We start from the raw sequence: 122,457 nt of genomic DNA on the forward strand, positions 1-122,457 counted from the left end.
TTGAAATTCACAGGTAGATTCTCATCTTGGTTCTGCTCTGTGCTGCAACTGAGCCATAGAAAACGTGCTTTAATTTTCCATAATGCTCTTGCAATTCAGTTGTGAATATAAATGTCATTATTGAAGTACAGTTGGCTTTGGTGACCGGATAATATCAATGTACAACCAACACCTTCTCCCTCGCCAAGAAGGCATCTCACTTTTTATGGTGGCTGAAGAGAGCAAACCTGCCCTCCCCCACCCTCACCACATTCTACAGGGGTACCATCGAGAGTGTCCTGACCAGCTGCATCTCTGCCTGGTACGGTAACTGTAACATCTCTGACTGTAAGACTTTGCAGAGAATTGTGAGTACAGCTGGAAAGATCATTGGAGTACCTCTTCATCCTGGATATCTACAACACAATGCACATGCAAGTTCTGCAGAATCATAGATGACCCTTCTCAACCCTCCCACAACCTATTTGTCCCACTGCTGTCTGGCAAGCATTACCGGAGCATCCTGGCCAGAACTACTAGACTGTATAACAGTTTCTTCCCCAGGCTGTCAGGCTCCTGAATACCCTGGAGACAGTTTCAGATAAATGTCGCGTCAAAAGCCCTGGTTTGCACAACGGCGTTTAAAAACTTTGGCTGCTGCTGAACATGTTTATACACTTAGTGCAACACACTGAGTTCTGTATTTTCTTTGTCCAACTTGGTTTTGCACTAACCCTGCACTAATTTTGTATTCTGTATATACCGTTGTTGCACTATTTGTACTTGCAAAATTTTTTGTCTGCATTTATTGTATGTCCTCTGTTGTGAGTCTGGGGGAAACTACATTTCGTTCCTCCATGTGTTTTTATAGCGTGTGGGTGAATGGCAATAAAGTAACTTGAACTTGTACCCATCTGAGTTTATTGCACCAGGCTTCTGGCTTGATGCTGTTTGGTGCAGGCAGAATTTTACTAGAATGAGCAGGTAATCGCTGTTGGCAAGTTGAGGAACCAGGAAACGTGCAATACACAAAGTGTTGGAGGAACTCAGCAGGTCAGGCAGCATCCATGGAGGGAAATAAATAGTCGATGCTTTGGTAATCGCTGTTGGCAAGTTGAGGAACCAGGAAACGTGCAATACACAAAGTGTTGGAGGAACTCAGCAGGTCAGGCAGCATCCATGGAGGGAAATAAATAGTCGATGCTTTGGTAATCGCTGTTGGCAAGTTGAGGAACCAGAAAACGTGCAATACACAAAGTGTTGGAGGAACTCAGCAGGTCAGGCAGCATCCATGGAGGGAAATAAATAGTCGATGCTTTGGTAATCGCTGTTGGCAAGTTGAGGAACCAGGAAACGTGCAATACACAAAGTGTTGGAGGAACTCAGCAGGTCAGGCAGCATCCATGGAGGGAAATAAATAGTCGATGCTTTGGGCCAGGACTGGAAAGGAAGACAGCAGAAGCCAGAATAAGAAGGTGGGGGAAGGAGTACACACAGGCAGGGGATGGGTGAGTTCAGGTGATAGGGGAGGGGAAGAAGATGTAATAAGCTGAGAGGTGATGGGTAGAAGAGTTCAGGGGCTGAAGAAGGAATCTGGTAGGAGAGGGCAGTGGACCATGGAATAAAGAATGAAGGAGATGATGGGCAGGTCATCAAGGTGGGGGAAGGGAGCCATAGGAATAAGGGAAGATGAGGGGGGGGTAAGAAAAAGAAGGGGTGGAGTTACTGGAAGTTAGAGAAATCGATGTTGAGGCCATCAGGTTGGAGACTCCCAAGGTGGAATATGAGGTGTTGCTACCTATCACCTCTCAACTCTCCACCATCCCCCACCCTCCTACCTTCCCCCTCTCACCTGGATTTGCCTATCCCCTGCCTGCGTGTGCTCCTCCCCCTCCCCCCACCTTCTTATTCTGGCTTCTGCCCTCTTCCTTTCCAGTCCTGATGAAGGGTCTCAGCTCGAAGCATCAACTGTTTATTTCCCTCCATGGATGCTGCCTGACCTGCTGAGTTCCTCCAGCACTTTTTGTGTATTGCTCCAGATTCCAGCTTCTGCAGAATTTTTTGTGGAACTGGAAAATGTGAAACTGTTGTGATGCATAATGGGAGTAAAGGTGAATTTACTGACAAACTGGTTTTGCTTGATTCAGGGTGTTCTTAAGCCATTTTTAAGTCATCCAGTGACTACTTAAGAATGGCTCCTCAGCACTATTGTGGTTGTACAGGTTTAGGCAGGCACGGTAGTGTAGTGGTTAGACAATGCTATTACAGTGCCAGTGACCCGGGTTCAATTCTGGTTTGTACAGTAAGGGGTTTGTACGTTCTCCCTGTGTCTGTGTTGGTTTGTTCCGGTTTCCTCCCACGTTCCAAAGACATACAGGTTAGGAAGTTGTGGGCATGCTATGTTGATGCCGGAAGAGTGGCAACACTTGCGGGCTGCCCCCAGAACACACTACTCAAAAGATGTATTTCACTGTGTGTTTTGATGTACATGTGACTAATAAAGAAATCTTATCTTAACCCCATCTCCAGCTTCTCAGCACAATTGTGGCCACATATGTTTAACCCCATCTTTGGCTGAGAGTTTCTGGTTTAAGATTTTTTTTTCCTTTTTAAACATTAGTTTAAAAAAATAAAATTAGGGCACAACTGCCCATTATGTGAACTGAAAGCTAATCTATAACGAGTAAATTCTATTTGACATACAGTACTGCAGCTGCTGGTAACCTGAATGCACAAACAGAAGCAGCTGGTTAGACAAATTCATATTCATATTCATTTACTATAACGAGTAAATTGCAAAAAAAAGTCTTGGTTCCTCAATTGTATTTCCTGCATAGCTCTCACAAGTTGAACTTTGATCTACTTAGAATGAACATCACCAAGGTCTACAAAGTTATCATTGCCTTTCCACAAAAATCAATGTGTAGTTTCTGAACTGAACAAAAGAAAACAAACTGAAAAGTGCTTCTTCAATTCTTTCAACACTTTAATCTATATTATACATAGATTATGTTGCGGGGTACAAAGTATCAGCGATCTGCACTCAGATTAGAAACAAACCTGGTTCCTTTTTGAAGAATACACTTAATCAGATCAACTGCATGAACAAGTAATCCTTTCAGTGTCCATGATACTATATCTAAATAGTTATTTGAACTATCATTATATCTTTTGAGTATTATAGCTATAAATGGGAGTTAATAGAATTATTTCAAAATTACAAAGGGTTTGATAAAGCAAATGGGAGAAACTAACTCAGTAGGGCAAAATGTTAAATATTCCATAACCTTTAAAGATTTTTTTTAAAAGGGTCAGCTGAATAACTGAAGGACAGGCAGATAGAGGCCTACGAGAATGTATGTGGAGTCAAATTAGATCAAACAGTCTAAAAGCTGATACAGGCTTCACTATTTCCGTACCTTGGAATTTTCACAGTTCTATGTAGAGGTCTCCAAAAATTGTAAAATTAATACCTGATCTGAACACATCCAATCCAAACCCAGCCCAAGTCCAGGTACTTAAAATAATTTTTCCATATCTGACCCAACCATTGCTATATTTCCAACAATTTCAAACATGCTATTGACCTGAAAAAAATCAACAAACTGCATATGCTTGAAATCTAAAGTAAAAATGATAATACTGGAAACTCCAAGTCAGGCAGCATCTGTGGAAAGGGAAACAGTTAATATTTTAGGTCAAATATCCTTAGGCTGAACTGAAATTTAGTTTTAAGTTGCAGAGAAGATGAGGGAGGGATAAATTGGACAAAGGCAATATCTCTAATAGTGTGAGGGCAGGATTGTGATAAGTTGTACAAGTCATCTGGTCAGTGGGTTAATAGGGGCAGTTAGAGGGATGGAAAGAAAAAGATCAAAAAGTGTAGATGAGGGCAGTTAGTGAGAATACAGATAAAAGAAAATGGGGTTGGGGGGGGACAGGAAATGCAGGGCTTTAGGACAAGTCTAGCAGGTCAAGCTGTGCTAATCAAGAGAGAAAAACTGAGCCCATTATCACAGATAGATACATACAGCAGAAATGTGTTGTTCTGATACAGGCAGAGATAGTTATCTGAAGTTGTAGAATATTCAATCCAAAAGGTTGCAACTTGCCCAAACAGAGGAGGAGGTACAGTTTCTCAATCTTTCAATGTAGGAAAGCAGATTCCAGTATTAGTGTAGTAATTCTTTGAACTGCTTCTAGTACAAAGTTCATTCTTAAATGAGATATTCTTCAGAGTACACCAAATGTGGTCTCACCAATGCCCATTATAAATGAGGCATAACCTCCCTACTTTTGTATTCAATTCCCATAGCAATTAATAATAATTCTGTTAACTTTCCTAATAACTAGCAGTACCTGCATACAAGCCTTTTGCGGAATGTGATCTGAATGTCTTAGTACACTTGCAACCCAGACCTTTGCAATCTCTCACTATTTGGGTAATATGTTTCATTTTTAATTTTTTTTCCTGTCAAAATATGGGAGTTTCACACTTTCCCATATTATATTCCATTTGCCAAATCTTTATGTAACAATACCTGCAAACCTGCAGGAAGAGTGGCTGATTGTAACTATATTTACAGGACCACAAGGCTCTGCTAGCACTGTAATCCATGACATATTTTAGAAATTGGCTGAAAAATTATATTTCCCTTCTCATCATGCACTGGGAGAACCAAACTTTTAGAAGGATCTAAATGCAGGTTGTGGGTATGTAGGAATCAACAAGTTTGGACAGCTGGGTATTTGTTTATCCAAAGAGCTAGCCTTCACAATACTGGCATAAAACAGAGGTTCCTTATGTCTGAATTTTGACTGAAACTTGGCAATACTGATAGCAGGAGTTGTTTGTTTACAGATAGAATGGGTTTGGCTTGGTTCGACAGCAGAAACCTGGTGCTGGGAAGTTGAAAAGCTACCATTTTCTCACTTAAAATATAATTAAAATTGGATCAACCAGCTTACACAGGTACCAGACAAGGAATGGAAGAAAACTAAATTAGCATTTGTTCAGGCCATCAGGAATTATGAGTTTCTACCGCTTATGGGAATGGGATTTTACGTTAACAGTGGGATCTCTCAGCCACAGAGTTACTGCAGTCAAGATATAGCTACAGTCAGAAGAATTACTGCTGTTAGGAAGAGCAAAATGGTCATTCACCAACAGATTGTAGAAGGTGGATGAGTGAGACAGGCACTGTGGTGAGGGCGGTAAACTGGGTATTCCTCATTGGATCATTGGTCAATTGACTCCCAGAACATTTGTGAGAATACAGAGTTTATCTCGGAGCAAGGATCCAGTATAAGGTATTCCAATTGTATCTGTTACATTAAAATCACTATTGGTATTGGTTTATTATTGTCACTTGTACCAAGGCACAGTGAAAAACTTGCCTTGCATACCATTTGTACAGATCAAATCATTACATAGTCAATTGAGATAGTACAGGGTAAAAACATTAACAAAATACAGAGTGAAGTGTCACAGCTACAGGGAAGGGCATTGTGGCTAGGGTGCAAGGTCAAACAAGGTAGACTGTGAGGTCAAGAATCCATCTCATCATATAAGGAAACCGTTCAATAGTCTTAGCCTGGTGGTATGTGCCCTCAGACTCTGGTATCTTCTGCCTAATGGGAGAGAAGAGAGAATGACCCGGGTGCATGGGGTTGGATAGGGTCTTTGATTATGCTGGCTGCTTCACCAAGGCAGCGAGAGGTATAGATGGAGTCCATGGAGGGGAGGCTGGTTTCCGTGATGTGCTGGGCTGTGTCCACAACTCCCTGCAGTTTTTTGCAGTCCTGGGCAGAGCAGTTGCCATACCAAGCTGTGATGCATCCAGATAGGATGCTTTCTATGGTGTATCGATAAAAGTTGGTGAGTGTCAAAGGGGACATGCCAAATTTGTTTAGCCTCCTGAGAAAGTAGAGGCACTGGTGAGCTTTCTTAGCTGTGGTATCTACGTGGTTGGACCAGGACAGGCTATTGGTGATGAGTTTGCTTGGGATTGTAGTATTGAAGGTGGAGCTGTAGTCAATAAACAATAGTCTAACGTAGGTGTCTTTACTGTCCAGATGCTCCAGAGATGAGTGTAGGGCCAGGGAGATGGCGTCCACTGTAGATCTGTTTCGGCAGTAGGCAAATTGCAGTGGGTCGAGGTTGTCTGGGAGGCTGGAGCTAATGCATGCTATGACCAGCCTTTCGAAGCACTTCATGACGGTAGATGTCAGAGCCACTGGTCGGTAGTCATTAAGGCATGTTACCTTGTTTTTCTTAGGTACCAGGATGATAGTGGTCTTCTTAACACCTCAGTTTGAAGTAGGGAGAGGTTAAATATGTCTGTAAATACCCCCGCCAGCTGATCAGCATAAAATCTGAGCACATGGACACCATCCGGGCCAGATGCTTTCCTCTGGTTCACTCTCCAGAAGACTGATCTTACATTCTTGATGGTGACCATTGGAGGCTGTCAGGGTGGGTGGTGACAATCCACTAACCAATTGAGATTGACTAATCTGTCAATCTCAAGTAAAGGCATTTTATTACAGAATAAGGAATTCTAGTTTGTTGTCAATTACAAAAAAAATCCCTAGTCAGGACTTCTGCACAGCCAGCGATTATTACAAGACTACTCTATTGTAAATGTAGAGGGCACAAGGAAACCCCTGTGCCACATTTGCCCACTCAGTTAACCCATCACTATCCCTTTACAGCCTATTTATGCCCTCTTCACAACTTGCTTTTCTATCTCTCTTTATGTCATCAGCATCGGTATTTTCCAAGATCTCATTTAGCAATCATGGTGCATATGTTACATCTATTCAGGACTGAAAATTTTTTTTTATCTTTGTTGTAGTGAATCTTTGGAATTCTCTCACCAAGAGGGTCGTGAAGGCTCAGTCATTGAGTATACTTATGAGGAAAAAAAACAATACATTGAGATATTAAAGGAATCAAGGAATATAGGGCAAGTGCAGGAAAATGGCACAAAGGTAAAAGGTCAACCATGATCATATTGTCTTGCAGAGTCAGCACAGATGCTGTATGGCCTACTCTTATCCCGCTGTTATAAGAATAGTGAATGGTCCCCTAGCACGATAAGATGCTCACAATATACTTTGTCATGGCCTTGCACCAGGTTGTTTGCTTGCACTGCACTTTCTCTGTAACTCTACACTTTATTCTGCATTCTGTTATTGTTTTCCCTTGTTCTACCTCAATGCACTAATGTGATTAAATGACCTGTATGGAGGGCATGCAAAACAATGTTTTTCACAGTACCTTGGTACATGTGACAATAATAAACCAATTTCCTGTTTCTATTTCTTACAAACACGCCAATTCTCCACCTGTTCAAAAACTATTCCTTTGGCAATAGGATAACTATTTGTGTGATGTTCCAAAAAAAGCATTTTAGTCATGACCAATTATGATTCTTATTCTAGTTCCATATAATTCAATCTACAGTTTAGTTCGTTGATTAGTGCTCTTCGATAGACTTAAGCTATAAATGTGTATTCCAAGATTTAATTCAGCAATCACAGTGCATATATCCATTTTTCATAAGATTTCGAATTGGTATTATTGGTATTGACAAATCATGCACCAATGTTGGAGACACAAGAGACTGCAGGTACTGGAATCCGGTGCAACACACGAAAGGCTGGAGGTACTCAGCGGGTCAGGCTGTATCTATGGAGGGAAATGGACAAGTCCCGATGAAGGGTCTCGACCCGAAACGTCCACTGTCAATTTCCATCCATTGACGCTGCCTGACCCACTGAGTTCCTCCAGCGCTCTGTGTGTTGCTTCCTGTACCAACGTTGCTTAACTGATTATGCAGCTGTCTGACTCCTTACAAGCTGCACAAGTGTATTTTTAGCCCGACCCCAAATAGACGGAGCGTCCAGCGCCAACCCGCTGCTTCCACTTTCAACAAGTGCGTTCAAAGAGCTTCCCCCACGAGCTGATAAGATATTCAGAGGCCCCGAGACACTGAAGGCGGGAACCAACCCAGGGCCTCGACTTCAGCGGCCGCTGTTCTCCGGGTGGTGGCTCTCCACACCGAGCAACGTACGGCCGCCGCTCCGTTAGATAGTGACCGAGCCCCGGAACGGAAATAATCCGGATCGTTTAGAACGCGCCCGAATTTTCGAAACCTAAAAGGCCGCGGACAATCGTGCAACCTCATTGGACGGCACCACTTCCGGCGGGAATTTCAAAAGGAGAGGGCGCCCCTCAGGGTGCGGGGACTCGGTGCGGCCGGTATCAAAAGGAACAGCTGTAGCAGGTCACGCAGCATCTGCGGAGAAGCAGAGTTTCGGGTTAATGACCCTTCATCAGAACTGGAAAAGTGAGAAAACAATTGCCTTTTAACTTACAAAAAAGATAAGAACAGTGGGAATGTCTGTGATAGTTTGCAGACCATAGTGGTCAAGGTAACCGTGACTTTAAATGCCCACAATTTGAGACAGAAGTTTAAAAAAAGGGGACAAATTGAAACTGGAAATATCCAGCCACAAAAAGCTACTCAGTATTGAGTGTCGCAACGTGTCCAGACGGAAGATGAAGTTTGTTCTTTGAGCTTGTGTAGGACATCGTTGGAAATGTCATAGCCCAAAAGACAGTGATCAGAGTGGATGGGACTGAACATTAAAAGTGATTGCCTGTTTACCTCTTCACTTCCCACCATCCAGGGAATCAAACACTTCCAGGTGAAATAGCAAATCACTTGCACTTCCAATTTAGTGTTTTGTATTCAGTGTTTACAATGTGGTCTTCTCTGCATTGGAGAAATCAAATGAAGAGTGGGTGATTGTAGAACACCTCCATTCAGTACACCTGAGCTTCCAGTCACCTATTATTTTAATTTTCCACCCCACTCTCATTTCTGATCTTTGTCTTTGGCCTGCTGTGCTTTTCCAGCCTCTTCCTCTGTCTAGGCACAATGCAGTCCTTGGGACTCTAACAATTTGGGGTAAATGATTTTTTTTGACTTTGCTTGATACTTTAATTTCAAATTGTGCTTTGCCCTTTTATTTCTAACTGCTGGTGTTTAAAATAACTTAAAAGGCTGGTTTGGACTCCATCGCAGGCATTCCCTCTGTTTTCTCCACCCCTCCCCTTCTCTGCATCTTTAAAAGATGCTTGTTTTTTTCATATTTCTAGTTCTAATGAAGGACCATTCACCTGAGATGTTGATTCTATTTCTCTTTCCATGGATGCTGATGACGGGCTGAGTGCTCTGGCACTTTCTGTATTGTTGCAAATGACATGTTTGTTGAATTTCTGCAATCAGAATGTAGCAGCCTGGACCAGCATAAACATCTCAGAATTTTGGATGCAAGATACCAAAATAGCCTTCCCCTAGTTGAGGACTGAGTTCAGCTGAATCAAATCTAAAATGCATTTTGCCTTGAAATGACTTGACAATTTTTTGTGGTAATTTTAGTTCATAACTGTTGTGCTAATAGAGAAATTTCACAATGTTCAATGCATTTCAGTAGTGATGCAGACATCTAGATGTGGAATGGTTCATCTGAGACAGCAATTTTTGGATTTCCAGCTTAAACTTTCCATCTGCTCTTACCTGAAATTATTGTTTCATTCATGCATAAGTAAGTGGTTGCCAGTTGCTATTTCAAATATTGGCTTGGTTCAGTTCAAACTCTACTGCAAGTTTGAGTCTATGTTGTTGCTTCTGTGTGGTACTGTAGGACTGTTGTCTCATTGAAAATGCTGTCTTTCTGTTGAGACCTTCATCCAAAATGTCATTTACCTATAAAAAGTAAACATAACAGAATCCGTGGCACTTTAAGGAAGAGTGCTTCAATTCCACCAAAAACAATTAACAACGCATTGCTCTTTGTGGAACTTTGCAATGAACAAACTGGCTGGCATATTTACCTAAAAACACCTGTGACAACATTTATTTAGGATATGAAAGATTATTGTAAAAGAAGGGAGTTTTGCTTCTCTGTTTTTGTTATATATGCATTTTGTATGAATTGCTTTACAAAATAGTTTTCTGATTTTTTTTGGGAAGGCAGTTTCATTTCAAGTGGATATGATAGAAACAATTCATGGTGTTGTTCCTTCTCCAGTGCAGGAAAATAACATTGACCAACTGAGGTTTATAACTGAAATTCATAACCAGGTTGTCATCAGAACATCTTTGAGCTAATGTGCACAGCTATCAGTGTGTTGTGAAGAACCACTAGAAATGTTTTCCATTTCTTTTAAGCTCAAGTATTTTAACTAACTAGTATACAAATTATTAATTATGTTCTTTTGTTACATTGTTAAGGAACCACATGAATGGGAAAAGATCTTTTGTTGCTGCATCAGTATTGTGTCTTCATGATACTTGTTTTCTGTACCCAGCTTGTCAGAAATGTGGAACTCGGTTACTTTTTAATCATGGCAGGTATGTACCAAAGGTAGTTTTAAAACAAAAATCACAGTTTTATATAATACAGCAAAGTTAAAGAATTTCCTTTTTTTGCTATTTTGTCTATTCCTTTTCCCAAACCTCCTTCCATGTGTTTTTAAGAACATCTTCCTTCCTTAAAACTTGTAAGATGTCTGATACCATTTAGAAGCTTTGAGGGTTCACACAACTTTTAGGCCTTTAGTAATGCTTGGCTTTAGGAATATTCTGTATGTGGCAAAACTCTACTTTTATTTCCTGCCTTTTCCTATTGGCACTTTGCTATGTGACAGATCTTCAGATGAGATCATGACTTTTTCCATAAGGGGTCTTGGTGAATCGCATAACTAGGGCTGTGGATAGGGCTTTAAACTAAATAGTAGAGGGAAAAGGATGGATAAAAGAAAAGAGAGTGCAGGGGAGGTTACTGAAGTCTCCAGAATAAAGCATAAGCCAAAGTTTAGAAAGGGATAAGAATTTAACTTCAGGCAACATGGAGACAAATTTGAGAAGAAGGGTGGTGCATACAGGACTGAAGGTGTTATATTTGAATGCCTGCAGTATATGAAATAAGGTAGATGAGCTCGTAGTGCAGTTAGAAATTGGCAGGTCTGATGTTGCAGGCATCACAGAGTGGTGGTTGAAACAAGATCACAGCTGGGAGCTAAATATCCAAGGATACAAATCCTATCAAAAAGACAGGCAGGTGGGCAGAGGGGATGGGGTGGCTCTGTTGGTAGAAATTAAATATAATCTTTAGCAAGAAGTGACATAGGATCAGAAGATGTAGAAACCTTGTGGGTAGAGTTAAAAACTGCAAAGGTAAAAAGGCCCTGTTGGGAGTTATATACAGGCCTCTGAATAGTAGCCAAGATGTGGGGTACAAATTACAACAGGAGATAGAAAAGGCAATGTTACGGTGGTCATTGGGGGATTTCAATATGCAGGTAGACTGGGAAAATCAGGTTGGTACTGGATCCCAAGAGAAGGAATTTGTAGAATGCCTACAAGATGGCTTTTTTGAGCAGCTTATGGTCAAGTCCCTAGGGAAAAGGCAATTCTGGATTTGGTGTTGTGCAATGAACCAGATTTGATTAGGGAGCTTAAAGTAAAGGAAGCCTAAGGAGGCAGTGATCATAATATGATAGAATTCACCCTGCAGTTTGAGAGAGAGAAGCTAAAATTGGATGTATCGGTATTACAGTTGAGTGAAGGTAACTACAGAGGCATGAGAGAGGTGTTGGCCAAAGTTGATTGGAAGGGGACCCTAGCAGGCATGATGGTAGAGCAGCAATGGCTGGAGTTTCTGGGAGTAATTTGGAAGACGCAGGATCAGTTTATCCCAAAGAAGAAGCAGTATTCTAAAGGGAGGATGAGACAACCGTGGCTGACAAAGGAAGTCCAAGACAGCATAAAAGCAAAAGAGAGGGCATACAATATTGCAAAATTAGTGGGAAGCTAGAGGATTGGGAAGCTTTTAAAAACCAACAGAAGGAACTGAAAAAGCAATAAGGGGAGAAAAGATGGAATATGAAGGTAGGGTAGCCAATAATATAAAAGAGGATACCAAAAGTTTTTTCAGATATATAAAGAGTAAAAGAGAGGCAAGAGTGGACATTGAACCACTGGAAAATGACACTGGAAAGATAGTAATGGGGAACAAAGAAATGGTGGATGAACTAAATAAGTATTTTGCATCAATCTTCCCTGTGTAAGACACCAGCAACATACCAGAAATTCAAGAGAGTCAGGGGGCAGAAGTGAGTGTAGTCCCTATTACTAAGGAGAAGGTGCATGGGAACTTGAAAGGTCTGAAGGTGGATAAGTCACCTGGACCGGATGGACTTCACTCTGGGGTTCTGAAAGAGGTAGATGAAGAGATTGTGGAGGCATTAGTAGTGATCTTTCAGGAATCACTAGATTCAGGAATGGTTCCAGGGGACTGGAAAATTGCAAACGTCAATCCAATCTAAGAAGGGAGGGAGGCAAAAGAAGGGAAATTATAGGCCTGTTAGCCCAACTTCAGTGGTTGGTAAGATGTCAATTATTAAGTCCATTATTAAGGATGAGGTTTCGGGGTACTTGGAAGCACATGATAAAATAGGCTGAAGTCAGCATGGTTTCCCTGAAGGGGAGATCTTGCCTGACAAATCTGTTGGAATTCTTTGAGAAATTAACAGGCAGGATAGACAAAGAAGAGTCAGTGGATGTTGTTTACTTGGATTTTCAGAACACCTTTGACAAGGTGCCGCACATGAGACTGTTCAACAAGATAGGAGCCCATGGTATTACAGGAAAGGCACTAGCATGGATAGAAGATTGGCTGTCTGGCAGAAGGCAAAGGGTGGGAATAAAAGGGGCCTTTTCTGGTTGGCTGCCAGTGACTAGTAGTGTTCCACAGGGTTCAGTGTTGGGTCCACTACTTTTGAAGTTATGTGTTAATGATCTGGATGACGGAATTGATGGCTTTGTGGCCAAGTTCGCAGATGATACAAAGATAGGTGGAGGGGCAGGTAGTGTTGAGGAAGTAGGGAGTCTGCAGAAGGACTTGGACAGGTTGGGAGAATGAGCAAAGAAGTGGCAGATGGAATACAACATAGGGAAGTGTATGGTCATGCATGTGGTAGAAGGAATAAAGGTGTAGACTATTTTCTAAATGGGAAGCGAATTCAGAAATCAGAGGTGCAAAGGCACTCTGGAGTCCTAGTGCAATATTCCCTAAAGGTTAACTTGCAGGTGAGTTGGTAGTAAGGAAGGCACATGAAATGTTAGCATTCATTTCGAGAGGACTAGAATATAAAAGCAAGGATGTAATGCTGAGGCTTTATAACGCATTGGTCAGACCACATTTGGAGTATTGTGAGCAGTTTTGGGTTGGCATTGGAGAGGGTCCAGGGAGGTTCACAAGAATGATCCTGTGAATAAAAGGATTAACGTATGAGAAGCATTTGATGGCTCTGGGCCTGTACTCTCTCGGAGTTTAGAAGGATGAGAGGGGATCCCATTGAAACCTACCAAATATTGAAAGGCTTGGATAAAGTGAACATGGAGAGGATGTTTCCAGTAGTGGGAGTATGAAGGGCCAGAGGGCACAGCATCAGAATAGAAGGACATCCCCTTAGGACAGAGATGAGGAGGAATTTCTTCAGCCAGATTCTGGTGAACCTGTGGAATTCATTGCCACAGGTGGCTGTGGAGGCCAAGTCATTGGGTATATTTAAAGTGGAGGTTGATAGGTTCTTGATTAGTAAGGGTGTCAAAGGTTACGGGGAGAAGGCAGGAGAATGGGGTTGAGAGGGAAAAATAAATCAGCCAAGATCAAATGGCGGAGCAGACTCGATGGGCCGAAAGGCCTGATTCTGCTCTTATTCTTATGATCTTAATGCAGATTGACAAACTTGACAGACCATTGGATTGAATGATCAATCTTTGCATCTGTGCCATCTTGGACAATGTATTATGACCTACAGACATAATTAATGTTGCATGACTGACCCAGTATATCACAGAAAATGGAACATAAATAGTGGTCAGTAGGTTCGACAACCACCCCCCCCCCCCCAATCAATAAGCAGTACGTTTGCTCAGCTGACATATCAGGGTGTTGACTGAAAATAGTTTTGTTAATTTCATTGACTCCTAATTAGAATTACCCATATCAAAGAACTGGCTGAAATGTTATTTTACCTCTGCCTGCATAAGCTCTCAAATAAATTGTAAATAGCTCAGCAATGGCTTTTTCATTGTTAGATCGAGGAGGAGCACAAAGGTAGAATTAGGCACAATAAATAGGCTTAATACTGAGTTCAGAAATTGCTGGCAACATTGATTAACCACGTTCATTTCAAACTTCCAGTATCCACAATATTTTCCTTTTGTTGTTTCGGATAATGATTAGGCTTCTCTGAATTATACCTTCTACCGTGGTCGTTTGTTTTTTTTAATTACCTTATTAGCATTCCCTTTCATCTTGCACTATCATCCTTTTGTCAGTCTCTTTTCCCTTGCCCTTTTGTCTGCAACATTAAATCTGTTGTTTCCAACCCATCCTAGTTTGATGAAAGGTTATTGGCCTGAAATGTTAACCTGATTCCTATCCCACAGGATGATGCTACCTGGCCTGCTGAGTGTTTACAGCATTTACCTTTTTCCCTCCAGACTTTCAACATTTACGGCATTTTGCTCTTGTACTTGATCAAATTTATGGTATACCAGATTTGGCTTTGAGTTGAAGTCCCATCTTATTGTCTTTGGCATTTGTGAACGTGTGCTCAATTCTCCATGGTTCATGACATACGGAGTGGTTTTCTGGTTGAAGTACTAACTGTTTGTTTTGTGAAATAACATAATTCAATCTACTTTTTTTTTCCTGTAGATTCCAGTGCCCAAAACGTGACTGCTTGTCAATAGCACAGAATGTGAATTACAGGTACAGACTTTCTCTAAAAGTTGCAGGAAAGTGCGACATATTTAATATTACCGTCTTTGGGAGCTGTCTTGAACCTTATTTTGGAGCAGCAGCAGGATTTCTAAACAGGTAAAAATTGAAGTCTTGAAGTTCCTTGAATACCATTTATGCTCTTAAGACCATCAGACCTTCTCAAAACTAAGTTCATTTATTGCAAAAGAATAATAATATTGCAGTGTGATCATTAGGTTATTTGGTAATTGAATAAAAACAAAACCTAAAGTATTTTGAATGCCGAAGGAAGTAAGAAATGATTCTTCTATACTTTCCCTAGGGTTCAGGAAAAATTACAAAATATTTTTCCAGCATATGCTGCAGTTAGAACCATGATGATGCTTGACCCATAGTGCACAAATGTATTATTACCTGCATATCTCTTCAATCTGAAGAGAAAGAAAATTAAATAACAATAGAAGTAACAATATCCATGGTTAAAAACTAGAGTGGCAAAAGTAAAGCTTCATCTTTTAATAACAAAAGATATTACTTGCTCAGAAAATGCACCAAGTTAGGTATCTCATTAAATCCAGTGAATCTTTTGAAACATCTTTTGCCATATTAAAGAAGTGAAAATCCTAATTAACCACATGCCCGGAAGGGTGCTAATATTTGGCAAATAGAGCAGACTAATTTGCTGAAGTTTCTTTATTGAACTTGTCATACGCATGCATCATTTTATTCCCATAAAACTGAGCCTTTTTTATGTTATCTATCTCTGCCTGCATTTATGTTTCTTGGCTCACTAATGGCTATCTGTCATGTCGTTGCCATACCTTGCCATGGACGTGTGGAGTAAATAACAGCTTACTGTTGGTATGTAACCAGCTGGTACTACAGTCTCACATGCAAGTATGCAGAATGTGGCACTATAATAACTAGTTGCCTCTCTACATGATGGCATTCTCCATTCTAAGGCATTCAGCTTCCAATATGTTTTGTCCCAACCTACAATATATTGACCTAGCCATTAGGAACATTATTATCATGATTCTAGAATCATTTGAAAAGCACAAATTAACATTGGTCATGTACAATATAAGTAGTGCAATTAAAACCACCCACATCTCAGTAACCCAAACTATATTTCAGAAATTGTATTAGATAAAAGGAACATATTACTATTAGCAAAATAATAAACTATTTTCAAAGCAGGTGTACTTAAAGTAACACTTATTACTGTAACATAATAAATTGGGCACTGTGTCCAGTGCAAGTTTTGTATATCAAAGTGCCATAACCTCTTGTACATTTGAATCTACGTAAAACATCATGCAGATATTTCATGTTTTCACTGATAATATCTAGCTCTATATCTCGACCATCTCTGCTAATCCACTGTCCTATCAGACTTTGTTCAGTACCATTTTCCATCATCATAAGAAAAAGCAAAGCCATAATCATTGGCTGTTGCTACAAAATATACCTTTGTCATAATTCACTTTCCCTCTTCAACCACTGTTTCTTGCTCTGCTATCTTCTTTGCAATCTCAATGTCCAGTTCACTCTTGCATTGATTCCTCTCCACTACTTTCATCTTAACAACATTCCCCTCTTCAACTTCAATTTTCATGGCTTCCTACCATCTTATTGAAAATTTGACCTCCCTAATCTTATCCCACTTTGTCTTTGACCTTGAATGATTCCTGATTTTTCAAACACTTCAAACTCAATGTGCATGTCAGTATGTTTTTTTTAATGGCTTTGTGTTTTACGTGGTCCAGCATTAAAGTTCGATCTCTTAAACTCTCCTTCTCCAACCTCTAGCACATTCAAAAATTCACTTCATCCCATCTTGGGGTGAATGATCTCAAACCTAGCTCATCTGTTCTGGATTCCTTCCCAAAATCTTGCACCGTTCACTTATCATACCTCCTGGAATGAGGTACATAGAACACTACAGCACAGTACAGGCCCTTTGGCCTACAATGTTGTGCTGACATTTTATCCTGCTCTAAGATCTAACCCTTCCCTCCCACATAGCCCCCATTTTTCTATCATTCATGTGTCTATCTAAGAGTCTCTTAAATGTCCCTAATGTATCTGCCCCCACAACCTCTGTCGGCAGTGCGTTCCACGCATCCACGACTCTGTGTTTTAAAAAAAACTTACCTCTGATATCCCCCTTATATCTTCCTCCAATCGCCTTAAAATTATGCCCCCTCGCATTAACCATTTTCGCCCTGGGAAAAAATCTCTGACTGTCCACTGGATCTATATCTCTTATCATCTTGCACACCTCTATCAAGTCACCTCTCATCCTCCTCCTCTCCAAAGAGAAAAGCCCTAGCTCACTCAACCTATCCTCCTAAGACATGCTCTCCAATCCAGGCAACATCCTGGTAAATCTCCTCTGCACCCTCTCTAAAGCTTCCACATCCTTTCTAAAATGAGGCGACCAGAACTGAACACAATATTCCAAGTGTAGTCTGACCGGAGTTCTATAAAGTTGCAACGTCACCTTGTGGCTCTTGAACTCAATACCCCGACTAATGAAGGCCAACACTCCATACACCTTCTTAACAACCCTATTGACCTGTGTGGCAAACTTGAGGGATCTATAGACCTGGACCCCAAGATCCCTCTGTTCCTCCACACTGCTAAGAGTCCTGCCATTAACCTTCTATTCTGCCTTCAAATTCAATCTCCCGAAGTGTGTCACTTCACACTTATCTGGGTTGAACTCCATCTGCCACTTCTCAGCCCAGCTCTGCATTCTATCAATATCCCGTTGTAATCTACAGCAACCTTCTACACTACCCACAATACCACCAACCTTTGTATCATCAGCAAACTAATGCACCCTTCCACATCCTCATCCAAGTCATTTATAAAAATCACAAAGATCAGGGGTCCCAGAACAGATCCCTGCAGAACACCACTGGTCACCAACCTCCAGGCAGAAGACGCTCCATCTACCACCACCCTCTGTCTTCTATGGGCAAGCCAATTCTGAATCCACACAGCCAGGTAGTTATTAAATATACAGTCATGCCTGCATCATACAGTGAGTACTCTAGCTATTGACATTTATTCAGTTGTTGTATCATTAGAGAAAGAGACGGCCCATTGGACTGTTCCACTTTCAAAAAGATCATAGCTGATCTGTGATCTAACTCTGTAATCCCTTTGGTTAATATAAGGTAACAGTTGACCGGCATCAATAATCATTGGTGGAAAAGACTTTCAAATTTCTTTCACCCTTTGTGTGTACAAGTGTTTTCTCCATTTAAATTCGGAAAGATTTGTCTCTAGTTTTTAGACACTCCTACTTTCAGGTTACAAATAAAGATGTAAAATCTTTTTTCCTTTAATTATTATCAATCTCATTCTTCTGAATTATGTGACCTGCACTCCAGGTTTTGTCATTTCGCCATTGTCAATTTGCCCAGAATTTGTATTAACTGTTATAATGGAGATCAAACAACCAAACAACCACTTCAGGAGTATGTAGGTGGCATGTCTGCAGGGTTAGTGCTTTGTTCAGGGTGTCAGATGTGGGAATCCTGGGAAACTTCCAGCCTCCCTGATGGCCACATCTGCACCAGGTGCACCGAGATGCAGCTCCTTAGAGACCATGTTAGGGAACTGGAGCTGCAGCTTGATGACCTATGGCTTGTTAGGGAAAGTGAGGAGGTGATAGACAGGAGCTACAGGGAGGTAGTCATCCCTAGGCTACAGGAGTCGGATAACTGGGTGACTGTCAGGAGAGGGAAGGGAAATGCCCAGATAGTGGAGAGCACCCTGTGGCCGTCCTCCTCAGCAATCAGTATATCGTTTTGGATGCTGTTGAGGTGGATGGTCACGGTGACCAGGTCTCTGGCGCTGAGCCTGGCTCTGTTGCGCAGACGGGAAGGAGGGAGAAGAGGAATGTGGTAGTCATAGGGGATTCCATAGTGAGGCGAACGGTCAGGAGATTCTGTGGGCCTGATAGAGACACCTGCATGGTGTGTTGCCTCCCAGGTGCCAAGGTACGGGATGTCTCAGATTGGGTCCAGAGTATTCTGAAGGGAGAGGGCAAGCAGCCAGAAGTCTTGGTACCTGTTGGTGCCAATGACATAGGTAGAAATAGGGAGGAGGTCCTGAAGAGAGAATACAGGGAGTTAGGAAGGAAGCTGAGAAGCTGGACCTCCAGAATAGTAATCTCAGGATTGCTGCCTGTGCCACATGCTAGTGAGGGCAAGAATAGCAGGATCAGGAAGATGAATGCGTGGCTGAGAGACTGGTGCAGGGGGCAGGGCTTCAGATTCTTGGATCATTGGGATCTCTTCTGGGGGAAGTATGACCTGTACAAAAAGGACCGGTTACACCTGAACCTGAAGGGGACCAATATCCTAGCGGGCAGGTTTAACAGAGCTGTTAGGGAGGGTTTAAACTAATTTGGCAGGGGGATGGGAACTGGAGTGATAGGGCTGAGGAAGGGGAAAACAGTAATAAATCAAAGATAGTGTGCAGTAAAGAGGACAGGCATGTGATGGGGCAAATTTGCAACTAGTGGGATGAGTTGCAGTGTAATCAAGTTGCAGTGTAATCAAAGCAAAGCGTACCAAATACTGGACTTAAAGTATTATACTTAAATGCACACAGCATAAGAAATAAGATGGATGATCTTGAAATACAGCTACAGATTGGCGGGTATGATGTTGTGCCATCACTGAGATGTGGCTAAAGGATGGATGTCTTTGGGAGCTGAATGTCCAAGGATTCGATATGTATCAGAAGGATAGGCAGGTAGGCAGAGGGGATGTTGTGGCTTTGCTGGTAAGAAATAATAATAAATCATTAGCAAGAGGTGACATAGGATTGGAAGGTGTAGAATCTGTATGGGTTGAGTTAAGAAATTGCAAGGGTAAAAGGACCCTGATGGCAGTTATATACAGGCCTCCAAACAGCTGCTGTGATGTGGACTACAAATTACAACAGGAAATAGAAAAGGCTTGTCAGAAGGGCAATGTTATGATAATCGTGGGGGATTTTAACATGTGAGTGGATTGGGAAAATCAGTTGGTACTGGATCTCAAGAGAGAATTTGTAGAATGTCTACAAGATGGCTTTTTAAGAACAGCTTGTTGTTGAGCCCACTAGGGGATCAGCGGTACTGGATTGGGTATTGTGTAATGAACCAGAGGTGATTAGAGAGCTTAAGGTGAAGGAACCCTTAGGAGGCAGTGATCACAACATGATTGAGTTCACTTTGAAATTTGAGAAGGAGAAGCCGAAATCCGGTGTGTCGGTATTTCGGTGGAGTAAAGGAAATCACAGTGGCCTGAGAGAGGAACTGGCCAAAGTTGACTGGAAAGGGACACTAGCGGGAAGGACAGCAGAGCAGAAATGGCTGGAGTTTCTGCGAGAAGTGAGGAAAGTGCAAGACAGATATATTCCAAAAAAGATGTTTTCGAATGGGAAAAGGACACAACTGTGGCTGACAAGAGAAGTCAAAGTCAAAGTAAAAGCAAAGGAGAGGGCACACAAGGAAACAAAAATTAGTGGGAAAATAGAGGATTGAGAAGCTTTTAAAAACTTACAAAAGGCAACTAAGAAGGTCATTAGGAAGGAAAAGATGAACTATGAAAGGAAGCTAGCAAATAATATCAAAGAGGATACTAAAAGCTTTTTCAAGTATACAAAGAGTAAAAGACAGGCGAGAGTAGATATAGGACTGATAGAAAACGATGCTGGAGAAATTCTAATGGGAGACAAGGAGATGGCAGAGGAACTGAATGAGTATTTTGCATCAGTCTTCACTGAGGAAGACAGCAGTATACCAGACACTCGGGTGTCAGGGAAGAGAAGTGTGTGCAGTCACAATTACAACAGAGAAGGTACTTAGGAAGCTGAATGGTCTAAGGGTAGATAAATCTCCTGGACCAGATGTAATGCACCCTCGTGTTCTGAAGGAAGTAGCTGTAGAGATTGCAGAGGCTTTAGTAATGATCTTTCAAGAATCAATAGATTCTGGCATGGTTCCGGAGGACTGGAAAATTGCAAATGTCACTCTGCTATTTAAGAAGGGTGCGAGGCAGCAAAAAGGAAATTATAGACCTGTTAGTCTAAACATCGGTGGTTGGGAAGTTGTTGGAGTTGATTGTCAAGGATGAAGTTACGGAGTACCTGGAGGCACATAACAAGATAGGCCAGACTCAGCATGGTTTCCTTAAAGGAAAATCCTGCCTGACAAACCTATTGCAATTTCTGGAGGAAATTACAAGCAGACTAGACAAAGGAGATGCTGTGGATATTGTTTATTTGGATTTTCAGAAGGCCTTTGACAAGGTGCTACACATGAGGCTGTTAAACAAGATAAGAGCCCATGGAATTACAGGAAAGTTACGAGCATGGATAGAGCATTGGCTGATTGGCAGGAAACAGAGTGGGAATAAAGGGATCCCATTCTGGTTGGCTGCCGGTTACCAGTGGTGTTCCGCAGGGGTCCGTGTTGGGATTGCTTCTTTTTACGTTGTATATCAACCATTTGGATATTGGAATAAATGGCTTTGTGGCTAAGTTTGCCGATGATACAAAGATAGGTGGAGGGGCGGGTAGTGTTGAGGAAACAGAGTCTGCAGATAGACTCGGAGAATGGGCAAAGAAGTGGCAAATGAAATACAATGTTGGAAAGTGTATGGTCATGCACTTTGGTAGAAGAAATAAACAGGCAGACTATTATTTAAATGGGGAGAAAATTCAAAATTCAGAGATGCAAAGGGACTTGGGAGTCCTCGTGCAGGATACCCTGAAAGTTAATCTCCAGGTTGAGTCAGTGGTGAGGAAGGCGAATGCAATGTTGGCATTCATTTCTAGAGGAATAGAATATAAGAGCAGGGATGTGATGTTGAGGCTCCATGAGGCATTGGTAAGACCTCACTTGGAGTACTGTGTGCAGTTTTGGGTTCCTTATTTATGAAAGGATGTGCTGACGTTGGAGAGGGTTCAGAGAAGATTCACTAGAATGATTCCAAGAATGAGAGGTTTAACATATGAGGAACGTTTGACTGCTCTTGGGCTGTACTCCTTGGAGTTCAGAAGAATGAGGAGGGACCTCATAGAAACATTTCGAATGTTAAAAGGCCTGGACAGAGTAGATGTGGCAAAGTTGTTCCTCATGGTAGGGGAGTCTAGTACAAGAGGGCATGACTTCAGGATTGAAAGGCGCCCATTCAGAGCAGAGATGCGGAGAAATTCTTTAGCCAGAGAGTGGTGAATCTGTGGAATTTGTTGCTACGGGCGGTTGTGGAGACAAAGTCATTGGGTGTATTTAAGGCAGAGATTGATAGGTATCTGAGTAGCCAGGGCATCAAAGTTTATGGTGAGAAGGCGGGGGAGTGGGGCTAAATGGGAGAATGAATCAGCTCATGATAGAATGGTGGAGCAGACTCGATGGGCCGAATGGCCAACTTCTGCTCCTTTGTCTTATGTACCTGCACAGCTTAACAGAGAAACCTGGAATTTTCTTTCCATAGTTCCCTGCTCTACAACCTTGTGAACCACAAGTTTTAGAAATTAGTGAACTGTTGAGAATTTCAGATATTTCCAGACTATTCTCACTATTATAAAAACTCAATGTTAGGCTTTACTGTATAAGGTGTGGTTGACTTTATAATAGTGCACCAACCCAAACTTATTACTGATAAAAAAAAATCTCTGGCCCTAATAAAAAAAATTATTTTAAATATTTTAATTTTCAACAGAAATGCAATAAAAAAAACCTACATATTTGTGTTTCTACCTTTAATCTCATGCAGACTCCAGCCATTATTTTCCGCTTTAAAATGTTTAAAAGATGGGTTTAAAAAAAAGTTCCTTTCTTCCTGATTTGATGTTTGCATGAATCTTCAACACAATTAACTGCTCAGCCTGCTTGGTCACATCATTCTTGCCAGATGCCAGAGATTTTTGAGGACTGAGGCCTGACAGTTGAAAGGGGAAAAACCCCACCACAGACATCTCTGGATTTCTTATATCGGAGTGATGACACCATTACCTCATTACAAAATTCAAACCAACCTGTTTCGTGGAGTTTTAATCTAACTTAATTGGTATTGGTATTAGTTTATTATGTTGTGACAGCACATAAATGGTGGTATTCCATTCCGGTAAATCCTTCATCCTTGCTTTTGGCATTTAGCTCTGACGCTAACAGGCAAGTAATATTCATCCTTTACTACTTCCTTCCAACTTACACAGTGTATTCATTTCCAAATAGATACTGTGAAGATTTGAAGAAGGAACTGCAAGAACCAGAGGGAGAGCAAGTTCAGGATCTGTTGGTCCGAGCTGTGGAACACTGCTTTATTGGGAGAAGCTTTATATTTGGAGTGAAGGTAATTATTGGTTAAGTGTATACCAATATGACTGGACTTCTATTCCCCAAACAGGAAGAGCTATTCATTGCAATTTGGCTAAAAAGAAAAGCAAATTATTTCATTCAATGATCTGATAATAGTTCTGACTAACCCAAAAGATGTGTGTTTGACTCGATATTTACAGCTTATTTGATTGCCGAAGTTCATGAGCCAGTTTTGGACTGTGGTGGTTATTGTAAATGAATATATCACTCATATTTTGACACCATAAAATGATACAAATATTTAACAAACAGGATTGAATACTTTACAAAATAATACACAATGCAATTTCTTTTGAGGGAGTAGGTAAAATTTGTGTAATGAATAGATGATAAGCTTTCCTTTAATGAACTTTACCAAAAATAACTTGATATTGAAGAGCAACTTTTATGAATATTTGAATATTGTACAGAATTGCTTCTAGTTTATTAATATTTCTTTTGCCTACTCTCCAGTATCAAAACATTTAAACATGAAAATTGCTTGGTTTAAAGATGAATTGTCTATTTTTTTCCCACTCTGGGGATCTGATCACATGGTACAGCATTTTTTGCCAGTTCCAGAAGGCAGTCTTCAAAACAGTTTAAACATCCAGGATTTAGTGAGCTGAAAAACAAAGTTCTGATGAAAGGTCATTAATCTGAAGTGTTAACTCTTTTTCACTATCCAGCATTTTGTGCTTTGACTTTTGGAACTTGTGTCCCTTCCTACCTCCATGTTTGATACGATGATCTTTTTGCTATTTATTCAGACTACTTTGAACAAGATGCCTGCAAAACTACAGGGGATCACGTGTAAAACAGGGAAGAAATTGGTGCTTCAGGTCTTTGTTGTGTAATTGTAATACCTTGTGCATTATGTCATGAGACTCTTTATCTCATGGGATGCTGTGTATTCAAAAATAAATACAACGCTAACCCAGTTGGAGAGAGAAATAGAGATGGAATATTCTTCTCCATACCTCTCCAAGCTAAAATAACTATTAAACTAATCCAGGAGACCACAGTCACCACTACTTTCATTATTTGGTACCTCTCTAGTTTATGTTGTGAATTCTGTCCAACCGAGAATTAGTTCGCTTTAGTCTATCTACACTAAATTCTTGTTATCTAGAAATCTGCTATCCACTGATGCACATATAAGATCAGTCTTGTGTTACTGGGAATGTGGATTGGGTGTGTGGCTGTAGTAGATTTCAATTCAGTAAGGTGCCACCTTAAAGGCCACTGCACAAGATAAGAGTGCATGGGGTTGGGGGTAATATGGGCATAAACAGGGGATTGGCTAACCAGTAAACAGAATTGGGTTAAATGGGTCATTAATGGATTGGCAGTCAGTAACTAGTAGGATACCATTAGGATCAGTGCTGAGGTCTCTGATGTTTGCAATCTGTATTAATGATTTGGGTGAAAGGATTGTGTACAGTAGCCATATTTGCTAATGATACAAAGATTGATAGGGTACCAAATTCTGAGGAGACAAAGCCAGCAAAAAGATATCGATAGATAAAGTGAGTGGGCAAGAAGTTGGTGGATGGAATACAATGTGAGAAAATATGAAGTGATCCACTTTGGAAGGAAGAATGAAAAAGCAAATTATTATTCTTATTATTAAATAGAACAAAAGTACAAAATATTGTGGTGCAAAGGGATCAGAGGGCCCTAATGTATGAAATTCAGGTACAGTAGATGATTAGGAAAGCTAATGGAATGTTGGCTGTTACTGTATGGAGTATAAAGGTGGGGTAGTTTTGATGCAACTTTGAGCACTGATGAGACCAATTGTGGAGTAATAAATATAGATTTTGTCTCTGTATTTAAGGTGACAGTCCAGAAAAGTTCATTAGGTTCCTGAGACATTTGATGCTTAAAGAAAGATTCTTTATTGGAGTTTAGAAGAATGTGAAGTGATCTTATTCTGTGTGGGATTTACAGGGTTGATGTTGAGTGCTTCCCTCAATGTTCCCCTAGAATTAGGAGACAGTTTCAGAATAACGGACCACCCTCTAACAATGGAGTCGAGGAGGAATTTCTTTCATGGGGAGTGAATCTTTGTAAATGTCTATCTGTGGGAGCTGTGGAGATGGAGTTATCGATTATATTCAGTACAGAGATTGACAGATATTTGAACTGCAAAGGAGTCAAGGAGAATGGTGAGAGAGTGATGTTGAGGCCAAGACTGGATTAGCCATGGTCTTATTGAATGACAGAGCATACTCGAGTGGTTGATTGGCCTATTACTCCTGTGTGTTCTTTGTGTGGTGACAAGAATACTTTAAGAAAGGAATTTACTCCATGGCAGTTTCGTGTCCTGCAATCTTCAGCTGCAATTTAAAATCTTTGAATGCTGTGCTTTTGATACTTAAGAATGCATCTTTATGTAAGTGATTTATTTAATAACATTTTTTTGTTTTCACAGACATCAGAATCTCAAACTGGTCTACTGTCATTTTCTCCAAGTCTCTTGCAATCTACCACTGGGAAAAATAAATATAAAAAACACCTGATAGCCTGCCAAATTGCAGTGCCCAACTCTACAATCTATGGCTGTACTGTGATCAATTATTACAAGAAGCTCGTGGACTCAATCAGTCCAAAAGATGCGTCTTCCAGTTCACTGCTATCTGCTAGTCAATTTATTAGCATTGACCAAACTACTCCTAAAATCAACAGTTTATCTGGTTGCACACAATTAACTGGTGCTAATCAATTAACAAACCCTTGGCAGCAGGATTTTGCACTTACTTTCACCTCTGGTGATTGTATTACAGTTGAAGAGTTTTCAACTGCAGGAACTAGCAGGGTTAGTTCGAAGAGGAGCATCAGATCCCTTGAGCATATAGAGGGAGCAACCTGTAAAAGGAAATATAACAAAAGAAAATTCACAGGTTTTGCTACTTCACTCTCTCAAAATAGTAATGATATCAATGGGTGCAGTACAAATACAATGGGCAGCCTCCCATCTAGTATAGAATTACATAGACTACCTGCTAATGAATCTACACATCAATATTCTGATACTAGTTTTGAGTTAGCGGAGGACTACCTGGAGTCAGGTCTTTTTGATACCCGAAGACTTTGCATACAGAAGTTTGAGGAGTCCAATTGGAAAGACAATGTATTCTTGCTCTCTGACAAAAGCTGTAGTCCACTGGATTGCAAGGACTCTATATTATGGGATGAATTGCCTTTTTCAGAAAGTTTAGGTGAATTTATAGCAAAAGTGGAAGCAGATCTGGAGAGAGATGATGAAGAAAATGCATTGCCCATGAGGGTGAATGCTATTGATGTTGCCATTCATTCCTGCTCTCTAAATAAACTAAAAACTGATGATCATTCTGGAATACTAGAGCAGAAGAGAAGATCCAGAGAATGGGGTATAAATTCTACTAAGTGCAAATTGCTGGAAGTTAGAAAAACTAGAAATAAAAGAACCTCCTACAAGGGTGATTCTCACAATCTGAATGATACTATAGAGCACCTGGTCCTTGCAGATGGTTTCAGAAATGATGTCACTGAGAAACTGGTTTCTCCACCAAGATCACCACCCCTGTGGACAAGAGATGATACTTGTGGTGTATGTACTCCCAACCCAGAGGCAGTTGGAAAGATTGGCAGCGCCTTCTTAAGCCCTATAAATGTAATTAACTGCAGCACCTACCCTGGTCAGACAATTCAACCAAAGATGTACAACTGTCAAGATGACCAGGCAATTGAACGTTCAACTTTACCAACCAATCATGAACTTATTGCAGTTAACAAACAAAGTATGGATGGATCTTGTGCATTGAGTAATGCTGCTTTTCAAACACCATTGACTTCTGCCAAGTGGTTGCTAACAAAGGAGGAAAACTTTAACAGTCAGATTCAAGATTTAGAACACAACTCCAACTTATGCAACCAGGAACCTATAGATAGATCCCAGCTGCGATACATCTTTAAAAATGAAAACAGCTTGTTCCAAAATTTGTGCCCCAGCCCTGAAGAATATGATGTTTCTGGAGAACTCTTCAGTGATGCAGGAGGCTATGAAGAGGAAGCACCATTATGTTTCCATAGAAACCCAAGTATTTTATCTCAATGGGTACCTGCATCTAAACCATGCAGTAAAACTACCTGCAAGCCCAGTGAGCAGCAGTGTAATACTTTCCTGCATTGTTCAGAAGTTGCTCCTGATGCAAACCAAGATGATAATGGTTCTCTGGAGAATGAGTCACAGAAACTGTTGAAATGTGACTTTTTGGATTCACAGGACTACATTCCATTTTCTCAGTCTACACCTGTTTCAAGAGTTAAACATTTAAAATATTTTGGGGTGGGCAAAAAAAAAGCTTTCAAGATGTCACCTTATATTAGGACCCATTCAAAGGAAACTGCTTTTAAACAGAAGCAAGTCATTTTTTCAAAAAATGATATCCTTATGCGGCAGTCACTTCAAGTTCAAGAAGTGTCTTTGAGTAACAAAACCTCTGTTTCATCAAAGTCTTCTTTATTAGACAACAGCCCAGTTAGCAAATCATATATAAATGACTCTGATGAATGGATTCCACCCTCAACAATCAAAACTCAAATAATATCTCATTTTTCTTCATGTATCTCTGATGTATACAAGTCACAAGGTTTTGAATTACTTAAAGATGCCAGTGCTGCTGCTATGGAAACTACTGACTCAAAGATTACAACAGAGGGCAACAAAGAGAAGGACAGTAGCAACCAATTCAGAGGCCACCTATGTATGAAAAGGACACCTGCAGGAAATTACACCACACCATCGTTACAACAAAAAGTACTCAACTCAACAAAGGTTTCTCCAAAGAGAACAGAAAAACTGGGGCCACTTGTTTCAAGAGAATTTCAGGTTTGGAAAGGTTTAAAAATGAATGAAAGCCTGCCAACTACTTTTTGCACACTTTTGGCAGAGGGTGAGGCATTAGATTGTTATTCACCAGAACTATTTGCACCAAGTACAGAATTTTCTGAGGACGAGTCTTCATCATTTTAGAAGTTTCTGACCATCACTAAATAGAGTATAATTCTTCTTTAAGGGAAAATTTCAAGCACTTTTTTAAAAAAATAATACTGAAGTTGGAGGTGAATTTCTGCAGAGACCACCTGAGCCTGTAACATTCATGGCAGAACTGCAAAAAAAAAACCCTGAGATTTTTATGCAGCCAGGTGTGACCTTTACTGCAGAAATTCACCTAGTCTTTCCTGTTTTTATCTGTCCGTTAAATCTTTTATATTAAAAGATATCTACAAACTGGTGAGATTAGACTGAGAATTGTTTTTCAATAGCCCTAAAAATATACCTCTAAGTGATTTGAATACCTTGAACTAAATTTTAGTTCCAGTGGAAAGTTTTTTTTCTACATCTCGACATGCTGGGGCTTCAACCCATGATTAGCAAACAATATACATCATAGTGTACGTGAGGCAGGTTTAATGCTGAATGTGTTTGCATTCTTAAAGCAAGAAAAACCACATCCAGTGGTAAAAGAAAGCTACTGATCTGTAAAAGTCAATGAAGTGGGGTTGTAGCTAAAGCAATAGAAAAAGCAGCACGTGTTTTAAATGATGAGTAATTGGAAGGGACCTGGGTGTACTCTTACACGAATCAAGCAGGTAAGGCAAGCACTTATAGGGTAGGAAATCTGGAATTCTTTGTCCAGGAGGGCTGTGGAAGTTCAGTCATCAAGTATATTCAAGGTGCAGATGGTTAGATCCTTGGATAATATGGAAGTAAAGGGTATTGGGTAGGTGTGGGATGGGGGTGCTGAAGATCAGCCATGATAATGTTGAAGGGCAGAGTAGACAGGAAGGGTGTATGTAGCTGGATCTTTACAGAATAAGTGAGAAAACTTCAGCAATAATAAGGTGTTGGGGCTCTTGAAGAGCATTAAGATAGATATATCCCTAGGGCCTTTTGGGATCTATCCCAGGTTATTGAGGCAAGACAGGGGATTGCTGGAGCCTTGACAGAGATCTTTGTATCCTCTTTAGCCACAGGCAAGGTCCCAGAGTACTGAAGAATTACCAATGTGGTTCATCTGTTTAAGGGCAGTTCAGACAAACCGCGAAACTATAGACTGGTGAGCCTTGCATCGATGGTAGGAAAGTTATTGGGGTAGGATGTGCTCTCATCTGGAAAAGCATAGACTTACTAGTGATAGTCTGCATGGCTTTGTGCAGAAGAGGTCAGGTATTACAAACTTGATTGAGTTTCTTTTGAGGAGGTGACAAAGGTGATTGAGGGTAGGGCAGTGGATGTATCATAGACTTAGTAAATCTTTCAACAAAGTCCCTCATGGTAGGCTGATCTAGAAGATTAAGGCATGTGGAATCCATGGAGCCTTGAAGATTGGATTCAAAATTGGCTTGGCCATCGAAGATGGGAGGTAGTGGTGAAGGGGTGTTATTCTGACTGGAGGTCTGTGACCACTCCAAGGATCAGTGCTGGGACCTATTCATGATATACATGAATGATTTTGATGAAAATGTAGGTGGGCTGATTAGTAAGTCTGCAGACACAAACATTGGTGGAGTTGTGGATAGTGAGGAAAGTTGTCAAAGGATACACCAGAATATAGATCAACTGCAGATATGGGCAGAGAAATGGCAGGTGGAGTTTCATCTGGACAAATGTGAGGTGTTCCACTTTGGGAGGTCAAATGTAAGAGGAAAGTATATAGAAAATGGTCGGACCCTTTGGAGTATTGAAGTACAGAGGGGGGTGCTAGTCTATGGCTCCCTGAAAGTGGCAACACAAGTAGATAGGGTGGCATACTTGCCTTCATCAGTCAGGATGTTGAGTATTAACATAAGGGAGTCATGTTGCAGCTATACAAAACATTGGTCAGGCCACATTTGGTGTATTGTGTGCAGTTCTATAGAACAGTACAGCACAGGAACAAGCCCTTTGGCTCAGGAGACATGCTGAACTTATTAAACACCTAGCTAAACTAATCCCTTCTGCCTACACAATGTCCATATTCCTCCATTCTCTGCACATTCATGTGCCTGTCTTAGAGCCGCTTAAACACCTCTATGTATTTGCCTCCACTACAGCCCCTGGCAGCACATCCCAGGCATCTATCATTCTGTGTAATAATTAAAAAAATCTTGCCCTGCACATCTCCTTTGAACTTATCCCCTCACCTTAAATGCATGCCCTCCAGTATTAGACATTTCAACCCTGTGGAAAAGACACTGGCTGTCTATCTATGCCTCTCCATAATCTTATAAACTTCTATCAGGTCTCACCTCAGCTTCCACCGTTCCAGAGAAAACAACCCAAGTTTGTCCAACTTCTCTTCATAGCACATGCCCTCTAATCCAGACAGCATCTTGGTAAACCTTTTCTGCACCCTCTCTAAAGCCTCCACATCCTTCCTGTAATGGGTCGATCAAAATTGAATGCAACACTCCAGGTGCAGCCTAACCAGAGTTTTATAAAGCTGCAACATAACTTCCTGACTCGCAAGCGTGCCTATTTGTCTTTTTTTTACCACCATATCAACCTGTGCAGCTACTTTCAGGAAGCTATGGACGTAGACCCCTAGATCCCTATGTACATCAACACTGTTAAGGGTCCTGCCACCAACTGTGAACTGTCCCTTTACATTTGATCTCCCAAAGTAGAACACCTCACATTTGGCTGCATCAAATTCCATCTGCCATTTCTCCACCCATACCTGCAACTGATTTATATCCTGCTGTATCCTTTGGCAGTCTTCTGCACTATCCACAACACCACGAATCTTTATCGTCCTAACTTACTAACCCACCCATCCACGTTTTCATTCCAAGTCATTTATATATATATATTCACAAACAGCAGAGGTCCCAGTACGGATCTCTGTGGACCACCAGTGGTTCTGGTTGCTGCATTACAGGAATAATATGGAGGTTTTGGAGAGGGTGCAGATGAAGTTCACCAGGATGTTGCCTGGATTGGAGTTATAAGGTTTGTTCAACCTCTCTGATTGTTTTCTCTGGCATGTCGGATGCTGAGGGGCCACCTGATAGAAGTTTATAAAATTATCAGAGGCATAGATAGTTTTTTTTCCCCAGGATGGAAATGTCAAATACTAGAGGGCATAGCTTTAAGGTGCAAGGGGAAAGTTCGAAGGAGATTTGTGGCAAAATTTATTTTTATTTATAGAGAAAGTGGTCGGTGCCTGGAACACACTGCCAGGGGAGGTGATGGAAGCAGATACAATAGCAACATTTAAGAGGCATTTTGACAGGCAAGTGAACAGGCAGGAAATGGAGGGATATAGACCATGCCTAGGAAGAGGTGCAGTTTAAATTGGTATCATGGTGGGTGCAAACATCGTGTGCTGAAGGGCCTGTTCTTGTCCTGTACTGCTCTGTGTTCTAATAATCTCTAATAAGAAAGTCCAACAACCTCCCCTGGACAGGCAGAGGCATTATCAACCTCCCAGCCATCATTGACCCAAAACTGAGTACATTTTTAGAGCAAGGAGAATGTCTAATATTGACTATTCTGCAGCATATTGTACACCCAAGGCATCAGACAAATCTCTCCACTTACCTGGATGAGTTGAATCCCAAAAACACTCAAACTTGGCACCATCCAGGACAAATCTGTCCTAGTATGGTGGGTTTTACTGTATAACTAAGCTAGAGGCCTGAACAAATGATATGAAGACAAATTCAAAAAGCACCACAGCAGGTGGGGAAATTAAAATTAAGTTAATTAAATAAATCTAGGGGGGGAAAGGTTAGGACAAGTAATGCTAACCATGAAGATACTGAATTATTGTAATAAAAAATCTATCTGGTTTACTAATTCTTACCTCTAGATAAAGAAATCTGCCATTTTCAATAAAAGCTAAGTAAAGCTTTTCCCACAAGGTGGCAGCAAAAACATTTGCACAGTCATTCTCATTAAGTATTAAAACAAGCTGTAAAGGCAGTAAAATATACAGTAAAGAGTATTTCTGTAGCTTAATCAAATCCACCAGACTTTCAACTTTTCATTGAATATTAGTGAGTTACTGCTGGCTGATTGCAAGTAAAAGCACATATGGTAGGTTTTTCCATTGCAACAGGCTTAAATATAAAAGTTTTGTCTTTTTTTGAGTTCTGAATCTTTTATCCCAACAGACTATTCCCCTTCCTGCAAGTTATATACTTGTAGTTCATCTTCCTGGTTGTAGATACTGATTATTTTAAAATGCATAACATTTTGAGATACAAAACTCTAAGCAGCAAAAATGCTACCTGTCAAAGCCAGCTCCCGATTAGAGCTAAATTATCCCCTTCCATCTACTCACCTGGCATGATGTGGACCATGATCTCCAAATGAATAGTGGAGATCTACTCCATGTACATCCCCACTCCACCTCATAACAGACACTGACCACCTGCTCAAAACAGGGGACTAGTGGAAGTTGACACAGCACAAAAGCTATCCTAAATATAATCCCAAGAACAGTATTTAAATTGGCTACTGTCTCAAGTGGGATATTGTCCCCAAAATTTGGCCAAATTTGTTAACTGCCATACTCATGCCCTGTGGCACAACTGAAGTACCATGAAAATATTTTTTTTTGCTGTCAATACGGTAAAACTTGTAACTATTAGAAAATATCAAATTGGAAGTTACTAACAATAGTAAAAGATAAATATAAACTTGTTTGTAATCTGATTCATTTTACCCCACCTGAACTTCCTTCACCATCTCCTCCACCCCAAAGTGCTTTCTTCTTCCCCCCCCCCCCCGTAACATTGCTTCCAGCTCTGCTTCAGCTCATCTGCTGCAGAGACACTCATTTATGCTTTTACTCCTCACAAATTTGACCATTCCTGTTTCCTCATGGCTAGTCTCATTATTGCACCCTCCACAAACTTCAGTTCATCGAAAATATTTCTGCATGTCTGACTGATCAAGTACTGCTGTGCTAATAAAAAATGAAAATGCTAGAGACACTCCACAGGTCGAGCAGCATCTGCGGAAAGGGAACAAGTGTTAACATTTTGGATCAAAGAACATTTGTCGATGAAGGGCCTTCAATCTGAAATGCTAACTCTTTCTCTCTCTTTCCACAGATGCTGCCTGACCTACTGAATGTTTCCAGAATTTTCTGTTCTTATTTCAGATTCCTAGTATCTGCAGCATTATTTATATTTAATTACTCCTGTGCTATCTGACATGCATTGACTCCCAGTCCAGCAATGCTTCAGGTTTTCAAATTCTCATTTTCAAATGCCTCCAAAGCCTTATCTTTCACTTTCTCTTTAGGCCCACAAACCTCCAAGAGCTCTGCCTTGCCCTGTTCTTGGCCACTTGCACTTCCCTTATTTTCAGTGCTTACCAGTGGTGGTTGCCCCTTCCATTGAGTAGTCTCAAAGCTCTAGAGTTTCCACCCTAAACCTCTCTAACTTTAAGATACTTTTCAAAAACTCTTTGACCGAACTTTTGATTGCCTACTTTAATATCTCCTTACATCGATCAATGTTGAAATCAGTGTGATAAAATTTGTGTGAAGCACCTTGGGATGTATAAAATACATCAGAACAACAATACTTTCAAATGTTGCTCTTATGGCTAAACATACAAAAGTTAGATTTAAAAGTATTATTTCTGCTTCTATGCAGGAAAGGTTTAGAGGGATATGGGCCAAATGAGACTAGCTTTGATGGGCATCTTGATTGGCATGGACAAGTTGGGATGAAGGGCCTGTTTCAATGCTAAATTACTCTCTGATTCCATTTAAGTAATTATGCAGATTAGACCACATTCTTGGGATTAAAGAGATTAATAAAACAAGTTTTGTAAATTCAATTGCTTTACTGCATCAGATATCATTTAATTTTATACATGGAGAGCAACAATTTTTTTATCAGTGGGAATCTCAGCAGGATGAATTGAGGATGTGAGAACTGGTCCCTAATGGGAACTTGTACAGTGTGAATTTCTAATTGTCCTTTAATGCCAGTGTTTAAATACTCAGGAGATTGCAGTTTGCAGTTTTCAATTTTCTGCCTTCCTTCAGAAGACACTGATATGATTTCACCAGCAGTCTCTGCATTCTTCCTAAGTATCCAATTTCATTTGGGGCCCCAAGTTGAGAATAGCAATATTGGGGAAGAAATCACAATTTTTACTGTCACCCACGTAAATATAGAACAGCAAGGGTCACCAGACAGCATTCCAAAGCAGAAACCTCAGCTGATTGGGTTACTTGCAGAGCAGGAGATTAGAGTCCATGGTAAAACATCACTTGTTCATCTAGTCCCCAACAGATAACTTGTATAACACAACTGGGAAAAGTTTTTTTTTAAAAAGGTTGTATTATTTTTGAAAGACTCAATCACATTCATTTGAATTCATTTTATTCATTTATATTTAAGACACAGATTTTTGCATAGTAGGAAATTAAGGGTTATGGGGAAAAGGCAGGTAGGTGGATCTGAGTTCCCAGCCCCATGACCTTACTGAACGACGGAGCAGGCTCGACGGACCAGATGGCCTACTCCTGCTCCTATTTCTTATGTTCTTGTATTCTTATGAAGCAATGTTCTAGACATGTAGACATTAGTCATAGTTTTGCTAGGAAGTCTGCCATTGCCAACTATGTTTTGCAGCTGATCTTCACTTTGTTAGGAACCTTTATCGAGAAGTAATCAAAGCTCTTCATTGACTTAACTCACACATAGCACAAAAGGTCTGTGGTTGTTGGCAGGTAATCATCTCAATCCTAGGATGCCACGTGGGAGTTACTTAGGACAATGCCTTGGACCAAACTATTTTTAACTGCTTAATCAATGGCCTTCCATCCATCATTAGGCCAGAGAAGGAGTGTTCATGGGTAAAAGCATAATATTCATTTCCAATCAAGTTTTCATACAAGTAGTCTGTGTCTGCATGCAGCAAGACCTGTACAACAATCATATGTGAGCTGACATAACAAGTAATATTCAGGCCACTCAAGTGCCAGACAGATACCATCTCAAATTAGAGATTGCTGCCCCGTGATGCTTAACAGCATTACCATCACTGAATACCTGTTATCATCCTGCTGAGTCACCATAGATCTTTAAGTAACAGGCCATAAGAGGAGGTCAGTTGCTGGTAACGTTAGTGACTCACTTCCTAACTCAAAGCATTACCACCATCTGCAAGCCACACGAGGTTGATGGAATACACTCCACTTGCCTGGATGTTTGCAACTGCAACAGTAAACAAGTAATTGTATCCACTTAGTTCTGAGTGCTATTGCGGCTAATGGTTTCAAGAGTGCAGCCAAAGCAAAAATGGAATTGAATGTTTCAGATCAACAATACATACTTTTAGCCACCTGCTCACTCTCTCCATCTGTTACCTCGCTGTTCCAATCATAAACACGGCCAGCTCTAGTCACTTTATTTCCCTCTCTATGCAAACTCAACCTTGCATTTAGTTCTCTCCTCCAGGTCATTAATATACATACTAAACAACTGTGGGCCAAGAACCCCAGGGTACTCACTAGCTACACCATCCAACTCGTTTTCTAAGTGACAACCAGTTTTCAATTCTTTCTATAATAAGGCAATGAAAACTGCACACAATATTCCAGATGTGGCCTCACCAATGTTGAATAAAACCGTACCATAACTTCCCTGCTCTTATACTCTATGCTCTGGCTACTGAAGGCTAGCATTAGGAGTGAATCAGGAGCTGAGAGACCAAGGAGCAGTGGGTCCCTCACAGGTCGGGTCTAAAACCCTTTAAAAAGTTCATTCTTTTGTGGGCTTTTTACGTAGGATTGAATCAGGAGCTGAGAGACCAAGGAGCAGCGGGTCCCTCACAGGTCCGGGCTAATTTAGAAGGGCCAATACAAAGGAGATCGCGTCAAGCAGAGCGGCCATTGTCGGAATGGACAGAGTCAGAGTGAGTGGCTTTGGCACAACAGGCTTCAGCATCAAGAAGCAGAGGCCATCTGCAACAACACTGGTGAGTAACTGGTAAGTAAAGGTAAGGTTTACTGTTATTGTTATAACTTTTAAGTAGACTACTGCTAGGTCAGAAAAAAAATAGTTCAGATGGAGGGCAAGGTGATGTACTACAACTGCATGACGTGGGAGCTAGTGGACCCTGCTGTGGTGCACGGAGACCACATCAGCAGTAAATGTTTACGGCTGGAGGAACTTCGGCTCAGAATTGATGAGCTGGAGTTGCAGCCTCAAACACTGCGAAGCATCAGGGAGATCAGGGAGGGAGAGAGATATGTAGATGCTGTGCATTGGGAGGCAGTCACCCCCCCCACCCCCCTTAGAACAGGTACTTCTAGGGTCCAGGAGGCAGATAGATGGGTGACTGTCAGGGGAGAGAAAGAGAAAGGGAACAGGCAGACAGAGCAGAGGACCCCGGAGGCTGTTCCCCTCAAAAACAGGTACTCTGCTTTGGATGCTGTTGAGGGGGATGATCTACAGGGATCAAGCAGCAGTAGCCAGGTCTCTGGCACTGGGACTGGTCCTGCTGCTCAGAAGGGAAGGGAGGAGGAGGGCAATAGTGATAGGGGACTCGATAGTCAAGGGAACAGACAGGAGGTTCTATGCACATGAGTGAGAATCCCGGATGGTATGTTGCCTCCCAGGTGCCAGGGTCCAGGATATCTCTGATCAGGTCCAAAGCATTTTTGTGCGGGAGGGAAAGCAGCCAGAAGTCGTGGTTCATGTTGGTACCAATGACATAGGTAGGAAGAGGGATGAGGTCCTGAAAAGTGAGTTTATGGAGCTAGGCAGAAGGCTGAAGAACAGGACCTCAAGGGTAGCAATCTCGGGATTGCTGTCAGTGTCACATGATAGTGAAGATAGGAGGAGATGGCAGATGAGTGCGTGGCTGAGGAGTTGGCGCAGGGGGCAAGGTTTTAGATTTTTGGATCATTGGGATCTCTTCTGGGGAAGGTGGGACCTGTACAGAGAGGATGGGTTACACCTGAACTCAAGGGGGACCAATATGCTTGCAGACAGGTTTGCTAGTGTGGTTTGGGAGGGTTTAAACTAATTTGCAAGGCGGATGGGAACCGGAGGGATAGGTCAGTGGAAGAAGTGCATGGAGTAAAGCCAGATCTAACATATAGAGAGGCTTTGAGGAAGGAGAAGCAGAGTATAGGGTATGAAAGTAGAAAGGTGGATGGGCCAAAGTGCATTTACTTAAATGCAAGAAGCATCAGGAATAAGAGTGATGAACTGAGAGCTTGGATAAATTCGTGGAACAAAGATATTGTGGCTCTTGCAGAGACTTGGCTGTCACCAGGACAGGAATGGATACTGAATATTCCCAGATTTCAGTGTTTTAAAAGGAATGGGGGGGGGGGGAGGAGAAGAAGAGGAGGAGGGGTGGCGATACTGGTCAGGGATACTATTACAGCTGCAGAAAGGGTGGATAATGTAGAAGGATCCTCTCTAGAGTCCGTATGGGTGGAAGTTAGGAACAAGAAAGGAGCAGTTACTCTACTGGGAGTATTCTATAAGCCCCCAGGTAGCAGCAGGGATACTGAGGAGCAGATCGGGAGGCAGATTTTGGAAAGGTGCAAAAATAACAGGGTTGTTATCATGGGAGACTTCAACTTCCCAAATATTGATTGGCACCTGCTTAGTACCAAAGGTTTCGACAGGGCAGAGTTTGTTAAGTGTGTCCAGGACAGATTCCTGTCACAGTATGTTGACAGGCTGACTAGAGGGAATGTCATATTAGATCTAGTATTAGGTAATGAACCAGGTCAGGTGACAGATTTCTCGGTGGGTGAGCATTTGGGTATCAGTGACCACTGCTCCCTAACCTTTAGCATTGTCATGGACAAGGATCGGAGCAAAGAGGACGGGAAAATATTTAATGGGGAAGGGCAAATTATGAGGCTATAAAGCTAGAACTTGCAAGTGTGAATTGGGATGACATTTTTGAAGGGAAATGTCCTATGGAGATGTGGTCGTTGTTCAGGGATCTCTTGCAGGATGTTAGGGATAAATTTGTCCCAGTGAGGCAGAGAAAGAATGGCAGGGTGAAGGAACCATGGTTGACAAGCGAGGTGGAACATCTAGTGAGGAGGAAGAAGGCAGTGTACATAAAGTTTAGGCAGCAAAGATCAGATAGGTCTCTTGAGGAATATAAGGTAGCAAGGAAAGAACTTAAGAAGGGGCTGAGGAGAGCAAGAAGGGGACATGAAAAGGGTAGGGTTAAGGAAAACCCCAAGGCATTTTTCACTTGTGTGAAGAGCAGAAGGATGACGGGAGTAAAGGTAGGACTGATTAGAGACACAGGTGGGAAGATGTGCCTGGAAGCTGTGGAAGTGGGTGAGGTCCTCAATGAATACTTCTCTTCAGTATTCACCAAGGAGAGGGGCCTTGATGACGCTGAGGACAGTGTTGGTAAGATTAATGTTCTCGAGCATATTGATATCAAGCGAGGATGTGTTGGAGCTGTTAGAAAATATTAGGACAGATAAGTCCCCGGGGCCTGACGGAACATTCCCCAGGCTGCTCCGCGAGGCGAGGGAGGAGATTGCTGAGCCTTTGGCTAGGATCTTTGAGTCCTCGTTGTCCACGGGCATGGAACTGGAGGATTGGAGGGTGGCAAATGTTGTCCCCTTATTCAAAAAAGGTAGTAGGGATAGTCCAGGAAATTATAGACCAGTGAGCCTTACGTCTGTGGTGGGCAAGCAGTTGGAAAAGATTCTTAGCGTTAGGATCAATGGGCATTTAGAGAATCATGGTCTGATCAGGGACAGCCAGCATGGCTTTGTGAAGGGCAGATCATGTCTCACAAGCCTGAAAGTATTCTTTGAGGAGGTGACCAGATTGATGAGGGTAGTGCAGTAGATGTGGTCTACATGGATTTTAGTAAGGCATTTGACAAGGTTCCACATGGTAGGCTTCTTCAGAAGGTCAGAGGGCATGGGATCCAAGGAAGCCTGGCCAGGTGGATTGAGAATTGGCTTGCCTGTAGAAAGCAGAGGGTTGCGGTGGAGGGAGTGCATTCAGATTGGAGGGCTGTGACTAGCGGTGTCCCACAAGGATCAGTTCTGGGACCTCTGCTTTTCATGATTTTTATTAATGACTTGGATGAGGGTGGTAGAAGTGCAAGTTTGCAGACGACAAAGGTTGGTGGTGTTGTGGATAGTGTAGGGGATTGTCAAAGAGTGTAGAAGGATATTGATAGGATGCAGAGCTGGGCTGAGAAGTGGCAGATGGAGTTCAATCCAGAGAAGTGTGAGGTGGTACACTTTGGAAGGACAAACTCCAAGGCAGAGTACAAAGTTAATGGCAGGATTCTTGGTAGTGTGGAGGAGCAGAGGGATCTGGGGGTCCATATCCACAGATCCCTGGAAGTTGCCTCACAGGTGGATAGGGTAGTTAAGAAAGCTTATGGGGTGTTAGCTTTCATAAATCAAGGGATCAAGTTTAAGAACTGCAAGGTAATGATGCAGCTCTATAAAACTCTAGTTAGACCACACTCAGAGTACAGTGTCCAGTTCTGGTCACCTCATTATAGGAAGGATGTGGAAGCGTTGGAAAGGGTGCAGAGGAGATTTACCAGGATGCTGCCTGGTTTAGAGAGTATGGATTATGAGGAGAGACTAAGGGAGCTAGGGCTTTACTCTTTGGAGAGGAGGGTGAGAGGAGACATGATAGAGGTGTACAAAATATTAAGAAGAACACATAGAGTGGACAGCCAGCACCTCTTTCCTAGGCCACCAATGCTGAATTCAAGAGGGCATAGCTTTAAAGTAATGGGTGGGAAGTTCAAGGAAGATATCAGAGGGAGGTTTTTTACCCAGAGAGTGGTTGGGGCATGGAATGCGCTGCCTGGGGCAGTGGTGGAGGCAGGTACATTGGTCAAATTCTAAAGATTATTATATAAGCATATGGAGGAATTTAAAATCGAGGGATATGTAGGAGGAAGGGGTTAGATTGTCTTTGGTGAGGTTTAAAGGTCGGCACAACATTGTGGGCCGAAGGGCCTATATTGGGCTGTACTGTTCTATGTATTCCTTATGCTTTCTTTAATCACCCTATCTACCTGTGTTGTCACCAGCTTTGGATATACTGTAAAGTCCCACATTTTCTCAATATTATGTGGGGCCCCACAATGCATTGTGTATGTCCTACCCTTATTTTACCTCACAAAATACATCACTACACACTTACCAGGATTAAATTCAATCTGCCATTTTTCTGCTAAACCTATCAGCTGATCAATATCTTCCTGTAGCTTGAGACTATCTTCCTCACTTTGCACAACATCATTTCTCATCCTCATCTTCAAAGACCTCCATAGTCTTATCATTCCCCACCTTTGTGAAATCCTCCGATCCTATAAACCTCAGATCTCTTATACATTCCTAAATTTGTTGCCCAACACAATCTGCCTCTTCCTCCCCAGCTGCACTTTTAGCTCTGGTGCAAACCTCCTCAAAGCCAGTGCCTTGGCCTTCCCAAAAGGCGCAAGGTCCACAACCAGGAACTAGGCCTCAAGCAGTAGATCCTGGCTTGTTGAAAACACACTTATATCAAGAGACCATTAAAATCTATTCAAAATATTTTTTTAAATTAGACATTTTTCAGAAAAGTACTAAATTTTGGTTGACTGTTCTTTTATCCTTATATGTGTCAGCATCGATTTCATGTTCAATAATGCTTCTGTGTTGCACATAGGTACATTTTTGTTATGTTAAAGACACTATACTGATGCTTTCATTAACACTGGAAAAAGTTAGACAAACATCAAGCTTCATTAGGTTTTAGATTGAAGGTTATTGGTCAAAAGGGGAAATAAGGGGGAGAAAACAAAAACATTTTTGTGCAGAGGACTGTAAGGGTTTGGGATTCAATGCTTGAAAGAGTGGTAGAGACTGAATTGCTCATCACATTTCCAAACAAGGCTATGGATCAAGTACCAAAGAGTGGGATTAAGTTCAGTAGCACTTCTTAAACAAGCAAAACTGCCTCCTGTGCCGTCAATTTTCTGACCCTTTTTATGGACTCAGTGAAAGTCCCTTTAAGATAGAGAGTGTGTGTGTATGTGTGTGTGGGGCGTGCTTACGTCAATTGAAGATAAAGGACGTAATGACGTTGTTGAAGAAGAAGAAGAAGAAGAAGAAAGAGAGAGAGGGAAGGGAGAGAGACACCAGCCTGCTTGTTTTCTCTATCGATGGATGAGAAACAATAACTGTGTTTGCCATAGAAATCCATGTATGGAAGTTGGAAGTAATCTGGTGGAGTTCACTTTGTTGCTGACCTGTAAAAGGAAACAGGTATTTGTGTGTGGACGACCACGATTCGGATGCTTTTCGGGGTGAGGAAGTCACTACCGAGTAAACACTGAAGTGTCGTTTGGGTTCCATCATGGAACATTTGGATTTCGTATTTACTCTCTCTATGTTTCTCTACGTCTACGTCTTATCTTCAGACAACGGTGGTTGTTGAAGAAGCCCTTGCTCATGTTTCACCTTATGGCTTGCGGAACTGAACTTTAAGAACCATTCCGGAACTGGGAGTTTTGGACTTTGCCACACCCACACACACACGAAGAGTTTAGTTTTGGGGTTAACGTTCGAGGTTTAACATTTTTGAATTCTAACATACTAACATTTTTACTTTTATTTTATGTATTATCATAAGTAGTGATTAATAAAATAGTTTTTAACACTGAATCATGCTCAGTGTGTTTCTTTTGTTGCTGGTTCGTGACAAAATTGGGGGCTCATCCGGGATCCAATCCAAAGATTAACGAGTGTCGTCTGGGATCGTTCCCCAGATTGACGAGATTTGTTGGAGATTCAATCCAAAGATTTTTGAGGGAGGTCTGATAAATTCTTTTTAATTGGCTTGTGTGTGTGGAAACCAGCAGCAATGGATATTAAGGCATTTTTGGAGTCACCAACCCTACAGGGATCGGAGATGGCGAAAAAGGATGATTTGATAAAGATTGCTACAAAGCTAAACCTTACAGAAGTAAAGCAGTCTATGAGAAAAGCAGTTATTCATAGAACGATGGTTGACTATTATTTGGAGAAGGAAGTGTTTGAGTTGAGTGAGGTAGTTGAGTTTCCTGAGAGTAAACCAGTAATTTCTGATGTGACTTTTCAACCAGTGGAGTTGGAGGATCTGGAGGAGGAAGAATTAGAACAGTTAGAAGAGTTTTCTGGGGGTGAGTCAGAGAGACCTGTCAGACAGGTGCAGATAGCAAAGATGGAGTTAGAACAAACACGACTGAAGGTCGAGTTGGGACAAAAAAAGATAGAGGCTGAACAAGAGCAAAAGAAATTAGAGGCCGAACAAAAGATAACTCAGATGAAGTTAGAGGCTGAACGGGAACGAGAGCTAACTCGGATGAAGTTAGAGGCTGAACGGGAACTAGTTCGGTTAAAGTTTGAGGCAGAGGAGAAGGAAAAACAGAGGCAGCATGAGTTACAAATGAAGCGTAGGAGTTTGGAATCTGATTCTGATGATGGCTTTTCAGCCAGTAGGGAGGTTCGATTAGTCCCTCCTTTTGAGGAAGATCAGGTTGATCAGTATTTCCAACATTTTGAAAAGGTTGCTGTGAGTTCAAACTGGCCAAGGAAAGGATGGGCTCTTATGGTACAGAGTGTGATTAAAGGTAAAGCTCAAAAAGCTTATTCTGCTTTGTCTGCTGAGGATGCAGCTGATTATACCAAGGTAAAACAAGCTATATTGAAGGCCTATGAATTGGTACCTGAAGCTTAAAGACAAAAATTCAGAGACTTGAGGAAATCTGCAGATCAGACTTATATGTAATTTGCCAATGGAAAGAGAATATGTTTTGAACGATGGTACATGGCTAAAAATGTAGATGGGGATTTTGATAAATTGAAAGAATTGATACTGGTGGAAGACTTTAAAAGATGTGTTCCAGCTGAATTAACAACATATTTAAATGAAAAGGCAGTGGAAACTTTACAAGAAACTGCTAGGTTGGCAGATGATTATGCTTTAACCCATAAATCCAAATGGGGACAACCTAAAACCTTTCAAAAGAGTTACAAGGACAATCCAGGTAAACCGGAGATTAAATTTGGAGGTAATCAAAAAGGGAAGGATGAAAAGAAGCCAGGGCTGGAGAAACCTGTTGAGCGTACTTGTTATTACTGTAAGAAACCTGGCCATGTGATATCTAATTGTGCCCTTTTGAAGAAAAGGAAGGAAGCTGTGCCCAATGCTTGATTTCAGGCAATAAAAATCGAAAAGGTTTAGGAGATGCTGTTAAAGATCAGTCCTTGCAAGAGGTAAAAGCGGAAAAGTTGGAGGAGGTGAGAAAGGAATTCCGTTCTTATGTATCAGAGGGTTTTGTTTCACTGAATGATGAGTCACCCCAGGTGCCAGTGAAAATTCTTAGAGATACTGGGGCTAGTCAATCTCTCTTGCTGGACAGTGTTTTAAATTTTGGTGAAGAAAGTGACACTGGTGAGGTAAATCTAGTGCGAGGCGTTACAGATGACACCATGTCTGTCCCTTTACACAGGGTGATTTTAAAGTCAAAGTTCGTAGAAGGACCAGTCGAGATAGGGATAAGACCTAGGTTGCCAGTGGAAGGAGTTTCTTTGTTATTGGGAAATGACCTTGCAGATGGAGAAATTGTTCCTGTGGTACGGTTTACGACCAAACCAAGGATTGATGAGTCTGAGAATGATCCAGATGTTTACCCATCATGTGCAGTGACTCGAGCTAGAGCTAAAGAATTAGCCAAGACCGACAGTCCGATGCAGTCTGATGTGGTTCCTTGTGACAGTCCTAAACAGGAAGAAAATTATGATGCCTTATCTGAGACTTTTCTGTCTTCACTGGAGGATCAACATCCTTATAGTGAGCCTGAATTTAAAGATTTGTCTTTGTCGAGGAAGGATTTTATGGTGGAACAGACAAAGGACCCTGAGTTGACAGAATTGAAAGAAAAAGCACTCTCATGTGAGGAGATTGAAAAGGTGCCAATTGGATACTATGTCAAAAATGGAGTGTTAATGAGGAAATGGAGACCTCCTCATGTTCCTGTTGATGAGGAATGGGAAGTTATTCATTAGGTTGTTGTTCCAAAAGTTTATAGGGATGAAATTTTAAACCTGGCCCACAGTATGCCTTTGGGTGGTCATTTTGGGGTGAATAAAACTGTAGGGAAGATCTTGAAACAATTCTATTGGCCTGGTTTGAGAAAAGATGTGGTGATGTTTTGTCAAACCTGTCACACATGTCAGATGGTAGGTAAACCAATTCAAAAACCCCCTGTGGCTCCTTTGAAGCCAATTCCTGCTTTTGGTGAACCCTTTTCGAAGGTGATTGTGGACTGTGTTGGCCCCTTACCAAAGTCTAAGACTGGAAATCAGTATTTGTTAACCATTATGTGTGCCACTTCTAGATTTCCAGAGGCAATACCCCTTAGAAATATTAAGGCCAAGACGGTGTCAAAGGCTCTTTTAAAATTTTTTACCTTGTTTGGTTTGCCAAAAGAAATCCAATCTGATCAAGGTAGTAATTTTATGTCAAATTTTTTTCAACAAATAGTCTATGAGCTGGGAGCAAAGCAGATTGTATCATCTGCATATCACCCAGAATCTCAAGGAGCTCTGGAGAGATTTCATTCTACTCTCAAAAATATGCTGAAGACTTAATTGCTTTGAAAACACAAAGGATTGGGACGAAGGTATTCATTTACTTTTGTTTGCCGTTAGAGAATCAATCCAGGAGTCAATAGGATTTAGTCCGTTTGAGCTTGTATTTGGACATAGGGTGAGAGGACCTTTGGAGTTGTTGAGAGAGCAATGGGTTAATGAGAAAGTGCACTTGAGTCTGTTGGACTGTGTCCAAAAATTTAAAACTTGGTTGGAGAGAGTCTGCCAGCTAGCGAGAGAGAATTTGAAAACCAGCCAGATAAGAATGAAGACATATTTTGATAGACATGCTCGGCCTAGGACACTTGCAGTGGGGCAAAAGGTGTTGGTATTTTTCCCTAGCCAAAATAATCCCTTGCAATCTCGTTTTTCCGGACCCTATGTTATTGAATCTCGAGTGACTGATCTAACATATATAATCAAAACACCAGATAGACGGAAGAAAACACAACTCTGTCATGTAAACATGCTAAAACCTTATTATGAGAGGGATTCAGTTGTGGCCTTGGTGGATGATGTAAAGGTTCTTTCTAGAATGCCTGATGTTGATGTTGAGGAAGGCCAATTTAGACCAAATATTGTTCCATCAAAACTAAAAAACCAAAATATCATGGAGAACCTTGAAACGAAGTTGGACCATTTACAAGTTTCACAAAAACAACAGATGAGAGAATTAATTTCAAAATTTAAAAATCTGTTCCCAGATGTTCCAAACAGAACATTGATAATTACCCATGATGTTGATGTTGGGGATGCAAAACCAATCAAACAACACCCATATCGAATGAATGTGGAAAAAAGTAAACATGTTGGAAAATGATATTATTAGACATTCTACTTCAAATTGGAGTTCGCCCTGTGTTATTGTACCTAAACCTGATGGAACTGTTAGATTTTGCACAGATTACAGGAAAGTGAATGCTGTAACAAAGTCAGATGCTTACCCTATTCCTAGGGTGGATGATTGCATAGATAGAGTGGGAAAGGCAAAATTTCTTACAAAGATTGACCTATTAAAAGGGTACTGGTGTGTTCCATTAACAGATAGAGGAAGGGAGGTTTCAGCCTTTGTAACCCCTTCTGGATTGTATGAATACAATGTTTTACCATTTGGAATGAAAAATGCTCCAGCAACATTTCAAAGAATGATTAATTCAGTGATTCATGGGTTAAAACATACAGATGCCTACATTGACGACTTAGTGACTGGGAATGATACTTGGGAAGATGACATCTCTGCGTTAGAAAGGTTGTTTGAAAGACTTTCCAAGGCTAATCTTACAGTTAACTTGGCTAAAAGTGAATTTGGCTATGCCACTGTGACGTATCTTGGTTATGTTGCAGGTCAAGGTAAGCAAGCTCCTGTTCAGGCAAAAGTTCAAGCAATATCTGAGTTCCCTATTCCCACAGGTACGAGGACTGTTAGAAGATTTTTGGGAATGGTTGGATATTACCGAAAATTTTGTAAAAATTTTGCTGATATTGCTCTTCCCCTAACTAATCTTCTGAAGAAGGGAGTAAAGTTTGTTTGGACAGATTCTTGTCAAGAAGAATTTGAGAAGCTGAAAGCCATTTTATGCTACCATCCTGTGCTCAAAACACCTGACTTTGAAAAGCCATTTTCATTAGCAGTAGATGCCAGTGATGAAGCTGCAGGAGCTGTGTTGTTGCAGAAGGGTGACCTTGATGATATTGACCATCCGGTAGCTTACTTTTCAAAGAAATTTAATGAGCATCAAAAGAATTATTCCACCATAGAGAAAGAATTACTGTCGCTTGTTTTAGCCTTGCAACATTTCAGTGTATATGTTTGCACTGCTCAGAAACCATTGACTGTGTATACAGATCATAACCCATTGGTGTTTCTGAGCCGAGTCAAAAACAAGAACAGAAGGCTGTTAAACTGGAGTTTAATTTTGCAAGAGTTTGATCTCATGATAACTCACATTAAAGGCAAAGATAATGTGATTGCTGATTGTCTTTCCCGATGTTAAATGGGAAACATGTATCTGTACTAATCTGATAGTCTGTAGTTGTGTAGAATGATAACTATTAACATTACTAACTGTATGCACGGTTAAAATCTTCTTGGGAAAATTTTTTTTTAGGTGGGAGGTATTACGGACTCAGTGAAAGTCCCTTTAAGATAGAGAGTGTGTGTTTGTGTGTGTGTGTGTGTGTGTGGGGGGCGTGCTTATATCAATTGAAGATAAAGGACGTAATGACGTTGTTGAAGAAGTTAGAAGAAGAAGAAGAAGAAAGAGAGAGAGAGAGAGAAGGGAGAGAGACACCAGCCTGCTTGTTTTCTCTATCGATGGATGAGAAACAATAACTGTGTTTGCCATAGAAATCCATGTATGGAAGTTCGAAGTAATCCGGTGGAGTTCACCGGATAAAGGTAGGATAAAAGCAGTTCTGTGAGAGATTAAATGGCAAAAGGGATAATGGTGCAAAGAAGACCAGTAATGAAACAACTTAAAAATAAACTGAAGAGATCCCAATAAAAAAAAATTCACATCTCCTGTATGTATACATAATGGTTACACTAAACTGGTAAAATGTATGAAGTTTCATACAAGTCTATAAAAAGGGTGGGAAGTTGGCCAATAAATGCCAGTAAAAAATGCAATATAAAACCAAACACGTTGACAAATTGATTCTTTGTTTATTCTTTAAAAGAAAAAGAGGCAGCTGTTGGTTATTCTGTATTAAATACAGTTGTTGAATGATTCACTGCCCAACTGCCAAATATAACCAAGAGGTTCTCCTCATTTTCACTCCAATCCACCTTATGGAAGTTTTTTGGGTTTTTTTTAATTAAAAAAGATAACCATAATATAGTTATTGATGGTAAATAATTGTCAATATACAAAAGATAGTGCTATCCATCTCCTTTATCATTTACATAGAGCAGGGTGGTCTTAGATCAGGTGCGGTTGCCATTAAGGCAGAGGAAGTATAATCAACTCTGAACAAGGGTAGAGGTCCCAAACAGCCTGTTCCAAGGTTCCTGCTCCTGCTGCATGCCATGAGATGCCTGGGAGAAGTGCACAACAATATTTAGGTTGGTTGTGGACTTCCTAGGGATTGATTGCCCAAGCAGTCTAGATTCACAACACAGAAAAAGATCTTAGTGATACAAGGTCACTAACAACTGTACAATAATATCCCATCAAGAGAAATGATGCCCAATGAAAAGGGGAGAGAGAAAAAAAGTTGACGCAGTACTTCAATATTTGTAAGCATTTTCAAAAAAAACTCTTGAGAAGCAGTTATACTGGAAAAGAAAGGAACCCATCTGTTTTGACTTGAGGGATTACAATCAACTGTCTGTAAAAAAAAAAGTCAGCAACACTGATGCAGATGTCTTCCCCCCCCCAAAAAAAAATTATATCATGAAGCATAGCATTTCCTTCAAGTGCTTACCCCAGATGGGCTCAGAGTGCTTGAAACAATTGGCCATAAAACATGATGAAAACTGAATAAAAATGCATCTATGCTTAAATGTAAAAAAAGTTTGTTGAAAATAATTTCAAATTTAAGTGCACAATTGAAAACATTTGTAAAGAAAGAGACAACAAGTGTGGCAAAAACACATTCATTTTGTTCAGTTTAACATAAGGTATACATTCTGTTCAAATTAGTTATACCAAACTATTCTTAATTACTAACATTCTTCATTCCATACAACAGCACCATTAGGTTCACGTGAAAAACATTTATGTATTTCTTAGATTACAGCTATTCACAGTTTGGAGATTCTTACAATGCAATCTCAAATGTACTGATCTACAAGCCTTATGCACACCTGTCAGCATTGTAGTTAAAATTTTGCCAGTTGTTCTGTACTTTTAGCTTTAGTGCCATATCAAGAACATTATTGTGCCAAAGTCGTGAATAGAAAATGGTTGGTATCATTACTCAGCCAACTAAATGTCCTGTTTCTAAAATAAAACAGTGACAGCCTGTACAATATTTCCATTTTCTGACGAGGTCCCCTAACATCAATGGTAAATTTGTCAGTAATACATTTTACTGACAAATTTCATCTCCCTCGACATACCACCTCTTAACCCAAAGTGGCATTGCATGCTCTCTTTGCTTTCAGCATTATATTAATAACTGCATGACACCACCAGCAGTAGACTGGTATACATTGTGCTATTGTTGGTTTAATGTAAGGCCTAATTATATATGAAAGGCTCAGGAAAGGGACATACCTTTTTCATTTACATGTAAAAATGTTAAAACACTAAGATTATATTCAGTTTCTGGATCAACAGTCACACTTTCATTCATTGATAATGGCGAACTGTTAAAGTCTTTTTAAAAATTGCACATTTACAGAAAGGCTCAACAAGATGAACAGTTTGCACAGGTCGTTACTGCTTTTGATAATAGTCTGACAGTAAAGAATTCTATTGTTTCTTGTGTAAATACTTGTAGACAGCAGCATTAAAATTGCTCTCAGCATTTATCCCATGTTTGGGTGGCAGTGGGCAGTGAGAGGGAAATCCAATGAATAATTTATTTTTCCCCAAAAAACAGTATAAACATGCACAATTTAAAACAAAGGATAAATAGTATGTTTAAAACAAAATTACAAAAGTACAAATCAGTTCAGCTCTAACAACAGCACTATACTCAGCCAGTTTGTACATTCCAGATGGTTCAGTTTTCATTTGTCCAGTAATGGTTTTCCTGTTACTTGCATATTGATATTAATCCACAGCAATAATTTCCAACAGACATTTCTACTTCATTAAGAAGACTGCATGAATTGAACAAAGTTTTGTTTTTATTTAGCAACTTAATCCTGTCACACCCAATTCCGCACACAATGAGGATGGAGAGAGATTTTCACCGCCATGAAATGCAATAGCAGATTAGCATGGACTGAGTTAAGAGAAAGGGTGAAAGTAAGAAAAACCATAATACCACCATCCCCTCCTGCTGCTGTTACCAAGAATTTCACAAGTCAACCTGACAAGATTTGGAGAAAGTGGTAGAAGGATAGGAACTGAAGTTTTGACTGGGGAAGGTGAAACGCCCTTGAAAGTTGGTCCTTTCTTCCACTTGACCTCAAATGTTTTACTTCTTCCCTACAAATGCTTAGTTCCTCCCTTAAAATGGGGACAATAACTTAAAAAACTACCTATAAACATTGGTTTGAGTGCTTCTTGTACCTTACTATCCAATGGAGCAAGCAACAGCAATACTAACTGCATCCAAGTAGTAGATTAATAAACTCTGTCTGAGAAGGTTGAAAACAGACTGAGAATATCCAGTAATAATAAGGTTCTGAGAAAGGTTCCATGTTAATGCTGAGAATGTTAACAGAAGTTCTTACCATTGCATTATTAAGCCATTGCACTACTTGTGGACATTTTCAAACGATTTTTTTTCCAGGAGCCATGAGAGCAGAAGGAGCAATATACTTGCAGACAGTGACAAATGAATTAGTTTATCCTAAAATGCCCTTTGGTTACTAATCTTAAAGAGGTACTCTTTAGAGGCAGATTGAAATCATCTTAGACAAATCAAAAGTCTGGCTCTTTCAAACTCATGGCATATACAGTCTGCCTCTCCAGTACCAGGTTGGATCTTTCTTTATAACTAACTGTTGTGAAAATTAAGGAGAAGATCTGTATTGCATTTTCAAATTGGGTTGTTTTATTGAATGAAATGCTTAAAATCAGCTAACTCTGTCTAGTTTTATTTCCACCATGTGACAAGGAAACTTCCTGCAAGCATCTGGAATTTATAAATAGCTTTGTGTACAAGGAAGGTTTTGTCTCACAATTTGTCATACAGCAAAATCCACATTTTAGCTGTACTGTGTGGTGGCGATGGAGGTAAATTCCCCTCAGGAAGGGAAAATTAAGGAACTATTGGCAGTTACCTTGGAGCAATTGCAAAGGTTCTCCAACCCAACACTTCCCTGTTAAGTGTTGAGTATGCCACAGAAGACATAACCTATGAGGAAAAAGGGAGAATAGTGCAGTGCTGATGTTTTCCTTTAATTTCAAATATTAGATATTGCAGTCAAACCTTTACAAATATTCTAGAACTGCTGCTGATGTTCAATAACACTTCCAGTCCATCAACCAGAGAAACAATTTAATGGTGCTAAAAGATCAAAGCTCTGCTTTCCTAACTCTTAATCTTTGGTAATATTAATATGGAAATACCACACAATTCTAAGTGTTCAAATGGTTATTAAAATTCCTAAAAGTACATTTTACAAATAATGTTACTTATGAAGGGATTTATTCCATAACTGGGCATATTCTCCTAAACTATATCACTGCATACAGTCACTATAAAAAGGGAAACAGGCTATTTAGCACAACCTGTTTGTGTATTTTCCGTTATGAGTAACAGTTCTAATCACAATTACATTCCTTTCACTCTGGCTTCATCATCCATGAATTCAATTTAATTCTGAATGTTGCCTGAACCACTATTTATGGAACTAAGTTTGCCAATGTTTTAAAGGCTGAAGTTTCTTTTCTCAGTTCCAAATCTTTTCCCTTTATTCAAGTCCCTTGGCCTTCAGTTAATGAAGAAAAATGTGGATTTTTTTTATTTCATCCCAAACTATAAATTCAAGGTGGTTTATAATTTGAGATTTTCTCACAGAATATAATGCATCATTGAAAACTTCAATAGTATCTCTGCACCATTAGTAGTATCAATCATGATAGCAATGAATACAATATGCAAATTACGTTCTTAATATTCAGGCTATGATATTTATGGAAAATATTTATTGGAACAATGTATTAAAAGGTTTCACTCCCCACCCCACCCTTTAGTGGGCAAATACCTTCCATTTGGAAGTGGACTTTGCTGTACACGTTTTCACCTATATGCTGTGGAAAAATAGTCTGGTGTTTTCTCAGCTAGTTTTAGCTCAGTCAGAAACAAGTTAAAAATCAGTCATAAATTGATCAGTTTTGTGTGTATTGTGCAATTATCAAAGCAGTGACGTAGCCTTGGACAAAGCACTGTGTATAAGAACAGTCTTATTTTAGGTGCAAATTTCAGCTCACTGCAAGGCTCAGTTTCATCAAATTATTAATTTCAATAAAAAAGCATCGTTAATTAATGCTTTCAGCTGTCAATATTCTTGGAAGAATTTAACATTTGTGGATTCAATGATTCCCACATTACTGTCCTCTGTCAAATTCTCTAGAGTTGTGCTCTATTGCAAGAGGAGTGTTTGTTTAAAAAAAAGCCTTTCTTTATTCATCATACAATACATTCTAGATACAAAATATAGTAGAAAGCTTTATGAAGATATTTCATGGTGGTTATATTATATCAAATAAATGAGATTTCAGCCAAAAGTTCTGTGGAAAGTACAACCCTATAATCAGTGGGTCCTAATGGCACCATCCTAAATCAGCCTACATTTCAGAAAATGGGGAAAAAACAAAACAAAATGGAATGTAGCTTCTGCTAGTGCCACAAGCAAAAAGAACTTCAGAATTTTTCACAGCACTGCAAGTTGTTTCAAATATAGAAAAGGTCAATGTTTGGGAATAAACCAACAACCCCAGGCTGTTATATTTCATGTAAAGTGCAAAGACATACAAAACAACTGGTGATGCTGCTACTATTTTCATAACATTGGCAGTAAATGATGCAGTGATTAGAGAGCTGTATTATTTTGCAATGTTCTCATTATTTCAATTTATTTTACTAAGAGTAAAAAGATCAGAAGCCTACTACTAATGGGCCAATACCTTAGAAAAGTAGGAGAGTTTGTAAAAAAACATGTTATGTGCTCATAAGATTGCAAAGAAAATAATTTAATTAATTTGCTGAAACAGCCCTAGTTAATTGATTTCATAACTAATGCATAACAGAGAGAACAAAAAGCAAATTTAAAAATGTTCTCAAAGTACCACAGGATAATACAATGAAATTTTAGGAACATAAAAACCTGATGGATTATGAGATGTAATATAATCAAACAAGACATTGGCAACTATTTATGGACTACACGGGGACTTGTGCAACAATTGGGATGTCATAATGTGGTTATAGGATTAAAAGGTTTATAGAAAGGGCAAATAAATATTTCAATCATTTGAAAATGTGTCCTAAACCAGGAACTGCCATGAGGTTAGCTGTGGTCCTAATTTCATAGTTTAACATAGAGATGCTTCTGTAATATTCATACCTGCAGTAGTTTTTATTTGAATTCCTGCTATGTGAGGAAAATGTACAGTTCATTGCTAGTAATTTTCCTGCTCTTTCAGTAATTGATATATTCAACTGAAAGACAGTGGTATAAAAATACTGGAGTTAATTGAAAGATGACTTAAGAATATTCTGCAGGAAAAATTTGGGTGATTAGTGTTTCCTCTATGTTTCTTTACATTCCATATGTTACAATGGGCTAATTTTTAAGCACCAGCCAACAAAATAGTAGCACAACATAGATAGGACATCAAATTTAGAAACTACACAGGTTTTAGGTCTAATGCTTCATCTGTGTTGAATAGTCAGTATCCGTAAGAACTGTGTACAAAGCTATTACTGACTATAGTGTCCTCTAGCTTGAAATGTGAATGCATAATAGGATTGAAGTTCCTTCTCCAAAAATCAATCCATAACTTGGTGTTGACTGTACTGATGTTATGCATGGAGGTTGTGATGACATCATACCACAAGAGAATAATGTGTTGCTGCCTACAGTCATGCATGTTTAAGTTCCCTTGGGCAGAAGAACATTGCATCAGTAAAAGGTGCATCCCAGCACGAGCTGTCATCTTCAGACATACCTGTATGACAGTTGGAGAAAACAATTACATATATGTGTGTATATACACATCGAAGATTTTATAAGATGTGTAGCAAAACTCACATGAATTAATATATTTGATAAATTTATCATTTTGCAACACAATCCATAGATAAAATCTTCCCCAATCACCTTCAAACAAAATGGAACATTTAGGGGCAGATCCAAACCTCACGGTTTAAACTAAAACAGGAACACAACAGCAACTGTTCAGTGAAACCATAATTGGCTCAAACAGTAATACTCGCAGAACGAGGAGATAAAAGCTAGTTGCACAAATGAAAAGCATCCTTTTGCAGGAGTGGCAAAATTTCTTAGAGCTAAAAAAAAGAGCTTAATGACAACAACATGCAGGGATTATACCAAACTGGCCATTTTCATTTATACTAACCACCTATATTTTCAATGATGGATAACTCAATAAAAACCAGTCTAGCGCTGATATATTGTGTGAAGCACGGCACCATGAAGTCATCAATAGTTAAAAGCAAATCCAAATATTGTATTTTCTATACTTCAAATTACTTATTCTAATTAACTATTAATACAAGCCTTCATTGTTTAAGCAGCAGCAAAATGGCAAATTCTGTGCATCAAGTAGCATTTGGCAGAGCTACTTCAAAGCACAAAGTTATGAAGGTCGGCTTTTTTTTAATATATATAAAAAGTTTAGATCGTATATTGTTACTTTTACCTGGGCAATCTGGAGCATAAAGGCTTTCTAATTTGTCTGTTTTTATTTAAAGTCAGTCTGCCATGCTGAAGCCCAGAAATAACCTCAAGCTTTGGTCAATAGGTAAGAAATGCAGAAGTTTCCTTCACCAACAAAATACCCTTGCAAAGCATCAGCTAGTGTTCACATTTAATTAAAGTTGCAGCAGTTCAAGTAGCTGATGGTTCTGCCTTCCCCAGGCAAAGGAGATGCTACGTTATTGACCAGTGTATGCTGCTTTGCTTCACCAATCAACTGACACGCAAGGTCAAGAAACAGTTTTTCAACATTGTCCGACTCTTTTGCTGATGTCTCCAGGTAATGCATGTTCTGAGTTTCTGAAAATTCTTCACCCCTTTCTCTGGACACTTCTCGTTTCTCTGCTAAATCAATCTTGTTGCCTGCAAAATGGGAAAGTGGTAATAATTAAGAACCTAGCCACAAGTCAAAACATCAATGCTAGTGTCAGTCTTGGCGCTGCATGAGGACTCCTGCCACTCCATCAGTAGGCCAAGAGTTCAAGAGACTGGAACACCATCTAGCTTTCATGCAGTCTCTCAGAAGAAAGATGGAACGTTATGCATCCATCTGAGAAGGCAGATGGGTTAAGTCCAATGACATTATTGAAAAAGGAACAGGGAGTTCGAGCAAAATACAATTAATTAATTGCTTGTAACATTATGTTGTATGCAAGGAATATTAGCATGTTTTTCAACATTACTGTAATGATTACACAAAAATCAGTTTCCTTTGAATGCAAGGAGGAGCTATTTAATGTACTTGATTTTTTTTTGAGGAAAACAACATGGCAAAACCATTAAGAAAATAGAAGTATAGAAATAGCTAAAGGCAATCCAGAGGAATTTTTTTTTATATATATATTCTTTTTCCTCTGGATTGCCTGAAATAAGCTTCCACAGTCTTAGGTGATGATACTGATTGGATATTACAATTGACAATTTTAAGACAATTCTCATTCTTTACGCCTGCCATTCCTCAACTTACTCCACTCCAAATGTTGCATAGATAAGATCCACATTGAGTAGATCTGAAAAGCACTTTGCCTGAAGGAACGTGACCACACCTATTTGAGGCACCTATATACTGGTTATTGCTCTCTTGTACAGGAATGCTGCTACTTGAAAGGGCTTGCATCCAGAAATGGATGAAGAAACCACAATGGTAGATGACAGAGGCCCTCTGCCTGCTATGTAAACAGATATAATCAAGTCATACATTTTAATCATTATCCTATTATCTCTAAGGACAAAGCCATTCTGCATTCGGAACAAAGGAAGATGAAGCCCGACATCAAGGCTGAAAAGTGACCCAACTTCATCCACCCATTTTCTTTTCAGACCCTTGAAACTATTGGTCAAAAATCTGAGATTTAAAATTACCATCAATTCAGCATCAACTGTTATCTGTAAAAGATTTACAAACTTCCAATTTTTGCAAGTAGCAGTAATTTCAACTTCACTCCTAAAAAGCTTAGGATTTAATTTAGGTTCATCCCATACAGCTGGATTCCCCAACCAGAAAGCATTTCCTCTGTCTACCCAAGTTTCCCTCAATATTTTGAGAAATTTGACTTTAAAAAAATCACTCAATAGTTTTTTCAAATCCAGGGAAGTCAACGATCTCTTTGTATTTTAATCCTTGGAGTCTAAAGCATTGTTTTAGTGAATCAGCACCTCGAAGTCCAACACTTTCTTCCCAAGATATGCTGCTCAGAATCAAACTCTGTATTGAAGGTGTGGTCCCTCTTAACCAAATGTTAAATTTTAATATTCTTCTGTGAATGCACTCCAGATATCACCATTCTTCAAATGGAATTCCCACTGCATCACAGTCACTCCTCACCATTAAGTACTGTGCATTGCTGTGGCACTAGCAACTTAACCCATCAGTAACTGATGCTGAAACTCTTGAAGTTTCCCCCAATACTTCTGGCCCAGTTTCTAGCAGACAAAAATTTGCAGACAACAGTTCAGCAGCCAATATCTAACCTCATCTCTCCTGATAAGAGGAAAATGGAAGAACAACCTTTATTTAAAACAAAAAGACATCAAATTAGAAACAAGTTTCTTCAATGTGATATTTTCTTCAACATGCTCCACACTGTGAAGAAGGCAAGAAATGCAAATATAATTGCTCAATTTGGCCAATATTCTGCCAGTAACAGGTTCACTATATTAATAATAAAACAGTTAACCAGAATTCCTTTGGATAATTGGAGGTACAAAAGTTCACTGGACTCAAAATGTGACTTGGAGGCTAATCAAGGGATTTTTAAATAAACATTATCCTATCTATTCTAACTTGTAATTTGAGAGTGAGAGCGCATCACATATCAAACAAATCAGTTCAAAACAGTCATGTCACATTCACTTAATTGGTCAGATACTGCGAAAGGAAAGAGACAGCTCCATGAACATCTTGGTACTCAATGGTTGAGCAAAGCGCACAAGTGCAGAAGACCAGAGCAAAAATATAACCATCTTCAGCCGGAAGTGCCAAGCAGATGACCCGTCTCAGCCTTCTCACAAAGTCCCAATTATTGCACAAGCCAATCCAATACACTTCAGAGGTTATCAAAAAACAGAGTGAACTTGATACAATGGACTCAACAACATCAATCCTGTAGTGCTGAAGACTTGCACTCCAGAATGGTCATGCCTCTAATTAACCTGTTCTAGTACAACTGCAACACTGGCAGCTGCCAAATAATGTAGACAATTATCCAGTATGTTATGTCAAAACGGGACAAACTATTCTGGCCAAATACCACCTCATTGGGCTACTTTGTCTTCAGCTGAGATATCTTCTGCAGTGCCATCAAGCAACTGAAATTAACTGGGTATAGATAGAATGGTCATGAGCTGGTTGAAGTCTGAGCTTAATAAAAACAACAAAAAAACCAGGAAAAAACACAGCAAGTCAGATAGTATACATTGAAAGAGAAACAGAAGTAATATTCAAGGTCAATTAAAGCTTCTGACGAGAGGTCATCAATTAGAAATGTCAACTATTTCTCTTCCAACAGATGCTGTCGGAACCTGCTGAGTATTTCCAATGTCTTCCACTTTCATTTAAGATTTCCAACACCTGCAGTTTTGTTTTTCCAAAAGCTAGACATTCCAATGAAAATGAGTCACACTTTACTCCTTCCGTCACCTGCAAGATACAAGTTAGGAGTATAATGGAACATTCTCCACTTGATGACTGCAGTTCCAACAACACTCAAACAGTTTGAGACCACCGAGGACAAAGCCATCCAGTTGATGCACACTCCTCGTACCACTAAGTATTCACTTCCTCTTCCAACATGACACTTTAGCTAGTGTACCAGCTACAAGACTTATAGCTGCAACCTCCAAAATCCACAACATACCGCTTGGACTGAATACCTCCACCTTGAAGCTGTACTCCAAGTCACACACCCTCCTGGCTTGGAAATATAATCACTGTATCTTCATCATCACTGGGACAAAAATCTTAAAACATCTTCCTAATTGCGGGAGTTCCATCATAACCTAGACTGCAGCAATTCAACAAGTCAGTTCACCACCACATTTAAAAGTCATTACAGTTAGGCACTAAATTGCAGCCTTGACAGCAACACTTACATCTGGTTTAAAAAATAATAATAATAATAATAATGACTACTTATGTATAGACCAAAACTTAATTTCAAAGAGTATGGAATACATGTTTGAAAAAGGGAGAATAAAACATTTTTGGGGGGGGGGGGGGGCTGCAGATTTTCAGCAGCATTGACTGAATGATATTGCAGTTGCCAAAGAAACCAATAAATCTATGAACAGAGCTGTGCGTAGGACAATGTCTTTTGTGGGATCTCTCGGTTGGGTCAGGTCAGTGCTGTACCACTTGATTTAAGACATACACTAGAAATATAGACCAGCTTTTATTTTCAATTCCCAATTCAGAAATAGCACCTAGAAACAGAACCAGAATCCATCCAAGAAGGGTTTTTGAAGCAGAATGTAGAGTGTATGACTAGGGAGAGTCATTATCTTACAGAATGAGGATAGGCAGGTGATAGGGGTGCCTGTGAAGGAGCCCTTTGGGAACAGTAACCATAGTTCAGAAAGTTCCAAAGTTGTCATGGAAAAAGAAAGTAGTGGCCTAAACTGGGGGAAGGCAGATTTCAATAATGTAAGACAGGACCTGGTGGAAGTAGATTGGGAGCAGCTGCACAGGGGAAAACAACATCTGAGAAGTGGAAGGTGGGTAGGCTAGACTCAAATGTTGGGTTGTATGGGATCCAAGGAGAGCTAGCTAACTGGATTCATAATTGGCTCAATGGTAGGATGCAGAGGGTGATGGTGGAAGGTTGGGATAAGGTTAGGGTTAGTCTACTGCAGTACACTCATCAATACACTTTGTTACCTCCTCAAAAATTCACTCAGATTGGTCACAAGATCTACCCTTAACAAAGCCATGCTGGCTATCTCTGATTAGTCCCCACCTTTCCAAGTGATCATTAATCCTATCCCTCAGAATTTTTTTCCAATAACCCTACTACTGATGCAAGACACACAGGTCTGTAGTTGCCAAGATTTTGCCTGCTGCTCTTATAGAAAAGGACAACCACTTTTGCCATCCTCCAGTCATCTGGTACCTTGTGGCCAGCAATGATGTAAAAATCTCAACCAGAGCCGGAGCAGTCTCTTCGTCTCCTATTAGCAACCTAGTAGATACAATTAGAACATTTAAAAGGCACTTGGACAGTTACTTGGATGGGAGCGACATGGAGGGGTGTGGGCCTAATGCGGGCAAATGAACTTAGAATAAAATGGGCATCACTGTCAGCATGGACAAGGTGGGCCAAGGGGCCCATTTCTGTGCTGTATGATTCAATGATTCTGTGACCACAAACAGTATGATAGTAGCCTTAAATCCTCAGGCAGAACACGTTTAAGTGATTGCAACACTAAACGTACAAAACAGTACTTTGTGGTGGTCATTTCAACATTTCATAAGTCTCACAATCTAGTCAACTGGCCTAATCTATTTTGTATTATATGCAGGAATTATTTTTGAAAGCAACCATAACTTTTATAATTTGTACTTTTTAATTCATGCTTATAAGACTCTTTCTGATTATGTGGCAATAACTTAAAGCACTTCCTAATGGCACTGCATACTAAAATTAATAAACAGAAATTCAAGGGCAATGCACTTGCAGTTTTCTAATATACACAACTGGAGGACAGAGGTCTCTACCAGTCATTATTTGTGTTTTCTGCTTCTAAACTAATGAATACATTAAAGAAATTTGCCTGCACCCCCCCCCCCCACCACATTCCATTGCCTACCTCCATAACACCAAGGCCCAGAATAACTTTGAGACTCCACTCCTCCCTGGGTCTCGCTCAGCCAGAGGTCACGAGCTATTCAGTGGCCCAGATAGTTACAGCAGAGCCAAGATCACATTCAGAACAGGTCAGATTTAAAAGAGACCCAAGGGGTAGCTTCTTTATGCAGAGAGTGGTGAGTGCCTGGAATGAGCTGCCAGAGGAAGTGGTCAAGGTGGGTACAATTGCAGCATTTAAGAGGCATTTGGATAGGTACATGGAGGAGAGGGGCTTGGAGGGTTATGGGCTGAACGCAGGCAACTGGGACCTGCAGGGAGAATGCTGTGGTCAGCATGGACCAGTTGGGTCGAAGGGCCTGTTTCTGTGCTGTATTACTCTATGACTCTAAATCAGGGTACAAAGTAAGAGGGATAATGATTAGGCCCAGTAAAAAATGGCTGCCTAGGAAGCCTGCCTGCATCAGATGCACTGTCAGTGGATTTGGATTATGATGGTTTTAAAAGTTAAATATCAGCATGGTTTCAGAATTTGTTTTAGTTGCAAAAAGATAGATCATGGGCACCTTGCCTATTAATGGTAATTATATATAAACCATTAAATTGTGTTATTACTGGTCATGATGAGAATCTAAACTTTACCAGCATTTCTGTCAGTGTGTGGCTAGAGCCAGGTTTGAGGTCCAGACCAACAAGGATCAGGAATGTGGGTGGGTTTGCAGCTGGAGCCAGGATTCAAATTGCTCCCTTTAAACTCACCAGTTCACTGGGAAATTATACTACTGTGTAATAGGTTTAAAAAAAATAAAAGTGTGTTTGGGTATTAATGACAACATCATCCTGGAAAATCTGCCACTTTCAAGTCCCAAGGGCAACTGATTATTGGAGTTTTACTCAACCATTTGAAAAAACACTTGTTTTAACGACACCATCAATACTCGAGAGTCACCAATGACCAGAAACAGAACTGGAGAGCTATATCACAGGACAAGAAGAGCAGGACAGTTACGATAAAGCACAATCTGTGGGTATCGCCTGGCAATTCAAAAGCCTCTCTACCATCTGAAAAGTTCACATTATTAATGTGATCAAATATCAATGTACATAAGAGCATATTAAGTAGGAGTGGGAATAGATTATTTGACTCTGCTTTCATCAACACCTTATTCAAGAACTCTTCCTTACAGTCCAAATATTTGCCAATCCCACCCTTGAATATGCTCAATGAAAGCTCACAAACCTCTGGAGTAGGGAATTCTGAAGATTTGCAACACAGCCTTAAGAAATTTCTCTGCATTTCAGTTCTAAATTGCTGACTGCTTTTCCAAAGACCATGCCTTTGTTTCAGATCCTCTGTTTGGAGGAAGCTGCCTCATTTGGTCTACCCTGCCATGACCTCTCAGAATCTCGTATCCCACAACAAAATCAACTTTCATTCTTTTGGACTCTACCCTACTTAACCTTAACCTATGCACTTTGATTCAATGTTCACCTCCCACACCAGCATACGATGGGGACAGAATGCATAATATTCAAGTTGCACCTCAGCAATTCACTTCAACAATGACTTTCTCGCCTGAGATTTCCAACACCAACACCACAAACAATTTTGTGAGAATCCAATATGTACATTGCTGTATCGGATATACATCACTGAGTTGTGGAATTCCCTACACAAGATCAAACATCATGAGTTTTTGGAAAAAATGTTTCAACACCTAAAGAGGTAATAAAAGCAGCTTTGCCCACACTGCAAGAACAGAAACAAGGCTCAATTTTTACCTCATTAAAAGATAGTGTTTCAAGCAATACTTTCTACTTACCAACCAAAACAGTGGTAACTTTATTGCTAGCATACTGCTCAATCTCCCTCAGCCATTCAGGAAGGCAACGGAAAGATTCTTCACAGGTGATATCATAGGTCAATATTAAGGCATTTGCGCTGCGATAATAGCTCTGTGTGATGGATCGAAACCTTTCTTGTCCAGCAGTATCCCAAATCTGGAGCTGAGGTACAGAAAACAAGAGGTCAATGAGCTTTACTGCACAATGTCATGAAAAATTTAGGTGTCATTATATTCTAACCCATGCAATACGATAAAGGGTTTGCATAAGCTAATCATTTTATACCCCCAACAGATTATTATATCCTACCAGATTTGGCTCTCAAACCAGTTTTGCTGTTCAAAACAGGAAGCTAATCCAATCTAGTTTCCTATTGGGTGGCAAATACAACAACAGTCCCACTTACTCCTCTATTTTCAGACCATATCAAGTCATTTTACTTGAAAGCAGTTTTCTTCTTGTCCACTTTCTACCATCCTTACAACCAAACCCAGGGATACATGTTGTGACCAATAAAGATTCCCAATTTAATTCCCCACCACTGAGAGTTAACAGGCCTACACCAGCACTGCTCCACAAGCATATACCTTGGCAGGATGGCAATACTGAATCTATATTTAACAATTTCACACACCACATGCTTGAATACACCAGCACAAGGATTTCTTTCAAAAGTAAAAGCATATGGATGTACACAATTAATATAAACAGTTGCTCAGCTTTTGAAACATTTGCCAGGTACAAAAAAAAAATCACTTTCTCAACCAGTGCCAAAAGATTTCAAATCAAGGCCCAACCTACATGTGTTGTAACAAGTTGTAATTACACAGTGCCTTCAGGATTTAAAAACAAACATCCAAGCCAATTCAGAGAGGCATAATCAGACAAAAATGGATAAGGTATTAAGATGGTCAAAGGCAAGTTAAGGATGAGAAGGTAATTAAGGTTAAAAAGGAATTTCAGAGTATAGAAGCAGGGAAGCCACGAGAGTTAGAGAAACAGAATGCTCATGGTGGGCAATGATACAAAGGGAAAGGTAAGGTTCTGTTGAGATTGAATCACCGGTATAATAATTGAGAGGTTTCGTGAGACCAAGTGCTACCGCAGGCCAGGAGGGGTGAACAGGACTTTTGTGCAGAAAACACAAAATGAGCAACAGAGTTTGGGATAAGTGGTGTCAATTTGCTTAAAAATCTAGTATTTTAAAACTCAGGATTTTGTCAAAATAATTAATGTAATCTCTACCAGAAAAATGTCTTGATGGGCCTTGAATATCTTCAATTCTTTGTAACACCTGGTCCAAACCCAAATGAGTGCTAGCAAGTTTTAACTTCTACAGATCACGACAAAAATCAACACAAGCTTTCTTCATACAATTGCATCAGAATATCATGCAAGCCAAATTCTCTCTTTCCTAGTTTTGTACGTTACTATCCAAGTAGGTTTCTTACCAACAGGAATGCAGGATAATTGTCCCTTTGCACCAGAACACGCTGTCTAAATTTGCTATTCATTTATTCTGCTTTGAATTAATCATTCTCATAGCTATCTGGTACTTTAAAATTCCTTGCACATTTTGCTCAGAATTTGTTTTACTGTGCTCATTTAATTTTTGTCGAGGCCAGGCATTGTGCTCACAGTTGGGAATACATGTGGAGAAGGGTGGGGGTGGTGGTCAAAGAAAAGATGAGGAAAAATGCCAGAGTCCAAACATAAAATGCTGCTTTGCAGGAAGAAACAAGAATAGCTGAACAAAAACATGTTCATTCCCCTTGTATGGCCCCAACACCCATGATGCACATTAAAAACTTGAACAGAAAAAAAAAAGCTTAAGCAATCTACTATTTAATTCTATGTATTAATAAAATCCAATAAGACTGCTTAGTTTGACTGCCAGATACTCCACAATGAAAAGTTTAAGCTCTTCACTCATAATACTAGAGTTTACTTATAAACAAAAAAATCACTAATAGTTATGTCTGTAATGAAAACCATCAGCATCTGGCAACAGAAGGTAGTCTGATGCCAAATACAAGAACCAGGGCTATAGATATTGCTTAACATGAAAAAGATAGTATTGACATGTAAAAGATATATTCAGAACCCACATATTATGTTCACCATCTATGCTCAAAAATTGAAGTTAATTTGATGAGAATAACCATATTGAAGATCAGCCAATTGACCTTATTCTAAGGTAGTGAAGGATTTCAATCTGACTGGTAGGCTGCGTGTTTCAAGTCCCCAAGGAGTCGCCCATTTAATTCACTTCACAGAGCACTTCAGTTCTACTTGCCTAGTTCTTTTTGTACTACTTTCATCTTTCTAAATTTACTTCCAATAGTGCATAAAACCATGCACGTCAAAGTTGTGCACAAAAGCAAATTCTGCAATGCAATCTCCCACCATGGTGGGAATTCTGAAGGGGTGATTCTCAATCAGAACCAATGCCTCAATGTGCTGGGACACCTTTGATAAAATTTGATACGAGTGGCAGATGGATGATCCAGTGACTAACAGGACATAGTTCCATTAGAAATGGGCACCCAGGACATGGGTACACAGAAGAGATACCTTGAAGATGGAAGATATTGGGACCATCGTGAAGATCTCAAGCTTTTCTCCAGTGATCGACTCCCTGACAGCAGCTCAGAAAGGAACGTATATGCTTTAACTTACACTGGAACAAGCCTTCAATCTCCAGGTAAAACCTGCTCCTGGATTCAAAAATTCCCAAGCCCATGCCCCTGCTAAAATATTGCAGCAGCAACGTCAATCATGCATTGCACAACAAATGACATCACTGCTACGTGCCTTGGGGCCTCCATGCACAAGCTTATCGTAAGCACAAAAGACCATGTGACAATTTATCAAAAAGTGGAATATGCATGCATGGAGAACATTTTAAGCTATTAGTTCTCAGCTACAAAATTATCACACAACGTGAAAGCACAGTGCTGCACAGTAGGATTTCTAGCCCAGTAGCTCTCATCAACATATCCAAGTCACAATTTCAGAAGGGTATTTTTCATGCAATTCCCTAAACTGCTCTCTGAGACTGCCACATTTATAAACCGCTATGTACTATAGACCCGTGCCTATTAGAAAGTAGATTAAGATTGCACAAATGCATTCCACACAAGATCCTTGTTGGCAGGAGACAGGCAAAACTTCACCCAATACTATTTTGTATATATATCTCTTGAGACCAAGATATAAAAACATGAGGCAGGATTACTTTAACCCATCAGTCAGTGGTCACCTGGAATGTCAAATAGATAGCAATGATTTAGAACAAATGCAAAAGAAAAACAGAATTGGAGTAGGCTTTGTAAGTTTTAAAATGAGTCCTAAATTAAGTGATAAAGTCCTTCTGTGTCATTTTATTTGGTTTGCTTTCAGATTATCAAAAGAATGTAATCTATGAAATGGAACATTCCGTTCTTTGAAGCAGTAATACCACAGTCTTATGATCAGCATGTTTACAAAAAAGTACCACAAGTCGCAAACAACATTTTATGTGACTTGAATAGTGCTGCATTCTCTCTCCTAACTCACTTTTCAACCATTGATACAGATGAATACACCATCTTCCACCAGTCCCCAACTATATGGAACTTCTCCTTTTACCCATTAAGCAACTCAAATAATGGGTTAGTATTTCCCATTAAAAGAGCCTTGAGGAAAAATAGTTGTGGGAAAGGAAACAACCTATATTAGGAGTACATTCAAAAAACTCTTTGGAAGCACTGGATTTATGGACTAGGCTTAAGACCACAAGATATGGGAGCAGAATGAGGCTATTCAGCCCATTGAGTCTGCTCCACCATTCAATCATGGCTGATTTTTTTCCCCCCTAACCCTTTCACTGTAACCCTTAACCTCCTTACTAATTAAGAACCTTTCAATTGTGGCCTCCACAGCCCTCTGTGGCAACGAATTTCACAGATTAACCACATTCTGGCTAAAGAAATTCCTCCTCACTTTAGTTTTAAAGGGATGGTTCTTTATTCTGAGGCTGTGCCCTTGGATCCTAGACTCTACCACCAATGGAAACAACCTCTCCAGATCCACTCTATACAGACCTTTCAGTATTTGGTAGGTTTCATTAAAATCCTCCCTACCCAACCCCCCCCCCCCCCCCCACTGCCCCCCAATCCTTCTGAACTCCATCGAGTACAGGCCCAGAGCCATCAAACACTCCTCATATGTTGAGCCTTTCATTCCTGGGATCAATTGCAGACAGCATTAGGAAGAAAATACTATCTCGTTGATTGATCAAATGAGGATGGCACAGAGAGGTATTGAACAGCTGTGTCCTGAATATCACCTGGTTCATTCCCAATTGGTATTCAAACTGATGGGTCTCACCAATTCTTGTTTCTAAGTACTAAAGTAAATTCCTTGTTTTACCAATATAGACTTGAAATTGATATTGTTTCATTTGAGACCTGTCAGACATGTCAGAGAGGCCAGAAATTGATCAGAGGATGACAATAATGGTACATTAGAAGTACATAGAGGAGTTCACACATAGATGATAAATGAGGGGACCAAGCTCTACAGCACAGAAGGGAAATCAAAACAGATTATGTGGCGAATTGGGTCAGATACAAGACAAGAGACTACAGCAGCCAGTAACATTCAAGGTGGCAATTAAATTGAAAGCACTAGCCTGGCATGGGCTCAGTCATATAATTTGCAATTGGTGACTGACCAGGGATTATTTGAACCGGTGGGTTAATGTTATTCTGCATTTTAACATTTGAAGGTGTAGCAATCTTGTCCACCCATTTTGGTAGAAAGAGTAGAAAAGCATATTTAAATAGTCTGAGACTACTGAACATTGGCATCAATGCATCTCTGAGCATCATTGTAAAAGAAACCCAGAAGACTGGCAACGGAGACACAAGAGACTGAAGATGCTGGAATCTAGAGCAACAAAATCTGCTAGAAGTCAGCAGGTTGACCCGTTATGTCGAAATTCCTTTCATCCCACAAGTGCTGCTCGACCCACTGAGTTTTTCCAGCAGATGCTTGTTGCTCCAGAAGGTTAGGATGCATCTACAGTAAGCAATTAGGAAAGCAAATAAATGTTGGCTTTTATTGCAAGGAAGGTGGAAGACAAAAAGTCAACGTTTTGCTAAAACTATGCAGGACTGATGGAGCAGAAGTAGGCCACTCTACTTGTCCTATCTGATTGGAACCTTAATGACGTATTCTTGCTGTCTTCAGTAATTTTTTTTAAAATCACATTGCTTATCCAAAGCATTGAGTCTTCAAAGACTCTGGTTCCACCTCCTTTTGTGGATGAGAGCTCCAAAGACACTCAACTTCAAAAATGTTGCCTTGTTTTAAATCAATGACTTTATTTTTAAACTGTGACACTTACTTCTAGATTATCTCACAAGAAACATCCTTTCTACATCCACCCCATCAAGACCCCACAGGATCTTACATTTCAAGTCGCTTCTCACTTTTCTAAACTCAAGCAGACACAAGTTTAGCCTCTACAACCTTTCCATTTCAGATATTAATCTATAAACCTTCACTCATCTGTTTTCAACATGTTTCCATCCTTCTTTAAATGAGGAGACTAACATCATACAAAGTGCTCCAGGTGTGGCCTCACCAATACACCATATAATTGAAGCATATGCTAGCCTACACTTCCTCATTTTCCATCTTCCCTTTTTGAATAAAAAGGGATTATGTTGCTTCCTCTACCACCCCCCCCCCCCCAACCAATGAATTGAAAACTTCCCTGAATCAGGGAATTTCAGAAAATTAAAACTAATTTGTTAAATATCTAACAAGCCACTTCTTTAAAGAAGCTAGGAAAAAAGAACATAAAGATTCAAACACTCGTCAGCCCACAGCTACAACAACTTGTTCAGTACTGTGTCCCTGGTGATTGTAACTGCATCTTGTCTGTCACTGTACCTTGACTGTTCACTTACCTAATTTACCAGTTCACTTGGCTCAGTCTGCTTTCATACCCTCCTAACTACCGCAATTTAACTTTGAAATAATCATCTTGATCCCATTTTTCTCTCCCTCAAACTGAAATGGAAATTCAATACGGCTGTGGCTTCTCCCACTTTAAGTAATCCCCACACCCACCCCCAACCATGCCTCTTTTCTTCCCTTTCCTAGCCTCTTTTTTTCTACCCCCTTTTTTCCTCCTTGCCTTTGACCCATCACCCTGTGGATCTGCTCTCCCCTCCTCCCCTGCACCTGCCTATCACTATGTCTTACCTGCATCTACCTATCACCACCATGTGCCCACCCCACCTCCCCTCTTTAGTCCACCTATCACGGCTCTGCTTTTCCCTCCTAGATATTGGGCTTCCCCTTTTCCTATCTTCAGTCCCGAAGAAGGGTCCTGGCCCAAAATGTTGACTGCCCGCTTTACTTCACAGATGCTGCCTGGCCTGCTGAGTTCCTCCAGCATCAGTGTTTTTCATGTAAATTCAGTATTATGATCACCACTTCTTGGGGGCAGCTTCTCCACAAGGTTATTAATTAAACCTATCTTACTGCGAAATTCCAAGTCTGGTATAACATATAACGGCTGGCTCCAGAAAGTGCTGTTCCAAGAAACAATCTGGAAACCACTATGAAGTCTTAATCTAGGTTACCTTTGCTTCTTGACTTTGCTGATCTACATGTAGATAATCCCCATCCTTATCACCATCCTTCTGACAAGCTCCCTTAATGCACTGCTCTACCCTGAGATTACAGTTAGGAAGCCTACGCACCACTTCCACAAGTGACTTCTCAGCTTTGCTATTTCTCATTTCTACCCAAGGAAACGGCATCAAACCTTGTTCATGCGTAATATTTAAGTAGATAAGGCCTTTGGTCTCCGGAGTCAAGAGTGAAAGGTGCTCTTACTGAAAGAGACAAGAATCCAGAGGGGGCATGATAGGATAAATGCTGAGACGTTGCCTTTGGTAGGGTTATCTAGAACCAGTAGGCAGTTTCAAGATAAAAGGGATTACCTAATTAACAGACGAGAAAAAAAATTCCTTCACTCAGAATTGAGGATCTTTGAAATTCTCTACCCTAGAGAGCAGTGGAGGCTGAAAGTATATTCAAGGTATAGACTTTTGGGTGGATTAAGGACTAGATTAAATAAACTATGATCTCACTGAATTGCACAGCAGTCGAGAGACCATATTGTGTACTCCTGCTTCTAGCTTTTAAGATGTTGAGTTGTAACGAACCTCCCTCAGATATCTTCTCCTTTCTCCCAAGGGAGCAAGTAGTTTAATTTCCCATAAATGAGATACACTTAATATGCAGTGTGTAAAACCTGCATTCATCAGTTAGATTAATTGCTTTAGCACAATGCTACCATTAAAATTTTCTAATCAGTGGATTTTTTAAAAAACTTTCAATGTAATTAACAAGTTGAACACTGCTGCATTGTGAAATAAATATTAGTTATCAACTCAATTTTCATTTTGTGGCTAACCAATAAGATACTCCATATTTTAATGGGACTTTCGTTACAAACTAATTTCAGAATTGTCTTGTAGATAAGGTAATCAAAGTTTATTAAAACCAATCCTTCTTGTGTACCTCCAAATTATCAACACTTATACTTTGAAAGAAACTTTGGATATAAAATTGTGTCATGAGCCACAAGTTTTAACCCTGATCACAGTCAACTTTCCATGTTTATCTTACTTTTGCCCTCTTCTAAACACAATGTTTGAGATCAACTCAGTGAAAAGACAAGGTGAAAACTGAACTGGCTGAATACAATGGAACTATGAAACTAATCACTTTTTGTTCAATACATACAGCTGCTGAAGTGCTATGATATTCCAATATTAGATCTGAGCATTACCTAACTAGAGAAATCAAAGGAAAACAGTCCTGTAATGTTGCATTACCATCAAGTCTTGGTAATACTATTATTTTTTATTTGTACAATATCTGAATTACATGGCAGCACAAATTTTAAGACAAAAAGTTGTTTTGTTTTTTTTCCCACAATTTCCCTTTGAATGACCAGTTAGGAAACTTTGAAATACAAATAGTTTATTCATCAAAATCATCAGTTTGCTGTTCAATATAAAGCAAATGATTACACAAAATATGCTCATTGCTACATTGTCAGGCACTGTTAACACAAGGAACCATGAAGGTAAAAATAGCTGAAGCACCAAATACTTTGTGAGCATGACATGGTCAGCAAGTTATTGTCTAAAGATACCATAGAGCATTTGCAGGAACACTCACTGCAACAATTAACTGAAAACAGACTCCGGCTATAATTTTCATTCTGCAGTATCCCACAAATTTTCAAGCAGTTTAGGAATGAAGAGTTGTATCCATCTCCCAATGTGGAATCCATGGAAGCAAAAGTAGTTTTTCTACATCTGCTCAAAATTAAACTCCAGTGTTTTTATCTTACATAAAGTGCACAAACTTCCTCATCAGGGGTTTTATTGCCAGGACCATATCAGCCAATTAATTGGAGGCAAGGCAGGGCATGTTATATACACTTAATGGTCAACTGCACAGCATGGCAGCACAGTAGCGTAGCAGTTAGCGTGACACTATTACAGCGCCAGCGATAGGGGTTCGATTCCCGTCACTGTCTGCAAGGAGTTTGTACGTTCTCCCGTGTCTGCGTAGGTTTCCTCCGGGTGCTCTGGTTTCCTCCCACATTCCAAAGACGTACGGGTAGGTTAATTTGGGTTTAAAAAATGGGCGGCGCAGACTCGTTGGGCCGGAAGGACCTGTTACCACGGCGTAAAATAAAATTAAAAAAAAGAAATTCTCCCCAGCAATCAGTCTATTTAAAGAGCAGAGGAAACAAACTACAACATTTCCTCAGTAAAACTGGGATAATTTTACAAAATGTAGTTAGCAATGGATTGTTACATAGAAATAACATGCTTTAAATTAATCTTGGTCATTTAACAGCTCTTCAGTCACTAAAGTTGATTGACTGCACAATAATCTTTATTCTCATGGGCTGTAAAATTGGTCACCATATGCAACCTTTCCTCTTTGATCCAATTGATTTCACATCACCACGTTAACGCCACAGTATCTCATTTTCCTTTCCTCCCAGAGATTTCTCATTTTGGCTGCCATGTACCTAAATGAGCTTTCTGAACTGTTTCTGTCACATTGACTCTTCAAAAATAATTTCTCCTCAGGCTTGTAGTTAAAATTGAATGATTTCTGTGTCTTCCTGGTATTAAAGATTTTATTTTCTATCCTCAGATTCCCTGTCCCCTAAAATCCCTGCAGTCTGCTTGCTCCTGCAGTCAGCCAGAGACCATGTCCACAACCTTCCCACCCTGGTTATTTTCCCCCATCTATCATCTGCCTTCTCCTCTATGGTTGCTTAGATGTTTGTATAACATCTGGAACTCAGTGGAGAAACAAGAGGCTACAAATGCTGAAATCCAGAGCAACAAACAATCTACCAGAGGAGCTCAGTGGGTGGCATCTCCACATGGTGTCTGGAATTTTGATATTTTGTCACTTGGAAATAAAGATGTGTCCAAGAATAACTGAAAAAAAAAGTAGTTCTGCCATTTCTTCTCCATTTCCTAGTACATTAGGAATCATCCCATTTATGACTCAAGTTGCATAAAAGGTACACCGATATCTTTATTATTACTTTCTTTCCTATAATCCTACAAAACTGACCAAACACAAATTGGCCCACCGAAAAGTGACAGTGAAGCCCAGGAGAATTAGTATTGATACAGGGACAAATGTCTCCCAACACTGCAACTAACATCCCAAAAAAACACCTCACAGATCCATCAGTCTCAAACTTGCCAATGGGAATACAGGCTGCCATTGATGCCAGACTGCATGAAGAAATAAAAAACAGCCACCTCTCATCACTGAAAAACCAAACTGATCCCTATACGAGTGCAAAATGGAAACATGATTAGTGAACCACAGCTAAACTGACAGTCAAGATGAAAGTTTCCTGGTTGGTTCCCAAACATCCATCAGGGCCTAAAAATCTGCACCTCTAATGTCACAAAACCAAACATCCATCAATTTGACGAACCAGTTATCTTAATTAACTGCTCAACCTGTTCCTCATATTTGTACTATCAATCATTTAGAAAGAGTCCAGGTGCTCATTTCCTGGGTCTCTGATAAGATCTCAAAATACATTATTTCAGCTTTTAATTCTGCTTAATATTTAAACATTTCAACCTCATCGTAGTGAATTTAAATATTCTTTGAAACACAATGTACATCAGTGGTAAATGTAGTTATATCTGCTAATGAACTAAATTCAAATAGTTACACAACTTACGCAATACTACCATAAAATACTATTCAAATCTTAGGTTTTTGATTTGTCAAATTTGTCACAAAGAGCAAGGGGTCTGAACATTTAATAGTATCATACCTTCACTTTTTCTCCATTTATATCAATAGTTTTAATCATAAAATCAACTCCAATTGTGGCTCCTTGGCCTGGCGGAAACAAACCCTGTAACAACAGAAGATTTTCAGTGCATACATATTCATTAACTTTGTATTCATCTTGATAAGTGCAATTCTGAAATAACCACACAAAACAGATACGGGGGTCAAATCAAGATACCTTTGTCTAAAGGGGGGGGGGGATGGCAGGGAGACACTGGATGTAAAGTATAACTTTGGAGAACCTGCAGTCATGTAATAGGCCATTAATTCCAGAAATAAAAACATTTCTATAAACAAAACTAAACATCCATTTCCATCAGGAACACAGAACCAGAAATTTAGAAGTAATATTATATTATTTCCTTAAGTTACTGGGGACATTTACTTGCCTAATTTTAAATAGTTTAATACCCATATCAAATCAATGATAAAAAAGTTTATATAATCATGCTTTGTTTCTCTATGATAATAACCAGCAACAGAAATTGACTCCATCTCCATGCTGAAGATTTGAGAATCAGTTAACTGGATCTGCAACACCAGGGAAAATATTTTTCACAAAAGGTAAGAGCTATCAGGAAAGCACAGAAATCACCACAGATTTTTAAGGGAACTGTTTCTTACAGAAAGTGCTGAGTATCAAATCTTTTACTTCTATGTCAGTGTTGCTAAAAGAATGGGAATTCCCCAGATAGCCAAGCGAGTTCAAGCAGCAATCCATCCTCCAGCTTGAATTTCCACATTTTTCTTCTCAATTCTGTGATGAAAATCAACTCTACCCAAAGCAAAATATGTGATAAGAACCATTTCCAAGTCTTTCCAGGCACTTCTCAGCACCAAGTAACCTCGTCCAAGTGTTCAATTTCCACCTCAGTTGCACATTGGAGGAATTTATTCCATATAATGTTGCTTTTGGAGTATTGCAGGGAAAGTGAGGCCAACTTATCCCAGAAGCAACCATCATTAGGCACTCTCTGAACAACAATGTTTTAATAAACACTACACTGGATTGAAACATCTGTTTGACTAGTCCTTACTTAACAATGGTCCTTTGAAACACACCTCAAAGGCATCCCATAATTCCCAATCTTGACAGTCCCAACCCCCAAGCTCATCAATGCCCATCTAACCCCCGATCTTCCAAGACTCCTCAGATCAGATACCCAATCCAATTCCACCAGTTGTTCAGCTACCTTCACCCAATGATCCTCACAGGCTCTGATCTTTACCACCTCCCCTTCCATCCCAAGCCACTTACCTGATCATCACACCCAACTACTGGCCCCTAGCACTGGCAGAGTTCCCATTCTCTGCTCTAGGCCCTGATTGTTGACTGGAAGTCCAACCCTTCCTAAGGCTCCATTTCACTGAAGAAGTTCTCGTCCACTCTTCTAGATCCTGATCATTGGTGAAGATTCTCCAAGGACTCAATCACTGAAGATTCTATCGCCACCCCTAATTCTTTTCAGGTACCATTCCTTGATGACAATGTTCCTCTGGCCACTGATCTTTTCTGAAGACCTATCCTATCAATTACCATAAGACAAAGGAGCAGAAGTCAGCCATTCAGCCCATCGAGTCTGCTCTGCCATTCTATCATGAGCTGATTCATTCTCCCATTTAGCCCCACTCCCCCGCCTTCTCACCATAACCTTTGATGCCCTGGCTACTCAGATACCTATCAATCTCTGCCTTAAATACACCCAATGACTTTGCCCCCACAGCCGCCCGTGGTAACAAATTCCACAGATTCACCACTCTCTGGCTAAAGAAATTTCTCCGCATCTCTGTTCTGAATGGGCGCCTTTCAATCCTGAAGTCATGTCCTCTTGTACTAGACTCCCCTACCATGGGAAACAACTTTGCCACATCTGCTCTGTCCAGGCCTTTTAACATTCGAAATGTTTCTATGAGGTCCCCCCTCATTCTTCTGAACTCCAAGGAGTACAGCCCAAGAGCCGTCCAACATTCCTCATATGTTAACCCTCTCATTCCTGGAATCATTCTAGTGAATCTTCTCTGAACCCTCTCCAACGTCAGCACATCCTTTCTTAAATAAGGAGCCCAAAACTGCACACAGTACTCCAAGTGAGGTCTTACCAATGCCTCATGGAGCCTCAACATCACATCCCTGCTCTTGTATTCTATTCCTCTAGAAATGAATGCCAACATTGCATTCGCCTTCTTCACCACTGACTCAACCTGGAGGTTAACTTCAGGGTATCCTGCACAAGGACTCCCAAGTCCCTTTGCGTCTCTGAATTTTGAATTTTCTCCCCATTTAAATAATAGTCTGCCTGTTTATTTCTTCTACCAAAGTGCATGACCATACACTTTCCAACATTGTATTTCATTTGCCACCTCTTTGCCCATTCTCCTGGTCTATCCAAGTCTCTCTACAGACTCTCCGTTTCCTCAACACTGACACAATTGTAAGCTGCAGTAGTGTTGGATTCATAAATAAAAAAAATACTATACAAATATTTCCTTCTATAGCAAGAAATAGCGAGCATGTTGTAGATAGATTTAATCCATACCAAAACTGATAGCTACACACTCGCTGAAAATGAAAGAACAAAAACAAACTAAGGTAATCAGGACATCTTAGTTGTGAACACTTAGGAATGTCAGTCCCAATGAGATGTTCTGCTTTATTATTGCAATGATCCTTTTTCAAAGTAATAAACCTGATGCAAATCAGGAAATGCATCTGCTTCTTCCTGTTGTTTTCAAAAAATTGCACCATTTAGACAAATTGTATTTTGTCCAGTATTTCTGCTTTTTCTGATTAAGTTCCTACCATAAGGAATAGCCCCCACCACACCCAGAAAGGCAAATGCTATTTAGAGCACTCCAAGTCTTTTTCTCAGCTCAAAAAAAAAGTATTGCCATAAAATTCACGTGCAAGATGGGTGGAGAAGGATGCAAATAACCATTTGTAACATTGCACCCTTTTTGAATTTCAGGCCCCAAGGCTGGATTTGGGGGGTTAGGGAGAGGACCAAAAGGGTATAACATTTCCTTAAAAACTAAATACATGATCCTTGAAATGGACATGAATCTTAAAAAGGAATGCTTATTGAGTTGTGGTGTGACACCCCAATGATGGGCTTGGGACTGAAGCTAATTTCAGTACAGTCTGGAGACCCAAGGTAGAGGTGGTAAATAACAGGATTAATAGAGTTGGGTCCCAGCCTGGAGCAGCAGCACAAAAATCTGATTGTTCTAGGACTGAGCAGTGACAGACACTCCAGAAACAATGAACACATTTTTGTGGCAACAGTCCAACATTGCACAGGGAATGACAAGATCTGACGCATGTTTGACATAAAAATTGCATCCAATGCTTAAACAGGAATATTGCCATGTAGTGCCAAGAAAGAAACAAAGCTATGCATCTAGATTTAGGCCATGCACTCCAATTTATGTAACGCAGGGAGTTAAGTAGTGGAAAAAATGTTAACATGGGCAATAATTAAGAAAAAAAAAATTTTTAAATGTAGCACTCAGAAAGAACAAATATTGATACAATTATTTATCCCAAGCTGCTTTACAAATATTCAATTTAATGTCATGTAATTCTGATCATTCTCTGAATTCAAGGGCATTCAAAGTTAGAAGTCACATTGAAATATTGTGGAATCCACTTCTTGGGGCCTTTTAAGTCCAAAGTCTGTGTAGGGTAATTACAGGCAGTTCCCAGGTTATACAAGGGTTCTGTTCCCGAGAATCACATGTAAATCAATTTTTCCACAAGTCAGATATGGACATTTCAATGAGGGTCTATTAACAAACGTTTATTGTCTTCCCAGGTGGTTACAAAGGTACCAAATCAGTGTATTCCATGTCCAGATGGCCTTAAAGTATCAAACAACATCCATTGATAAAGTATTTTTACAAGTATCAATAGAAGAGATTGCCTCGTCAGTTTCTAAAGTAAATTTCTTAAGTGGCCACTCAGTGTAAACTAGCAGCGTGTTCATAAAGACAATGGTGTCTGACTACTGCAGGGACATAGCAGGCAAACAGTTTTTTTTTGGGAAGACTAGTGTTCTTTTGAAATAACTAGCTGCTATCCCTATTCCATAACCCCTGAAGATGCTTGCATTTCTGTAACCAACTTTCTCATCTTGAAAATTTCTTTAAAAGTTTATGGGAACATTTGCATGGTCAGATTTCCATAAGCCAGGTCTTCCACAACCCAGGAAGCCCCTGTACTTAAATCTGTTACTGGGCTACAGAATGAATGTGCACTTGGTCAAATACATCTATTTTATTGTTTTTTTAAAGAGTTCATTAGAAATTGTAACTTATTACCAACAACTGTACTTTTATGGAGGAGACTTCTAATATCGTGAAAGGAAGTGACTTCTGAACTTCCAGAATTGTTTATTCAAGAAGTGAGAGCACATTCAATTAGAGACATGGAAAGGGGACTGAATCATAAGTGGGATACAGTTAATGGATTTCAATCAGCAGGATACCAATATTGCCAGGAATCTGGGACCTCAACATTTTTTTTTCCTCAAGTCAATGATAAATGAGGACAGTTATGTATTTTGTGTTTCTAATGGTATTAAGTTAGGTGGTAGAATAAGTAGTGTAGATGGCAGCAGAATTTTTTTTAAACAAAATAAACTTTATTCATAATAAAAGAAACTATATACAATAATAAAACAGTGCAAACCTTTGCATTCATGTACAGATCAATTCTTAGTGTTACTTTTTTTTATATAAAAAACCACAGCACCGATGCCACTCGTGGCTCCCTGGGGTGATACCCCAATCCCATATTTACAATATCTAAGGGGCTTCCTCGCCTGACCCCACCCCTCCCTCTCCTGTGGCAGAAGAACCCTAGACTGTCATCCTTCCCCACTGAGCCCTTGCATTGGCTGCACCCAGCTTCAGTGCATCCTTCAGCACGCCTGGAATGTGCCAGTCGGCAGCATTCCCCTACGGACATCTCGCAGTGCTGGGAGACCAACAAGTTTGGGGCAGACCAAAGGGTGTCTTTCACTGAGTTGATGACCTTCCAGCAGCAGTTGATGTCCGTCTCTGTGTGCATCCCTGGGAACAGCCTGCAGATCAGAGAATCCTCTGTTACACTGCTGCTGGGGATGAAACATGACAAGGGCCCTTGCATCTTTCACCACACCCTCCTCGCAAATCCACAGCTCACCAAGAGGTGGGCGACTATCTCGTCCCCAGTGCAGTCCTCCTGGGGGCAGCGCGTGCTGGGATTCCGACCATACAGGAAGGATCTGACTGGGAGGGCCCCTCTCACCACCAGCCAAGTGAGGTCTTGGTGCTTGTTGGTGAGTTCTGGCGATGAGGCATTCTGCCAGATGGTCTGGACAGTCTGCTCAGGGAACCACCCACGGTATCCATCGAGTCCTTCTCCTGCAGGATGTTCTGTGCTGACCACTGCCTGATGGACTTGTAGTCAAAGGTGTTGATCTGGAAGAACTTTTCCATGAAGGACAGGTAGTGCGGCAATGTCCAGCTGACTAGGACATTGTGTGGCCACGGGGCCAGGCCCATCCTCCGCAACATCCGGGACAGGTAAAGCCTTGGTGCGTAGTGGTACTTGGTGCCCATGTACTTGGATTCCACGCACAGCCTGATGCAGCCACAGACAAAGGTGGTCATCAGGATGAGGGTGACTTTGGGGACACCTCTACCCCCACTGTCCAGGGACTTGTGCATGGTGACCCGTCGGACCCGCTCCATCTTGGATCCCCAGATGAACTGGAAGACGGCACAGGTGATTTCCAAGCCAGAGGAGCGAGGAACAGGCCACACCTGCGCCAAGTACAGCAGCTCTGAGAGCACCTCATACCTGATGACCAAGTTCATCCCAGTTATCGATAGGGAGCGCCGTTCCCACAGTCCCAGTTTCTGCTTCACCTTCCCAATCCGCTCCCACCAATTATTGTTGCACGCCCCAGCCCCTCTGAACCAGATCCCCAGCACCTTCAGACAGTCAGGCCTGACGGTGAAAGGGACGTTGGATTGGTCGGGCCAGTTGCCGAAGAGCATGGCCTTGCTCTTCGCGCAGTTAACTCTGGCCCTTGATGCCAACTCAAACTGGTTGCAGATGCTGATCAATCTGCGAACTGACCTTGGTCAGCAGCTCAAAAAAAAAATCCATACTGAAGGGAAAAAGACAGTCAGTGCAGTAGGACATTGCTGTAAGCTAGCTAGGTCCCAAGTAACTCTCCTGATATGGAAGAGAAATCTCTCCAGACAGCAAATAAAGATGGCACGTGATGTATAATTGCCAAATGCTGCAAGTCTGATGTCTCTTATGACATCAAGAGCAAGAAAAACGTGAGAGAGAGAAGGAACGAAAGAGAGATCATATAGTAAAGAACAACAATAAAATATAAAATTAGAAAAATCTAAAACATACATTCATGAATGTTTAAAAGGGTAGAATGCAAGTTAACCAGGTCACTAAAAATAAGCACTGGTCATTTCTGGAGGAATACAAATGAAAAGCAAAGAAATTATGTTAAACCTTGCACACATCTTTGTTAACTCCACTTAAGGTTACTGTAATAAGATCTGGCATCTATACTCATTAGTATGGAAATACTGGCAATGGCACAACACTTACTTATGAGGCTGAAACCAAACCCAAGGTTTTGATAAGCAAGGAAAGATTTAACAGGCTTTTCTCAGAAATGAGGCTGAGGGATAACTTCACAAAAGGTCTTCAGATACATAAGGGGGTTGATATGGTACACAAATATATTTTCACATGGACAGACCAAATAGTAACAAGAAATTCAATAACTTATTCATGAAAATTTCTTAAACAAAATTGTTAAAATATGGAACTTGCTGCCTCATGTAATATTGAGGCAAAAAGCATAAAATGTCTTTAATGGTAAGCCAGATGAGCACATGGAAAAGATTAAGTAGGAGATCACATGAGGCTGAGTTGGATGGCCTGTTTCTGTATCGAAAAATATACATAATTCTATACAAGAACCAGATTGATAATATTAACACAGATGTTGCAAAGTATTTAATACATCCTGCATTGTGCAAAGGAAATACATGAAATACAAATACTGATCAGTATAAAAGATGCAGATCTACAGCTAGAATCTGCAAAATGTTTTTGTAAAATAGAAAAAGTAAACTGCACAAATCAAAAATAATGCTCTTTGTTCTACATTTTTCTAAACAATCCTATCCAAGTTAGTAAAATCCGACCTACATCACCTCAGCCTGCCCCTTCTCTTTAAATTAAAAAAACCAAGATGACAGATTCTGCGAACCACCCCATTTCCCTACATTTTGTTATTAATCCCATAAATCCAAGAGATAACCTGAAGGATAATGGTAGTTTTGGGTAGTGGACACTGCTGAACCCTTTAAGGGAGGCACGCAAGTACTAGATTCTTCTCCCTTTCCAAAACTACAATTATTAGCTCTACCCAATTCAAAGTTTAAAAGAAAAATTGATAAGAAATATTGGGAACTTAACCACGTCACTTCAGTGACCCTTCCTCTTTAGGTGATGCAGTGATAATGCTGCAATTTCAATTTTGTGGCTCAAGCTAGTAAAATATTGCATGCATCTCAGTTCAGAATATAGCTAAGCATGACCGACTCAAAATAACAGCAAAATGGGTGCCACACTTTATCTTTACCATAGTAATCCCAATTTAAAACTTAATATTCAGGACCTCAACTTTCTTACCTGAGTAAATCTTCGTACTAAGCAGGTCTTTCCTACACCAGCATTTCCAATCAAGACAATTTTAAATAGGTAGTCATAATCTTCCATACTCATTTACACACCTAGAGAAGGAGGACAAGAGCATTTATTACAAAGTCAATCAATGTCTTAAAGTGAATTTTAAATCTCTGCCATGAGAAAGGAAAGTAATTGAGCTGGAAAGTAATTCTGACAGCCAATTTCCTATAGTTCCCAGCTTCAGTAAACCGAAATGCAGAATGAACACAAGAATATGATAACCATAGATAATGAGGCTTGCTGCTGAAATTACAACATTAATGTACTTAATTTTCAATATTTTTAGACATATTAATGTAAAGTTTCATATTGGCTTCTGTTAAAGAGGAATATAAGCAGGAGGTTCAATTATAATTTCAGTTTATTAGTTACAGGTATTAAATTTATGACCATTCCATTTACAAATTTTCAATGTAATACCATTGACTATGTGGTACATATCTTTGATTTATTATTTTATTTTTAACCTCTGCTCAATTTCAATTATTATGCACGCTGAAAACCTGCACTTAATCTCTACATATAGGAATATGCTCTACCAAAATACCTAATAGCATTCCACACCTTTTCAGTTTATAAAACTTTACTTAAAACATTTTCCAGGAATGCATTCCTTTTGTAAAGAGGAATTTTCAATATTTGTTATTGTCGAGAAAAAGACCCTGAACATTTCCAAGTCACTTACGCCTACTATCGTGCCAATTGTTCCAACTGGGCAACGATAGTAGGAAAATTTTAATAGTATAGCACAGAATTTTAATAAAATGACAAGCATGTCTCAAAAAGGATAACCTAGGTTTTCCCATACTTAAGATCAGAATTCAGGAAGATTTCCAAAGAGATAGGAATTACAAATATGGACATTTTTGTTTAAATGTTCAGATTTTTCAAGTTACTAGACTTCTATACAACACTTACTCATCTCTTATTTTCTGTAGCTATGTCCCAAATCTAGCAACAGATTATACTGAAATAATGCACAAGTCCTGTGCAGATAAAAGAAAAATACTTCATAATTGTGGATCCAAGATCCATGTTAAAGCAGACTCAAGCCACTAACATGTTGAATAATTGATACCCAATTCCAAACTGTAAAAAGAAATGCATTTAGGAATGCAAAGTCAAACAGAATGATTGACGTGGAAAAAATGCAATACTGAGATTGGATTTATTACTCAGTGAACACCTCTACTAATCCAGAGGAGCTCTATTGTAATATGCATATAGTATCCATGACTCAGTTATAAGAACATGTTATCTAAATAATGAATGATTGTAACAAACTAGTACTTTAGAAACTACTTAGCCCCATTTCCAAAATAGCACCTCATCTACAAAGGCAAATTCTATGACTGACGTTGTTGGGTAACAGAAGTTATGTAGAGATTAAGCGCAGGTTTTCAGCAAGTGAATAATAATTGAAATTGACAGGAGGCCAAGTATACAATTTCAAATGTACAAAAACAGTGTAAGAAGAGACTTAACCAAATTTGTTCTATAATCACTTTGCATCAATTTGTTCAACCATGCAATTTTTAAATGAACAACAGTTGGAATTCTGTAAACATGATTAAAACACCAATAACACTCTTGGAACATTATTCTGCTGGTCCTTAGACAACATTCCTGATGTAATGGGAAAATAAAATATACATGCAAAATGGAACACATTATTGAACAGTTACAGCATATCCTTCATGCCCAAAATTATTCTGTTCAAAACAATTACAGAAAACAGATTTTCTAGGATGTGAAGTCAGCAGCTGGCCTCAGGATTTTGCTTGAGAGACAAAAATGTTTATTTTTCCACTGTACTGTGATGCACTAAGAATTTGGGTCTGGTTGAAATTCTGCTCTTACTAATTTGTGACAATTAACCTTCTACCCCCATACAATCATTGAAGTATCCAACTACATTATGGACAGAGCTGTACAGTGTGAAATTACAATGTTTCATGTTTGAAAACTGTAAAATCAATTTTGCACAAATACTGCAAATTACACTACACTTACTCAAGCTGCAACTTCAAATTTCTCCCTCACAGACACAGAACCTCAACATAGAAAGAAGGCGTTTTAAAATGCGTCAAAAACTTACTGCATAGGATTGAGTTTTTGACAGCTTTTTTGGTTCTTACTTTTAAGGAGAACGAATACAATATTTTTGTTTAAACAAAAGCTTAATGAGCAGCATGTCAAGGATAAATTGTGTACTGTTATTAAACTCAAAAGAAAATTGATGGATTCAAACAGCAATTGTACAAAGAAATGAAAGAGGTAAATTCAAAGTGAAAGTGCCAAAATAGTCTGGATAATTCGCTACCTCAGCTTTCAGAAAAGGTATGGAAACTCATATTCAAAGTCAGATATGTTAAAACCCAAGTTACAACATAGATGTATTATGGTTCTCAATTATTTAATGCAAAGATATGAACAGTGGAAAAGGTGCCATTTTGATTCACTTGCGTGTAATCAAAGATGAACTACAAGACCTCAGGAAATTAAAATTTGGGCTTCTCCAACTTCCCCCAACCTGTAATGAAAATAAAAAATAAGTCAATCCATATTATGAATGGTTAAAGAGATTCAAAAAGAAAATTAAAAATTAAACCTAGAAGGGTTGTCAAACCTAATAAAAGTGAAAGCAAATGACAAAGGGCAAAAATCACCCTATTAGAAGGTCCAACAGATAAAGAAATGTCAACCTGGGTAAATAAGTACGTTTTTATTCAGTGGAGAAACCAGATAGAATTTTAGCTGGATTAGGGAAACTAAGAACATCAAAAGGTAGGAACATAACAGACTTACACGTTTTCGTAAGTGATAATGTCGAACAACAATAGTATTTAAAATATATAATTTTACTGGAATGACCCCTTAACCTTTCCATTCTGGGTTTTAAGAAATGTGAAGGAGAAGCAGCAGCATTAGCCATCATTTTCCAAAATCCTCTAGATTTAGGAATCTGTGCTTTTCAATTAGAACATTGTAAATGTTGCTCCATTGTTCAAGGGAGGGAGAGACAAACAAACATGTTAGAGCTGTCAGTAAATATCAATTGTGTTAAATTTGCTAGAATCCATCAGGGAAAGAGTTACCTAGTACTTGCACAAACATCATTTGACAGGAGAAAGATCATGCCTGACTATAGCCAATTCTGTTTTTGTTTGACATGACTTGCAAGGTGGATGACAAACCTTCGTCAATGTGAAGCTTTATATACAAGTCTGTAATTGATTGGGAGACAAGGCACCGAGTAGGGAGAAACAAACTGTTCTCCATTTGGCAATATCAAACCAATGACATCCATGATGGTTCTGTACTCAAGCCTCTGCTTTTGACCAGATATTAAGGGATCATTAAACTGCAAAGAAATATACACTGTGGATAACACATTAGTAAATGGAGCTCAATTTGAAGTGTGATGTCATTGAATTAGATTCAGAAAATGAGAAATTAGATTAGGTGAAACAGACAAAGGTTTAGATATATGCAAACTAGCCACTAAGATTACAAAATGGATACAAAAATAATCAAGAGATAATGGAATGTTGGCCTTTATTTCAGGGACTTAGAATTCAAACGGAGATTTGCAGCTTTCAGTTTAGGCCACTAAAATTAGGAAAAACATTTTGGAAGGATTACAGTAAAAACTTACTAGAATGATACAAGAGATGGAATTAAATAAAAGAGGGCGCACAAGATGGATTTTTTTTTCCTTGAGAATGGATCAAATCAAGGTGCTTAAAATGATGAAAGAAACTGACTGATAGTGTTCTGTTGTACCTACCCTGTTTTGAGGAATCCACAAGGGAAAACAATCAAAAATTATACTATTTTGGGATGAAGAAAAAAAATGCAATCATGCATACAAAAAAAGTAGTGAAAATCTGGATCTTACCTCCACAAAATATATGTTAGATCAATTGAACTTTAAGACCCAAATAGGCTTTTATTAATCAAGGGTATCAAAGAATATGGATTAGAAACGTTCCACTGCACAGTGATAAGCAATTAAAATTGGATTGGTGTGACATGACACGACATTATGAAAAACTGCAAGCAGTGCCTTTCGTAGCCCAAACATTGCTACTGATGTGGGATATACACCAATGCCTCCACCCCCAACAGCCTGTGTTAATCTTGATTCATGGAATAAGGGACTACCTGTTCTGCCAATGTTCAGTGACTGCATGCAAACAGGGATGCCTGCTAACATATCATGGAGTGGGCAGTTGAAGCTCCTAGGGGTGGAGTGATAAGACAGAGTGAAGATCTGACCTCCAAGGAAGAGATAGTCCAAATTAAACACTTTATTGAGTGAAGTGGCAGGATGGGGGTGGGGGGTGGAGTTGCTGTGTATTAAATATAGGAGTACTGTGGGCTGAAGAAAGGCAAACACTGATATAATTGAATTGTCAGAGCAGGCTCAATGGCCTACTTGATGAGCATACAAGTTAAGAGGGATTAGTTGTATGAACCCCCATTTCAGCAAATGTGAAGTGCTGGAAACTGGACAAATATTGGACACTAGATGTAAAAAATAAAGTTAGTACAAGTCTCAGTAACCCAAATAACAGATTCCACAATGTGGTTATGGTTATTAAGACTATTGATGGGATACACAGCTGAGACAGTGAAATAAAATGTCTTATTTTTATTAATTCATTAAGATGGGGACATCACTGAGAAGGCCAGCATTTATTACCCATCCCTAAATGTCCTCAATAGCTAGTTCCTTGAATGGCTATTGCTCAAGAGTGAATTGCTCCCACAGTGGTGTTCCCACGATTGTAGCCCAATGATAATAAAGAAATAACATTTACCCAATTTAAAACAGTCACCAACTTGGAGGGGAACTTGGTTATATTCACATACACCTCCTACCTTTGTCCTTTACTGTTATACAAATTACAGATTTCAGAGGCACTTGGTGAGTTGCTGCACGAGACTGTACACACTGCAGCTGAAACACACTCTAATCTTGTGCACTGCTTGTAATGGCAAATACGAGCAAAAAAAAATGGAGCTGGCTTCTTTGTCTGGATGTTGTACCTCAAATGTTGTTGGTGCAGCTTTCATGCAGTGGACAACTTTTAATCAAGTTCCTGAACACATCTTGTAGATTGGAAGCAACTCAACCACGGCAGAAAACTCAACCACGTTCAATACAGTTTTTGATCAACAACCCAGAAGGATGTCAATGATAATCCATGGTCCACAACTTAAACTGTTCAGGCAGATCCATAATTTCAGCCTGCTCTTGCCTGCCTGAACTCATTTCTTCCTATCCGAGCTCCATTCTCTCTCTCGGCCCAATTCCTTCCCACATACAGTGGCGTGCAAAAGTTTGGGCACTCCTAGTTAAAATTTCTGTTACTGTGAATAGCTAAGCGAGTAAAAGATGACCCGATTTCCAAAAAGCATAAAGTTAAAGATGACACATTTCTTTAACATTTTAAGATTACAGAACCAGAAGCCTTTTGCAAGGAAGAATGGGCGAAAATCCCTCAAACAAGAATCCCTCAAACAAGAATCTTAGCTGGCTACAGAAAGCGCTTACAAGCTGTGATACTTGCCAAAGGGGGTGTTACTAAGTACTGACCATGCAGGGTGCCCAAACTTTTGCTTTGGGCCCTTTTCCTTTGTTATTTTGAAACTGTAAAGGATGGAAATAAAAAAGTAATCTTGCTTAAAATATTAAAGAAATGTGTCATCTTTATGACCATGGACATGTATCCCCTCTACTCCTCCATCACACATCAGGATGGTCTGAGGGCCCTCCATTCTTCCATGAGCACAGACTCAACCTGTTCCCCTCCATCAACAAATGTATGCCTGGCTGAACTTGTTCTCACATTGAGTGGAGAAGTTGATCATTTTCTCCAGATCTAAAGGTGTAGATATGGGAACTTGCATATGATCTTTTTGTGGGTTATGTGGAATGGTCTTTGCTGCAATCCTGCTCAGGCCTTTTCCTTTAAATATTTTTCCAGTACATAGATGATTGCATTGGCGCTGCTTCCATACCTATACAGAACTTGAACATATCATTACTTCCACTACCAGTTTCCACCCTGCTCACTTCCACATGATCCACCTCAGACTCTTCGCTTCTCTTTCTTGATCTTTTCATTTCTATTTCCAGGGATAGACTAGTGACATATATTCATTACTAGCCTACTGACTCCCACAGCAATCTCATCAATACTTCTTTCCATCCTGCCTCCATCTTCTGCATACTTGCTCTGATAAAGAGATTTTCTGCACAGGTGCCTCTGAAAATGTTTTTCCTTCTTCCTGTTCTGTAACTTCCCAACTATAATTAACAGAGCTCTAGAACACTTCTGACCCATCCTCTGTACCTCCGATCTCACTTTTCCTCCTAGACAAAGCAAGGATAGAATTCCCCTGGTCCTCACCTTCCATCCCACCAACCTCCATATTCATAGGATCATCCTTTGCAGTTTCCACCAACTTCAATAACATTTCATCACCAGACGCACCTTCCCCCTCCTTAGTTTCAAAAGGACCATTCCCTTCACAACTCCCTGATCGGCACTTCCATCCCCACCAATAACTCCTCTCACAGCACTTTCCCATGCAACCACAAGAAATGCCACACCTCTTATTTTACCACCATCCAGAGACCCAAACAATCCTTTCAGTTGAAGCAGTGATTCACTTGCACTTCTGATCTAGTGCACTGCATTTGGTGTTTACAGTGCCATTTTCCCCTACAATGGAGAAACCAAACAGGTTGGGTGACTGCTTTGTGAGGCACTGGAGTCAGACTGCAGGGGGACACCTTGAGCTCACTGTTGCCTACCACTTCAGTTCTCCATCCCACTCCTAGCTGTCTGTATGTGGTCTCTTGTACTGTTACAATGAGGCCCAATGCAAGCTTCAGGAATAGCACCTCATCTTTCATCTGGGTACATTGCAACCTGCAGGACTCAATATTGATTTCCACAGCTTCTAGCGACTCATTTTCAATTTGTATCAGAATGGCCACTTCCACAGTTAATCACTGAATATGTGATGTTGGCTCAAGTTCCCCCCCCCCCCCCCATTAGAAAAGCAAGACTTGCTGGGCACCTCCAGTACACTACATTTTACACTGCTTTCCGTATTCACGTTCTCTAGATGCTGTCTTTAACCCATTGATCACTACTCATCTCCATGGCAATCTTGGCCTCATACTATCAGAAATTTCTTTTGTCCTAGCTTATCTCTCCTACCTTCTCTGCAACTTGAAGTGTTTTATTTCCCCATCTTTCCTAGTGCTCATGAAAGGGCTCCCCCCCTCCCCCAAAATCAATTTCATTTCTCTCCACAGATGCTGCCTGTTCTGCTGAGTGTTTCCAGCCTTTGTTTTATTTCAGATTTCCAGCTGCTGCAGTTTTGTTTTTTATTTACACTTATTTTCCTGTGTGCAAGGTATCCCGATCAAGTCAGTGGAAATTTCCTGCAGTGCTACTACAAACTCATAATTGGATGTAAAATGGGAATTGGAGGGAAATTGTCTGATGGAAGGTTGCATTTATTCTATTTCCTGCATTTCTGCTAACTACCCCTCTCCTTCCACCCAGTGCATGGAGAGTTCCCCTCATCCTCACCTTCTACTCCACTAACATTCAATGGATAGTTCTGTGTAATTTCCACCACTCAACAAGTTGCCACTTTCAGCATTCTAGTGACCGTTCTGTGACTCCTAGATTTGCTCAAATCACCACCAACATCCACTCCTCCTCCCATCACAACTCCCTTCTGTTTTAGCTCTTCCCATCCCATTGAAGATCTAAACACTCCTTCCAGGTGAAGTACAAATGAATTGCTTCCAGTTCAGTGTACTGTATGGTCAGACATGGTCTGCTCTGCAGAACACCTCCATTCAGCCTTCAAGGGCAACTGTGAGCTTACAGATGACCATTACTTTAATTCTTCATCCCTTTCTCACACTGTCCAATGAAACCCAATACAAACTCAAGAAATAGCATCCTATCCTCCATCAAGGTATGCTTTGGTCCTTGGGGCTCAACACCAAGTTCCACAATTTCAGATAATCAGCATTTCCAACTCACATCAGAACTGACTGGTTCTGGTACAAGAGCCAGGAGTGCAGAGGGTGCTCAGGGATCAAGCTGCATCTTAAATCAATGACCTTTCATGGTGATTGAGGTTGGTTGCCAGCCTGGGACAATGGCTTCCATTTTTTTTTCTTCCTGAATGCTGCCTAGCCTACAAAGTCTTTCCAACATTTTCTGTTTTTAGTTTTAGGCTTCTGGCCTCTGCATTTTTTTTTGCACTTTCCAATATCTGGCCAGTTCTGATGCAACTCAATTTCTCTTTTAACAGATGCCGTCTGACTTGACTACTGGACTTTCCAAACATTCTTCTTTATTAGAAATTTCCAGCAACTATGATGTTCTTTACCTCCATTCAATCAAGTTTTCTTCCTTCCCTCCCACTTCCTCTAATTCCTCCTCCAGCTACAACTAAATTGGTCCATGATTCTCACTTTGTTGTCACTATTCTCTGCTAGTGTCTTCCATCTTGGTTTCCATACTATTATAGGCATTCCCTCCATTCCTCTCCCTTCTCTGCAAAGAGAAGAGAAATATGCCTGCTTTCTCAATTTTCCCAGTCCTCGGAAGTCATTGATCTAAAATGTTAACCCCATTTCCCTCTGTGAATGCTGCCAAACCTATGTATTTTCAGCATTTTCTTGTTTTTATTTCTGACTTCCTGCAACTGCAGTTTTTTTGTTTACTTCTGAATTTATTCTGCTTTTCTGGAAAATAGTGGCAGAGTAGTTACTGTGATAATAAAATAAATTTATTGTTTGATGATTTAGACTGCCATCCCTATCAATTACAAACATGATCATTTAACCCAGTAATTTTATTATTGTGGAATTTATTAAGAAGTGTCTCAAAAGATTTTGCAACTAAAGATCTGCTACATCTGTTTGTGCAGGCCTTAATTTCATTGGTGATCCAAGAATTAATTTTTTTCTTCAACCAACACTGATGCTGGCCCTGCTGGTACCATAACTGACTTAATGCAAATAAACTTGGTGTCAGAGTACAAAGAATTACTTTTTAAAAATTATACATTTATATATTTCATTTTATTATCTCAGTACTTTGTTTTGCAAATCCCCTTAGTCTTCATTGCGAAAATAACTTAAGCATGGGGGGAGTTACAATTAGGACAGCAACAACATTGTCCATAAATGAACAAGTTTATTTCATTAAATCATCATTGGATACTTGTGATCTTTCACCAGTAAACCTCTCCAATTAATATTGTATCAAACACCAGACAAGAATATATTAACATTATGTGGTGAATACACAAAAAAACAGAATGTAAAAATAATATGAAAAGTGGGAATCTATGTTATCATCAAAGTACATATTTACATTAGAAAACAAGTGGAGACAAGAGACTGCAGATGCTGTAATATGGACCAAAAAATACTGCTGGAGGAACTCAGCAGGTCAAGAGATCAGTTCCAAAACAACAGGTTCCAATTAAGATGGTAATTCAATATCAGGAGTTTCCCTTTGATGGGTTATATTCTTCATCTTATTCATCAGTTCCAGAGAAAACACTGCTTCAAAAGACAGAATTTTGACTAATGGCCTGTAAACACAGTCATGATTAGTGGTTAAGTAAATAGGGCAATTTGTAGTGCAATTAGAGCACAGAATCTCCTGCAATAGGGAATATCCTTGCATCAGGGAAGTCACAAGAAGTTTGATACTTGGATCCAAGGAGCTATACTGACACAGTGAGCATGGTTGCCGATAGAATGGTTGATTGCCATAGTGGAAGCTATGCACCATTAGCAGCACATTTTTGGTTGTAACACCAGTAATTTATGAATGCTTTGTGTCACCATTGGAACCATTTACTGCTCTACTACAGATGAATTTATGGCTGATTCAAGTAACCAAGATATTCACTGTAACTCTTCCAACTTTTTCATATCTTATATCTAGTGGATCAGTAGGTTTGTTCATTTAATTTTTCTTACCCTTTCATGCTTTAATGCTATCTAGTTTCGCAGAACTCCTAATATTTACGATGAATATAACTATTCTCTCAATACTACTGACATTCAATTGCCACCATGTTAGAATAACAACATACCAATATAAATCCCCAGATAAAGAAAATATACCAGGATGAGAGGTGTCCATTATTGCTAAATGACAAGGAAATTGTAAATTCTATCATCAGCATCAAAGACTGGACCACCTTGTCATGAACAAGTCACTCCCTAACATTTAATTAGTTAGGTTTCCAAAACAAAATTAGCCTGATAAATTTAAAAAAATTCTACTTAGAGTTCAGATTTTTCTTGCACACCAATAAAACACACATCAGCAATATATGTCAACCTTGCGGCTTTCAAAAGATAGCTATTGTGTATTACTATTGTTTATTTTCTAATATTTAGAATACCCTAGCCAGTGATGCAACTGGGAATTTCTGTGGGGGGGGGGGGGGGGGGGGGGAAGAAAGGGGAGAAGAAAAAATTGCAAGCTGTTGTAACAGACAGGCATCACCATTACTGTTACCTATAGGGTACCTTTAAAATTTATGACATGATGCTTGACACATTCTTGCATCCTGCCACAGAAGTTTTCTTTAGAGTTGCCTTAAATAAAGGATGTTCTCTTTATGGCTCCACTCTTTATATACTTATGCAAGCAATATTAACAAAGAATGTTCCTTCAAAGGCATTCTTTGATAAGCATGAATCTGCAGTATTGCTGGCAGAAGGTAGAGGCTGGCATTTGCACATTTCACCACTGGTCAATAGGTAAAGAAATGCAGGAACAAAAAGATGGTGATTTATAGAAGTGCCTCAGAAGGCAATCACAAGGTTCATATTTTTCAGACCTGTAGAGCAAGTAATAAGTTCGAACCAGGGTGAGATGTTCCAGAGGATTTTCCAGGTCCAGTGAAGGTTGGACCATTGGGAGTATCTGAGTCAAGGTGTCACTTCAACTGTGTCTTAGCAATTTCAGAACAATGGGGCTAAAGAAAAAGAGTTAGAGGAAGAGTCTGTAAGCTGTTTGAACAGTACTAAACACTAGGTTCACAGAAGTTTGGGGAAAACAGCTCTGTCATTACAGGAGTCCAAATATACCATGAAGTAATTTGATTTGCTGCAGTGAATTGATAATGATTTGGCCTGGCAAAGTCAGAAGATGAGACTCCACAAGTTCTGGGATATTTCAGTATCTACAAGGCTCTGGTTAATTACAGAATTATCAAATTGGCTGAATCCAGCGCAGAATCAGACACTTTGAGAGGACTACATTGCGACTTGGAGGTAGTTCCAAAGCTCCAAGGATCCTCAAGGATGACACAAGATCTATGGACTTACTAATGTCAGCTAAATATAGTAAAGCCCAAGTATCATAGGACAGAGCAATCATAATTATGGCAGAACTGAAAGACAAAGACAATTCAGAAAGGATAAAAAAGAGGGAATGCCTTTGACTTTAGACAAACAATAGGAAAGGATTTGATTCTTCCAGTGAGTCAGTGGGAATCAAGACGCAAGGTGGTGGGAAAACAGAGGGGCAAAAAGAGCTGTAAGAAGAAACTGCAAGATTATTGAAACTGTGTTCAAGGCATCCAGTAATGTACCAAGTATCATTAAAATGTACTAGCATCTGTGTTAATTTTTAATGTGGATAGTACACTCTATTTGGGTGACAAAGAACATCATGATACAGAATTTGTACTCAAATTCATGAAGACAATTAAGTGGAAACAATAGCTGCAGAACAGGATGCAAGACTAGATGTATAAAGCTTGGCTGGGGAAGGGATCCAAATGGTAAACGAGACCCTGGAGTGGATACTTCAGGGATGTTAAGTGCAGCATGTAGAGAAGAGTTCAGTGAATGAAGAAATTAGTCTGAATGAATTCAAGCATTGGTTGAATTTACAACTGTATGTTAATGTAAATAGTTGACCAATTGTGTAATTTCACTGAATAAATAGATGAATTGATTGTATGGGTTCTTTTTAATAAGAAAAAGTGGACCAATATAGTGTGGTACAAGAACCAATATACATCACTTCATATGACTCATGATATATTATTGTACTCAGTGAAATTTCACTGCCTTCAATAAAAGGAGATCTTGTTTATCATTCTGCCTGTTTACTTACATATGCAAGCAGCAAACAAAGGAATTTACAGACACTATGATTACCAATTTAGTTGCTATTTATTGTGGAAACTGAAAAAAATGATGCACTTGTCGAGTTTCTTTTGGTTTTAGTTCAAGCCACCCAAAAATATCAAGCCTTGTAAATGCATACATTTCCCATCAGTTGCTATATACCTCGACAGTGAACTTCCAAGGGATTCTCACTTCCTGGAAATCTTCAGAATTTATACAGGTAAACTTTTACCCTACATTTTGTTTTTCTTCACATTTCTTTTTCAATTAAAATTTGTTACATTCACACTTTTTATAAAGCAACTATTAATGGAAGAGGAATCAAACAAATTTGTGTTTCTCTTTCCTTTGGAAGTTGTCAACCAAATGTCACTCCCACTTGGCTTGGCACTTTTTATGAATGTTGAGAGCAGCAAAAAAGATTTTTAATCTAGTTGCCATACAATTGGCTAAACTTTATCCTTGAACAGTTCCAAAGTACACGTGCACGTGGCATACATCCTGAACTTGGGTGACAAAGTTCTCAACAGCAGATAGGTCACACTACCAACTATGCATAACCAGGAATCCTTTCTCCCTGGCCTTTAATCAGCATAAACTTCAAAATTAACTCTTCCTTCTAGTTGGTCAGGAATCCATCTCTTTATACTTTTCATCATGAAACAAAAATCCCTTTCTCACCAATATATGTCATTAACAATAAAAAAAAACAAAATTCACTGTTCTGTTGAATACAGAACCCAGGGATCTGTATCCCCTACTGTTCAGGATCCAGTCTGATTCTTAACAAGCAAATCCAACATTTATAATGCAATTTTAATTTTCAAGGTATTAATCCTGTAGGCCATACAATCATAGATTCCCCACAATTGTGGGGCTGTTGTGCCTTCCATTTTGACAGCTCCCTTCCCATATCACCTTGTTCACGCCATATTGCAGTACAATGCAGCATCCTGTTCTAAAAATATTTTTACAATTTAACTCCATGTTAGATTTTTTTTTTAAAAGCAGTCTATATACTTAACACTATGCTAAAATTATGCAATTGGTTAATTCCAATTCTGCTTATCTTAGTCTACACCCAAAAAGATTAGCCCATCTTTCACCTTTATCATAGATTCACCTACTGCATGTCGCCTGACTATCTTGCTTTATTCTGGTCATTGACAGGAAAGAGCTCTGAACTAATTTGTTGTTACCAGCATTTGACTTAGTTTAAATTAAGATTCAAAGAAATCTAGGTAAAGGAACAATGTCCCCATCTTTCACCTTTATCATAGATTCACCTACTGCATGTCGCCTGACTATCTTGCTTTATTCTGGTCATTGACAGGAAAGAGCTCTGAACTAATTTGTTGTTACCAGCATTTGACTTAGTTTAAATTAAGATTCAAAGAAATCTAGGTAAAGGAACAATGTCCATAGAGATATTTTTAAGTTATAATTTTGCACGTTTCCTCTTTGGTGACCTGTTAACAGGCATTTCATAAGGTAGATAGCAGAACAAGCTAGTTCCTATCAGAATCATTTAAAGAAGCACAAGACTCGAGAATTAGATATATAGATCACATTGGATTAGTGCCAGTGTCACATACAAACAGCACCCATATTGCCACTGGCATCTTCCCAATCACAAAATACCATGTCAGGCCTAAGCAGAGGCCATTCTTCAGACATCAAGTGGGGAGGTGGTTTTAAACTTTAATTTTATTTCTGCTATTTACTATGAAGAACGGTGTTGGCAAAGTGCCAGGAATAAGAATTAGCAGAATACTGGGTGTGTAATCTCAGGGTACTTAAATGATAGGCATCATTTTTCTTTGTTTTAAGGGCATTTGCTTTTAATCATTCGTCCTTGTTTCCAGCAATGCACCGATTCATGAGGCATAAAACACTACTAATTGTGTATAGGAGAGGTTTTATTTTTTAAATAAAAGTGTAGTGGTTAACTTGCACAAAACTTTAATATTAAAAAAGTTCCAAGGATGCATAGTGCTACAAAACCCAATTTCCAATTAATATTTCACAACAGGAGCTGTAAGTTTATCTAGTCAGCAGCTGAGCTAAATACACCAAAGTCACATGTTTAATACAATTAAGTTTGTTGATAGCGCATATATTGAGATTGGTAAAGTAGTCCTTAGCCAGAAGTCTCAGAGAGAGAAAAATAAACAAACTGCCATCCAACAATCTAAAAAAGATGCATTAGCCCATCATATTTCTGTTGGTCCTTTGTAGAGTAATCCAAAACTAGTTACCTGGACTTTCCTCTCTCACTGTAGCTCTATATTTGTATGTGCTTGAAAAATACTTATCCTATTTTCCCATTAAAAATACATTGACCTCTACCACTTCCATGCAGGTTAGAGCAATCCAGACAGGTAACCTTGCCAAAAGCACACAAGGACAAAATGTCACTACATCCCTCCAAGGTCTCCTGTGTCATTTTAAAAAGTACATACAAATAACTATTTTTGCTGTTCAAGCACTCAAAGCAGTAAGATTACATTACTAAAGAGGTCAAATATCATCCATTCAAAACATATTGTAAAGGACATCTTCAAACTTTTTAATTAATTAGTTTTGCAATTCACCGAGATATCCACTATATCTGGATTGTATAAACTGCCCTCATTGTATATTTTATCTTTCTCGTCAACACCGATAGTGATTGGGTTTTTATTTATATCTGTTAATTTTAATCAACCCTCCAAGATCACATCAGTAAGAAAATTAATTAGTTCATACACTTCATGTTTTTCCACTAACTCCAAGTTTTCTATTTGTTACTTCCAAAGTTGTAAATCATATTAAGTACTTCATTCGGCAGTAGTAAAAGCAGAATGGAAAATAGATAAAAAGTAATATTTTAATGTTACTAGAAACAGATGTTTGACAAAACAAGTCATTTCCTAACTTTTCATTTACCATAAAATGGGAAGAATCATGCTGTTTGAGAAAAATGGTTTCAAACTGAACCACTGACATTTAGCCAATCCAAACTAAAGCAAGTCCCAGACTTTAGACTTATGAGCATTGAGCTGTTTTAGGGCTTTGAGGGACCAAATCTGTCTGTTTGTCCCAACGGCAACACCCACTCAGAGATTCTTCCCCCCGCCCCCAAAAACAAAAACATACATAAAAAAAGAAAGTCACAATTCAGATTCAAAATCTCATTGCTATAAATGGAACTTGTGCAGCAAAAATTTCAGGTAAAGGGAGAAGGTTTAAAATAATTTGCATTTATTTTGATGTGGATGTGCTTCATTAAATTTTCTAAGCAAATAGTTCGTTTTAAATTATTGTTAATTTTTAATGCAATAGCCTTAAAAATGCCAATGCTTCACTAAATGTCACAGTCAGCCCAGGGTTCCCGCATCACACCATCCTCAGCACAGTCACTGTCTGGATCATGCCAATAGACTTCAGGATGTATAGGCCTCCCGGACTACAGGTGGTAGTTCCAGGCAGCTTGCAGTTTCCAGCCCACAATTTAACAGCTGTACTCTGAAGTTATTTCAACATAAGACTGACTTTCATTAGGGACATTGGTATCAATATCATAGAAACATTTGACTCACCCACCCCCACCCTGAATTTTAAGTCTAGCAAGGTAATCAATGTCAGTAGCATAACAATCCATTTTGTAGGAAACACCCACCAAGTACAGAAGTGATTTTATACAAGATATTTAGTATCCAGCATCTCTGCATTTAGGTGAGAGGTTAACAAGAGATGGCTGTCGAAGTGATCTTTAAAAGGAAAGGAGAATTAATGATGTCAAAAATGATTTAAATTAAAAAAAAGTACCTGGATATCAAGACTCAAATAATTCCAGGCAAACACCAATGTTAGATGAGGGAGAGAATTTGTAGATTAGAGGAGAAAGAACAAACGTTACTGCTCCTATATTTGAGAAAGAGTGATTTGATGACAAAGTCCACAATTGCTCCTACTGTTATTACAACAGCAGTAACCACCACCAGATATCATCTGCAGTGACTACATTCATAGCATTAGCTCTGAGTATCTGTGGCAACTGCACCATACAGATTTTATGTTCAACCTCTTACACTGAATGCTCCATTCTACTTAGTTGCTACAATAAAAAAGGATTTTTCCACACAAGTTGGTGATAAAAGTAACATATTTACAATCTGCAAATAAATTGATAGTACATTGTGCTGTTTCAAAACAAATTGAACGATTTTCACTTACTCCACATATTTGGCAGCTCTAAACTTCAGACCCAAATTGACAATTGTTAAATTACCCCAACTCCACTCTTGAGCCAAAATGGTATTGTCAACTGCTCAGTGAGTGAACTTTTAATTATATGAATTGTAATATTTTAGGATCCGAGTCATTGAAAATAAAGCATTTGAATATTTACATTTCAAGTAGAACATATTCCACTATTTAATACATGTTTAAATTTGGATAACACATCTTAGTGCCTGGATTTCAAACTCACAATTTTGTACAATGTATGAACCAGATGTCACCCCATATTCAGAAAGAATATTTCAAAAACAATGCATTCAGTTATTTCCTACAGTATTAACAGTGAAGCATTAATTTAATCTGTTGCATCTTATTTGGATTTTATACAGTTAATTTTATACAGGTTATCTTGATCTTTACAGTTTTGCAAAGTTACATATTAAAGCCAGAAAAATAAGTTAAGCAGACTGGCAAACTAAATCAGTGCATAACTTCAAATCTATTCTAGTAAATTCAGTCACGTTAAAAGCTTAAAGCACCAAATCTTTGTTAAACCCCAACTTTAAAATACCTCACAAAATGTACAAGGCACATTCTACTCAAGTATATTCTATGATGCTACTTTACAAGATGTTAAGTTTTGGGGATAGGGATATTGATCTAATTTTGTAAAAGTGCTGCTTGAAGATTAGAAAAGTTTGTCAGCTATGTATTGCACTTATGCAAAAAGTGAAGCAAGTACAAGTTTTTTTAAATTTAAATAACATCCTTTTTTTTTGCCCACACCATCCATGAAGGATTTACTGATCTATTATACCTTATGTCCTCAGGATATCAGAAGTAAACCGTACAAAATAGTAGTGCTCTTTCCAATGCATAAGCAAAATAATTAAAAGTGAAAATCGTCTAGTCATTTCATTCCCTAAATTGAGGGTAACATAAATATTTATGCCCTTTGGAAAAAAGTTGCAATTTTAAAAATCAGGTTTTCCTTTTTTTAAAAAAAACAAGCACAGTATGCAAAATAAATCACAGCTTATTTTAAATTAAGCCAGTGTTAAAAATTTAAAAATTAAAATATTTAAAAACAAATCATATATTTTCACTTTAGAAAACTAAAAATAGCCTTTAGTCCTCTACATACAATGAGCCATGACGCTGTAAATACTTAAAAATCAAACAATACAATAGTAATTATGCCAATATTAAATACACAAATGACCAATATAAAATCAGTCCGGAAACCACGACTACTTCGGACTGATTTCCATGAATTCTGTTGGAAGTGGGAGAAAACACAAGCATACCAATGAAGGTAAGAAGTCGTTCACAACACAAAAAACCACTTTGAAATAAAAACTTACTTGCTTCGGGTTTTTTTTCCCTTGTCGTTGCTGTGTGAAAGGTGGAGTTACAGTGTGCTGGAGAGTACAGCAGTCATGCCCTGCTTTTGACTCTGTCTCCAGCGCTGCACCACAGGACGCTACATTGCACAATGCACCCACTTTCTCCCAGCTTTAACAATGACGTAATTTCTTTCGAAACGGAAACGGGAGCTGGAATTCAAACGCGATGGTTGTCGGGATTTGTAGTCATTTGCCGGTTGCGCATGCGCGTAGCCTATTTATTGCCACTAGGTCTTTGTCTTGGAAGAGTTCTGAGGGTTTTGGAGGTGGGCTGGGCGTTATGTAGCTCAGCACTTCTGACTAGCAAATGCGATTCATGTAATCACTGCACTTTTGTCATTTTTCTGAAAATGCTGAGTTTTGTAGGGTTGCACATTTCCATCTACAACCACAGAATGTTTTTTTCATGTGATCCAAATGAGGAGAGCAAACAGCAAGTGTGAGTAGGAAAGTCAACTGCAATAGACGTCAAAGCCAAACAAAACCCCGTCCACATCAGTGCTTGAATACCTGCCCTTACAGTGAGGGTATTGTAGTTCAGAGTCAGGTAAGGGAGTCCTGGTGGAATTCCTCTCCAAATACAGGCCGTCCCCGGGTTACGAACGCCCGATTTATGGACACCCCACATAAGATTGAGCACCAATAATATTATCAATTTCAGAAGTCCGACGTACGTGCATACGTTCGTTCTTACGAATAGCAGAACTAGTTTCATTTCTCTCCACGTGTTGTAATTATTCTTTCTGATCTATTGTTATGCCATTTGTTACAATACTGTGGAGGCATAGTTTCCAGATGGATCTTTGTGTATTTTCCAGCTTACGGACGATATCGAATTATGGACGTCTGTAAAAACAGAACCTGTTCATTACCTGGGTACCAGAAATACTGAGCTTGTATGGCAAATTGTAGAAATTGTAAGGTTAAGAAACTGCAAGTGTAAAAAGACCCTGGTGGGAGTTATACACAGGCCTCTGAGTAGTAGCCAGGATGTAGGGTACAAGTTAGAACAGGAGATTGAAAAGGCACGTGAGAAAGGCAATGTTACGATGATCATGGGAGACTTCAAGACTGGGAAAATCAGGTTGGTACTGGATCCCAAGAGAAGGAATTTGTAGAATGCCTATGAAATGGCTTTTTAAAGCAGCTTGTGGTCAAGCCCACTAGGGAAAAGGCAATATTTGATTTAGTGTTGTGCAATGAACCAGATTTGATTAGGGAGCTTAAGGTAAAGGAACCCTCAGGAGGGACTGATCAACATATGATAGTATTCACCTTGCAGTTTGAAAGAGAGAAACTGAAATCAGATTATTGATATTACAGTTGAGTAAAGGTAACTACAGAGGCATGAGAGAGGAGTTGGCCAAAGTTGATTGGAAGGGGACCCTAGCAGGGATGATGGTAGAGCAGCAACGGCTGGATTTTCTGGGAGTAATTCAGAAGACGCAGGATCAGTTCATCCCAAAGAAGAAGAAGCATTCTAAAGGGAGGATGAGGCAACGGTGGCTGACAAGGGAAGTCAAGACAGCATAAAAGCAAAAGAGAGGGCATACAATACTGCAAAAATTAGTGGGAAGCTAGAGGATTGGGAAGCTTTTAAAAACCAACAGAAGGGAACTAAAAAAGCAATAAGGGGAGAAATGATAAAATATGAAGGTGAGCTAGCCAATATTATAAAAGAGGAGACCGAAAGTTTTTTTTCAGATATATAAAGAGTAAAAGAGAGGCAAGAGTGGACATCGGACCACTTGAAAATACTCTGGAGAATTAGTAATAGTGGATGAACTGAATAAGTATATTGCATCAGTCTTCACTGTGGAAGACATGAGCAACATGCTTGAAATTCGAGAGAGTCGGGGCAGAAGTCAAAGTAGTCGGTATTACTAAGAAGAAGATGCTTGGGAAGCTGAAAGGTCTGAAGGTGGATAAGTCACCTGGACCAGATGGACTACGCCTCAGGGTTGTAAAAGAAATAGCTGAAGAGATAGTGGAGAATGAGTAGTGATCTTTCAGGAATCACTTTAATCAGGAATGGTTCCCGAGGACTGAAAATCGCAAATGTCACTCCACTCTTTAAGAAGGGAGGGAGGCAAAAGACAGGAAACTATAAGCCAGTTAGCCTGACTTCAGTGGTTGGTAAGATGTTAGAGTCCATTATTAAGGATGAGGTTTCAGGGTACTTAGAAGCACATGATAAAATAGGCCAAGGTCAGCATGGTTTCCTTGAAGGGGAGACCATGCCTCACAATCTGTTGGAATTCTTTGAGGAAGTAACAGGCAGGATAGACAAAGGAGAGTCAATGGATGTTGTTTACTTGGATTTTCAGAAGGCCTTTGACAAGATGCCGCACATGAGGCTGCTAAACAAGATAGGAGCCCATGGTATTACAGGAAAGGCACTAGCATGGATAGAAGATTGGCTGACTGGCAGAAGGCAAAGAGTGGGAATAAAGGGGGCCTTTTCTGGTTGGCTGCCGGTGACTAGTGGTGTTCCACAGGGGTTGGTGTTGGGTCCGCTACTTTTCACAATATATGTTAATGATCTGGATGATGGAATTGATGGCTTTGTGGCTAAGTTTGCGGATAATACAAAGATAGGTGGAGGGACAGGTAGTGTTAAGGAAGCAGGGAGTCTGAAGAAGGACTTGGACAGGTTGGAAGAATGGGCAAAGAAGTGGCAGATGGAATACAGCGTAGGGATTGTATGGTCGTGCACTTTGGTAGAAGGAATAAAGGCATAGGACTATTCTAAATGGAGAGAATATTCAGAAATCAGAGGTGCAAAGGGAGTTGGGAGTCCTAGTGCAGGTTGCGTCGGTAGTAAGGAAGGCAAATGCAATGTTAGCATTCATTTCAAGAGGACTAGAATATAAAAGCAAGGATGTAATGCTGAGGCTTTATAAGGTGTTAGTCAGACCAAGTTTGGAATATTATGAGCTGTTTTGAGCCTCATATCTGAGGACGGATGTGCTGGCTTTGGAGAGGGTCCAGAGGAGGTTTATGAGAATGATCCTGGGGATAAAGGGGTTTATGTATGAGGAGCATTTGATGGCTCTGGGCCTGTACTCATTGGAGTTTAGGAGGATGAGGGGGGATCTTATTGAAACCTACCGAATATTTAAAGGCCTGGATAGAGTGGACATGGAGAGGAAGTTTCCGGTAGAGGGAGAGTCTAGGACCAGAGGGCACAGCCTCAAAATAAAAGGACATCCTTTTAGAACTGAGATGAGGAGAAATACCTTTAGCCTGAGGGAGGTAGTTTGGCTCTTTTAAAATGTGATAATCATTAATTCAGAGCAATGTTAAGAGGACATTGAAACTTCAACTCAGTGCACACAGGTTTCCTGAGTTTCGCAGAACTTAGCCATGAATCTGAAAGCAGGGCAGAGTACAAGGTCTGAATGCTTGACAGAGAAAGCTAGGAGTAAACACCATAGCCTCATAGTTGCTTTTTTGAGTGATCCTATGAAAAGATTTATTCACAAATCTTGTTTTTGAACATCATGCAGCAAACTTTGGAGATAGTTCAATTAGATTTGAATTTAGTTTTGTCTCGCTAAATATGCTGCCTGACCTGCTAATTATTAAACATTTCCTGTTTTGACTTTATGATATTGTTTTCATTTGACTTTATGATATTGTAGATATTTGCAATATACTGGAACAAGTCCAGTTGAATAAAAACAAATAAGTCCAGCTATGTATTTGATGTTTTGGCAATTCTTTAGCCATAGCTGTCAAAATGAACACTATGATCAAGTTCTTTGCCTTAGGATCCGCCAAGACTCTGCTGGAGATGCAGGTCAGATCTTTCATTCAGCCCTACTTAAGTTGTAAGCAATGCCTACTTTGATGTCAAAATGAGTGAACTCTTGATCTGTTTCATTTATGTGGCTTTTATTTTTAGGCCTCCAATGAACATCATAAAATGGTTAATGGTAGGAACCATCATGAAATATTGAATGTTAGCATATAAGTAATCCAATCAAAGCAAAATCAAATATGAATGCATCTTGTTTTTATTTCTTTCTACCAGTGTCAAATAACTTTTACTGACATATGAAAATTAATTTGTTCTTAAATATGTTTGATTCAATTAACTACAGCAACAAGCATTTTCAAAACATCACAAAACTCTTGAAAAAAGGAATACAAAAAAAGGAATGCAAGCCAAATAGGATGTTGGATTGGGTTAAGAAAAAGCTTGTTCAAAGATAAAGATTTAAAGGGGTATAATAAAGGAGGAGAAGGAGGTGGAAGAGATAGGATGACTTAATAATGAAATTACTGATCTTGGAGCTCAGGTAGCTGCTTGTGATGAGGGAAGGGGATGGAGAATGCACAAGTTTTTCAGTGGGCTGTAAGGCTAGAGGACTTTAGAGAGATAGGAGGCACGTGATGGATTTTAAACTCATGCATAACTTTAGAGTGAAATTGAAAATATTGGAAATAGTTGGCAAATGAGGCAACACCAATGGAGAGGGGGACTGACAGATTTTCTGAACCGTTGGATGTTACTCTTATTGATAAACTAAATCATTTTAAATTTACTTTTTATAGATGTTATTCAGTAGTATAATATTTTTTTCAGTGAACCAGATTAGTTTAAACTCATTCATAATGATTGCATTAATTGTCATGGGACAATGTTGAAGCACTCTGTTGTCGAATATGATGGTTGATTCTAGCTAATCTCTCCACTCTAACACAAACTCTTCCCTTTGTTCTCTCCATCCTTCCCATATCTCTTCCTTCTCTGCATCTCTAAACATGTTTTAAAGTTCTAACTTTTCCCAGTTCTTACAAAAGGTCATCAACTCAAAATGTTATCTTTGTTTCTTTCTCCATAAATGCTGCTTGACCTACGGAGATTTTCCATGATTTTCAGTTTTGTGTTTCCAGTTTTTCTTTTGCAAACCACTTACATCTACCTTAAGCCCAACGTTAACTACTTTTTTCAGTACAAGGGCACATTTGCTTCTTTTGAACTTCATGCCCTCTTCTTGATGCTGCCATCAGGCAGGAGGTACAGGATCCTGAACACCCACATCACAGGGTTCCCCCACCCCCACTGCCATCCGGTTCTTGAACTGACCTTAAAACTTAACACTACCTCGCACTATATTTTTTTATTTCTCTCTCAATCTTGCAATCCTGTATTTGTTTATTTTGCACACATGTAAGCTATGTAAAATTTATGTTAATTTAAGCTTATGTTAACATATTTATCCTCATCTTGTAATGTACTGTGCTACTGCAGCAAAAGGCTAATTTTCATGGCATTTATACCCTGAGTATGTATACCTATGTCAACAATAAATTTAAACTTCATATTGAGCTTGTCTAGCCACTTGAACACTTTATCTAATGTACAAAGATTTTCTTCTTCATCACCTTTGGATGCTGGTACATTTTATTAATTGCACAGACAACGATTTGTATCTTGAAGCATACTGTCCATTGTAGCTTGAAATATCTTCAGTGATGATTTCATACCATTATATAGTTTTAGTGTTTGAAAACCAGAACCTTATGTGCATTAATTGTAAAATATTGCTGATTCGCCTTAACTACATTCAGTTTATTTTATGCATGTGATAGATATATTTGGTGAAACTGTTGTTCTTGTTAACTCTTCATATAGATCCTGTAAAGTTGGTAATGGGGACTGTTTGTCATTAGTTGCCCAATTCAATAATCATCACGTAGTTGGACAGTTGGTTTTTCTACTGCTGGTGTTGCCCAATCATCCTGCCTTGCCTTCACTAGAACTTCATTTTGTTATTCATTATTTAACTCTTCCTCTTGCTAGTTCTTCAAAGCATATGTGATTTTTCACCTGGCTTAATAAAAATACAAACACTATAACCTGTAATACCCATGAAAGTAAGCTGGAACATTTCAGCACAATTTTCCAGTAGTATGTTTAAGTATGGTTTTGAAACATTCATGGTGAACATCTCTTTCTACTCTGGCCAATCTTTGCCCATCTATGTCAATCATTTAGTATAATCAGTTAGAACCATTGGTAGCTTATTTGCTAAATGATTCAATAAATATTTCATCTGGCCTAAAGTTTTTTTGTAGTTCATCTGAACAAGTTTTGAAGTTCATTACTCTTCATCAGTGGTGCCTGGCCAGATTTACTCAGAAATATGTCCTTTTCAAGATTGAGCAATCTACTGTCCATTGACCATTTTAACATACTTTTGTCTTGAAACCTATTCATTTTCCAACATTGCCACTGGTGGCATAATGCTATCTAATATAAGTCAAATTCCACATTGTCTCAGTGGCTTCAATACTGTGTAGACTTACTCTCTGTGATTTTGTTTCCAACTGGGAAAACTTCCTGTCTGTGAAGAAATCAAGTCAGTGAAGTTTGCTTAGCTAACTACCTTGTCTATAGACTTGCATGCTAAGGATCTATACCTTTTTTTCTGACAGTTAAAATCTTCTGTGTTTTGAATTGACATGAGTGGTGAATGTCTTCTCTTATATCTATACCAGTAATTCACACCAGTCTCACCTTGTGCTGTGGATTTTGCTTTGGAACGGTAGGCTTTGCTTCTGAACTATGACTTGTAATCAAATTGCAGAAAACTGTAAAAGCAATGGGGTTATAGTAGGGGGGAATCTCAGCTTTCTCAGTTTTAACTGGGATTGCCTTAGTTCGAGGGGCTTGGATGAGGCAGAATTTGTTAAGTGTGTCCAAGATAGTGTTTGAAGACAATATGTACAGAAAATAGTCCTACCAGTGATGGGGCTGTACTTGACCTTATCTTAAGTAAAGAAACCAGGCAGGTGGTGGAAATGTTGGTTGGGGAACACTTAGGAAACAGTGACCATAATTCTGTAATCTTCAAGGTAATTACGTAAAGGGATATGGTTGGTCCTCAGCTTAAGGTCCTAAATTAGGGAAAGGCTGACTTCAATAGCGCAAGAGAAGAACTGGTGAAAGTAGACTGGGAGCCATTCTTTGTTGGTAAAACAACACCTGACAAGCCAGAGTCTTCTAAAAGAGAGTTATGATTGCAGTTAAGGTCCAGTATGTTCTTGTAAAGGTGAAAAGCAAAGATGACAAGATTAGGGAGCCTTAGATTATGAAGGTTATTGAAGATTGATTAGGATAAAAAGGAAGCACATAACAGATATAGGCAACTACAATCAAGAAAGTCCCTTGAAGAATATTGAGGGTATAGAACAGTACTTAAGAAAGAAATTAAGCAGGCAAAAAGAGGCTATGAAATAACCTTGACAAGTAGAAAGATTGAGGAGAATCCTAAGTTCTATTTTAAGAGGAAGAGGATAGAGTGAGTCCCCTTAGAAACCATAGCGGTAATCTATGTGTGGAACCAAGGAATGTTGGCGAGGCCCATCTGCATTCAACAAGGAGTAGGATGTGGAGGATAGTGAGTTCATGGAGAGAAATGTTCATAGTCTGGAGCATGTCAGTATGAAGAAGGTGAAGATGTTAGATGTCTTGGAATGCATAAGGATGGATAAATCCCCAGGGCTGGGTGTGATCTATCCCAGAATGCTTTTGGAGATGACATAGGACATTGCTTGCTCCCTGACACAGATTCTTGCATCTTTGTTAGCCACAGGTGAGGTACCAGAAAACTGGAGGGTGGTTAATGTTGTTCTTTTATTTAAGATGGGCAGCAGGGATAAGCCAGGTAACTACTGGCCAATGAGCCTTACATCAGTGGTAGGGAAATGGCCCAAATGGTTAAGGCACATGGGATCCAAGCTGAGTTGGCGAATTGGATCCAAAATTTGCTTGGTGATAGGAGACAGAGTGTGGTGGTGGAAGGATGCTTTCCTGATTGGGACTAGTGGTGTACTGCAGGGATCGGTGTTGGAACCTTTGCTGATTGTGATATATATTGACAACTTGGATGTGGATATGGAAGTTATGATTAGTAAGCTTGCGAATGACATGAAAGTTAGTGATGTTGTGGGTAGCAAGGAAAGCTACAGCGGGATATAGATCAGATGGAAAGTTGGACAAAGCATTGGCAGGTGGAATTTAATCCTGACAAGTGCGAGGTGGTGCATTTTGGGAAGTCAAATAGAGGTAGTAGAGTAAATGGTAGGGCACTAAGGAATGTTAATGAACTGAGAGACCTTGGAGTTCGAGTCCATAGTCCCCTGAAAGTGACAACACAGGTGGATTGGGTGGTGAAGAGGGCATATGGCATGTTTGCCTTCATAGGTCGGGGCATAGAATATAAGATTTGAGATGTCATGATGCAACTTTACAAAACATTGTTTAGTCCACACTTGGAGTATTGTATGCAGTTCTGGTCACCACACTATAGAAAGGATGTGATTGTGCTAGAGAGAGTGCAGAGGAGATTCACCAGGATGTTGCTTGGATTAGAAGACTTTAGTCATGGGGAGAGATTGGATAGGGAGGGTTTGTTTTACCTAGAGTGAAGGAGGCTGAGTGGTGATGTTACGGACTCAGTGAAAGTCCCTTTAAGATAGAGAGTGTGTGTGTATGTGTGTGTGGGGCGTGCTTACGTCAATAGAAGATAAAGGACGTAATGACGTTGTTGAAGAAGTTAGAAGAAGCAGGAGAGAGAGAGAGAGAAGGGAGAGAGACACCAGCCTGCGAGTTTTCTCTATCGATGGATGAGAAACAATAACTGTATCTGCCACTGAAATCCATGTATGGAAGTTGGAAGTAATCCGGTGGGGTTCACTTTGTTGCTGACCTGTAGAAGGAAACAGGTATTTGTGTGTGGACGACCACGATTCGGATGCTTTTCGGGGTGAGGAAGTCACTACCGAGTAAACACTGGAGTGTCGTTTGGGTTCCATCGTGGAACATTTGGATTTCGTATTTACCCTCCCTATGTTTCTCTACGTCTACGTCTTATCTTCAGACAACGGTGGTTGTTGAAGAAGCCCTTGCTCATGTTTCACCTTATGACTTGCGGAACTGAACTTTAAGAACCATTCCGGAACTGGGAGTTTGGGACTTTGTCACACACACACACGGCGAGTTTAGTTTTGGGGTTAATGTTCGAGGTTTAACATTTTTGAATTCTAACATACTAACATTTTTACTTTTATTTTACGTATTATCATAAGTAGTAATTAATAAAATAGTTTTTAACACTGAATCATGCTCAGTGTGTTTCTTTTGTTGCTGGTTCGTGACAGTGATCTGATAGAGATATATAAAATTCTGAAAAGTATAGATAGCCAAAATCTCTTTTCCTTGGTGGGGTATCAAAAACAAGAGGGCAGAGGTTTAAGGTGTGAGATTGAGTTTTAAGTGGAATCTGAGGTGAAGTCCTTTTACACAGAGAGTGGTTGATACTTGGAACATGCTCCCAGAGGAGGTGGTGGAATCAGATACAATTACTGCTTTTCAGAGGCATTTAGACTGACACTTCAATAGACAAGGCATAGAAGGATACTGTCCTAATGTGGGGAAGTGGTATTAGTGTAGATGGACTAAAAGGTCAGCATGGCCGTGATGGGCTGAAGGGCCCATCTCTGTGCTGTACAATTCTATAACTCTATGACTGTAAACAGCCGTCACAGTTATTATGTTGCATTGCATTGGATAATCTTCTTCAGCATTCCTCTATGTCATTTCCGTGGATTAAATAATTACGGTAAGTTGGATGTCATAGTCTTGCTAACTACTTAAAAAGATTAACTGAATCTGAAACATCAAATCCTGCAATCTATTTCTTCCTCCTGCAAAACAGACATAAAGTTTGCCACACAGCTCTCCATCATCTAACTCATCAGAACCCTCAACATAGAAATTCCTAATCAAAATGAAAAATCATGCCTCATAATATAACATTCACTTCTCTCTAAACCAGCTAAAGCTTGCAATTCATTCAAGGCACATGCCCCTTGAGGTGGTGTTATGTAGATTAAGGTGGCACAATGGCTGAATACACCAGCCTTTCACTCTGGCTCTTGATATCAGACCTAGCTAAACCTACTGGAATTCAATTGTCCTCTACCAATTGACTGGAAAAATCCAAGCAACATACATGTAGTCTCAATGAAATTCCATAGACCCATTCCCATTTTATTGCCCATTTAAGTTTGATCTCTCATTCGGAAAAGCTGCTATGAGAAATGAATAACAATTCAAAAGGATGACAACTTCTGAGGAGGAATTAAAGGTACATTGTTGAAACAGTAGAAGCAGCCTTATTTTGTATCCAACCTTGCTTCAACTTGAGATGGGAAAGCATTCTACTTCCAATTGGTAGCATCTGTTACCACAAAGAACACTATAAAAAACAGTTAGCCTTCACAAGTTCATGTAAATCTTTACTATCCATCTGATCGTTCATACAATGTAATGCCTCTTAATCAAACATTCCCCCATGTTCTTGTGCAATTGAGCATTAAAATTTTCCATAAGCAGCGCTGATGTTGACCTTCAGGAATGGCAAACAAAGCTGCATCTCAGCAAATTACAGTAATGATGATTGTGTTCAGATTTTAGATCCAGTCCTTTCAACTCAGGAACCTCATCTGTGTTCAGTAAAGTATCGGCTATATATACCAGGGGTTACAAAACAATGTACTGTAATGGATATCGGAAGTTATAGGTACAATAATGTAACACCCAAGCAGACATCCTGTAAGTTTTGAAATGCAGCATTCTAATTGATCAACAGCTGAAAATCAAAGCACCTTAATGTGCACATTACCATTATTACATTAAGCATATGAACAAGCAGGAAAGGAGCTTCCTGACCAAGCAGTAAATGTATCATGAAACCGGTATGATGCATCATTAATGAATATGTTTCTTCATTGCACTGTGAATTTAGCCAATGTGAAAACCAGCAGCACAGTGCATTTGAAATAATGTGGTCTTCATTCCATACAGATACTTAACATAAGCCACATGGCGGGTCATCAGTACATGAACATTTACTCAATAGAGAAATTTCAGTGCAAAATCAGAAGCTGTTATTGTCTAAACATGTCAGTCCATAGCAACGTCAATAAAATTACCAAATTCAGTATGTGTGCCCATCACAGTGGCTCAATAAAACAGAATTGCCATGTCTGAGTCATCCTAAATTCCCTGTCCAATTCTCTATTTAATTCCACCAGATAAGGGTTCCTACATAAATTTGGAGATTCAAAATGTCAGTATTAGATACTTAATGTTGGAGTATAGTGTTTGGGACATCTGGAGCAGGATGGTTGGCCTTATCAGTGAATAAGTGTAAGACTCAACTGCCTAGAGATTGAATTTCACTTATTATTAATACAATAAAACATTCTTCAATATTGGTGCCAAATTTGGTCCCCTCAAATCAAAATCGCCAAGTTGATAAAATGATTTTTTTGTCAACTCAGTGCCAGTGTGATTCCTCTGACATACTGGTGAGTAGCAAAGAGATCTACTGTGGCTATTTGGGAAGATCCTGCAGTGAAGAAGTGAAGAATCAATATGGCCTCAACTTCCATGGTGAGACCGGTCTGGACACAAGTGCACGATCAAAGACCTCCCTGCAGAATTTCACATACCTCAGTGATGACAGACTTATAAAAGACGAACCTAAAAAAATACAGTGTTCGTCATAGAGACCCAGGAAGGATGTGGTGTCCCTGAAGACTCTCTGGAAGTTGGCTCTTCACAGATGGGTCTGCCCTTGCCCCCTGCCCAAGGACCTGAGTCCTCACTGAGTGACCAGCCATGCCCATATCAATGCTACTGGTAATGGAATGCTATCAGCAGCGTCTCTACAGTGGCATGCATAGAATGAGTAGCCTGGCAGCTAAATGCTGGAGAGAACACTTGCCGTCATTTTAAACACACTGTCAGCTTTGGAAGGTTTCTGCAGTGAATTCCGAAGGTGCCCACTCAGCTCTCCCGATGTCAGTAAAATGTCTCTTTCAATAGCAAAAAAAGCAACAAACCAGCAAGGTGTGCTCTTGGTTCCAGTAACACTGTTCCTCAATGGCCACAGTGTGGTACCTCAGCTTCAGTTTGTCTCAGTATGAGTGAAAGCAGGTGCTACATGAATAATGATGCCATTAGGCACCCATGATGCTGCAAAAAGGTCAGGCATTCCAGTATGGATTATCTGTGGGGGAATTGGCACAATTTCATCCAGAAATCATCATTAACACCATCTACTCCATGTAAGATTGATTCATATGCCTGTAGTGGCTGAAGAAACAGACTCATGCACTCCAGTTTCCAGACATACAATCCATCCATCATGCCTCTTTTTTCATCTACTCTAACATGTATTTGTGCAATTCGCCTTTAACATTTTCCACATTATCTACCTGCTGTGCAAATTGTTCCATATAATTAACATCATGTAAAGCAATTGCATTTAAACCATACAGAAGCATTGAAACTGACAGTCCAAAAGATGCGCGGTGTTGGCCTGGGTAATTTTATGGATGGGGTTGCCTGGCCCCACTCATTTGACATTATTATGATTCAGGAAGCCCTCTCAATAGGCTAGGCAAGCCTGTGATGAATTGAACTAGTTACAAATCACAAGGTTCAGTAAATATTAATTTATTTTTGCAAATATAAGTTAATTTGTCAAAGGTGATTATGTCCTTGGACCCTGGCACGGTGCCTGATGCTGGTGGTTCCCCCAGCGGATCGGGTTGCAGGAAAACATCTGCCAAATCTGTTCATACCGAGTTACTGATCTGCTTCTGCACCACAAAATTAAAGCAGACAAAGCATTCATTCAGAGGTAAGTGAGTTCAGGTTGAGGTATGGCAGATGATAGATCCTGTGGTCTCCATTCCTGCTACCATTTGCACTGATCCCCACACTGCTCCCTCAACCCCCTTTGCTGAGATACTATTCTGCATTTGTTCTATCTGGGACTGGGATTGGATATTTGAAGGCCAGGATTGTCCTGAATAAATAAGGATGGGAGGTCACTATGCTCCCTTGTTTTAGCCCCAAATCTCTTTCTAAAGCTCTTAAAGCAGGCTGTTCTGTACTTTGAATGTATTTGATAGGTTGGTTCTTCCTTTCCCATCAGTTTACTTGCAATCTTGCAGTCAAATTCTCCCAGTACCTTTCAATATTGTCACATGTCACATGAGGAGTGGCAGATGGAGTTCAATCCAGAGAAGTGTGAGGTGGTACACTTTGGAAGGACAAACTCCAAGGCAGAATACAAAGTTAGTGGCAGGATTCTTGGTAGTGTGGAGGAGCAGAGGGATCTGGGGGTCCATATCTGCAGATCCCTGAAAGTTGCCTCACAGGTGGATAGGGTAGTTAAGAAAGCTTATGGGGTGTTAGCTTTCATAAGTTGAGTTTAAGAGCCGTGAGGTAATGATGCAGCTCTATAAAACTCTGGTTAGACCACACTTAAGAGTACTGTGTCCAGTTCTGGTCACCTCATTATAGGAAGGATGTGGAAGCATTGGAAAGGGTGCAGAGGAGATTTACCAGGATGCTGCCTGGTTTAGAGAGTATGCATTATGAGGAGAGACTAAAGGAACTAGGGCTTTACTCTTTGGAGAGAAGGAGGATGAGAGGAGACATAATAGGGGTGTACAAAATATTAAGAGGAATAGATAGAGTGGACAGCCAGCGCCTCTTTCCCAGGGCATCAATGCTCAATACAAGAGGGCATGGCTTTAAAGTAATGGGTGGGAAGTTCAAGGGAGATATCAGAGGAAGGTTTTTTACCCAGAGAGTGGTTCGGGCATGGAATGCGCTGCCTGGGGTGGTGGTGAAAGCAGGTACATTGGTCAAATTCAAGAGATTACTAGATAAGCATATGGAGGAAGTTAAAAGAGAGTTATGTGGGAGGAAGGGGTTAGATAGTATGAGGCAAGGTTTATAAGTCAGCACAACATTGTGGGCTGAAGGGCCTGGATTGTGCTGTACTGTTCTATGTCAAATCCCAAACTGCCTTCATTCCCTTTGTACACTATCCAAACACAGTCTGCCATAACTCCCCTTACCTTTCAACTCCACTTAGTCTGATCTCACTCTCCCTTCACTCTCCATTTCCTTTAGTATCACAAATAAGTGCCTTTGATATCGCTCCTAATTTAATCATACTCTCTGCTCACTCCCTATATCATTCAGTTTCCTATCCAGCCCACTCCCAGTCTTTCCCCATTCTCTGTACCCTTGAATATCTCACCCTCTAACCTGATTCTCTCCTCACTCCCAGTACTTTTCAATATCCCACCCAATGTAATTTCACTTTCCATCTAGTCTGGTTCCTTCAATATCCCACCCAGTCTAATCTGACCCTCCCCTAAACGTCAGTAACCTTTAATACCCCACCTAAATCTAATCCAAAAAACTTCTCATTACTTATTAGAGGTAACCCCTCCAGCCCACTGCTGCCTCAGGCCCTCTACCTTCACCGCAAGGACCTACTGCAGCCTCCTTCAGCTCCCTGCTCCCCTAGTGCTAGCTCTGCACCTTCCATTTTCTGCTGCAACTTCTGATATCCCCACATCATCAACCTCCCTCCCTCCCCTCCCCCCACCATTTGACACCACATCCACCATTGCCACCTCCAGCCTCCACTTCCCCCTCTGGCAAACCATCGGGGGTTAGGGGGTGGGGGGGGGGAGGTTGATGATGTGGGAATATCAGATGTGGGGTGGAAGAAATAAATGCTTGTCAGGACTCAGAGAGTGCAGAGAAAATGTTCCATATTCATGCAGAACCAGACAGGGACTGGATATTTGGGAGTGGCCTAACCAAACCAAGCTTGGGATATTGTTTATCCTTGTTAAATAATGTTTGCATCTCCGTCTGTGGTGGAAGTGTAAAAACTGCAGGAGCGACTACAATTCCATTAATTTCCCGTTTTCATAAATCCACCAACCTTTAATTGGGGTCTGCTGGCAACTACTTAAAATGAATGCCTTTATCTTTGGGAATCCAGGACTGGGTGACTATTCTGATCCATTTCCATTGGCTGGGTTGCCATTTTATCTCCTCAAAACTCAGCTACACAGCAGAACTGAAGCCAGGATTAGGGATACTCCTGGTCTGTGAATTTTCTTCCCTTTCCCGTTTATTTTGATGCAGGGTACTTTGTTTGACTAGTTGGAGATTCAGTCCCAAAGGGACAAGCAATGAAAGCTAGTAACTAACATTTAGGCCAGACTTGAGTGCCTTTCCCTGTTTTATCATTGTCAGAAATGGGAAATTGTGGACAGTTTGGTAATCCTAGAGTAACACAGAAATGCAGGAAATTACATCATCCTCCGTCACTCCAGCTCAGAGTCATTGACCTCAAGTGTGAGTTAGAGATGCTCTAAAATGTAAGAAAGGGCTAGAATATCTTTCGTTCACAAAACAGTCATAGCTTAGAGAAAAGGATCAGGAGCATGATGGAGCAGAGTAGCAAAGATATAGGTTAAGAAGGGAATCTCAAAGTGGGAAGAACAGAAAAAAAATAAGTGTAATGATTGAGATTCTCTCATTTGTGTGCTAAATAACATCCTCTTCACTCATATAAAAGACTCCCAGAGACTGTGTTGCCTACCTCGTGCCAAGATAAGGGATATTATGAGACTGGTGGAAATGTATATGGAAAATACAGTTGTTATAATCCACAATGGAAAAAAAAACATTGCCAGGAACAGAATGGAGGTCCCGCTGAGGGAGTAGCAAGAGCTAAAATAAAAAGCAGGCTATGTAAGGAAATAACCTCTGGATTATTGCCTGAGCATGTACAATTGGCCTAGACTTAGAACAATCATGAGAATGAACATACAGCTAAGGGGTTGGTGTGGAGAAAGACAGTTTCTTTTCATGCATCATTAGTGCTGACCCCAACAGAACAGACCTCCACCACAGTAAGGTATGCAAACATAGTTTAACTAGGATAACCAATATTCCCAATTTGGTTAGGACAGTCCCAAATACTGAATCCCAGAAAAGAATGGGGGAAGTCCCCTGGCAAAAAGAGTAAATAGGTAGTAAAGCTTGACACAAGTAAAACAGACTGTTAGGTGGGATGGGAATCAACAATAAATGAAATAAAACTACATGTAAAGAAAACAGGAAAGACCAAGATATAGATTAAACTAAAGGAGGCATAAATGTCCAAATAAAAAATGAATTATAGAACAGAGTGTATAAAAATGATAAAATGAAGTGAGAAGAACTGTCATTAAAAATTAGTTAAGTGATTTGCATAGCAAACTGCTGGTGTTCCTGATAAAATAGGGGAACCAGAGGCAAACAATCTGATATAGTTGATTACTGAAATATGGCTACAGAAAAGTCAGGATTGGGAATTAAACATTGCAGGATATAAAATATTTAGAAAACCTAGAGATGAGGAAATGGGCATTGGACTGGCTGTAGGTAGTATAGATATGTAATAACTATAGAAAAAAGTGACAGCTCTCCGTAAATCAGAAATATAATCCACTTGGATAGATATGAGATAAACATAGCAATGGGGCAACCTATGGAAGAAGAAATGTGCAAACAAATTAGAGAAATGAATAAAGAACAGGATAAGCATAGGTTTGTTCTGAAATCAATTGTCAGAGGAAGTAAGGTAATGAGAGATGTATAATGAGTTTCGACAATATTCATTCTATCACAGTATGTAAAGACTTAAAAAAGGAAGATTTCCTGTTGCATTCAGTAAGAGGGAATTAATCACAACTTTTCATTGCAAATTGCCAGCTTGATATTATTGGTTCCAGTCTGCTCACCTACTCTAATTTATCTCCCTCTGAACTCTATTCACCAAGGTCCAGGCTGAACTTGTCCCTAATATCCAGCATATCATTGTCTAGTCTCTTTTGGTTGACAGATAGCATTATTTTTCGATGATAACCCTAATGTTCTTCATCTCAGTTTTGTTATCTTACAAAGAATGATCAGGTGATTAAGCACACACTTCAACCAACCTAATAGAACTAATATATAAATACATTGTAAAGGCAATATAGAAAAGCTAACTATCATATTCTCAAGGCCAATTTAGGATAATAATATCTACTTTGCCAGTAATGCCCTTAATACCCAGGTTGAATATACTGATATTCATAAATTTAGAACTACCATCAAAAGAATTAACAAGATGCAATCATTGTTTTATATAAGACATTGAGAGGTAAGAAACAAGCATACAGCCAACAGCCTGATAGTTCTAGTATGTTCTAGCCACAAATTGGAGCATCAATGTTAGAAACGCAAACAAAAAATAAATGGGTTACTCTGTTTCACTGCATATGGTGCATATTAAATGAGATTTTTTTTGCAACCTTCTTGGAATACACTCTTGATGTCCTGATGCCTAACAGAACAGTCAAATCATACCTGCAACAGTGTTGTTGAACTATTGCAATCTATCAGAATTAGCACACTACTGTTCTGAAAAGTATATTCACTTTGGAAGATCAAAACAGTGTACCTGCTTTATGAAAGAAACTCAACTCTAATTTGAGTGAGCGTCAAAATGTTTTTGCAGGACTGAAGAGCAGCCCATGAATAAACAGAATAATGAGCAGGTATGGATTATGATCACATTGCAATTATATATAATGTAGCTCATGTAACATAGAAGAATATGTTGAAGATATTCAATTTGCAGGAAAGTGCAATGTAAGCAATTAGGATTATCTTACACAACTGCATATGGCAATAGCTATCAATTAACTTACATTGCTATAAGTAGCTATCCAAGGATCTAAATATATCAAATATGTTTGTTTGCATAGATGCTTAAGTGTATTGTTAACCAGAAATCATCAAACAACATGGGGAATTTATGCATTTTAATGCAACAAAAGCAAATTAATGCTGTTATTTCAGAAGTATTTCAAATTAAAACTGGTGAAGTTATCGCCAGGGTTGTTGACTACCTAGATTCGGGTCAACTGGGAGGAGAAGATAGTAAACAGATTTGCAGCTAGAGCCTCAAAATAGAAATTAAACTGATTCCAGAAATAAAGGCAGGATCAGAGTACTGTTTCACTATGATCATGTAATAGTAAGACAAGAAATCATCTGTTCCAAATAGTAAAATGCAACTTTTAATGAATGGCAAGAAATTGCTCTTCACAGAAGTAAACACAAAACTTCTAATATGCTTTTATGTGGACAAAAAAAACCTTGAAACTTTAAACAATAGTTGTTGTAACAGACTAAGCTGGATCGAAGAATGGATGTCCTTCATAATGTTTATCTACCTTGTGTGTTAGACGGACCAACATATAATCTCATTTTTATAAATCTTACAAAACTTAATTTTATTTAATTGTCAACATTTTAAAAATAACCATCTGAGATGCATGTAGTTAATTTTAACTTTTAACAATGTGAAAGGGTTTATATCTGATCGGGCACCCATTATCCACCTATCCCAACTTTTGTTTCCATAATAAATTAAAATTATTCCCAGTGGTTGCAGGTTATCTTGTGATGTTGTCTGCATCAGTAATTGAAGAAATATGCATAATATGTTCTATTTTTAACTGAGGGTTAAAAATGTTGTTTAAAGCAAATATTTCCTTGGATTCAGTAGGGGTTAGGCACTAATTGTTGAGATGACAAGTTAATAAACCAGTTAATAAAGCATGTTGGATCCTGGCACATATAAATACACTCTGTACAAATGTTAGGAAATTACCCTCCAGGTTGAACATAGAACATAGTACAGCACAGGAACAGGCACTTCGACCCACAATGTTGTGCTGAACCAATTACATTAGTAATAAAATGCCCAACTAAACTAATCCCTTCTGCCTACACAATGTCCATATCCTACCATTTCCCTCACATTCATGTGCCTATCTAAGAGCTTGAACACCCCTATCGTATTTGCCTCCACCACCACCTCAGGCAGTGCATTCCAGGCACCCACCACCCTGTGTAAAAAAAAAACTTCCCCTGTACATGTCCTTTGAACTTACCCCGATCACCTGAAATGCATGCCCTCTGGTATTAGGCATCTCAGCCCAGGGAAAAAGATACTGGCTGTCTACTCTATCTATGCTAACCTCCATCAGATCTCCCCTCAGCCTCCGCCACTCCAGAGAGAACAACCCAAGTTTGTCCTACCTATCCTCATAGCACATGACCTCTAATCCAGGCAGCATCTTGGTAAACCTCTTCTGCACCCCCTCTGAAGCCTTGCTATCCTTCCTATAACGGGGCAACCAGAACTGAATGCAATACTCCAGATGCGGCCTAACTGAAGTTTTATAAAGCTGCAACATAACCTCCTGACTCTTGAACTCATTGCCTCGACTAATGAAGGCAAGCCTGCCATATACCTTCTTTACCACCCTATCAACCTGTGTAGCCACCTTCAGGGAGCTATGAACTTGGACCCCAAGATCCCTCTGCTCATCAATAATGTTAAGGGTCTTGCCATTAACAGTGTACTTGTCTCTTTACATTTGATCTCCCAAGGTATAACACTTCACATTTGGCTGGGTTGAGCTCCATCTGCCATTTCTCCACCCATATCTGCAACTGATCTACATCCCACTGTATCCTCTGCCAGTCTTCTACACTATCCACAACACACCAATCTTTGTGTCATCTGCAAATTTACTAACCCACCCATCTACATTTTCAGCCAGGTCATTTATATACATCACAAACAGCAGAGGTCCCAGTACGGATCCCTGAGGAACACCACTAGTCACAGACCTCCAGCTAGAATAAGTCCCATCGACCACTGCCCTCTGTATTCTACGGGCAAGCCAGTTCTGAATCCAAATGGCCAATTCGTCGTGGATCCCATGCATCTTAATCTTCTTGGTGAGCCTCCCATGAAGGACCTTGTCAAATGCCTTACTAAAATCCATGTAGACAACATCCACAGCTCTACCTTCATCAATCACCCTTGTCACCTCGTCAAAAAACTCAGTCGTTAGTAGTGTACAACTTGCCCTGCACAAAGCCATGCTGACTGTCCCTAATTAAGCTATGATTTTCCAAATGCTCATAAATCCTATCCCTAAGAATCCTCTCCAGTAGCTTCCCTACCACTTGACGTGAGACTCACTGGTTTATAATTACCAGGATTATCCCTGTTTCCCTTCTTGAATAATGGAACAACATTAGCTACCCGCCTGTCCTCCGGGACCTTGCCTGTGGCTAGAGAGGATACGAAGATATTGGTCAAGTCCCCCACAATCTCATCTCTTGCCTCTCTCAATAACCTGGGGTATATTCCATCAGGCCCCAGGGATTTATCCACCCTTATGCTCTTTAAAAGACCCAACACTACCTCCTCCTTTATCTCGAAATGCCCCAGCATATTAGCATGCTCCACCCTGATCTCCCTATCCTCCACATCCTTCTCTTTCGTAAATACTGATGCAAAGTACTCATTAAGGACGTCACCCACATCCTCTGCTTCCAAGCACATGTTCCCTCCTTTATCCTTGAGTGGTCCTACCCTCTCCCTAGTTATCCCCTTGCTCTTGATGTATGTACTGCATACAATACCTTGGGATTCTCTTTAATCCTACTTGCCAAGGACTTTTCATGGCCCCTTCTGGCATTCCTAATTCCCTTCTTGAGTTCCTTTCTGGCTTCTTTATAATCCTCAAGTGCTCTGTTGATCCTAGCTTCCTAAGCTTTACGTACTTTTCCTTTTTCTTCTTGACTAAATTCACCACCTCTCTCAACATCCAAGGTTCTCTTACTTTTCCTTGATGGAACAGAATGTGGAATTACAAAATTATAGCATTGGTAAGAAAAATAGATGAACAGAATTTTTTAAAATCTTGGATCTCAAAGTATTTGGAGGTCCTTGTACATGAAACACAAATAAATTAATATACAGGCACAACAAGCAACTGGGAAGAAAAATGGTATGTTGCCTTTATTATAAGAGGGCAGGTGTATAAGAATAAGGATTCCCTGCTGCAGTTGTATAGACCTTTGGTGAAATCACAATCAGACTACTGTGTATAGTTTTGGTCTCCCTACATAGGGAAGAGAGGGTGCCATGGAAGTTCACTAGATTCCTTTCTGGAATGAGAAGGCTGTCCTAAGAGGAGAGATGAGTGTGTCTCTATTCTCTCGAGCTTAGAAGAAAGCCATGATTTCATAAAATGCATAAAGTCTTGGAACATTTGACAGGATGAATGTTGACAGTTTGTTTTCTCTGACTGAGAGTGCAGAATGAAAAGTCATAGGCTCAGGACAGGAGGTTGACCATTTAGCATTGAATATTGATGAATTTTCTTTGACCAGATGGCCATGAATCAGTGTGGCTGTGGATGTTTAAACACTGAGTATCTTCATGAGTAAGATCAAATGACATTTTGGCACTTAACGAAAAAGGGTGGGAAAGTGGACTGTTGAGCTGGACAGTAAAGTAGAAATGGAATTCAGTCCAAAGACGTATTGGGGAATTTATTTGGGAAGGACAGAGAAGGCAAGAGCAGAGACAGTAAATGGTAGGATACCAAGAAACGTAAAGGAACAGAGGAAATTTGGGGTGCATATTAACTGACCCCTGATGGTAGCGGGAGAGATGGATAAGGTAGTTAAAAAAGGCATCTGGAATATCCTCTTTTATTGCTGAAGCATAATAAACTTGAGAAAGGTTATTATTAGAACACTAATTAAGCTACAGCCAGAGTACTGCTTACAGTTGTGGTCACCCAATCATAGAATGCAAGTACTAGCACAGGAGAGTGTTCAAATAAGATTTATGTGGATGTTGCCATCTGAGGGTAGTTTAGCTATGAGGGAAGACTGTTTAGGTTGGAGTTGTTTTTCTCTTTAGAATGGAAAAGTCTGATGGGAAATCATGAGAAGCTTGGGTGGGTGAATGGGAAGAAGTATTTCCCTTTCCAGAGAGATCAATAACCAAGAAACAAAGGTTTAAAATAATAGGTAGAAGGCTTAGAAGGAATTTGAGGAGATAAAGAACTCACCTGAGACATAGGAGGTTGGATTCATTGGCTGAAACATTGGTAGAGGAGGAAAACTTCACCATACTTAAAAGGTACCTGGATAAGCCAAGTCATGCTATAACCTACAAAGATATGAACCAAGAGCTGCAAAGAAGTAACAACAGCTCATTTTAATTTGGTGTGGATATGAAAGACCAAATGTAATTTTCTATGATTCCAAGTGGAATGAATATTCAAGTTCAGGTATGATGAATGGTGGAGCAAGCTCAAGAGACTGTATAATGTACTCATATTTCTTTTGTTCTTAGAATCCTTAAGTGTTGTCTGCAGTAATTAGAACTGCACACTAAAAAGACCTAGGAGAGAATAAGATATTTCCAGAGATAAATGATTACAATTACATGGATAAATTGGAAAATTTGATGTTGTTTACCTTCAAGCATAAAGGCTATGAGAAGATCTGATAGAGACATTTAAGACCATGAAGGATTCAGACAGAATAAATAAATAGAAACTTTTTTTCTAATGGATAAGATGGATGAGCAGTGTAGGTGAAAATGGAAATAGCAAAATCAACATCAATGTTATCCACATTTTTTCAGAAAGCAACTACTGGTGATGATTTTACTATTCTCTCTTGTACCTCCACTAAATCCTTTCCCTGCTTATTTGTCCTATATGACTCCAGTTTGTCATTTAGTGTCTCGTTTTCTTTTCATGTCTCTATGCTGGGTAAAAATCTATCACATTTCTATTTCCATGAAGGGCCATCAACAACAAAAATTCATAGATAACATATAAATTGCTGAATATTTTATTTCAGATTCAATAGTAGCTTTCAAAAGGGAATTGGATGAATGTTTGAAGTAGAACAAAATGCATGGTTATGGGGAAAGAGCAGGAGTGGAACAAACTAGGTTGCTCTTTGAAAGCAAAGATAGAGACTCAATGTGCCATATGACTTTCTTCTGTACGATACTATTTTATCATTCTAATAAGAAATGGCATATATTTACATAAATATTTCTCTCACATATTTCCTTATGACATAGTAAGAGCCCTTCAAGTATATGCTAGCTCTCAGAGCAATTCCATCAATCCCATTATTCCATTTACTTCTTGGCAACCTATTCTCTACCACATGCCCATCAACTCCTGCATCTGATTCTCCTGCAATCCACCTGCACTAAGGATAATTTTACAGTGGACAATTAACTTACTAATCAGCATGTCTTTCAAATGTGCACCAGAGGACAGGATCGAACCCAATTTGCCGGAACTGTGAAGCTGCAGCTCTACTCGCTGCACCACAGTGCTGCCCTTTATTTTGTTTTTTTTTCAATGAAGATAAGGAATAAATGTTCTATTGGTTAAGAAGTTAGGATAGACTTGGATTGAAAGAAAAAAATATAATTTTGCCAGAGATGGAGGATTGGGAGAAATTTAGAAACCAGCAAAGGGTCATGAAAAATATTGATAAGGTGGGAGAAAAATAATTTAACTATCAAAGAAAACAGATTGCAGGATTTCTACAATTATGTACAGAGGGAGTAGCAAAAGTACATGTTGGTCTCTTAAAAACTAGGACAAGAGAATTAATAATGCAAATACAAAATACTTCAAAATGTTTCAGTATAAAGGGATCTGGGTGTCCTAGTGTATGAAATACCAAGGGTTGACAGATACATCAAGTAATTAGGAAGGTTAATGGAATGCTGGCCTTTATTACAAGGATATGGAGTATAAAAGTCGGGACATTTTGATGTAACTTTACAGGGTGCTGGTGAGACTGCACCTGAGTACTGCACAGTTTTGGTCTCCATATTTAAGAAAGAACATATTAGCATTGGAGGCAGTGTAGGAAAGATTTACCACATTGATTCCTGTGGTGAAAGGGTTGACAAAAAATAGAGTTATTATGCAGGTTCAACAAGTAATTAGGAAAACAAATGGAATGTTGGACTTCATTGAAAGAGGAAAGTATAAAAATAGTGAAATCTTGCTACAACTGTAAAAGGCTGTGGTGAGACCATGCCTGAAGCATTACATACAGTTTTGGTTTGTTTGTTTATACAAGGGTAACATCTAGTAACAATTTTCATTCTTTCTTACATTTTCTAAATTTATAATAATCCATAGTTTTTAAAGTGCAAAATCACCAGAAAACTCCTTGTCCATGAATAACAAATTGACACTTACCTTGGACTATGGCATCAAAGGATACCAAAGATATAATTTAACTAATTAAATCAGAGATATTATTAGTTCATTTGTATTTTCAATCACCTATAGACATCCCATCCTTGTGCAGTACAGTAAGAATTGTAATTATTCATTTCCAGATTCTATTTAATGAACAATCAAACAGATCTCCAAATGTCATTTGAAGTTTTTATTGTAAAGTAAGAAGTGACAAATAAATGCTTGGCTGGTGAGAGGGCGCAGGAGGGGGAAGTTACGATTGCTTTGGGTACTGGAGCCATTTCTGGAGAAATGAAACCTGTACAGATAAGACAGATTGCACCTCAACTGAGTTAGGACTAATGTTATTGCAGGAAGGTTCACTCGTGCTATGGGGGGAGTTTAAGCTAATATGGCAAGGAGCAGGGCACAGGAAGGCAGTTTTGAAAAGAAGAAGATGTATGAAGATGATCGGGAGAGATATCAGACAACAAATAGAATGTATTTAGACTGGACTAAATAAGACAGAGGACAGGAAGGTTTATGATAGGATTAAAGTATATTAAATGTTTGTGCTACTAACTTTGTATGATTACGAATTTGTGTCAATAACCAAGACTGATGTCCTAATGTGATAAAGGAAGAATCTATATATCTAAAATTATGAAACAATAGGGGTACGTTTGCATGGTTTAGGCTATTGTATAGTCTGCCGACTAGTGGGAAGGAAATTGAGGAGCAAGTTTGCAGTGATTAACAAAATCCATAAAGTAGTAATAGTAGGGGACTTGAAATCT

General features: G+C 39.5%; 2 protein-coding genes across 2 annotated transcripts; one reads left to right on the top strand and one right to left on the bottom strand.

Annotated features, from left to right (window-relative positions):
• The first annotated feature begins 7,588 nt into the window (after window positions 1-7,588).
• Window positions 7,589-28,576, top strand: ddias (DNA damage-induced apoptosis suppressor). The gene is made up of 6 exons (XM_052026556.1): window positions 7,589-7,649; window positions 8,147-8,333; window positions 10,287-10,406; window positions 14,785-14,946; window positions 23,078-23,195; window positions 25,638-28,576. The coding sequence occupies exons 1-6, from the start codon at window positions 7,589-7,591 to the stop codon at window positions 28,218-28,220; spliced, it is 3,231 nt and encodes a 1,076-aa protein (XP_051882516.1). The 3' UTR covers window positions 28,221-28,576.
• A 19,856-nt stretch (window positions 28,577-48,432) lies between these two features.
• Window positions 48,433-97,728, bottom strand: rab30 (RAB30, member RAS oncogene family). Its single transcript, XM_052026346.1, has 5 exons — window positions 97,568-97,728; window positions 79,706-79,806; window positions 71,969-72,052; window positions 61,539-61,722; window positions 48,433-54,778 (listed from the first exon to the last, which is right to left on the bottom strand). The coding sequence occupies exons 2-5, from the start codon at window positions 79,796-79,798 to the stop codon at window positions 54,528-54,530; spliced, it is 612 nt and encodes a 203-aa protein (XP_051882306.1). The 5' UTR covers window positions 79,799-79,806; window positions 97,568-97,728; the 3' UTR covers window positions 48,433-54,527.
• Between the last annotated feature and the right edge of the window lie 24,729 nt (window positions 97,729-122,457).

Source organism: Pristis pectinata, chromosome 11, assembly GCF_009764475.1.
Source record: "Pristis pectinata isolate sPriPec2 chromosome 11, sPriPec2.1.pri, whole genome shotgun sequence".
Lineage (NCBI taxonomy): Eukaryota > Metazoa > Chordata > Chondrichthyes > Rhinopristiformes > Pristidae > Pristis > Pristis pectinata.

Coding starts and splice junctions, on each gene's coding strand:
- rab30 (XM_052026346.1), bottom strand. CDS start 79,798: ATGAGTATGGAAGATTATGACTACCTATTTAAAATTGTCTTGATTGGA. Junction 61,723..71,968: donor TAAATGGAGAAAAAGTGAAG/GTATGATACTAT, acceptor TCTGTACCTCAG/CTCCAGATTTGGGATACTGC. Junction 54,779..61,538: donor AGTTACCACTGTTTTGGTTG/GTAAGTAGAAAG, acceptor CCCATTTTGCAG/GCAACAAGATTGATTTAGCA.
- ddias (XM_052026556.1), top strand. CDS start 7,589: ATGTTGGAGACACAAGAGACTGCAGGTACTGGAATCCGGTGCAACACA. Junction 14,947..23,077: donor GCAGCAGGATTTCTAAACAG/GTAAAAATTGAA, acceptor ATTTCCAAATAG/ATACTGTGAAGATTTGAAGA. Junction 23,196..25,637: donor GCTTTATATTTGGAGTGAAG/GTAATTATTGGT, acceptor TTGTTTTCACAG/ACATCAGAATCTCAAACTGG.